Source organism: Corapipo altera, unplaced genomic scaffold (genome assembly GCF_003945725.1).
Source record: "Corapipo altera isolate COAL_440 unplaced genomic scaffold, ASM394572v1 2b, whole genome shotgun sequence".
Lineage (NCBI taxonomy): Eukaryota > Metazoa > Chordata > Aves > Passeriformes > Pipridae > Corapipo > Corapipo altera.
Genome location: NW_020884874.1, coordinates 33032609 through 33176787, shown reverse-complemented (window position 1 = coordinate 33176787; position 144179 = coordinate 33032609). Strand labels below are relative to the sequence as shown.

The 144179-nt window shown below is 39.8% G+C and overlaps 1 long non-coding RNA gene across 1 annotated transcript; it reads left to right on the top strand.

Annotated features, from left to right (window-relative positions):
• The first annotated feature begins 72035 nt into the window (after positions 1 to 72035).
• On the top strand, positions 72036 to 115973 carry LOC113942968. Its single transcript, XR_003526133.1, has 3 exons — positions 72036 to 72128; positions 109865 to 109982; positions 115845 to 115973. It is a non-coding gene; the product is annotated as an uncharacterized LOC113942968 (long non-coding RNA).
• The last annotated feature ends 28206 nt before the right edge of the window (positions 115974 to 144179 follow it).

Genomic DNA, 144179 nt, shown 5'->3' with positions numbered 1-144179 from the left:
CTCAGTCTCATTCTGCCTTGCTGAGGCTCATTTTCTTCCTCCACTTAAAAAGAGAAACACTCTAAACTCACTGATTTTACCTAAGCAATGAGCGTGCTAATCAATTTAAGTGAGAGGGTCATTCTTTCCCACACTGACACATGCATATCATATAAAACAATAACATATGCCATAGCTTGTCAGAAAAGACACACTCTTGGAAGGTGGAACATGACAGCTCAAACAGCTTCTTTGGCTGTGAAAGTTGAATACAAGGTTTCTATTAACTATGGGATTGCTGTAGCCAGTAAGTGTTTATCTGTGACCATTGAATCATCCAGTTTTTTATACTACTCTTGAAAAATCAACAGAAAATATTTTGCCCAATTTCTAATTTTGTGCTCTTAAATGTGAAAAGAATCATGCAGGAGTTCTTTTGCTTTTTAGAAGTTCCTGGCTCTCTAATTCCTATTGATTTAGAAGACATTCAGGAATTAAGACTTTTTAATGTTCTCATAAATGCTTTTAGCATCTGCATAAATACATGTACATGTACCCTTTAAATATCACCCCAAAGTATTTGCTTGAAAATGAATTTTTGTGAGTGAAATGGAACTAAGATGTGAAGCAATAATGTTTTCTCTATGTTAGGTGTACATTAAAACAGAGATGTGAGGTTTAAAGAGACTCCAAATTCATATGGGCAAATTTTTCGGTATTGATCATAAATGTCAATATCTCTTGATGATGTGCCTCACTCCCACCTGTGCTCTGTTCTTGCCTTATGTGGATACATGATACAACAGAGAGAATAAATCCCAATCCTCCTTTCACATGGTCAGCATGAGATCAGCCCAATCTCCCCGTGGCTGTAGAAATAAGAATTAGAATGTCTCAGTCAAGCGGAGGAAAAAACTGTGAGGGGTGTCATGGTTTGAGAGCCCCAAAAATCCAATTCCCTAGTCCAAGCCCCCTCCTACATCTCAATCCAGTGTGAGATGGTTTTTCCAGACACTACACGAGACTCAAAATGGGGGAAAGGGAATATATATATTACAATGACTGTACGAATAAATACTACAATACATTATATACAACCTTAGCTATCTCTACCATGACATAAGTATTTACAATGGACCAAATCTCTTCTCCCCTCCAAACAAAAGTCCAGGAGGGAAGAAGGAAAAGATCCCTTTCCACTCTCAGAACAGCAGTCTCTCTAGGGCAGCAGCTTATCTTCTTCTCATGCAGGAGTTGTAGTTGGATCTCTGCCAGTACATATGAGGGGGTACCCAAGCCCGCTCGGCCACTTGTCTCCAAGTGAGGGTCTTCTTCCGTGGGCTACGTTCACCCGGACAAGGTCATCTCACGACGGTCATATCACAAAGCTCAGGGATCTTCATGACGGTCTGTATCTTCAGGGAATTCAAGTTCCCCTACAGAGCTTTGTGCTCTGTCTCAAGCGGGGTGGGGGGGGGGGGGGGGGGCAGGGTCCCCCCCCCCGCATTCTTCTCGGAGCTTTTTTCAGCTCCTCTCTGTAGTGCATACTGCATCTTAGGACTTCTATTCAGTAGGAGTCCATCCTTTCCACTTAGGAAAGGTCACAAAAGGAGTTTGGGGGTTTTTTGGTTTAGTTCTTACCCCCAAAACTCTGTCTGTAGAGCTAGTCTGCTCTGTCTGCTGCTGACTCTCTCGGCTCTCTTCAGACAACTCTGTGTCTTCTTTGGCTGCATGCTGTTGCTGCTTCTTCAGTTATCTCTTGGCTCTTAGCCACAATCTCTGGATGCTGCTGCTGCTCTGTCTCTGCTCACTCGCGGTGGAGAAAACTTCTTTAGCTTTCAGCCACAGGTACTTAGCCCAGCCTAATGCTGTTCCAAGTCCCTGCAGCAACCCCCCCAGCCGGGGCTGGGAGTCCAGAGCCCCCCAGGGGTTCCTGCTCTTTCTCCTCGTGGCTTTCACGACATGGCTGCTTCTTCTACAACAAAACTACAACTACCTTCTCTTCCGTTCTGCTTGTGATATGTTTATATTTTGCAGAAGCGCTTATTGGGTAAAACCTCAAAACTCCAAGGGTCACCACCCCCTGCGGTTTTACCATTTTATAACTGCAGGGAGAAAACTGTTTCCCCCCACCGCAGGGGTCACCCAGGTCCTTTCATTTCCAGCTACCGCTCAGTATATACCACCTCTGGATATGTTGCTGAATACATAGTCTTCAGGAAAATATTATTTTGCTTGTTATTTGTAATTTAACATACTGTGGTTATCTCTAGGGTAGTGCTAGACTCACCCGACTGATTATATGTTTAAAATAAAATTGCTTAATTTATTTTTCAAAGTGTTTCTACACTAAAATAAAAGCCTTACCCCGAATCATTCTCTGTAGAACAGAGAAAGCAATGTCCCACCATGAAATTCTCTAAGGCAGCTGATCTCTACAGGCTCAGCACAATTGCATCAGCTGGGCAACCAGCTCATACCCTGTGTTTCTACACTTGGAGCTTCTCTGTAGGTGGGCTCTGAGGAAGGCTTTCAGTTCTTCTTTAGCTTTAAATATCTTTAAATGTATCTAAAGCTGCTACATTGGAAAGGACCAACGTGTCCAGGACGCCATGAAACTTCTTCCTCCATTCACGTTTAGGTGGACAGCATGGTGGGGCTTGCTTTGTGGAACTTCTTTTGAGTGGATTCAGGTGTGTCTTGACACACAAATAGAGAGGAAAGTGGTGGAAAGAAGTGCCCTGGGCTTATGCTGACTTATGCTAATACCCTAAAATCTATTCTAAAGCTTCTGGAATATTCAAAGGGCATACTTCTATGGAACAATAGATCCTTGATTACTCCATGGGCTCATCTATATCCACTTGCACAATGAATACTAGAAAAATTAATGCAGTCAATATTAAAAGATAAACAGACAATTGTGTAACTCAGAAGTGAAAGAATACTTTTAGTAAATAGCAATGATAGGGTCATTAAACATATATTTGATCCCTGTTTATTCAAAACTCATTTTCTGAGCTGGCAAGAGCAACTATTGCCCAAGAAAGTATTTAAAACCTGTTTCTCAGACAGGATATTTATACTGAATTTGGTAATGTAAACACTGTTTACCCTTGCAAAATGTATCTATATCCTTCCTAACTATTTATAGGGAAAATTCACTGCCGGTTTAAGAGTCTAAAAACAAACATCTCCATTGCTTTTACTAGTGTCAAAAGCTGCCTTTCAACTTTTTGTGATGAGTAGTTTTCAGTGTTTTGCTGGACTGAACATCTCTAAAATTCGGATTAAATAATTTTCTAATTAAAATGTTTGAATTAGTGCAGAAAGCAGATGGGACAGTGCAGTTTATCTCAGCAGCAGTAGTCCAAACAGGAAGCCCTAGCAAAGACAAAGAGTATGTGTCACAGACAACCAACCTGCTGCTCCTGGGAGGATTTGTAACTTCACAAGCAGACAGACCAGCACTGAACTGATGCCAGAAAAAACAGTTCACTTTGGCTGGAAACCCATAAATATTTCAATTTTACAAAGATCACAATTTTTTTTTCAATTTTCCTTTGTAAAAACTGAAGGAAAATGTTTTGTTCTATTTGGCTTATCCTAAATCCCACGGATTGGAATTTTCAAAGAGCTATGATTTCCATTTCTGTGTCTTTGGAGTGGAAAGTCATGACAGAAAAAATTCCAGCCAGTCTACTTACAGGTTTTTATTTTTTTGTAAGTAATATGTTAAATAAATGTAATATGTCTTGTTAAAGAAGTCATCTATGATGGGAACAGTGGTAAATCATGCAGAAGCAGAAGGATGAAGGCTGCTCTTCCAAAATAAGATGGGAAAAGAGAGAAATGTCACCAGTTTATTCAGAAACAGACTTGTTAAAGAGTGAAGTTCAGCAAGGCCTTGTGACTTTCAGGGAAAAAAAAAGAAAAAAAATGTTGTAATCTGGAAGAAGTAGAGAAGTTCTGCCAGATGGCTTGAGTGGATTTTTGTTTTGCTCATAAAACAGTAACAGTAAGCAGAAATAGCAAAAGAACACTAGGGTCTCAGAAACTACATTTTTTTTTCCATATGCAAACATGAAAACCCTCCACTACTCTGGGTTCTGGTGGTTTCTAAAACATGAGGATGTACATCAGGAGCCGGAGGAAAAATTTCTTTATGAAGGAAGTTCTTAAGTGAAATCCCCAAGCCCTGAAGCATGCTTTCTGTAGGGATATGTATGAACCAATACTGAAAAATCCAGCTTTCAGAATACAAATTCCCAGGATTCCAAAGTAGCAGACAAGAGATTTTTCTAGGTTTGGACTGTGTTTGCTGGTTTGGAGTAAGCATAGTTGGCACCTGAGGCCTACAAAGCCAGAGAGGAGGGCTACTTAACAGAAATTTAGACATACTTTTCCTTGAAATGGATTATCAGCTTAAAGTGTTAGTGGAACTGAAAACTTCATCTTTGCTGCTTGATATTGATCTCTTTCACAAGGGTTTGTTAGAAACACTTCAAAGACTTTTGGAGTCATATACACACATATAATTTCTCTCCATAAATCATAGCCTGTTTGGTTTTGATGTAAATATTGAAAAGCTCAAGCACTACTGTTTTCCTTTTTGTTCTTGTTCTGGCAGTCCAAATCATTGTACAACACTGTATAGGACATATCTTAGAGGGGTAGAGGTGGGGTAATCTTTGTGCTTATACCCCCCTCCAAATACACATACACCAAATATTTATCATGTACCTGCATCTCAAACTAAAACTCAGCATTACTTTTGTTACAGTCAGTTAAGAAATCCATGTTAACAGGAAAGAACTGAGAGATGCAACTGCACAGGCAAACATGAACAGTCACTCTATAGAGGGAGAAACAATGCAGATGGAATATTTTTTCACACTTCATGTACTTAATGAATATGTTGGAATATCTAATGTCTGTGAGAGCTGGAAAGGGTCTTGTCTTTTGAAAAGCCAATCATAAAAAGCTGACAGTTTACTGAGTAGAAGAGAAAATGCTTGTTTGAGGAAGATGAACTTTGACAGTTTTATCAAATTTTTAATTTGTATTTTAAGGAGGTCTTAGTCTTTCTAATCTAAAGCTTAAAAAACCCTGTTCATATGGCTTACCATATCTAAGATAATGTATCTGAACTTGTCTAAAATTATTTGGATTGGAACTGAGATGAAAATTTCACAAGAATGTAATGGGAGATGTTTTCAGTAGCTCATTAGACTAGGAAAGTCTAAAGTCTAAAATTCTCTCCCTGTACTCGGCACTGCTTAGATCATACCTCTAGTACCGTGTCCAGTTCTGCGCCCCTCAATTTGGTAAGGACACTGAGGTGCTGGAGTGTATCCAGAGAAGGGCAACAAAGCTGGGGAAGGCTCTGGAGAACAAGTTCTATGAGGAATGACTGAGGGAGCTGGGGTTGTTTAGCCTGGAGAAGAGGAGGCTCAGGGGGTACCTTATCTCTCTCTGCAACTACCTGAAAGGAGGTTGTAGCCAGGTGAGGATTGGCCTCTTCTCCCAGGGAACTAGGGACAGGACGAGAAGACATATCTTAAGCTGCATCAGGGGAGGTTTAAGTTGGACATTAGGAAGAATTTCTTCACAGAAGATTAGACATTGGAATAAATTTCCCGGGGAGGTGGTGGAGTAACTCTGCCCAGAGGTGTTTAGGGAAAGATTGGACATGGCATGTAGTGCCATGGTCTAGTTGACATGGTAATTTTGGGTCATAGATTGCACTCGGTGATTTTAGAGGTTTTTTCCAACCTAATTGATTCTGTGATTCCTTGCCCATCTTGAAAATAATATAGAGAAAAACTTTCTTTTCTCTATGGCCTAGGAGAAATTGAGATCTTCAAGGACAGGAAAATTCAAAGAAAATACTTAAGAATCACAGACTTTATAAGATGTTTAACTAAAAATTAATTTCTATTTTATTGAAACTAATTGATTTTCCTATTGTTATTGATGTAGCGATATGATTCCAGAGCTCACCTGCCCTTCTGTCATTTACTTTATCTGTCCATCTGAGAGATAAGGGCTTCATTCTTAGTGGGCAAGTTGTTGTATAAAACCAAGATAAAACACATAGATTAAACATTTAGTGAGAGATTACAATACTATGATGAGTGTGTACTAATTTAGAATAAAAATTTCATCTCACTCTGGGATCTTCTGTTTCAGAAAGCAAAACTGCAAAGTACATAATTTGTGACATTTTGTGTTTTAGTGATATCTGTTGCAGTACATCAAAGCTAACCAAAAGTTGAGCAAAATGTAGACATTAGATTAGATTTGGCATTTCAAGGGCAGTGAACTTGGGCTCTTTGTACAGAATTGTTCAAAACTGGTAAGGCATTCCCACCAGATAAAAGAGGCTTTGAGCACTGCATTTCTGTAAGGACTGTATTTGCCTTAAAACGTACACAGAAATGGTAAAATCTAAGAGTTCAGACATGCCCATTAGAAATATTATTCTACATTTTGCTCTCCTACTTTCAGCAGGAATCTCCGCTAGGATGAAATGCTACTGAGTCTCTGGGATTGCTTTGTATTAGCACAGTGGTGGACTATACTACCATGATAAAAGATGAAAGTACCAGGCAAAACACATGGCACTTAATAGTTCAGTACTGATGTCATGACTGAAGTTATTTTAAAAGAGAAAATTAAAATATGATAAATAGTTCTATATTTGGGTTTTATAAGACTCCTTTTAAAAATCTAGATGCATCTTTAAGATGCAAAGCTTCGTACAGAGAAGCAGTTCACTCTTCAGTTACACAAGAAATATTAACAAGTTAACAAATTTTGAAGATTCTTGAAAATTTATTATTTTCACCATTTTACTATCTTCTAAGAGGTTAAAAAAGTCAGTCCCTAGGTCTTAAAACAAAGATTAGAAATTTTTTCCCAGTTTGATTTTCTCGTTACACCTACAGGCCATACTTTTGACGTGATTTCTGTGCCTTAAAACCATTTGCTATCAGCAACAGAATTTTATGAAAACTGTCTTCCTGTAATTTTCATGGTGAAGATCAAGGAGGTCACAAAGCAAATGAGTTGTGCAGGTCATGTCTCATCCTGACTGTTTCTGGTTACTAACTTTTTTTCACAGAAGATCAAGCTGTCAATCAAATTTGAAAGAATTTTCTGAAATTCTCAAAATTCATCAGCTTCCCAGAGCCTTCTGCTATTTAACAACCTCATTAATTGCATCAGAAGCACCAAAACGACCAGCCAGCCAACATGCAGTGGGATGAACAAGGTCAGAAGCTCAAGGCATCAGGAAAGTTAATACCAGTCAGTGCGTTCTGCTGTTCCACACCAAGTCAATGCTGCCTGTGGCCTTATTTGTTATCACTTACAAAAAATCCTAGCTCCATTGATTTTGGTAAGGTATTTAGATTCAATAGGGATCCTCATAAATCATGTCCAAATCTGCCTAATGTGAGTAATATGTGATTAAATCTGATAATTTAATCTTAATTGTGCAGATGAAAAAGATGGTATTAAGACAAGGCAGAGTTTCTCACAAGAAGTTATTAAGAAAATTAAGGATTAGAGAGTGAGAAACTGATTATAACTATTTAACATGGAGGCAGAAAATACATATCAAGAGTAAATGATTACTCTTTTAAAACTGTACAAGATCAGAAGAGTGATGTCTGATCTCTCTTAGGACTGGTCCCAGTTCCTGGGGTGCGCATCTGACATAGTACTCAAGAATTAGATCTTTTTCATCCACATTTTGTTATAAAGGTTTGATGCCTTAGTGTTCACTTGGTCAGACAGCTGGTCCAAGGTAAAAGGTAGTTTGTCTTTCTGTGCAAATGGCCCTAGGCCAGCAAAATAAATGAATTGGTGTGTAACAGCAAATGTGAAAACTTCAAATAAGGATCGTTTCCATGTCAGACAGCCAAGAACAAAACTCAGCGTCTTCTTGGATCTGTTGCAAAAAAAATAGTGTTTTACAAAATCTTGCTCAAAATATTGGGTATAATGCAGCTATCACACAGCTTGCTACTTTACTGACATCTGCCTTTCCAACAAAGGTGAACAAGTACTGAAAGGAAGATTATGCTTATGTTTAAACAAGTGATTACACTGAGTTTAAATACAAAATAATATCTCAGATGTCCTTCCTTTCCCTGTTTCCAATGCTGTGTTCAGACTAATTATTGTCTCATAACAGTCAGAAATCCTGCTATATTATGTAATGACACTTTATGTTGGTTTGTATCACAATCTTCAGGCTGCATTAAAGTAGCCTAATTGACATATTTTCTGTCATGTAGTAATACTTTGCAATGCTCATTTACACACAAACTTCCCACTACTGGGCAAGAACAAAAATTAAATCTTTGTACATTATGTAATTTTGTACTGGCAATCAGCAAAAGTAATTGCTAGATGTAAGATAAAACTGACTTTTTCTAAAGTGTTTCATCTTATGGTTTAGGTTTTTTTAATATAAAGGCTTCTACATGTGAAAATTTAAAGAACAGATAAATATCTAAAGACAAGTTTTCATTGGGAGGGTGGACATTACAGCAGTGGTAATCTATAGTTACTCAAATAACTTTAGTAGAATTACATTGCACCTCTTCTCTAAGGAGAAGAAGGTGGTCCTTGGTGTTCATGCAAAAAAATAAATAAACATTATTTGTAATACAAATAACACTGAAGATACAACACTAGTGAACATAAAGTGAACATGGTTGTTTCTAATGCATGGAAACGTAGAGGGTTTTGGGTTGTGTTTGATTTCTTTTCTGTGATATCATATGAAAAGGAGTCTGAAGAACAGAAGCACCACATGCATGGCCCCAAATCCTAACCTCTGGAGCACAAGTCCTATGAGGAGAGGCTGAGGGAGCTGGGGTTGTTCAGTCTGGAGAAGAGAAGGCTTAGAGGCGACCTCATCACTCTCTTCAACTACCCGAAGGGAGGTTATAGCCAGGTGGGGGTTGGTCTCTTCTCCCAGGCAACCAACAATAGGACAAGGGGACATGGGTTCAAGCTCTGCCAGGGGAGGTTTAGGTTAGATGTTAGGAAGAAATTCTTTACAGAGAGGGTTATCAGGCATTGGAACGGCCTACCCAGAGAGGTGGTGGATTCACCATCCCTGGAGGTTTTTAAAAAGAGATTGGACGTGGCCCTTAGTGCCATGATATAGTAATTGGAGTTGGATCAGGGGTTGGACTTGATGATCTTGGAGGTCTTTTCCAACCCAATCTATTCTATGATTCTATGATTCTATGATTCTCTTGCAAGAGGAGCTATTAAGTGTCATAAGTATTACAGGACTATAAACAGTATAAAAGATAAGAGCTTTGTGGAGGAGTGGAGTTAAAATAGTGGTTTCCACATCTTACTATCATGAAATTACTCTTTCAAGGGACAAAGATGACTAAACCTCTAGGACATTCTTTTCCTCTAGAAATCTTGTATATAACACATATGTGGGATAAGAAATCTTTTTAATTTGTTTCTGTAATCATAGTACACTTAAATATTAAATCTGTTGCCTCAGTATAGATTTCTCTTCTTTTTAATAGGTTCAACATTTGACCTCTTTGTACAAAGTTTCAAAAATGTACTATGCTGTCAGCTTTCAATAATGCTTTAATGTAAAAACAGAACTGTGGGTATGTACTGTTGTGTGATTTCAAAGGAAAAAAATCAGTGGAGGTCTTTTGAGAGTTTAAGTCTTTTTTGTCTTTTAGTGAAAACCTGTACATTGTTTTACCGCCGTAACTGACACCTTTATACATGATTCCATCTAAACTGGTGTTACATGTATCGTATTTGAAGTAGATCACAGGACTTTTGGTGCCAGAGACCTTGTCTTCTACTGTATTTCATAAAGCATCTTTTGCACTTACAGTATTCCCTAAATAATAAATAAAAAAGCTAGAAAGCTTTGCAAACCCTTCAAACAAACATAAGGCATAAGAGATTTCAGTGTTATGAATATGACAGGACCTCTTGCAGAGGCATGAGACTGCAATAAATTATTATTGTGAATTAATAGGGATTTTGTGTGTCAAAACAGGTCTTCAAAAAACATATAGACTACTTTGTGTCTGGCTGTCATTACTGCAGAAGCTGAACACTGCAATACTAATGAACTTACAAAAGCTGTGTTAAGCAAGGTAGCAGACAATGTCTATCTTTTGAATGAGCTGAAAGACAAAATAATGTTCTTGCTCTGGTTTTCAAGAGTTACTGAGTTCATAAAGATGCTGAGATGCTCATCTCCTGTTATCTTGGACTGGATTTTTGTGGGCTGTCCCAGGCTGTGCAGAGGGGCCATGGCAGGGTGGGGCCTGTTTAACTTGCCTTGAGCTCCATCTTAGCACCTTTCTTCCAAGGGAAGGAGGATGTTGTAGCTTACAGCAGGGAAGAAGAAGCAGCTATTCCTTAACTGTGAACAGCAAAACCTTGACACCTTGACTGAGATCAAGAATCTTGTACTCCATGTTACACAGCAAAACAGTGCCCACTTGGACTATAAGAACCTGGGTTAGCAAAGAGCAAAAAGTGGAAATAAAACCAGTGCCACAGGGAAGGGAAGCAACAGCCAAAGATCTCACAGCAAGTCGTTGATAGATATATATGCACATTTTACATTAACAAAAACCATTTTCCTGCTTTTCTGTACCTGTGAATAATTGACCAGCTGAATAAGAAGGTGTGTTTAAACAATTGTCAGCTTGCTCTGATCTTCAGCACACAACTGGTTCAGCGAAATCCAGCTGTGTGAACCAAATATCATATCCCACATTGCATAGATTTTCTGTATCAATAGTATATGATAGGCACTTGCCTGTTTTTCTCTTTAAATTAATAGAACAAGAGAAGGCAACTGTAGTAGCTGGTTATATAAGAACAATCGATACCCAAATCTGTTTTTGTTTTAATTTCTACTAGGAAGTAGACCAATACTGTATTTATTTTTAAGAAGTAAAAAAAGGAGGTATATTTTGAATTAACTAGCTCTGCCATAGAGAAATCATCACTACTTCTGCTTGCTTTGCTGGAGGGAAATAATATTAGAAGAGAGGCTGTTTTTTCCTTTCAAACAGATCTTATTCCCAGCCTGCATATGCCACTAGCCTAAAGATCTCCTGAGCCCTGGCAGGTGATCAACACAACAAGATTCACAACAGTAGAAGACTTGGAGTCAGCAGTATCCTTCGAAAAAAATGATGGGGAAAAGATGAAAGTTAACAGAAGTGATATGTGCAAAGAGATTTCCATGTGGTTCTACTTTCTTGCATCTACTGCCACTCTCCTGATGACAAAACTCACAAGTTATTAAAAATTTAATGTTATTCAGAACCATCTTTCCCCACACAATCCAAGCACTTTTCATTTCTCACATCTGTCCTCAGAAGCACTTTCATTCCTCACAAATAGTAGGAGAATAAAATATATCTACAATGTGTATTCTGTTTAATATATGGTGGCTGATCTTGTGTACATAAATGTCACAACAGATCAGTTGCTGAGTATTTTTTGTCTCTCTGAGGTACTTAGAGTTTTTTATTCAATTTACAAAAAAATGTATATACTGTGCGAACACAGAAGGTAAGGAATTCTACTATTTGAAAGGGAGAACGTGAATTTAGGATGTGAAAAACGTCCACAGACACACGCTGTGCCATCAGGACTACAGCAGCTGCAGCTGCTCTGCCACCCATTGCTTACTTCAGGGAAGAGGCTGGGAGCAGGGATGCTCATGTGGGTCTTTTGTGTCACACTTTACAGCTTAGCTGTGCCTTTGGGTGAGAAATACCTTACTGCGCAGGAGCCCTGAGGTCATGAATGACTTGATCTAGGTAAAAAGGAAAATGTTATCACTGTGCTCATCCAAGGTAAGCAGTACAGTTATAAAAGACAGAGGCAGAGGAGCTATGTGTCACTTGCCATCCCTGATATCCACCCAGAAGGATCTGTCCCTCAGTTCAACTAACCCACTGCAACTCTTCCTCCTGTACACCTCATTAGGAATCCTGGAGTTTTGTCCATTTAACACCTTGGATTGCATGCTGTGGAGGAAACCCCTTGGAGATGCTAGCTTATTCCATTTGAAGTCTCTTCAGGAGTTACACACAGATCTAATCTTCCTCTCTACAATTTCTCTCTTGGCTGAACTAAACATTATTTCATTTCCTGAGAGGTGCCGGTTCTCTAACTTAGACCAAGTGCCAGTACTTGCTCACTTAATTAACAGCTCTTTGCTTTGAAAAGATAAAGTCTCCCTTACACAAACACATACAGAGAGTTTTGTGAGACAGAGACCTGCTCAGTGGCCACTTAAGCTGATCTATATGAGGCTGTCATTGCTCTTTACACTTCCTGGCTGTGTGGTCCTGCTGACTTCCTTGTGAATGTGCAGTTGCTGTTCAGGGAATGGAGCAGCTTGAAAAATGATCTCGCCTCTATTTTTCAGGGCTGCTTTTGGCTGGGTTGGCCTCCTTGTGCTATTTCAGCAGAAAGGATAGCAGCATCCTGCAAAGTGGCAGAGGCAGGAGTGGGACTGTGACAGCTTCTCTGGCTGTGGAGTCGTTTGAATTGTTATTTTTCACTGGGATGTGTATTCTCCACTGGTTCTTAGATTTTAGGTCAGTGTGGACAGGAATAAATATTTTGCATATGACCTAAATGGATGCATATACACTATTATTAGCTCTTAACTTCTGACACATACAATGTAACCAGACTCTTTGGGGTGACAGTAGGATTGGCTTATTAACCCCCTCCCAATATTTTTCTCCATAGTTCTAACTGGGAGTTACAAAATTTGGAGTTGGTCCTTTTCTATGGCGCAGTAGGCAATAGGATTTCGGAGATGATTGTGACAGAGTCTCCATTATACTTGGTTAATCCAGTGCTTATTTGCAGTCTGTATCTAAGTGGGTTTTTTTCTGAGGAAAATATAATTTCTACAGACTGCAGAGAATAGAATCATGCTTCCAGATACTATATTTTTTCTATCAGGAAAATTAAAATTATATAGTTTTGTCATTTTGCATGATGAATTTAAAATACTTTAGTTTCTTGAACCAAACAAAAATATTTATTCAAGTTACAGAAGATTTTGCCAAACTCTTAAAATTGCAGTGTGGGTACTTTATCACTTATGCCTTCTCCCACAGTTGAGCTGTGCCATATGTTAACAGGACACATGATACAAAAATAAATGATGGACTGGTAAAGGAAGTTAATAATGGGAATAACTTACCCCAAGATAATCACAGGTAAGGAAACAATTGAAATTTAATACCAAAAAGATTTGAAAACAAATTTATCAGTTAGAGTCAACAAACCAGACTGCTTCTTCTCTCATGGTACCCAGTCTCTTCAAATCAGATGGGCTTCATCTATCTAGGAAGGGCAAAAGGACTCTAACCCATAAGTTGGCAGGACTGATCAGGAAGGCTTTAAACTAGGTTTGAAGGCGGAAGGGATTGAAACTGGGCTCTCCAGAGAGGAGCCTAAGGATGGAAAGCCCAATTGAAGAGTGAAATCAGCAGCCCAGCTGCAATGCATGTACACTAATGCACACAGCATGGGTAACAAACAAGAGGAGCTGGAAGCCATCGTGCAACAGGAAAGCTATGATGTAGTTGCCATCACAGAAATGTGGTGGTATGACTGGCATGACTGGAGTGCTGCCATGGGTGGCTACAAGCTCTTCAGAAGGGACAGCCAAGGTAGGAGAGATGGACGGGTGGCTCTATATGTTAGAGAGTCTCTAGATTCTGTGGAACTTGAAGTCAGTAACAATAAGGTTGAGTGCCTGTGGATCAAAATCAGGGGGAAGGCCAAGAAGGCTGATATCCTGGTGGGAGTCTGTTACAGACCACCCAACCAGGATGACGAGGGTGATAAATTATTCTACAAGCAGCTGGCAGATGTCTTAAAATCCCTAGCCCTTATTCTCATGGGTGACTTTAACCTGCCGGATGTCTCCTGGGAACTCCACACAGCAGAGAAGAGGCAGTCTAGGAGATTCCTAGAGTGTATAGAGGATAGTTTGCTCCAACTAGTAAATGAGCCTACCAGGGATGGGGGCCCACTAGACCTTCTGTTCTCAGAGAGGGGCTAGTGGGAGATGTGGTGGTCAGAGGCTGTCTGGGACACAGTGACCATGAAATAATAGATTTTTCAATACTCAGGGATGCAAGGAGGGCCATCAATAAAACCTCTATGCTGGACTTCCAGAGGGCAGATTTCGGTCTATTCAGGAGACTAGTTCAGAGTGTACCCTGGGAAATAACCCTTGAAAACAAAGGGGTCCAGGAGGGATGGACATGCTTCAAGAAGGAAGTCTTGAAAGCACAGGAGCAGGCTGTCACAGTGTGCTGAAAGACAAGCTGGTGGGGAAGACGACCAGTCTAGCTGAACAGGGAGATTTTGAAGGAAATTAAGGTAAAAAAAAGAGAGCCTACCAATTATAGAAAAATCAGGAAGAGTTTAGGAATAGAAAAGGGCCAACTCCAAATTTTGTAACTCCCAGTTAGAACTATGGAGAAAAATATTGGGAGGGGGTCAATAAGCCAATCCTACTGTCACCCCTAAGAGTCTGGTTACATTGTATGTGTCAGAAGTTAAGAGCTAATAATAAGCTATATGCATTTACTTCATTTAGCAGGTCCTATGCAAAATATTTAGGAATATAGTTAGATCATTTAGAAAGAAAATTAGAGAGACAAAGGCACAACCTGAACTTAATCTTGCCACCTCTGTGAAGGATAACAAAAAGTCCTTCTACAGATAGATCAATAGCAAAAGGAGGGGCAAGGAAAACGCCCATTCCATTTTGGACATGGGCGGGAATATAGTTATCAAAGATGAGGAAAAGGCTGAGGTATTTAACACCTTTTTTATCTCAGTTTTCAGCAGTAAGACAGGTTGTCCTGAAGACAACTGGCTTCTGGAGCTTGTAAAAAGAGATAAGAATCTGAATAGCCCCCCTGTAATCCAGAAGGAAACAGTTAGCGACCTACTGAGCCACTTGGATCCTCACAAGTCTATGGGACCAGATGGGATCCATCCAAGGGTGATGAGGGAGCTGGCAGAAGAGCTCACCAAGCGCTCTCCATCATCTATCATCAGCCCTGGCTCACTGGGGAGGTCCTAGATGATTGGAAGTTGGTGAATGTCATGCCCATCCACAAAAAGGGCTGGAAGAAGGACCTGGGAAACTACAGGCCTATCAGCCTGACCTCAGTGCCTGGCAAGGTTATGGAGCAGATCATCCTAAGTGCAATCACACAGCACCTACAGGATGGACAAGGGATCAGACCCAGTCAGCACGGGTTTAGGAAGGGCAGGTCCTGTCTGACCAACCTGATCTCCTTTTATGATCAGGTGACCTGCCTGATGGATGATGGGAAGGCTGTGGATGTGGATTATCTGAACTTCAGCAAAGCCTTTGACACTGTCTCCCACAGCACACTCTTGAAAAAGCTGGCAGCCCACAGCTTGGACAGGGGCACTCTGTGCTGGGTTAGGAACTGGCTGGAGAGCCGGGCCCAGAATGTGATGATGAATGGTGCTGCATCCAGTTGGCGGCCAGTCACTAGTGGTGTCCCCCAGGGATCAGTGCTGGGCCCAGTTCTGTTTAACATCTTTATTGATGATTTAGATGAGTGGATTGAGTCCACCATCAGCAAATTTGCAGATGACACTAAGTTGGGGGGGAGTGTTGATCAGCTGGAAGGCAGGAGGGGTCTGTGGAGGGACCTGGATGGGCTGGAGAGTTGGGCTGATTCCAACAGGATGAGGTTCAACAAGGCCAAGTGCCAGGTCCTGCACTTTGGTCACAACAACCCCCTGCAGCACTACAGGCTGGGGACAGAGTGGTTGGAGAGCAGCCAGGCAGAAAAGGACCCGGGAGTTTGGATTGACAGGAAGCTGAACATGAGCCAGCAGTGTGCCCAGGTGGCCAACAAGGCCAATGGCATCCTGGCCTGTATCAGGAACGATGTGGCCAACAGGTCCAGGGAAGTGATTCTTCCCCTGGACTCAGCACTGGTGAGGCCACACCTGGAGTACTGTGTCCAGTTCTGGGTCCCTCAGTTCAGGAAGGATATTGAGGTGCTGGAGCAGGTCCAAAGAAGAGCAACAAGTCTGGTGAAGGGAGTCAAGCACAAGTCCTATGAGGAGAGGCTGAGGGAGCTGGGGTTGTTTAGCCTGGAGAAGAGGAGGCTCAGGGGAGACCTCATCACTCTCTACAACTCCCCGAAAGGAGGTTGTAGCCAGGTGGGGGTTGGTCTCTTCTCCCAGGCAGCTATCAGTAAGACAAGAGGGCATGGTCTTAAGTCCTGTCAGGGGAGGTTTAGGTTAGATATTAGGAAGAAGTTCTTTACAGAGAGGGTAATCAGGCATTGGAATGGGCTGCCTAGAGAAGTGATAGATTCTCCATCCCTGGAGGTTTTTAAGATGAGATTGAATGTGTCGCTTAGTACCATGGTCTAGTAATCACGGCAGTAGTGGACCAAGGGTTGGACTTGATGACTGCAGATGTCCCTTCCAACCCAGCTGATTCTATGATTCTATGATTCTATACTGAGACAGATAGGTCATTGCAAAAGCCATCATTGTTTTTACTAGACCCACCTGAATAGCATTGTAAAGGACACTTGTGGCTGCCTTTTAATTTATGACTCGGACTGGGCTGTAAGTTTATATGGAAAAAAATGCCTCTTTCCTTAACTCTAAAAATTAAATATCACCAGCACAGATCTGCAGAGATCACGTGCTTATCCTTCCTTGAATTCAGATGTGAGAAGTGGAGCAGCCTCTTGTTTACTTGGCTTTGAAGTACAGTTGTGTATGGCCTAGAGGGCAAGATTATTTAAATGTTAATAATTTTTCCTGAAAATTTGAACAGCTAATATCCAGGATGTAATTTCCTCTTTTCTGCTTCAGTGAATTGCATCTGAGTCCTTTTTTGAGACGAACTGACTCCTACAAAGTAGGAGATGTGCTTCTACCTAGAACAGGAATGGATGTAACGGAGGGGGAGTGTAAGTCCGGATTGGGTACAGAAGGCTGTGATGGAAAAGGCATGACTGATACTCTGATTTTGCTTCAGTGATTTTCCTCAGTGGTTGATGAATGACCCTCCTGATCATTCACTCGGAGCAAATACTGGCGTACTTTGATATTGTGTTCTTTTCCCCAAAATTAAGTCATTCCTTTCAATCTCTTCTGTTCTGGAAAAGCCAAAATGCAAGTCTCATTCCAAGGCTGGCTAGCTACAGATAAAAAGAATGCCCATGGAACAGTAGCAGATAGGAGTTTGTTCTGCAGCTCCTGAGTGCAATGACACTGAGGTCTCTCTTGATCCCTGTGTGTCCCCTGTTTCAGGCAGAGAAGTAAAAGGTTCCCCATAACAAAGTTCTCATATCTCCAGGCCCAACGTTCCCTGCAGATACCAACACTGATAGGAAAAGGCAGGGCAAATGGGCAGGCACAACGTGACTCTGTGCCTATGGCACATCTACCTTCTTCATTTGACATGGCCTCCACTCCATGCACAGCAGATCTGTAGTAATTGCCTTGCCACTGGGTTTTATTTTGACTCTTTGGAGTATAATGAACTTACCCCTTTTATGTATCGCGTTTGCAGATACGTATTGCATTTGCAGTTATGTCTTCTGTATAAACAATGCCTGCCTTATAAAGTGTTTTCATGGTGCCACTTAGCACCCTGAGGAAGGAAGCTGAAATCTGAACAGGACATTCATCCCATACAACTCTCAGCAAGACTGTGATAGCAAGTGTGAATTTCTATTAACCCTATTATTGTTATTAGATGGGTTTATAGGAGGTTACAGTCTTCAGAGCTGTCACTTCAGTCCTTAACTGACAATACTTTGGCTGTCTTTCACTTCACAAGAACAGGAAGAAAGAGGAGAAGGGATGCTGAAGAGATTATCTCACAGAGGTGACCAGGGGACAGCTGAGGTGAAAGAGATTTTTCTTTCACGCAGTACAGTGCGGGTTACTATCATTTGCTCCTGTAAAATGCCTCTATTCTGCGAATGTATGCCAAGAAAATTGAATGATGGGCAGAAAAATTCAGTGGCCCAAGTGAAGTTGGCAGCTTTCCATATGATATTGTATTTGTAAGCATCCATAGTGATGAAAGAAATGTGAACAATATTGATGGATGTTATGCTAATGCTACAAAGAGCTCTAGGTAAATAAAGAATTACATACATGTAAACGATCTTAAAGCTGGTTTAAAATTAGCTAGAAGCCTACAGCTGAGTGATATCATGTTGGATTGGTGCCATTCCTGAGAGATGCTTACCCACTAACTTCCAGTCTGGACAATTTCCCCAACCTAGTAAAAGGGTCCTTTGTGCTTTGAAATTACCACATGGATAGATTATCACAACAAGTGATTTTCTCTTCATTTGTGATATATTCTACCATAGAAAAACAATTAAGCTGTATTTCTAATAAAAAGCAGGAGTTGAATGCTGTGGATGGGTTTCTATTAGCAATTTTAATCATCATTTAAACCAGAGAACAGAAAACTTAGTTTTAAATAATCAATTTTAATCTAGGTTTGCATTTTTACTTATTAGTCGCTTTCCTAAAGGAATATTGAACCCTTCTGATTAGTAACCATGGGAGAGTGTTGATTTTCACCTAAATACAACTTGTATGTTGAATAAAGTATTTATTTTTGTGAGGTGAATATATTACATGCATTTAGTCAGTGTATAGCCTGATATACCTTTAATCAGATTATGATTAGAAAGTAATTTTAAAAAATGGTGAAAAATACATTTACTATTTACCCTCTTATGATTATGCTCTTATCTGTATTTCTTGTCAAGATACAATTGGATTGAATTTGCAAATCAATTAAAAGTACAAACCTAACATTATAAAGTTGTTTGTTTTAGTTAAAATAAACAACCTTAAATAGCTAGTTACTTAGGGAAAACATTCATTTATTGAAATGAGTTTTAAAACTAATTGATTCATTAAACAAAGGAAGTATTGTCTGTGGTTAACATATTGTACTAATAGTTTCTGATCATCATGTCTGTCATGATTTTAGAACTACCGGATCTCATTCTGTTACACCTCATTTATATTTATGGATTGGAAGAGGGATAATAAGCTATCTAGGTTTTCAGCAGCCCAAATTTTCTCAGCAATGAATAAATTAGTCACTGAATTTAAGTTACTAAACAAATAGAAATGCAGAAAATATTATCCCTGCAGTTACAGAAGAGTCTATAGCTTTTTAACTCATTCAGAACATTTGCAGATTCAGATCTAGGACTCTACAACTCCTGAATTACCTGGTTCAGGGATTTGCTTTCTTCAGTTCACATGTACTACAGTGATATTAATATTTATTAAATATAAATAGTTTCAAAAGTATAATAAATGCAGCTATGGATGAGAGTTGCTAGTATTCAGGTTTTAATTTTATATATGTTTGCTAATAAATATATATGGAATTTAAATTAGGAATCTGATTTGAACATAGGCTTCTACTCTGGAATTCTCTTTCCATAGTTATGCAAAAGGACAGAAAAAGTTACCCACCAACCAGTAGATGTTGATACAGGATAATACAAGGAACAAAATCCATCTTGTATCTAGGCTGAAGCTGGACTAGGAGACCAATCTTAGTGAAATAACATTAATAATCAACTCACACTTCTAAGATATGAGAGAATTGCCACTGGACTAATACAGAAAAAATATTATTAAATGATGCTAAATCCACTTGAGAGAGTGTCAGTATGGCATGGAGGTGCAGAACTAACTGCTGATTCATCCTGACAGTCAGGTCAGGCAGGCCGACTCATTAACTCAGAAGTATATAACCCTGAGATTTTCTTTGAGGCAAGAGAAAAAGAAGAAGGGACAGCAGAGGTCCTACTGGCAGAAGCAATAAGAACAGTCAGTTCAGGAGGAATCAAGGACTAAAGCTTATGTTTATGAATACATTTCTGCCTGCAGCCTTTTCCTGTACTGAAAATAGGAAGAAAGTCAACATCTGAACTCTGTGGGAGGACAGGTATGTAGATGGGTCCAAGAGGTGATCATGGCTGGAGAGCTCATCTGCCCCGGGGCTCAAGAGCACTTTGCTCCACAACAGCTTGGCATTTCTGCTGTCCTCTGCTGCTGCTGGCAATCTGTGTTGAGGCTCAAGCCTGCTTGTGAATCCTCCAAAAGTACAGGAGAGCTGAGGGCTGCACATTCGCAGTCCACTAGGAATGTAACCAGCGACATTGTCTTCCTATGGTTGAGTCTTAATTGCCCATGGCAAAGCATTGCTTCATGGGTTACAGTCACTAATGCTGATGACTGTCCCCATAGCTTTTGCTGGCTCTGTTTTGGCTCTTCTAGAGATGGTAGTTTTAATGCATGTCAAATATATGTGTGAAATGGCAACAAAATCAGGGTGTTCTTTTTATCTCTCTCCCCCAAAAATGGCCATATGGTTTGCTTAATCAAGTAATTAGTAAGTTTTGAGAAAAAGTCCTGAAAAACAGTACACAGCAGTTCCATTTTGAACCAGACACATTTGTCTCCAAAACCAGCACTGTCTTTTCCAATAGATTGTTCCATAGTGTTGTGATTTAAATTCACTTGGCAATTAAGCCCCACACAGCTGCTTGCTCACTTACCCCTGGCAGGATGGGGAGACCATATGAAGAGTAAAAGTAAGAAAACTTATGGGTCGAGATAAAGAGAGTTCAATACGTAAAGCAAAAGTCAGACATGCCAGCAAAGCAGATCAAGGAATTCATTCATTGCTTCCCAAGGCAGGCAGATGTTCAACCATCACCATGAAAGCAAGGAGTATTACTTGGGAATACAAATGCCGTCATTCCAAATGTCCACTCGTCCTCCTTCTACCTCCAGATTTATGTGCTGAGCATGATGTCGTACGGTATGGAATATCCCTTGGATCAGTTGTGGTCAGATGACTCAGCTGTGTACCCTCCAAACTCCTTGTACATCCCCAACCCACTCAGTGGTGGAGTGGGGTGAGAAGCAGAAAAGGCCTTGACTCTGTGTAAGCCCTGCTCAGTAATAACAGAAATATCCTTGTGTTACCAGCACATTTCCAACACAAATCCCAAACACAGTTCCATACCTGCTACTGTGAAGAAAAGCACATCTACCTCAGCCCAAACCAGTACACAATCAGATAAGGAGCAGCTACACATGAGGGCCTCTCCTTCAGGCTGGGAAAGCATGTCTGAAGAACAAAGGTATTTGGTACAGAGTCTGTGGTGTTTTCTCTATATTACTTCTGCAAGTAGCCCATTCTTCGGAGGAATTTCTAATTCTTTGTTGCTTCCTGGAAACAAAAATGGGATAGAATATATTTTGAGGTGTGTGTTGAAAGGCAAGCGCATTTCAGACCACAGAAGGGCTGTTCCCTACTGTAGACCTGTGTTCACATCTCTACAGGTAGCACAAGAATAATATGAGATTACTATCTTGTGTCCAGACATCATCTCTGAGCTCAATCTTATGGCTTTGGAACTGCATGGGAGGATTAACAAAGGCCGAGGTATTGAGGGACTGCACCTGATGTACTGCAAAGGCAATTACTTGTAGTACTTCCTCATGATAGTGATCCCACAAGATGCTGAAGAGTCCACAAAAGCAACAGGAAGCCTGATTTCCAAGGAAGAGAATTTTCCTTTTGATTCACTGGATCACAAAAATCTCATAACCACTCAGTGTACCAAGGTATTGCAGTGTTAGAGTGCTGAGGCGCAGGTGTAAGAGTTGAATTGTAAAACCATTCTGGCATGTTATTCAATAAGTGATCTGAGGTAAAAAAACAAGAAAAAGAAAAAAAAAAGAGGAAAAAAAAAACCCACGAAAAAAAGCAAGACTAAAAAACAACCAAACCACAAGACAACTTAGGGGACTGGGCTGGAAGAAGGAGATCGGCCCTTCATGTAAGTCTAGTCCAACCAAACTTAAGCTTATCTTCTTGTAATGACTGATAGTTTACTGAGACTAGCTGAATTCATCTAGGGAACACACAAGCTAGTACACTTTTCTAGGCAAGACCTGTGTTTTTATGTGGTTTAAAAAAGCAACATGATTTTTATTCAAGTTGACACACAACTGCATATTCCATATCGTATTATTTATTCTATTTTGCACAGAAAATTATTGTTTTGCAATTCTGAAATGCCTGTTAAATTATGAAGATAATTTTGTTAAATTTCTGTGTCTTTTTCATTTTTTTTAAGCCAGAGAATTATTTTTAGGTATTTTTCTTCCTTTTCATCACTTGTTGATGTTAATGTGCTACAAAAGTCACATTCAGTCTAACCCAGAGACCATTCATTACACATTCATGAAGTAACATAGATGTATAAGAGCAAATGATGATTTATGACAAAATAATAAAATAAGAGAGTTTTTGGCATAGACCCCTTATAATGAAGACTAGTATTACAAAATATTCTCAAATGCAGTCATGCATATTCTGCTTTATATTAAATATTTGTGTCTCAGAGGGCTGGAAAGAACTCAGTAGACCTTTTCAACAGGACATTGAATAAATAAATAAATCAAATATACGTACCAAATCACAGAGGAATAAATGATACTGAATATACCATTCCCTGTGTGGATAGAAAATCAAATGAGAAGTTTTACAGGGGCAGAGCCTACTCAGGATGAGGTTGTTGGACCTTTCATGACTGAAAGGAATAATTTGTGTGTTGACACTGCCAAAACTCTAGGCAAAATCTAGGGTAAAGTAGTAAAATAAGATAATGATAGCGAAAAGAAAATGTGAAAGTTGGGATAAATTTGAAAAGGTGCTGTGCCCTCATGCCCATCTCTTGGGATAACAACTGGTCTCCACAGCAGTTCTTCTGATACCTGTGTTGGCAAAGTCCCTCCTTTTCTCACCTACATATGCTGCAAATAGAAGTGGAGAAAGGAGGTCATCAGTTGGCTTCTGGCACCATTTCCCTGCATGATGTCTTTTGTCTTGTGGGAGTTGTGCTGGCATAGCAGAACTCCTGGGGAACACAACTGGTTCTACATCCCTCCCTGGAAGCAAATCTTTGTTGGCCTAGGATATTTTTGTCATTCCAGCAGGCTGGACCAAAATAAGACATTCATCCCACATGCCTTGCTCAAGCTTGAAAGCAGCTGGTGTCCTAAAATATAAACCATTGTTATTCCCATCAACTCTCTTTCAAGAAAATGGACTGCTATTCCTGAATTAGGACCAGCATCAAAAGCTCTAGTGATTTACAGTTCTGTCAGGTCTTTCATCCAGAAGTACTGTTCATAGACTGCTGCATTAGCTGATTTATCTTTTTCAGGCCAAACACTGGATTTTTAGAGCATGGTTTTTATTGACTATCAGGTGGATTTTGGCCAGTATTAACACTGTGAGTGGGGTCTTTCGCTGCCCATTCAGAGCACTACAGAAAAATGCAACCAAGTAACATAACTGATAGATCATTTGCCCACAGCTTACACACAGCTCTAGCTGCATTACAGTATGTCAACCTCTTAAGGCCAACAACGTCCATTGTTTCTGCCAAGGGGAAACCCATGCAGGATATATGTGAAACGGCAAAGTGAGTATGCATAGGGATTATAAACCTAACTGCACCGAACTGAACCAAACTGAGACGCCAGGGTTATCTCTGTCTTCTTTTGGACAGTACCACGTTCTCAGATTTAGGAATGGCTTGCAGTAGACCAGGGCTCCCATAAACTGTGAAATCAGGAGAATGAATGAATGAATGAAATTACTGTCGAATTCATGCAGGGAATGGAGAATCAGCTTTGAAGTATTTTATAGCTGACCTCAAAAAACCGTGTGCAGGGAATTAATTGTGTTGGGATGGAGTGAGACCAGGCTTGAAAGCTAGGAACAATTGAAGCTGAGATTCTAGGAAAGCAGTGCTCTGCTGCTGGTTATCACCCATGCTGGCTTTCCAACACTCATCAGAGGAAAGGAAAATGCCTTCTTTAATGTGACTTTAGGTCTTCAATTGTATGAGGGGATAGCATTGTCTGGGATCCTCAGTAAAAGAGAAACATAAAGCTTCTGGAGGGGTCCAGAAGAGAGATACAAAGTTGATCGAGGGACCGGAGCATCTCTTTTATGAGTAAAGGCTGAAGAAACTGAGCCTGTTCAGCCTTGAGAAGAGACGACTAAGAGGGGACCTCATTGATGTCTATAAATATCTGAAGGGGGAGTGCCAAGAAGATGGAAGCAGGCTTTCCTGGTGGAGCCAACCGTTAGGACAAAAGGCAATGAAGATAAACTGGTGCACAGGAAGTTCTACCTGAACATAAGGAAGAACTTCTTTACCGTATGGGTGACTGAGCACAGGAACAGGTTGCCCAGAGAGGTTGTGGGGTCTCCCTCACTGGAGATATTCAAGAACTGTCTGGATGAAATTCTGTGCATGGTGCTCTAGGATAACCCTGTTTGAGCAGGGAGGTTGGGCCACTGTGGTCCCTTCTAACCTGACCCATTCTGTGATTCTGTGATTGCTAAAGAGGCACACATCTTTCTGTTAAGAAAATTAGAAGCTAAAGGGGATGTTTATTCTTTCTGTGTAATATTCCCCAAAGGCACTGTTGTAAAAATAGTAGGAAAAGTTCAAATCTTCATATTCACCAAGTGCTTTCTTACACTCAGATTTTTCTTCCTCAGGTGTATAGTAGATAGAAAGGTTATAGTGATCTCCAACACAGTGCTCAGATGCAAAATATCAGTGATGCCAATCACGATAATGGTTGGGGCAAATAGACAAGTTAGATCAACATCTACTTGGTCTGCATCGTGAGACACAAAGAGTAAATCAGCACAGGTAAGTTGTGCAGACACAGGCTTTAAACAGTGAAAATGCCACGGTCATCCTTTTTCCTGTTAAGATTTGACATGTTATGTGATTCTTAATGTCCACTAAATCCCATGTTCCCATCTGTCATGACAGGTTGTCCTCTGCAGAGAGCAGTGCTGCCTACCACAGCTTTGGAAAGAGTCAGGCTAACAGAAAACTAAAGGCTTATCACTCTGCAAAGGAGATGGACGCTATCCAAGAAACCAGATTATGTAAAGGGCATTTTTTACAGGCATCTTTGCTGTTATCACTAATATCACTGGACTGGACTGACAACAGCTCAAGGCAAATGTAGATGGAAGACAAACAATATGTCTGCCACAAGCACATTAGTTAATAAAGCTTTTGTTACACTTTGATTCATTGTCTAGTTGGGAATCAAGACTAGTTATTAAACATTTCAGAGAGAGAAAGGATTGCTATGACAACAAAGTATGAATAATTCATATGAAGGGGAGAGGGGACATGCAGTAATAGAACAATTGCTAAAATTCTTCTTAAAGGATTTGTGTGCATCAAAAAGCAACAATAAAAAAGAAGAGTTTCAATCTATTCTATCTCACTAACTGCAGCTTAAAAAACATCTGTCATCTTTGGTATCTTGCACAATACAAGTCAGAGTACAAAATTTGCAGCTTCTTACTTCTTATAAATAGAGAGCAAGAGAACAGAAACCAATCAGGAAACCTCTCATTGAAGTTTTAGGTGTCTGCACTTTGCTAAAATTTTGGATTTTGTTTCTATCGTAATTGTTGAGGTATGGAAGTCAGTGATATGACCCAAAATACAGTAAAATACTAAAAAGCAAAGTTCTTTAGATTAAGTTCTATTTCTATGGGAATTTTCTGGTCCCTTCCAGAAGAATGTAAAGGAATTGGGGAAAAAGTAATTTTAGTGCAAGAATGAAAGTGGTCTCATAATCTCCATTGCTTTATTTTATGTATCATTCTAATCTCTTACCAAGAAGGCTTTTGCCTTGTATTTTGTTCGATTAACACACAATATGTGTATGTTTAGTAAAGCATGGCAATTCTTGTTAAAAATATTTATTTTTTAAAAAACTGGTTCATTTTTTCTTTTCAAATAAAGATATCAGTCCATAAAGTAATTAAATACTGACTCCCTAAAAAGCTACCCTAGATTAATCTACAAAAGCAAACAGTGTAGGCAGCCAGCAATAAAAGTGTTTCTGGCCTGCTTTTCTCACACCATGACTGGTCATGATGCCTGTTCAGGCTTTGGTCTCTCTTCCGGTACCATGGAGAAGTGTGTAGCCTGTTTTTATCATGTACTCACACACAAGGCAACCTGGATCAGATCAAGACAGAGAAAAATCTATTCTGACTTAAAGAAAGGGAAGGTCATTTGCTGTTTTAAAGGTAGTAGTGTGTGAAAGGGATGGACAAAGAAAGAAAAAAAGAAAAATTAAAAAAAAAACCCTAGGATTTTTTTCTTAGTCAGTAAAAAAAAAAAAATTACGCAGTTCTGAAATTTGAAACTATAAACCTTGTTCATATCTCTGATTAAATAAATTATTAAACACATTAAAATAGAACATTATAGATTAGAGACTTTAAAATTGCATTTGCATAACTTAAAGTGAATTTGAATTATAATACAAATGTGTTATTAGTTTAATAAAGTTTGATATCTGGTACTGTTTTGACAAAATTAATTTAGGTGGCTTTTCTCCTGCAGTATAAAAACCAGTTACTGTGGCGGCATTGTTGTGGTTTTATACTCAATAAAAATGTTCTTAGGATTTTTAGCATGTGAAACAAGGACACACTGCTAGCAGCTAAACTGATGGGAAAGAAGGTCATAACTCATTTAGCCACTAAATCATACGGTATCTAAAATAGATCTACACACTGTGCCTGAAAAATCAACTTTGTAGAAAGTGTTAAAGCTCATATTCATGATTCCTGATAGATCACTGTTTTGTTTTGGTTTTTGTTTTTTTATTCAGTGTGAACTTTCATAGAACCTAAAGAAACTCTCAAATTCAAAATACTAATCTTTAAAAGTCAGGTGGGGACTTACTGCAGCAGTGAATTCCAGAAGTTATACTTTGCCTACCTCTATGTGACTTTTTATGTGCTTTGTATTTAAATTTTCCCTTCAGTCTTTTTCCCCTTGTATTTTGAAACAAGTTTAGAAAAACTCTTTCTCCTTTAACTTTCCCACATATTAATTGCGTCTTTTCTTCCCTTTGCCTTCTTCCTTGCACAACAGCTTTCATATGTACTCTAATGATGAATTAAGCAGATGAAGCAAGATTTCACAGAAAAAAACAAGAGAAGAACAGGTATTGGGCCTTCTAAATTTGCAAGTCAAAGCTGGCTGGGATCAGGAGTCAGTGGATGTCTGCTGTTTGCCCACAGCTGCAGGCACAGCAGGGATGTGAAGTAATCACAATATGATGAGGAAGCATAATAGGGTTACCTGGCCAGAGAATTTACCTCCAAGTGGCTGTGGAGTTCATGAGACTTTGTGTGCGATATGGGAGACTCAGGACTCATTCACATAACAAGATCAGTGTCTAAGATGCAATTTCTTCACTCTTTTGTGTGGATTTAGGAAAAAGGTAATATGTTATTAGAGAAAGTATTTTTGCAGCAACTGATGCCAGACAGAAGACCCATCTGTGCACAAACTGAGTCACTGCATGGTTCAGTCCACCAGGATGGAGTTGTAAATTACAATTAGATCATCCACGTGCTTCAACAGCTGAACTTGTCCAGGTAGATTGTACAGGTAGATTTTACAGGTACTAGCAGAAATGTGAAGTGGTGTCTCCTCTTTTCATCTGTGTGCTTCAATGAGGGATGTGCTTCCTGGCCCAGACACGATCACCTTCCAGAATACAGTATTTCTGAATCTCCAAAATACAAGTTATCTCTATGGTTACCTCTGTAAAGACACATCTGTAATTCCTAGTTTCTACTGGGAACAGAAATGCAAGTGTTAAAATATCAAGGAGAAAGTTCACTCTAGGGCTGTTTCTAAGCTTCAGGAAGGTGTAAAACTCACTGATTTCTTTAAGCTATGAAAGAAAATAACTTATTTTTATATTGACCAAAAGAAGGAAATGTGAAATTGTACAAGCCACGATAACCTAATGATATTTCCAGTTCAGTCTTACCATCAAAACATTTAAATTGTTCAGGACAGTACTTGAACTTCATCTGTAAATATCCAGCTAATGTCAGACTGGGTTTATTCACTTTTTTCTCTGGAAGTGCTGTTGATCTGCATGATTGTTATGTTTTATGGGAAGAAATCAGAAAAAAAATTATCAGTTCCCATTTTACTGTGTTAACTCTAAATTATATCAGTCAACATTGCCATTAATGCCATGTAATATTGTAGAAGCCTTTAAAAAGGCCCTCTGAAACTTGTGTTCTGAGTAGCACAATAATGAAAGAAGTATCTTTTTTTGTATATACCCTTAAATACAGAGGCATCTTCTGTTTGTTGTGAAGTAGCTGCTATTGTTTTTATTGTAAATAACGTGGCAGTTGCTCAGAACATATTTTTCAGTTCACTTTGTTTCTCTCTGTTATTGGAAAGTTTGGCAAAGTGCGTCAAAAACAGATATCCAAAATTAGGCTTAAGTTTGCATAGATCTGAACATCCAGCATCTTCTGTTAATGCCATTTACAGAAAGAGTACTCATCACCTAATTCATCACTTAATAATTTAGGTCCATTTTACATAGGAAAGCAGGTCTACACATGTATTTGTTTGTTTGTTTTATCTTTCCTCTTGTGTTGGCATTTCAAGCAACTGCAGAGCTAAGGTCTCTGAGTGAGAGAACGGATAGGAGCAACTCAGGGCAAACCCATAGTAATTGTTAGTAAGTTTGTCTGACATAAATTATGGGAGAAAAGCAAGGTGTTTTTTGAAATCATGCACTGACCAGAAAGGACCAGGAACAATCAAACTTCCCAAGCATTGATTAGTGACTGCTCAGTGAAAGTTTGAATCAGTTTTTCTGTGAATATTTGTTTACATTTGAGTATGAATTCAGATTTAATGGTTTTGTTTGCAAGCCATTTGCACCTGCCTTTCAAAATTGTTTGAGTGTTTGAGGTCTTCTATTACTGTGTAAAGAAAACAACAGCCTGAAATGCACAAACATTTACCAAGAGAATACTTCAGGTAGTGTAAAATGTCTCATTTAGATTTTGTGCTGGGATGAAGAATTACGCAAATCATCCAGAAACAAAGAGGTTGAGTTATGTAACAAAGCATCAGAGCATGAACTGTGAATGGGGAGTCAGTGGAACAAACACTTTGCAAATGATCTGTAGACCTGGAACAAATTCACCATTTATATGGCATTCCCATATAAACTCTATTAAACCTGCAATTTTTACAGTCTGTATGAGGACAGTTTCCCAGAGAAAAGAATGTATGTTCATGCTTGGAAATTCTTCTGGTGCTTTATCTATTTATTTGCTCATGTTTACAAACATGCAGGGTGACATCCTGCTGAAGCTTCCAACTGAAACAGGTTGCCCAGAGCAGTTGTCTCCATCAGATATTCAATACCTGACTGGACATGGTCCTGGGCAACCTGCTCTGACGAACCTGCTTTGAGCAGGAATGCCTGACTAGACAACCTTCAACATGATCACATGAGAACATCTGTTCTTTAATTCCTCTATTTATTTCTATGCTCAAGTTCTTCCTGTCCAAAATGCTTTGCTGATGAAGATCTGTGCATCTCAAATCAAATCTAGGGGAGCCATTGCACTTTTACATCAGAGAATTGTTGGCATAAATGGAAACCACTGTAGAGAGTAGTCCAGCACTGCCCATGATTTTGGATAGTCCCATCTGTGAGCCTAGCACGTTATGTGCTGCCTTTCTGAACTGATGGGTCTTTACTCTCACAATGCAGAGGTGCAACACTAGTGACCCAGCATGGATGGTAATGATGGACCACCACTAGTTTTGTATCTCACAGTCTCCTGTTCCTGTCCTCTTGGAAGAGGTATAGCATAATCTCTTTAGCAGAAATCCAAGTAGTGCCCAAATGAAACTGAATTCTCCCTATGGCACACAGACACTTGAAACTCACTTTCTTCAGGAAATGCACACCAACCTGAAGTTTTTAGTATATTTTTACAGGCACAATGCAAGTTCTAGATATTTGAATTGTTGTTTTTCCAGAAATTTTCTAAATCATTTTGCCATTTACCCACTTAGGAAAAAAAAATAAAACCAAAACAACTATAACCAGAAAAGGGAAATCAGACTAGATGGTGGATTAGTCTTTTTTAAAAAACGTATTCATCATGGCCACTCCATACAATTACTTAGATTAGAAAAGACCTTTAAGATCAAGTTCATTTTTAAGTTCCATTGCCATGTCATGCTTAACAAAGCATACCACACATTAATAATGGAATACAGAAGAGCTACTTAAGTTAGTTAATCCTTAAAAAAAAATAAAAAAATATTTAAAGTGGAGAAAGAAAAAGAATTAGCTTTTTAATATTCTGCTTGCATTATGGTATGTGCATCTATCAACAGATGAGAGAGGCAACTTAAATCTCAGCAAGTAGAAGCAAAGACATAGATGTCCTACTGTGGTTTTAATTCAGTGTATAAATATCTAGGAGGGGAAAAAAAGAGTACTCTAGAGGTAATTTAGAGTTTTTGGTAATGTATTCAATGGTAAGCATTGTAGGAAATTATTAGAAGGCACACCAATGAAAAGTCAATAGGGAGAAGCAAAATTACTTTGCCATACCAAACCATGGTAGCTGAGATCATGGTCTTGTTGCTGTTCAGGATCTGTTTTCAAAGACAAGGTTGTTATGACTGGAATTCTAGACATGATTAGATGCTGTGCCATGTCACACTTTAATCAGAGAATCATAGAATAGTTTGTATTGAAAGGGATCTAAAAGATCATCTAGTTCAGACACCCCTGTCATGGGCAGGGATACCTTCCACTAGACCAGGTTGCACAAAGCCCTATCCAACCTGGCCTTGAAATCTACTGATTTATACAAGTCTGAGAAAGGACTTGATGAACTGAGAATGTAGGAGAAGAAGAATGTAAACAGTGATCTAAATAGTTATGTGAGTTACTGATGACCTCTTCCTTCCTGACCAGAAGATTTTTGGCTTCATTTCTTATGCTGACTCAGATTCAGTGTCAGGTAGTAGTAACAAAAAGCACAGGGAATGAGTAGTGCTCTGCTAGACGTTGCATCTCCTCAATATGTGGTTTAATTGACTACATTTCTAAGTGCCTTTTGTATGTAACTCAATGGATGTTAAAAACCCTTTGAAAAGAAGAATATTGGGAAAGTATCGTTATGGCAAATACTGCTTTTAATAAAAACTCTTGATTCAGGGTCCAGGGATCTCAGGCAGCCATTGCTACCAGACAGCATCTGGAGACTGAATTTCTCACTCATCTGCTGCCATGGATTCTGGGTCATCACCATTCAACTTCTTGTCACAAGTAGGAAATGTGGTCTGAAACTAAAGCCTAGTTTTCTCTCCCAATGTATCATGAGATTTGCAGGGTGAAAAAATAATAAAATTTAGCTCTCTCCCCAATGTAGACAGGTTGGCGGAAATTCAAGATAATTAATGTAGTCAGGCTATGCTGAGATTCCTCTTTATCTCCCCAGACCAGTTAGGACATGTATTTCAGAAAGGTCTTTAGACACAAAAGAAACTTGTAAGGCGAGAACTAAAAGTTCTCAATCTCAAATGGGGTTTAATGACTTGGACATTTTCATGATAACAACTATGAGCACTCTATAAGGGGAACACATTCATGTAGTTATTTAAAGGATTGCTTCCTTCTACCATTTGTTTTAATTGCAACCTACAAAATCACAAACAATTTTGGACATATTAATGGACAGCTATCTGAGCAAGCAGCTTAGAAAATGAGATTATCTTTGTAAAAGCCAGTAACCAAGAAAATAAACAATAAAGAGTTGAGAGTTTGTTGTCTTGTTTTGTTTTCTTTTTAACTTTGAAGGATATGAAAATCTTTTAATATGGTTAAAGGGAGTGCCTACACTAGAGAAGGAAAAAAATCAAGTGCCAAGAACCTGTTATGTTTCAATGGAATGGACTGAAGAGAGCCACATGATGAAAAATTATATGACTGGCTCTTTCAGAATAGTTTCCCATTTCTAAAACAGGAAATTATGTGAAGATTAATGGTACCTTCCAAGACAATCTTTTAGAAAGTACACAGCAAGTCATCAGAGATGAGAGCTATTCTTAGCTTGCAGATTGGGTATATGTGATTGTGGAGCAGTGTACGAAGACCTCCTTCCAGTTCCTAGTGGTGCACAGGCATATTGTGGCAGTTTAGAGATATCCATAGAGAGATATGTATCTGAGTGAGTACAGAAACCAAACTACCCTGACACAGCCCCAGTCTGCAGTACTGTTACCTATTTTAAGGACCTATCCAGCCTCTTTGGGAGACTAAAGGAGAGAGTAGTTTCATGGTTCTAAGTGAAATGCCAGCAAAACTTTGTACCATCTGCTAAGGCTTGTCTGTGGTTTTTGCATTTAAAGAGTTGCTAATATAATTTCGAACTCCTGAAATGGAATGATCGAAGGTCAAAATAGTCTTCTTATTGTATATAGCCATATATAATTCTATCCAATTTGTTTGGTATGTGCATATATGGTTGTGGTCATTTAGAATTCTTCATCTCGGCATCCTTGCCCATACAGTGATGATAGAAATAACAATTCCCTACACTATACACAGAAGGCTGTTGCAGTCAGTAACTAAATGCTACTTTTTAAAATGGTAGCTATAGTATGGTGCGTGTGCATGTGTGTGTTCACATGAACTCATAGGAATGTTCATGTGCTTTGCCTGTAAGAATCTAACAGGAAAGAACAGATGCAAGAGGACCCTGCTTCTGCTTAAAGTTCTAACTCTGATGAACTGTGTTATAGTACACAAATCGCCCCTCTGAGAGAAGAGGGAAATTAGGAAAACCGCCAACAGAAATTTTTGAAAGTTTCCAAGTATGTATCAGACTTTTACTGGCTGAGAGTGTCATTTGCTTGCTGTCTGCAAAAGAAGATTCACAGCACACATCCAGCAATTATGGAGTATATTCCCAGCTACCAATTGCAGTTATAATATTAGAAACAATTTTTGCATGGCTGTAGGGAGAGAACACCTTGCAATTCAAAATGCATAATTTGTTTAGAGACAGCCATGGGTGAAAGGAGCCTTAAGTTAAAGCTAGGTAACTTGAGAGGTTTCTAGCGGGTTATGGCAGTGAAAATGCAATGAATGACAAATGCTCAGGGCTAGTCACTGGGAGAAATCTCCAGTGAGTTCATTCAAGAATCTACTTAAAAATTTATGGCACAATTAGAAAATATATATGTATATCTCTACAACAGCACAAAACCCCAGCCCTCAAAATAGCTCTGGGAAGGTACAGAATTTGAGAAGGATGTAAAGAATCTTTGAACAAAGAGTTTGTTGTGGAACATCTGTGCTATACTTTTTTGAGTGACTTTTTAGGAGACTGATTGGAAAAAGGCAGTTTGAAATAAATGAGGAATATTTGTTCAGGAGAAATGAAGAGAGGAAAAGCAAATGCTGATGGATTTTTCCCTGCTAAGGGGAAGTTTTCAAGGTGACATTGGAAATGATAAAGGACTTAGTTAAAGCTGAAAAAGATAAACAATATACACCAATGAGGAGTCCAAAACATGATGGGGTTTTTTCTATAATGGCCTCTGACTGGATTTTGTGTTATTTGGTCTTCAGCTAGGGAAACACAGGGTGGTTTGACAGCAGGAGTGCCTGTCTGTAATTAATTTCTAGGTTTAAAGATGCAAGCTACCCAGAAAAACCTTTGCTGTTTTTAATGAAAGTAGTGGTAGCTTGGAACATAGATGAAGGAAGAAAGGGTTTTATTTATTTATTTAAATGATGGCTTTGGATAGAAAAATTAAACACAGTAGGTAGAAAGATCCTACACAGATGTGAATTGATCTGTGTGTGAATTGATCTGTGCTGACCGAGAAATGGGCAAACTGGCTGGATTAAATAGAAAAACGTACCTTTCCATGATGTTCATGGGAAAACCTAAAAGTTATTTTATTTGAACCTGAAATATTTTTTCACTTTGGCACAATTTTGTACTTTTGTCTTTCAGATAGATCAAAGCTTTCAGTACTGAATATATGGACTTATTGTTACTGTGTAATTTTCTTGAAGCAGTTTTTGGACAGAACTAGGAAGAAGGACAATCTGTTAACTTTTTCATTGGGAAACTGCTTTTGCAGAGGTTTAGAAGAAACCTTTACTTTTAAAACCTGGAAAAGAATGCATAGGATTTGTGTGACTTGCCCAAAGTACAGCAAATTATGAGTATAAAATCCATTTTCCCAAACATCCAGTTTAAAACACCCAACTCTGACACAGACCTAGCCTTGCAGTAAGGAAGTGATGCTAAAGTGGTGAGGCATTTACCTCTGTATTGGCTTAAGGAAGGCTGGAAAAAATGTGGAGCAGGCATGAGGAACAAATTGTGAGTGTGAATGCTCTTGGCATGTTTATACTGCAGATTAAGGTATGTTCGTGGTCTTTAACAGCACCCTGTTAAGGAAACTTCCCTACCTGACCATTCAGGAGGCCCTTAGGCAGTCACACTCCCACCACCAGTGACTTTAACTACTGGGACCAAAGCCCCTTCTCAGCAGGTGGCTCCAGCAAGAATATGGGTGCTCTGCATGATTCCCTACACACCCTACTCTCACACAGTCAGACCAGGTTTCCTTACTGGTTCGACCCCAGGTTTCCTATAACAGAATCTCAGACCTCCAGTTCTTTTCAGTAAATTTATTGTGATGCAGCAACAGAATAACAGCTCAATCTGGTGCCTCTGGTAAGGGATCCCCAAAAAAAGACTACCTGGTCTTTTATATCCTCAGTTAAAGTGCATGATAGTCTGGGATCTTCCAGCTGATCCCTCTTCTTCTGCTGTGTCTCTGTGTGTCCAGTCACCCGACTGTGAAACAGGTCCCTGTGCCCTTTGTTGTGCAAATGGTCAGAGACAGTTCATGACCTCTTGCCTCAAGCTTCTATCACCCAGAGTTCAGTCTGTATCTGACACTGCAGCTGCACATCCAGCTACCAGCACTAAATGTGTTCCTCAACAGAACAGTAGTAAGGACAAAGGGCTTGGTCATTACTCTGGCTGTTGTCTAAATCCTTGTGGGAAGAGAGTTGTTGCTTACATGCTGGTAGTATGTGACACGTATGACACCCATTCTTGACGACAGCTATGCTCAGGTATCCTCAACACATGCTATAGTTCTCCTTAAAGATACTTTCCAGATGTGCCCATAGGCTCAGTGGAGAGTACAATGATTGTGCTAGTACTAACAAGTATTTTGACCCAAGAGGAGTAGATTCAGAAAGATGAATGATTGGTGCTGTGACCTCTGCACAACTAACATTTTCAGAGGTGTGGCAATGACAGAGGATCATTTTGTGGTAGCTCCAGTCTGGTCCCATGAATTGAATGCTGATCAGCAGATAGAGCACATACGTTGAGTTCTTAGGAAACGTCTGTTGATTTAGTTTCCTCTGCAGGGGATTCAGAGCCAGGACAGCTCTGTAATATGAAGTAAAACATACTAAGTGGGGGTGGTCTGGAATTTCACTTCAAAAGTGCATTTTGCTCCATACTAAAATAATAGTGTAGACACACGAGAAGTCACTCAGGACTTCTGATACATCTTTAGAGTGTGCACTCTCTGAGTCCTTTTTCTTAGACTCTGAGAGTCATTATTCAGGATTTTCTATATTTTATACTCTCTCTGTATTTTATACAGTGAGAAACAATTTGTTCATAAAGACTGTTCATATTCTCTGAGAATAGGATCCTCAGTGCTGGTGAGGCTAGACCTAGAGTACTGTGTCCTCTTTTTGGCCCCTGACTACACAAATGACATTTTGCTGCTAGAGCATTTCCAGAGAAGAGAAACAAAGGTACTAGGGTTCAGTGTGGAGAAAAGAAGGGTAGGGGATACCTTATTGCCCTCTACAACCACCTGAAAGGAGGTTGTGGCAAGGTGGAGGTCCACCTTTTCTCCCAGGCAACTAGCAAGGGGAAATGGCATCAAATTGAGTCACAGAAGGTTCAGTTTGGATATTAGGAAAATTTTCTTCACTGAAAGGGTGGCTAGTCATTGGAACAGGTTACCCAGGGACATGGTGGAGTCACCATCCCTGGAAGTGTTCAAAAAATGAGTGGATGAGGCACTTTGCAATATGGTTTAGTAGACATGGTGGTATTAGGTCAAAGATTAGACTTGATGAATTTGCAGGTCTTTTTCAAGCTTAATCATTCTATGATTCTATATATTCCTGGGATAATTAACAGGGAATTCTGCCTAGTGCTGTGGAGCATGAGGTCATCATTCAGCCTGATTTGGGTGTCCTGGGATGTAAGAGAGGAAAGATCCACATGTATGATATTCACATGTATCTGATACCTTGGAGTAAGACTAGACTTAAACCTGTACCTCTCCTGTTTTAAGTAAATAATTCAGTAGGGATTATAACTACAAAGTACAGTATGGGACAGAGCTTTATGATGGAAATTAGCTGCTTTACAGGGTTCTGCCCACTCTAATGATAACCAGTAAAACACAATAACTGAATAGATTATCTGGAAAGTAGATACAGCTAGGTTTTAGACTGGTTTTCTTTTGTGCTATTGAAATTTTCAGGTTTCCAGAGAGCATTTGTCATGTCAGGCATTGCAAGAGTGTATCGAGGATGGAGGACTGCTAATTACATTGAGATGTAATCTGAGAAGTAGCTAAACAGACTTTGACTTAATAGTGCAGTAGTAGTACTTGCTATTCCAGGCAGAAAAGTTGAATAGAGCAGAATGGTACTTTGGATTAGAAACTGCCATCCTTAAACTGAACAGCATAGGAAAACGGAATCAAAATCTCACCTCTTTTTATTATGTTTGTACATGTTATTTTGCACCATAAAATGTGGATGTTTCCTGGGTTTATGGAGATTTGGACCCAAGAGACTAGCCTAGAAGAAACTCCTGGGTTTTAGCTCTGCTGGGGAATAATCCCCTAAGAATTTGTGTTCCATGCCTGCTTCCTAAGACTTCACAGAACATTCTGAGTTGGAAGGGACCCAACTAGAATCATTGACTCAAATTCTTGAGAAAGTGGTCTGTATGGGGACAGAACCAGTGACCTTGACACTATTACCACCATTCTCTAACCAACTGAGCTAATCTCAGAGTCATGATTTTCTGGCCATGGGTACTGGTAGAGCTCCTTTTCAACCCAAAATATTCAAAATTCAAGATTTTTGTAATTGTATATTTGTAGCTAAATAAACTTTGTTGTTCAGATTTTCTCTCTGCAAAACACTTGGAAATGTATGCCCTTTGCTTCAGATTTTTTCCCATGGGAAATTTGAAAATTTCCCATGCATAGATCAGGTCGTCAAGATCCCATATCTCTTCTTCATTTTGAAGACAGTCACCATCCTTGGCTGCTGTCCTGGGTTACGCAAAACTCTGGTATCTACCCTTTCTCTTCCCCAAATATGCCTACTAATCTGGACTGTGAGGAGGGACTTAAGATAAGGGTGGTACTCTATTATCTTAAAAGAAGAATATATCCACAAGTGTGAAAACACTGAAATGCTGATGACTCAGACAATCCAGGTGTTGAGGGCACACACATCTGCCACCTCAAGCTACCAGCTGAGTGTTGTTTCTTTGTCCTTACACAAATGACTCATCTGTGATAACTCCCTTTGGGGAGGCATCAGGACAATTCACACACATGGCCTGAAGATATTTATCTCTGCTGATGGCCATAATGGATCCACCTATGCTGACATAACAGGCAGCCATAACATATTAGAAGATGTCTAAGACTTGTGATCCAGTATTAATCATCCAATGAAGAACTCCCTGCCCCAGGGGAGGTATCAGAGCTGTTCCCACCCACACTGAGTCCAATAAAAGACCGCACTAAAAATTCAGTAGGCAGGTCCAGGTCTCCTTCTCTCACTCCACTAGACTTCTACCACCCGGGGCTTCTGCCACGACCTCAGAGAATCGGGATTACAACCACCATCAGAGTTGCAGTGACTAGGTCTCACTGCTGAATCTGGTAGGTGTCTTGTGGATCCTTCCAGTCACCTCTGGGTCTGCAGCCCTGCTCCAACTGCCTGTGCCGGCACAGCAACCTCACTCCAGCACTGACCCTTCAAACCATTCCTGCCAGGTTTTAATGGATTGGGGGAGGTTGGCTGCCATCTTGTTTTGGTCCAATGATTGGAAGCTTGGGAATTTTCTCCTCGCTGGTTAGCTTAACCCAGTTTTATCAGTATTGTTTAGCATTCTTCTTGGTAAAGAGTTATTTTTTTTCACTTACATCCAGGCATATTTGGTCTCTCTCTCTGTATTGGAGAGAATCAGGGGCATTGAATAGAAGGAAGGATACTTCTGTCCAAGGTCCTTACCCCTCCAAATTTTCTCAAATTGAGACAGCTATCAATCTTTTGAGGTGACTAATAAAGCAAAATATCTCATCTGTGTCCAATCTTTGTTTTTCTCATATCAACTCAACACTAATAATTGATAATTTTCCACAGTTTTCTGAAATATTTTACTGTATAAAAAGTACACAGCTTCTGTACAATCCCACTGGATATGATCACAGTGAACCCTCCCTTCATCTCTTTACTCCTTACTGCAGATTCTGTGGAGTCAGATGAACCCCTTTATGGTTGATTGCAGGGATTCCCCATTTTTTTTTAATGATGTCTCATTATCAGTTTTGCTCAATTTATGAATAAAGGCATTATTTTTCTGAATAGGAATTCTGCCTGGGCCCTGCAAGTCAAGCTGTGTTGCCTTCTGCTTCTTGCATTATCACTACCAATAAAGAATCTGCAGCTGGGGATTCAGCTGATAACTTTGTCAATGATGCATGGAGCACGCTATACTCCAGTTTTTCTTCCACAGCTGCAGTAAAGCTACGGTATGAACTAAAGCAGGAGTTCTTGGGAGTTTTTGTTTGTTTTTTGTTTGGTTGTGGTTTTTTTGTTTGGTTTGGTTTTTGGTTTGGGTTTCTTTTTGTCACTGAAACAAGCAGGTGGGATAGGTGGCTACACAGAAACCAAAATATTGAAACTGTTTAAAGGTTGAGTTTGATTTCTAAATGTTCACCACTTCATCTTTACCATTCTTTTGCTCTACATATCAAGTGCCCTAAAAGGCATCTCCTGCAACAACTTTTCCCTCTATTCCATCTTTTTCCCACTTTGTAGTTGCAGTGAACACAATTTTTGCCTTCTGCACCCTGTGGCCAGCAGTAATAGGGCAGTGATTGTCCCTCTCTACTTGGCACCGGTGAGGCTGCACCTTGAGTGCTGTGTCCAGTTCTGGGCCCCTCACCACAACAAGGACATTGAGGTGTTGGAGCGTGTTCAGAGAAGCGCACTGTTGGAGGGTCGAGAGCATAACTTTTACATGGAGCAGCTGAGGGAGCTGGGATTATTTAGCCTTAGAGAGAAAGAGACTTATCGCTCTCTACAACTACCTGAAAGAAGGTTATAGCCACATAGGAACTGGTCCCTCCTCACAAGTACCAAGTGGCAGGATGAGAGGAAAATGCCTCAAGTTGCACCAGGAGAGGTTTAGATTGGACATTAGAAACAACTTCTTCACCAAAAGGGTGAAGCCTCATTGCAAGAGGCTGAAGTGGGGGAAGTGGTCAAGTCACCATTCCTGAAGGTATTTAAAAGATGTATAGATGTGGTACTTAGGGACATGGTTTAGTGGTGGACCTGTAAGTATTGAATCTATGGTTGGACTTGATGATCTTAGAGGTCTCTCCCAACCTAAACAATGCTGTGATTCTATGATTTTCATTCCTCTATCTGCACACCAATTTCTGCTCCTCTCTCAAGTTTTCCAGAACTTCAGCAAAGATGCCTTTTTTCAGGCTGAAAATACAAACATTTCTACCGGTCCTTGATGCTTTGTTTTGAGATAGATTTTCCTTTATCAAAGGCAAAAAAACCTGTGAGATATTATCCAACTGCTAAATTTCTTATTTAAATTTGATGATTATTTTTTTCCTTGGTAAACTAGAAAATGAACTCCTTTTATGGAAAAAGGTCAAAACCTTAGCTGCCAGAAATGATCAATTATGCAGTTGCTGTGATAAGGACCATCTTGAGAAACAGTGCTAAATATCTAGGAGACGCAGAAGTTCATATGAATTGACATAAGATTTCTTAGGGTTTTGCTTCTAAATTGTGACTCAGAGACTGGGAAGATACCTAATGATTACTCTCAGCTCTCATCTTAATAAAAAATCATACATCACAAAAAAAAAAAACCCTAAACTAACAAACCCTGCACCACAGTCAGTAGCAATTGCCCCAGAAAGAGATGGTATATAGAAGAAGAAGAAGAAAAAGAATAACTTGGAAAATAAGTGACCTTTTTTGTTAGGGTCAGAAGTGAAGGGGGTTTTTTGGTCAGCCAGTTTGGAAGAATTTGGCTTATCCTGGAATTCAGATCTTATGATGCATGTAATTTTTGTAAAACAAGAAATTAAGAAAAAAATATTCAGAAACAGGAATTGTTACGGAGGGAGCATCTAGAATTTCTGTGCATTGGAATACACAGAGGAAGGTAGTCCTAACCCTGGGGGAAACTTGCCTCTCTGATTGCACTTTGTGCTTTAGAAATTCAAAAAGACTTTTTAGTTCACCACTCAGCAGTGAGGGCACAACATGGAGGCAGCATCACCCCAGTACCGTGGATTCTGTACCTTTTGGTAAGGAGCATGCCAGCATAAAGAGTGGCTCTTTTCTAACCTGGCCTTATCCAAAGCAACAGGTTATTCACTTGAGATTTCCCAGAGAAATCATCTCTATTCTACCATTTCTTTCCACCTTTGAAGGGTTCTCCCACTTTTCTTTTCTTTATAGAGCTTCAGATCTTTAACTCTACATACCCACAGAAAATCAAACCTACTACTCTCTGTTCGTTTTTGAACTTAAAACTCTCTGATGAAAATCTACTGAGAAGTTACTTGGCTTTTCTTGGTTTCATAGAGCCACTTGGAGGGTGTGTGCTCTGAGAGCTGTACACCTCCAGGGTCATTCACTGATAGGATGTCATGCAGAGGAAGAAAAGGGGAGACAGCTTTGATCACTGGCATCACACAAATTCAAAGGAAAAAGTAGGAAATAAAGAAATATGTGAGATAAATTGAGAAATGGCAAAGGCTAATAAAAAGAGAGTACTGAGTGAGGTTCTGTTCCCATTGTCAGAGGGGTGGATATGGGCTCTTCTGGAAGTACAGTGTGGGAGCAAACACTGGAGTGACATGGAAATGGCAAATGTGCCTTATCTCTGGCTACCTTCAAGTGAAAGAGCCATCTCCATGCTGGAGCTTTGCAGAAAAAGTATACATATGATGTTAATGTGCAAAAAGATAGGTGAGATGATCCCTTTCCTTTAGCCACAGAATATTCTAGGAGGATTAGGAAAAGTTGACTTCCACTGGGATCGTAGGACAGAAAGAAAAATCACCATGTTTATTTTCTGGGCACTCCCTCCAAGGCTTTGCTGGTGACAGACCCAGCAAAAGCATCCATCTCCGCTCTGTGCTCAGTAAGCAGAAAATGAAACAGAAGAGTCAGTGTGACAGTGAGTGATTTCAAGCCACTTGTAAAGGCATGCAATCAACCCGAGGCCATCAGCTCAGGAGCCCTCACAACAACAGGGTAGTTTAAAAAAAACAAACAAACAAAACCATAGCCACCAGAATCCGAAGGGATCTTGAACAAAACAACAAACACAAAGTCTTCTAAAACTTGTTCTGCTCATCAAGACACGAAATTTCCCCGAGTCACTTCTTCAGGATTTGATGTTACTATGGATATTCTTGCCTGTCCTCACCTTTCTTCAGCCCACCTCAGCTCAAGAAATTCCTTCCAAAACAAACTGCAACAGCAGATGATACTTGTTGCTCTTCTCTTTTTGACTTGGGACATCTGGATGAGCTGCATAGCTCTTTTCACAGTGTCTTGGCTCCCTCAAACCATTTGTTTAAGACTGGACACAGAAGACTGGTTTGTATGTAAATCCTGGGATTGATGTAATTTTTACTATTCACTAATAAACTCTTACCTCATTGCTCTATGAAACTTATGTATAAATATACATTTTTTCCAGAGAAGTCTACTCAAAGCTGCACTACAGTGGCTCACAACATTTCAGTATCATGTGCTGGATTCTGCACCTGGAATGAGGTAACCCTGGTTGTACAGACTGGGGAATGAGATGCTGGAAAACAGTGTTGCAGAAAATGACCTGGGGGTCCTGGTTGATGACAAGTTAAATACGAGTCAGTCCCAGTGCCCTGGCAGCTGGGAGGGCCAACTGTGTCCTGGGGGGCATCAGGCAAAGCATTGACAGCCAGTCGAGGGAGGGGATTGTCTTGCTCTGCTCTGCACTGCTGTAGCCTCGCTTTGAATATTATGTGCAGTGTTGGATGCCACAATACAAGAAAGCTATTAGAGAGCATCTAAAGAAGGGCAAAGAAGATGTTGAAGGACCTTGAGGGGAAGCCATGTTAGGAGCAACTGAGGTCACTTGGTCAGTTCAACCTGGAGAAGAGGAGAGTGAGGGGAGAACTCATCCCAGTCTTCAACTTCCTTGTGAGGGGAAGAGGAGGGACAGGCACTAATCTCATCTCTGGAGTGACCAGTGACAGGACCCAAGGGAATGACCTGAATTTGTGCCAGGAGAGGTTCAGGTTGGATACTGGAAAGAAGTTCTTCACCCAGAGTATGGTTGGGCACTGGAACAGTCTCCTCAGGGAAGTTCAAGAAGCATTTGGATGATACTCTTGGGCACATGGTGTGACTCTTGGGAATGGTCCTGTGCAGGGCCAGGAGTTGCACTTGATGATCCTTGTGGGTCCCTTCCAACTCAGCATATTCTGCGATTCTGTGATTCTTTTCAACCTTTGAACACACACTGAAAAACACTGATTCAGCAAAACAGAACATTTTTCAGTGGCATCCTGGATGCTTAGATAAAGATACAGACTCACTCTAACATTACTAGGACTTCACTGGTTAGGTTCTGAAATATAAGAAACTGGCATTAAAATACTAAACCAAAAGACACATTTCTACCTGCATCTTTCTAACACCAGCTACTGTATTAATCCAACACACTGTAGTCAGTCTTTCTCTTAATCTTTTCTGGAGTTTGCACTAGACACAGCCAGGTGATTCAGCTTCTTACCTGTATTGTTGGAGATCAAAGACCAAATCCAATGCTGTGTGATTTTGTGTCTGGGCCAAGAAGTAGTTAATTTTTTTTATATGAAATGGAAAATCTGTAATGGGAGGCATTAAGTATTTGAATCCACAGTGTAGGAGTCAGAGCCAACATGCAAAAGACAGGTTCAGAAAGCTGCTCTGAGCAGTCCAGCTAGAGACTTCAAGTTGGTTGTTGTGTATTGCGATGCAGGTTGTAAACACTGGCTGGTGGGATTTCTCCTCTCTTTGTTTTATTGGGTAAAGACCAAGTTCAAATGACAAAATCTTAGCCTGTTTTACAAAAGGAGATTCTTGTTTTCCAACCTGCTTTCATTTTCAGCTTTTCTTTGAACATGTGTGTTAGGATATGGTTTCTGTTGCAGCAGTGATCAATAGCATGTGATACCTTTGAAGTGGGAGATTCAATGGATTCTGCAGTAAATCAGAGAAAACAGCATTATACAAGCCATTGCTTCCTCATTGAACTCACATACTATTTGGCCTTTCCAAGCAGTGGCTAGATGTGTCTATCACAAACTAGTAAGTTAGCAAGTAAATTGAATAAGAAGAAAATGGCTTAATTGCAGTTTCAAAGCCAGTGCATTCTGAAGGTTTCCTCTCTCACCCCCCTCAGAAAAGTGTTGAAAGGGAACCAAGAATGCAATTTTCACCTTTGGTAGCACAATCTTTCTATTATGCAGACAAGGCCTTTCTACAAATCTTATTTTAAGGTGTGAATATGTACTGAGGAAAGAATTGTTCTTTCCTGCATCCTTTCTTCATGAAACAATGTTAATACACTCTTTTTAACATTCTGATCTTCTGAAGGACCCAGACTCATGGCCAAGATACTGAAAAGTGGTCTCGACCAAGAAATTTTACTGGACTTCCCTTCACAAACAAAGGTACAAAGAAAGAAAGCAAAGCTGAGCGATGGTAGTAACTGAGTGCAACCTTTTCGAAGAAACTTAAGCTCAGTCAAACAGTGATCCTTTTAGTAAGTCTCTCGGGGTGAGTTCTTCCCTTATAAACTTAGTAAAGTTGTCTGTCCCATACAAGTAAATTATCTCAGCTCCCTCGGTGACCAGTAGAGAGAGCCAAGCACATTTAGAAATCAATCAACCCTTCCTCCCTGGCACAAATTTCTAAAGTAGATGAAGTGGTTTTTTCTACTTTGTTGCATCTTTATCCCCATTGACAGTAGGGGCAATATAGAAGGAGCACTAGGCAGGGCAGGATATTAGGCAACTGTATCAGAAAATAGTGGAGAATCCTCCATTAACAGGTAGACTTTATTGTGTTTTATTCAGAAATGGAGGGGTTTTGTTTGTTGATCTCAAGTCTCTCCTGTCAAAGTTTCAAACAACTGTTTCTAACAAGGCAGGGGTTTTTTTTACTTTTGTTCTGTGCATTTTGGATTTTGTTTTTCTCAGATCTTTGGGGTTTTTTTGTTTATGCTTTTTGGTTGGTTTTTTTTTTTTTTTGAAATACAGAAATGTTCTAGGAAATTAAGATTTTGAAAGAAATTAACCTTTGAAAGAGTTAAGTTAAGCAGGTGGGGAATATAATCAGAAAAAAAACAGGCCTTGTATGATATACAGTGTTCATGTAAAGACTTCTGTAGTACAAAAGGTAAACACTGTATGTTTCTGCCTCAATTTGCTGACAATTCCATATAAGTTTGTGCCTGTGTCTGTGTGTGTGTGTGTGTAGAGATACACAGGTTGCAGAAAGGTTTAGACTGGATTGTGGAATAGTAATTTACTTGAAATAAAGTTTCCTTATACTATTTCATTATGCTCTAATATAGAATAGACTTGCAGGGTGATTGATGACTGTAGCATCCTCTCAGATCATGCAGAAGGTGTTCTGTGCTCTGCAGAGTTGTGGGGTCTTGTGTAAGCTTGCTTCAAAATTTCTCCATCTTTCAGGGAGTTCATATGTTAGTGAGCTCTGAAGATGACAGCTCAAATATATTTAATATATATAAGTTTTGTTTGAAGAAGGCTTCTCCATTAAGTTACTAATAAGGCTGCGATTTCTAGTATGACTAGTGACCAAACCCCAAACAACTGGCATTGCAACCAGTATCTTAATACTTACCTTCCTAAACACACTAGAAATGTATCTGCTTTGTAATGAGTTTGAGTAATAATGACTATGAGAACATAGTTTGGTTTTTTGGTTGTTCATTTGTTCTCATTGCTATTACATTACACCAATTTAGTCTTTTATATATCTTAACCCAGTGGTCAAATTTTCAGCTCGAAGCTACTGAGTGTAGCTCCCTAAACAACAGTGTGGTGTTATTCTACAGTAAGGAGGACCTTACCTGCTATGAGAATGTAAGGACAGGATCTCAGAGTATTCAGTAACACTTAGCAACATACCATAACAGCATATAAGCTAAGTGAAGAAAGCAGAATGTCAAATCAAAACATAGGGGAGAAATTAACTTTGTGGAATATTTACCTAAATTGCGATTTGGGACAGGCCCACAGCAGTAATATAGCATTTACCATGTAGCTGTTTTGCCTTGGTATGATCATTAAAAAATTATTAAGTGACCAATAGTTCCTTGTGTAAGTAAAGATGACAGGTGTAATTTTCAGTTTTTAATTTCAAGTATTAATATATATTAAATCAGCATCTGTGCACTATCTGTTCCTTTCAGCACAGCTCCAATTTCAAGTTCCAAGTATAAAAGAATGCCATATAATATAATTGTGGTCATTTTATTTTCTTCAATAAAAGCAATCATTGCCTGTAGCTGGTTCCAGAGTGTTGTAATGAACTTGAAACTGTTACCAAATGCCTGTTAAAAGGCATCTGAAACCTGGCTTTGGAGAGTTTTTGAATCGGCATTATACTTAGCTTTAAGATGGAAAAGGACAGACTGTTCAGAACACCTAGCAGTCACTGAAGTAAAATGAAAGGTGTTGTTTTGCAAAAAAATCTCAGGTGAGTGCAAAACAAAAAATAACCTAATTCTTTTGTCTTAGTCAATTAAAAGTTAGTGTGTGCCTTAAGATCTTGATCCTTATCGTACTGAAATTAATGGTAAAACTTTCACTGACTTCAATAGCAACAGCAAAATCCAAGATGACATGGCCCTCTAGAATGACCTAGAATGATGCCTTCAAATTTTTTAAGATTATTTTTAATGACAAGAATAATACTTTGAGCAAATAACTGGTAATCAGGAGCCCTGTATCCTGTTCCTGGAACAGAAAAGCACATGCTTAAGGTTAAGGACGTCTAATTGTTTTCCTGAATATAGCTGCTTTCTGGAATTAAAATTTACATTCTGAGCACTGTTCTCTGTGCCTTTGGCTTTAATCAGTTGGGGCATTTTCTTGCTAAGTGACAGACATTCTTGCCACTGGTGTCAGAGTAATGTCATCCGGGCAACTCCTTGCAGGTCCAGGACCTTGGTGAATATCTTCATCTTTAAAACAGGTTACTTCATGCAGATACTGTGAAGTTAAATAATTTTATTTTTTCTGGTGTGTTGGGGATAAAGTGATATGTAAATGCAAGGTTTTGCTGTGATATTGACATATCATTTCAGATGTGAAAGTCATCTGACTTGCTAAGACTCCATTTCTTCGGTCTAGATGTTGTTATTAACTTTCAAATGATCTTTTTTGTCAAGAGCCGGGCAATTCCTATGTAAATCCTAGCTCCCTTCCTTTTCAAGGTGGAGGATGGGAGAATATTTCAGTGTAATTTTTTATCAGCAGCAATCTCTCAGAGTGTTTAACAGTCTCTGTCTAAAGCTGAGGAGCAGTGATATAAGGAAGGGATGATGATTAATAGAGAAATATTTATGCACCTTAAGGTAAGACGAAAAGCTGGACTAATTAGTACAGATCTAGAATTTGCTAAAGTGATGTTGCCTTGTTCACATTGCTTTTGCATCCTTGGCATCTGAAACCTGATTTCAGTCAATTGTTTTCTTCCAAAGAGTTGGAAGTTCCTGCTTTAAAGAAGTACATTGATTCTAGTCTCTTAACGGCACAAGCTACAAGCCTCATCAAAAGAGCAAAAGTCTTGGCTTTTAGCATCTTCAATCTGATATTAGCCCTTTTAGAAGTTTGTTGTTGTACCGCATTTGAGGGTGTTCTGAGCTCTTCCCTCTTTTCTCTTTAGCTTGGTTCCCTGCACAAGGAACTGGACTATGTTTAACATACTCTGTCCTTTCCTTCCACCCAAATGCAGAGCTCTGTCTGTATGTCTGCTCCTTTGTCCATCCTGTTTCTCTTGCGGTCCTCAAACAAGGACCAAGGGAGAGCCTTGGATCATGGTTGTACTAACTTCCCACCACAATGCCCAGGGAGTTTTCACTGGCAGTGATGCTGACCAAAACACATTGTAATAATGATGTAGACATCCAAGTCATACAGGCAAGTTACAGAACAGGTCTACATTTGGAGCCTGAGGTTGCTAACTTGCTAGTCTTCCACCCTCAGTGATGCTCACTTATCACTCCAAGGGTTTTAAACTGAGCAAAATGGTTTGAAAAAATTGGCCACAAATTATAAAAATTGGGTATAGAATGTGGAATGGTGCCTTAGTTTTAGCTTCAGCAGTGGGTTTGGAGGGTAGCCACAGTTCTGGAAAGGCCCTGATGTGGAAGGCAAGCAGATTCAGATCTGGGTCTAAATTCCAGGGCCTGCATCCATTGAGACATGGCATGTGCTTGACGGAGCACTGAAACAGGAACTGAAAAAGTTAATAAAGTCTCTTTGTTTTTTTCTGGTATTATATCCACATTTAATTTCTTTTCACTGTTTGCATGTACAACACATTTGAAAGTCTGGCATTTTGCGGTAATATAATGAGAGTGGCAATTAGAGCAAACTGAAAGAATCCAAGCCAAAGTCAATAGTTACCTTTTTTTTAGTCTTGTAAGCAGAACCTTGTCAAGCTCAACAGAAAAATTTTCTTCATAATAATTTATTACAACAGTTATGAAAACAAGATATCTCAGAAAATTAAACCTGCATCTTGCTTTCCAAAACTGATTTAGCAGGTTGAGAGAGATTAAACCAAAAGGGATTCAATATTTAAGCTTTCCCTACAAAAAAAAACCAACTCCACAAACAAAAACACTAGATCAGACAACTGTAAAATTGTTCTCTATTCACAGAAGAAAAATTGCCTTACTGGGATTCATGCAATCCTCTGTGGTTCTTCTAGGAGAAGCTGGGCCTTGGGCAGTAACAGCTGTGCTGCTTGGGTACCCAAATCGACAAGGTGCTGGGATACAGTAAGCTGCGGACAACAGGAGAGGGGCTATTATACCCGACAAAGTTTAAAAGATGGGGAATTTCACAAGATATTTAAGCATCTTGCAAAACACTAACGTCTAACAAGTAAGCTTATGGCCCAAATGCTGCACTTCAGCAAACATTAATATGGGCTGCCGTTAGCCAGGGGAAATACTTTGTGAGGCTCATTAGTTTAATTGGTCCCTGTCATCTAGTTAAAAAGGAGGAAAGAAAAAGTGTTCCTGACAAAGGCAGAGGCTCTGTGCAAGTGGTGTTTTGCTGCTATAGCTCTACTGTGTGCTGGCTGGCTAGCATGCCCTCACATGGGGTGCATGCATCCATCACAGCCTCATCTTCCAATGGCACAGGGCAGCAGCGGGCAGCAATTCCCTGGCATAATTATGTGCCTAAAACACTACCATTGTAATCAGCTAGGATGTCAGCCACCATGGCACAGGTTTGGAGTTCCACTTGCCTGAATGTTATGGACCTTTTCACTGTGGGTAGCCATGGGTGGTTCTCCTCCTTCAGTACTTCTGAGTGTGAGGGGCTCACAAAGCTACTCATTTCTAAAATCACACAGAAGTGGAAGTCCAGATCCAGCAGTGACTGTTGTTGGAGACTAGTTGCACCAGCGCCTTGGGTAAGCTAGGGTAAGCCATGGACCTCTACTTTCTTATCTGTGGTATGGAGCTAATATTTGCTCAGGAAAAAGCCTGTTTTGATGCAGATGTGTACATCAGGAGATCATTCCAGGGAGAAAAGGCACTGCATTCAAGTGATTACAGCTATTGATTACAGTGGTGACAAAGGTACCAACCCGGGCTTATCACAATGCTGACCTGTTCTGGTCTAGGCTGTTCCGTGCTGAACCCAGCTAACAAATTCAATTATACCGCTAAGATACATGCAAATCTATTCCTACAGGTGTCTTTGTTTCTTGTTTGCAGCCTTAGCTGCTGTGTGGTTGTACCGAAATTCTCTTCTGTTGCAGAACCCAAGTTAAATCTACTAAGGCAAAGTGTGTATTGCGGTTTTAGATTGTTTAAAACCTGTGGCAAAATTAACAGTATTGTTTTGGTTAATTGTCTTCATCCAAGAAACATTGGCAACTCCCCTGGGTCACTACAGCAGTTGCTTTTATGCTGTAAAATGCTTACTTCCCTAGAGTGAAAATGTGAAGGCTCTCATGCGACTGCACAGTTCCACACTGATAAAGGCTACCTGTGCATTTATTTTTTTAAGCTAGTAAGCAACAGTCACATTCACTGGAATAGTCTCAGAGACTTATTTCTATATTTTTTTCTTTCCATTGTTTTTTTATTTGATGTTACAGGACTGATAACAACATTTTGTTCTTTGTGAATCTTGCCCTCTTTGTGCTGGTTAGCCTCTGCTTTTTCACAGAGGAAGTCAGCCATGATAAGTCTTTCCTTTTGATTCTTGCAGGTTGTAAGGTCAGTTCTGGTGGGTATGATTTGCTAATGAATTCATACTCCATTTCTCAGCTGACTGGTTCTGCAGGTAGGCCTGGACAAATACACTGACATTTGAATTTAAGGTGACATTGAGACGTAGATAAAAATATTTGAGAATAGATTTAGAAACCTGTACAGCACAAAAAAATTAGAGTAGAATAAATAAAAACACTTTGATAACAAGAACAATTATATGTGTATATATATATGTATCTCCTTGTTAGAGATTACAAATATTATATAATTACATATATGTCAGCATCAGTCTGAGGGATTCCTCTGTGTTCTAAAGAAATGGGGAAAGTGAAAGACAAGGAAAGGAAGGGAAAGGGTGTCATGTAGAAAGCAGCATTTCCAGTCCACTCATTCCTAATGACATAGGAGGAGAGAGAGAGAGACTCACAGGGCCGCTATTTCGTGTCATTTCCCAGGCGCACACAGAGGGTGGAACAGAGCATGGGTAGAACTGAGTACATCACTCCCCCTCAAAGCACCAGTCATCCATACTGGGTCATCTAAGCCAGAGGAAGTCTAGTCTGGAATAATTTTCCTACTCTTGAGATAAGGAGAGACCAGAATTTGAATCCTAGGTTTTGTTTGATCTTTCAGCACTACAACTATGCCTGAAACTGAGAAGGGTTTCTAAAGGCAGGATTGCTCTGTGCCTAGACTGGTTTTTACATTTTTTGACTCAGCATCAGGAAATTTTAATTTGGTTCAGAGAAGGTCAGTCCAACAGATGAGACAAGGGTAGAGGCTAAAGCACTGCAAGGGACTTCCATGTTGGCTGAATTTTCCAGTTTTGTCTTATACTTCCTGTGTGACTGTACTCAAGTTATTTCATCTGTCCATGTTTTGATTCACTCTGCTATGAAATACAATGTGCAACACCACTTCATTTTTACTGTCATTTACTTGTAAACAACTCAGGGGAAAAAAAAAGCTGTCTCATTATTTCCTTTGACAATGGGTTCTCCATCCTTAAAGATGACTTTTGGTCTTCCACAGTTTTAATCAGAAATGATTAATGAACTAGTGGCTTTTCACAAGACAACAGTATTGTGTGATCCTTGATATGTAAAGGTCTCTTGGAAGGAAAATAGGGATATCTGAGGGGGGAAACTCCAAACTTCCCCTCAGCTTCCTCAGTGGTTCTGACCAACAGAGATTTTCATATTTAATCTAACACACACCAGGAGTGTTCGACTACCCCAAAGTGCAATGGTGAGAAGGCAGCGTCTCACGGATGGAACTGGGAAATTGGTTTTGACTCACTCCTTGACCAGAGGACATTCAAAACTACATTCACCATCTCCAAGGAAGGTGTTCTAAATACCGTGTGAGAGTGAGAGGTGCTTTCTGCCTGACATGTTGAACTTATTTTACTGCAGAAGGGAGAAATTCAGAAAATGTACTGGGAGTGAAAGAGAGATGGAGAGAAAGGCATGGAAAAAGAGGATGTAATACTAGAGGTCGAAAAAGGGAGATAACAGCAAAAGAGGAGATCTTTCTATATATTATGTTAAATGCAAAGTGACTAATATATGCCACTGTCATCACCACCACTGTTACCTAATAATATTTTTCCTTTACCAGTCCTTTAAAGGAAACATAGAACCCTGAACAAATTCTGAGAAAACAAATTACTGGCTGTGCTTCAGGAACAGGCTCCAAACAGCATGTCCATCTTTGCTACTGGTGAATAGTACCACACCAAGAGAAGATCCCATATTTTTAGTCTGTTTCTAGTTTCTAGTCCCCCTTACAGAGTCCAGACAGGTTGTGAGAATCTGGCACTTAAAATGTAATTATTGTTGTGCCTGATTTCTAGCCACCAAGGTCTATTACAGGTTCCTAATCCTTACTATGGGATTAAATCGTAATCCCTTTACCCTGGGATTAAAGGTGTCTGAGTTTTCTGAAAAATTTCTGATATAAAACTACCTTGGTTTTGTGCAGAACATACCACAGGTATAGTTATTTAACAAAAACACCCAGCCAAAATGAATTTCTTGGAACGACTGGTAATTCAATTTCTTTACAATAATCTGCATGTAAATAGGCATGCAAAATCTTAATTTCAGTTTTTCTAAAATCACAGTGTTCAGTATAGATACATTAAGGAATTTCAGCGGAGCATGAGAGAAGCTCCAGGTATGTGAAGTCCTTTGGAGTACCACATTTGTACTATCACTCAGGAACTAATTCCATTTTTTATGATCTTACCAAGATGTTCAAACTATGTTAATTATGTCAAATGCTTTGATTGGTATTTGAACTGATTTCTCTCCCTGTCAAAATGGTTGCCACTTTAACTGTCCAAGTGTAAAAAACACAGTTGCAGAAGGGTTTGTGTGTGATAATGAGACACAGTAATCTTACCTGCTCATTCAATGTAGATTCAGATTTGTGTGTCTGAGATTAGTATAATGATGTACTCTTTGTTGAATTATGCAAGAGTAAGTACTGCATTAAAAAAAAAATGCAGGGTGATTAGTGTTAAAACTGCTTTTCATTTAATGGGTAATATCTTGAGGAGAGGAGTCTTAGGTTCAAATTAGGGATAATTGCTATTAAATGAATATAATTTAGAAAGCAAAGCCTTTTACAAATGATGGTCAGCTAATGAGTAATGCAACACATATAGCAGAGGGACTGTTGACTGTAAAGCAATTAATTTGATGTTTCAGTGTCATTTATCTCTGTTTCCACACAGAAAAGTGAACACAGAAGTCCGATGACACCCAATCTCAGGAAATAAGAAGGTACAGGGATTTTTTCATGATAATACCATGCTCTGACTGGCTTCTTGAGGCAGCCTTTACTCAGAAGGTGAAGTTTTCATTCCTGCTGGCACTTAACCACAGTACTATATCTCTTCTAAACAGTTTTCAAACAAGCTTGTTACCAAAATTAAAAGGTACCTTTAAGTATAGAAATTATGTATGCATCAATGTATTTGTTTAGTGTGGCAAGGTTTTGGTAGCAGCAGGGGTTACAGGCATGACTTCTGAAGAAGTTGCTTGAAGGTTCCCCTGTGTTTTACAGAACCAATGCCAGACAGCTCCAAGACACTCCAAGACTCGGCACTGGCCAAGGCCGAGGCCATCAGTGATGGTGGTAGTGCCTAACTGATGATGTACTTAAGAAGGGGGTAAAAAACCCTGCAAAACCCTGCAAAACAGCAACTGCAGCCAGAGAAAGGAGGAGTAAGAGTATGTGAGAACCAACTGTGCATACACCAAGGTCAATGTCGAAGGGGGAGGAGGTGCTCCAGGTGCTGGAGCAGAAATTCTCCTGCAGCCCATGGTGCAGACCATGGTGAGGCAGCTGTGCCACTGCAGCCCATGGAGGTCCACAGGGGAGCAGAGATCCACCTGCAGCCCTTGAAGGACTCCACACTAGAGCAGGTGGATGTCCAAAGGAGGCTGTGATGCTATGGGAAGCCCACGCTGGAACAGGCTACTGGCAGGACCTGTGGATATATGGAGAGAGAGAGAAGCCCATGCTGGAGCAGGTTTGCTGGCAGGTCTTGCAACCCCACAGGGGACCCATGCTGAAGTAGACTATTCCTGAAGGACTGCACCCATAGAAGGGACCCATGCTGGAGCAGATCATGAAGAACTGCAGCCCATGAGAAGGACTCACATTGGAGAAGTTTGTGGAAGACTCTCTCCCGTGGGAGGGACCCCATACTGGAGCAGAGCAAGAGTGTAAGAAATCTGAGGAGAAAGGAGTGTCAGAGACAACATGGGATGAACTGACTACAGCCCCCATTCCCTAATCAGGAACAAAGTTAAGCCTGGGAAAACGGGAGGGGTTTGTGGAAGGTGTTTCAAGATTCGGTTTCATTTCTCCTTATCTTACTCTAATTTGATTAGTAATAAATCAAATTAGTTTTTTTCCCAAGTCAAGTCTGTTTTGCCCGTGACAGTAACTGGTGAGTGACCTCTCTCTGTCTTTTTCTTGACTCTCAGACCTTTTGGTATATTCTCTCTCCTCTTGTCTAGCTGAGATGCAAAGTGATAGAGTAGTTTTGGTGGGCACCTGACATCCCAGTAGGGTAAACCTGCCACAACCAATTACTCTATTTAACCAGTGCTGTTTAAAAACAACCTGATTGAAGGTCTATTAAGGTTAAAACTAGTTTTATTCTTTTTATATCAGATAATTTTTTTGTCAGACTCATTCACTGATCCATGTCTTCATGTGACAGGATAAGCACTAGTGTCAACACAATGGAAAGGCTAGAAAGGAGCAACCAAGGGAAGGGACAGTGGCACTCCTTTTCTGTGGTGTTGTCATCCTTGTATTTGCCCTCCTTGTCTGCATTCAAAAGCACAAGCTGAAGTGCTCTTGCCCAGCCTAGCCCATGGCTTGATGACAAGAAGGGTATTCTTTCTTATCCCAGACATGTCAGATCTCTATTAGAACAAAAGGTTGAATCTGGGCTTCCTGAGCACACTGGACTCAAGAGCAAGGGAGTATTAAGCAAAACTGCAGAGAGTATGCAATGACACAGACCTGCTCAATGTCTAGCTACATCTTTCTTTACAGGCAATGTTATATGCTATCAATAGCAGTTGGTTGGGATAAATACTTGAAATAGCCACTAAATAGAAGGCTGGCAGCAGTCAGTGGGCTTTGTTAAAAAATAATGTCTCTCTGCATTGTAAGGGGGGGTGGGTCACTTGATAAAGTTTTGGATTTAAGAAAAATCACAGGAAAAAAGTGAGATAAAATTATAGAGCCATAAAAATAGATGCCTAATCACTCATTTCTCTGTACCAACTCTCCTGCAAAGAATCCATAGTCAAGAAGAACTGGACTGTCTCTGTAAAGCAGGTAGTTATCAAACGCTCTCCCACAGCAGACCCTCTTTGCAACTCGGCAAAGTATCAACAGAGAGGAAACAAAATAACCCATCAAAAATCAGCTGTTTTTCTGCCCCTTTCTCTCTTCCATTGTGCTGTCACTTAGGACATTTTAAAGACTGATGAACCATATTTCTGGGAAAGGTGGAAAAGTGCAACATTGGCAAGCCAGACAAGTGTACGGTTCTGTTTTTCATCAAGAGCAGCAACATAATGACATCTATTGAAAACATCCAGCGACATATGGTTCATCCGTAAATTGAATGTTCTTTCATTTGACATGTAGTAACCAGGAAATAACATACATTGCAGAGCCAAAAAACATTTATTTTTTTTAGCACAAAGTCTCTCAAAGATATCTTGACTGATCTCAGTCAGGATCCAGGATCCCAGGAGGTCATTTACAGTTCTTTGATAAGGAAAAAGTAAGTTGTCTTTGAAGAGTTTACAGCATCGCCCAAACAAATGCTGAGAAGTCTGAGGCTGAGAAGTTTTTGGTTGTCTATTTTTCTGGGGTTTCTGTTTGATTTCCTGTAAGTATAATTAAGAAGCTTTTGTTTGACAATTATTTTATCAAGAATCATGATTTTAAAGAATAGTGCCATTTACTGTTATATGAGTCAAACATTGTATTATTGAATTTTTTTTTAAGAAGTGTTTTATGATGGGAGCCAGTGTTAATTAACATTCAACAAACCCAACTATCAGAAACATTATCCCTGAGCTGAAATACAGATGATCTTCTGTAATACATGTGTAAACTTGTATTAGTGTCAGTTCCATATAAACAGTAAAGCTAGACAAGAAATAACAGCAAAGATAAATTAATTAATGTTGATGATCTGCTCCAGTGTTACAGTAAAAGGAAAAGCCTTTCTTTGTACATAGCCAGAAAGTTCTGCCTTGGGCTGCACGTTCAGTTTGAAATGATGGGTTAAGAATAATTTACTATCTATACAAGAGTATATAGCTTGTTTGGGCAAGCTCTGCAGTGGGGCACACTTGAGAACAGGGCTGCAGGAGAGTACCAGAAGATACAGCTGCTCCTGCTCAGTAAACCCAGGTGCAAGGTCCCTGTGATGTCTCAGACTGGAAGGAGGTCCTCGAATTTGGCAGCCCAGGGTGGGGGATTGGCGCCAGAGCTAGGAGGCATGAGCTCTATTACCCCCCACAAAAAATTAGCTTTTCTCAATTCAACTTAGTGCATACCAGCTTCTTCATTAACAAACAGATAAAATGATGGGGAAAAAGTCAGAGGAAAACCTACCTGAAATTGAAAGTGGTTTGTCTTGTTTTTTTTTTTTAACTGGAGACCTGTTGGAATCCAGAGATGACACTAAACTTCCTTTTAGAAGAGATAATTGAAAAGAAAAAGACAATCAAGGGATGAACAAATGAAGCCTTTTCTTAATGCTGTATGAATAAAAAATGTTATTAATAAGCTCTTTCATTTCTGGCTTCCACTCTGCAGTCACACATTTTGAATGTATAACTGCGCAGATGAAAATTTTTACCTCTTAAATCCTTCACTGCAGTACAGATGTTTTTGAAAAAAGCAAAAGGAAGGACAGAAGACATGGACACAGAGTGACAGTGGGGATATAGATTAAATCAAAACCTCTTTAATAATGACTCTTTTGTTTCTTAATTTCAGTATTTATATTGCATAACCTTTTGCAATCGGACATGTCTATCTCGTATTGGCTTTTTTAGCCACCAGTGTACTTGTAACAAACGTGGGTAGAGCCCTCCCCAAATCTTTGTTCACGAAGCCTAGCCATGATGATGATGATTGCATAACCAATTCTTTACTAAGATAACTGGTCTCATTTTGCTGCTTGTTTTTTTCTGTATTTCAAACTGAAGAAAAACCTGGACTCTCTACAGGCCTGAAAAATGAAAGCATCCACTTGGAAACTTTCTGAGAGCCTGCAGAAAGGGAAATAATAACATCTAGTGCTGTGTGCAGGCATGTGGGCTCTTTCAGCACTCATAGAACATCTGCAGGATACAACCAGGATACCAGTCTCTTTTGGGGAAACACTAGTCTCGCAGAGGTATTCCATCAGTGCTTATTATTCTGTCTCTTTGTTGATGGAGAGATATTCAACAAAAGATAAATGTTCACCTGCAAGCAGCTATCTACAGAGGAAGGACATGATATGAGAAACTTTGAATATCCATCAGTGCATAGAAAGCCAAATGGTTCAGCTGTGGTGCTGCAGTCAGTAGGATATTGGAAACTAGAGCACCCATTGCCAGTTAGCTTTGAGATCCCCCAGTGAGACCCATGGTGTGATAACCAGGGACAGGACAACCCAATAAGCAAGAAAGGAGCAGACATTCTAGAAGGAGACATGAAAGCAGAGACCCAATGTTGCATACGCAGTTTATCTGTGATAGCAAAAGAAGTACACATAGAATCATCGTAGAATCATCTATTGGCCTGCATTGGAAAGGACATTAAAGATCATCTGGTTCTAAGCCCCCTACTGTGGACAGGGACAACTTTCACCAGACTCATGCTGCCCAGAGCCACTTCCAACCTGGCCTTAAACACTTCCAGGGAAGGCGTATCCACGACTTCTCTGAGCAACTTGTTCCACGGCCTCACCACCCTCCCAGTAAAGAATTTCTTCCTAACACCTAATCTAAACCTACTCCCTGTTTGAAGCTCTTCCTCTTTGTCCTGTCACTACATGCTCTTGTAAATAGTCTGTCTCCATCACATGACTATACATTTATGGGTAATTAAAAGGAAAATCTAAATTGCATATTTAACTATGATGAATATAATACGAAGCTAAGAAAGCTAATGAACAAACAAGGAAAGAAACAGAGGCAGTGAGAGTAGCATCCATGTGTTTCTGATTCACATCCAGCTGCTAAAACCTGAAAAAGTTAGAAACAGCATCAGACTAGTAAATAAGGATGGGAAGTGAGGAAAAGATAATTCAATGTTTAATGCCAAATGCAGTCTCACCGTACAGAACTTTCTCTTTTTACATTCCTGTGGGAAAACATTATTTTCATATATTAATTTTTGGGTTTATATTTAAGGTTGAATTTTTGCAAGATTATGTCTTCAAAGACATGCTGCCAGTATATTCATTTTGGAGAAGATAGGAAGCATTGTGGGGAGGTAAACATTGGTTTCTGTAGTAGTCTTTCGAAGAAATATTGAACTAAACTGATTTTGTCCCTCTGGTACCTTCGGAGTGGTTAAAAGGAGGTATTTGAGTGTGCATGGCATTGACTGATGCTGGAATTAAGACACGTTTAAGAGGGTTTCCTCAGACCCTTGACAGTCACAGTAAAGAAAAGCAAGTTCTACAAATCCAATTGGCTATACTCTACAGCAAGTTTATCCCCATTGTTAATTGTATTAACCTACAGAAGGATTCAAGGATTAATTAGAGATAAAGACCAGGAGATGAACCGAAGATTCTCAGGGGATACACTTTTATGTATTATCCTTGAACTGTATAATTATTTGAATCCTTACTATTTTAGAACAGTGTGCTCACCTGAATGTAACCCTAATTGCCTCTTTTATTCTTAGCTTCGTATTTTTGTATAGATTGCTAATCATATCTCAAACCAGAACCACCTACCAAAGACCTGCAGAAACAAAAGTGGAAGAATTCTTAGTGTCCTAATTTGAGAGGCATAGAACAATATTATTAAGATCAAACTGCCTCATGCCTGAAATAAAGAATAAAACACTCTTCTTTGACTAAAGTCAGATAGGATTCTTCTCCTCTGCTTGTACTCAGACTTTCCCTTAGGTTAAGCTTTAGTCAAAAGAGAAGTGATACCTGATTAAAAGGTGGGATAAATGAACTCAAGTGCTTTCTGAAGGCAAAAGCAGACCTCAGAGCTCTCAATTTGATGAGGAACTGTAATACCGTACAGTGTTGGTCTTGTCATCAGCACTGACCTACCCTAGTCCAGAGCACCACCTGGAACCTGTGAAAGACTACAGTATACACCAGCTGCATATAACTGGGAAGGTACCAGGTATTGACTGGCTGTGGAAAGATCCACTTTTCATCCCTGTCACTTCCTGTGAGCTTCCAAAAGCTTTCGTCCCAGTCTGCGGCTGCCTTTTTGTGCCACTGTATCTCTGTGTAGCATTCTTAGAAACTGATCATGCTCACTTTTAAAAAAAACTTGTTAAACATAAAAGTAAAAATCTCTGAAATACATATTGATAAGGTAAAAAAAAAAAAGAGAAAGCAAAAAGTACCTTGCAGGCAGTGAGGCAATGTTAAAAAGGCAGTAGAATAAACCTTTAGATCTGTTTCTTTCATCCAAACTCCAATTGAAATGACTGAGAAACCTTGCTCATTCATGTCAATGCAAATATGTGACTGTTGTGTTTGAATATCAAGCAGCTGATATTCTTTTTTTTTTATGCCGACAAGAATCTGATGTATTTTACTACTTCTGAGAAGTGCTATTGATACTATACAGCTACACAACAACAGGAAAATTGGATTTTTATATATATCGGGAACTAAACCAAGTATATTCCTGCGTCCTCCCTGTATTGAAACCTAAATATGCATTGGGAATTCTGTATATTTGGGGCCCTGATCCAACACTCACTCAGTGTCAATATTGTGGTTGACTACAGAGGACACCCTTACAACCAAGCAGAGATGAATCTTGATGTTCTCAGCTGTTGAACAGATCTGAACATTGGACCAGCTTGCAATGCTTTCAGAATTGTTGCTTTTCCAGCAGTAACTGTGACCCTGCCCATTGCTTGATACGTAAAGCATTTGTCATACAGTCTGGGCTGAAAGAAATCAGAGTAAAAATCTTTCATCTGCAGCTTCCAGCAAAAGGGAGGTGACCACATAACTTCTCTCTTGATGGTGGGGTGAACACAGCCTGTACTGTTTATAGGTGGTAACTGATAAAAGATCTCTGGTGGGGCTCCTTACCTGAGGTAAGGATTTTACTGTAATGCCAGGTGAACAAACATTATTAGAGGGATGGGTATGAATTTTCTAGTGCTTGAAGTTGTCTTAGAAAAATGTATTAAAACAAAATGCTTGGAGAAGGAGGAAGGAAGGGAGAGTATTTCAGCCCAGTCTTTTAGAGGGACTGAATAAATCCCCTCCCTTCCCAAGCACTGTCAGTGATCCATGGCTCTTTTGGACCATTGGCTTTGGTTGTTTGGAAAACACTGGGTCTCAATAAGACCATGTGCTAGTCAGGTGGCTATATAGAAAATCAGCTGACAAAAGGCACGACCCACAATTTTTACTGAATTGATATAGCCAGGTACCATTTTTGAACTTTTTTTTTCCTACTTTGTCTCTTCGAATTTGTAGAATGATTTGAGGGCAGATGAAGTGCCACAGTGCACATGACTGAAATGTCTGAAAACTTAATAAACATAGTAATTACACAGTAGAAATGAGATCTTGTCTCAGTGAAAATCTGGCTGAAATCTTGGGCCCTATGGAGTATGAGTCCAAACATGTAGTCAGTGGAAAAGACATTAGTCACAAAGCGGCATCTGCTGAAAGAGTTAATCAAGTTCCTAGCTTCAAAGAACACAATATACCTTAAAATACCCTTCTCGGGGCCTCTCAGGCATGCTGTAAATGAATATATGATTTTCTCCCAGCTACCTGGGTAAATCTGCATAGCTCAATTAACCTCAGTTGATTTATGCCAGTTACACCAACAGAGGATCTGGACAGAACTTAATAGCATCTGTACATCTAATAGTCCAGTATAGTGTATGAAAATTGGGCATTATTCTGCATCAGCCACCCCTTTGCAGCTAGGATGAGTAGCAGAAGGATTTGTAATTTATTAAATGAATTCCTTTTCTACAGAGTTGAATCTACACTGCCTCCCATGAGTTCCTACACTGGCAGACCATGTGTTTCTTCTGCATACCATATATTTTTCTGTGAAAAATATTAGGATAACCAATCAGTGTAATTTTCTTGATATCTGGTTAAAGACACATCATCTAATAATTTTATTCTTATCAATCCAAATTTACACCCTGCTAGAAATTGATCACCTTACTTTTTTCTTTCTAGGTTCTTAAATTATTTTAATTTTTGTCTGTTGGACAAATTTAAATCCTAGGAATTAATTTAAAAATAAATGAGCCTGGATATTAGTTGCAGTTCTTTTTTTAAACCAGACTGTGTGTTATAAATCTTGGCTTTTTTAGTATTCCTCTTTCATTTCATTATTCATATAGGGCAATATTTAGGCCACTGAGTTGAAGTAAATCCTGAACTGTGATTATCTTCTCATTGAAATGCTCTCTATTGTGCGTATTTGTTTGATGTGTTTTTCTTGTACATTGTATTTCTGATGGCTTTGGGGTAAAATAATCATTATATGTCACCCATACTATCTCTTTTAATCTCCAGAAGATTAAGCATGTTTATTTAAAAACCCCTTTGATTGTGTCTTCACTAACTCAGCTATTTTATAAAATTAGAAATAATGAATCAGGGAGATGCAATTTTGATAATGCCATTTACACAACTCCTATGAGGCTAGCTAGCAAAATAACTGGGTAAGTAAGTATCTGACATACATACAGTGAGAATGGGAAAAATATTGTAATTTCATGTAGGTTATGAGGAGCTGGAAAAATACAGTCAGCAAAAGCAGTTCAGTTAATGAATCACATTCTTCAGGGACTGCTGGACTCAAGAGATAGGTCATGGAATCAGGAGTTGTTCCTTTAATCTCTATATCACTGGTTCAAATTTGATCTCTGGTCACTGGTTCAAATCCAATACGGATAGACAGTAATTAAAAGTCACTGCTATTTGAGGGCTCTGTGATGATCCATTTGAAATGAAGCTGGTGAACAGATAGATGCCGCAAAACAAACCACCTCAAAACCTAGAATATCTGGAAAAATCATGTTATTCATAGCTAGTAGAGTGCTGAGAAAAACTTTGTAGACTTACTGGAGCTGAGTGTAGGCTGCTTATAGTTGCTGTCAGGCAACTGGTACATGTCCATCACATCTGAGTTTGTGAAAGAGGGATCTGCATAGATGGTCACTTGTGGCACAACCTGAATCATGCTACTGGGATGTCCACACTACTCAATTACTCAAAAGAGCTGCAATTACAGCTCTTGCCTAGTGCTCACTTGGGTCTAGGTGTGCCCCTGGAACATCACTTCTCCTCACTCATCTTGAGGAGGTTGGTAAAATCCTGGGCTCTAGGAGCTCTCTAATGCCCAACCATGCTCCACAAGCTGGTAAAGACAGGCCATGCTTTTCTCTGCAGGATTCCTGAATGTCAGGTAATCACTCTGTGGTGTGAGGGTTAATGTTGCCCATCACCAGTCTGGAGTTCCAGACTACCAGAGGAAACTGGGAGTTCCCAGTGCTGTGCCCCTGTGGTTTGTAGTGTTTAAGTTATCCAGAAGAAGGGGTGCAGAGGAGGCCATATGAATGAAAAGACACATGCCAGTCAGCACTTTAGCAGGCTACCAGAAGATATGGTCTAGAAATAAAATGTGTAAGGCTGAAATGTACTCAGATTATACAGATGAACTGCTTATACCTGGCACTCAGGATTTATATTTTTTTTTCCCCTATCAGTGCAAAATCAGACGGAGAGACTCTTGAATGCCAACCTTGGGGTCACACTGTCTGCTTTCTCAAAAACCATTTCTTGACAGGAGCCATGCTAGTTGGCACAGGACAATGTCTTCTGATAATTATACCTTTGTTTTCTCAAACTTTGTACAGTTTTAGTCTGTAAATCCAAATTCTCTGGAATTTGTATAAGACTGTGGAAGGAGCCTTTGTTTTTGTGAAGGATAGGATTCTGTAGCAACCAAATCAAAGTCTGAAGAGATGAATCTATTTCAACCATCTGAAACTGCAATTTGGCATATAGTGAGAACAGCTGAGACAGTGCAGGAAATTTCACGCAAATCTCATACCTCTTAAAGCAATTCCATTTGCACTCTGCATTTTGTTGTTTTCTAGAAAATAAACTCACCAAGCTACTCAGATGAGCTGTTCTCAGAAAACTGGGGTTATTTTTAAGATGACAGATATACCCTAAGGGGAAGTAAAAAAGGAAGAAAAAATGGCACTCAGAAGAACAGAAAAACAGGAATTAGGTATACCATGATTTAAATACACATGTCTTTGCCTTGGTCCAATTGTGAATAAGCTATCCCTATAGCAGGGAAAGAAAACCTGGCTCATATTCAGACATGTGAAAACACAAAATTTCCAATAAGCAAGACATATCTTGCTGGGCTCTGGGAATTCTTTCCACAAATGACCTGTGTAATTAAAATCTGCATTGCCTTCTTGGCCAAAGAGAATTTCATGGAAAAACAGCTGCTAGCATCCATTAACTGCATTTAAATGTAGTTTATAGGGAAACACTCAGGTGCCTTTTGGGCACTGAGAAGTAAGATATAAATACACGTTAGCCATTATCAACATGCATACTTGTAGCAAACTGCTTTCAGGGATTGAAAGCTGGAGTCACATATTTCAAGTGTCACTGATAACCATATGTGTTAAAGAGCAGCCTATCACAGGAAATGTACTGTAGGGGATGTTTCTGCATTTGAATGTGAAATGAGGCCTTCATTTAATGACCAAATTCTTGGACCTTTCAATTTTGTTGCTTGAAACATCAAAACACAGAGATTATCAATTACTTTCACATCAAAGAATTCATATGAATGTTTTGGAAATAAAAGATTTTCATTTTATCTTTTTTCTGCTCTAAAAAGAGATTCCCTGTGAGTTAAATCTTACTTTTTACTAAATCTTCTTTCACAAAGCATTCCTTGCTTTAGAAAAGTTATCAAGAATCAGTAACAGACCTTCATGAGTCTTTTCCCATTTGGAAATTTGTGCCTGGACTAAGTTTTGAAAAACAAGGTATAGAGAAAGAAAATTGGAAAAAAGGGTATATAATATGCCTTTCACTTTTATAATACATTTAGGGGTAGAAAGTAAAAAAGTATAATGAAAACAGGGAAAGCAGTTCTGTAAGTTGTAGATTTAGTGTGTTGGTTTTCCTATGGATTTGAATTTGTGGTTGTTTAGAGCTCTGATGGAAAATCCCTCAGTGCTGGAACATTTAAAAATGTCTCTTGCATGAACTCTTTGATGTGTAAATGGGTGAACTCACATTGCTGTCTCTTCTTCCCAGAGCCACTGACAGGGTCTCACTCTTTCTGCACAGCCTCTCAAAGTCTGTTCTGAAGATAGCCAAGAAATATGCAGAACCTCCATTATTTCTGAGGACTCTGTATCTTTGTCAAATTTGGCTGAACTCTGGTAAGAGATATTAATTCGAGGAAGGATGGTATAAACCTTGTGCTGTCCTATGCATCCAACACTCATGATTCTATAAATCATGAGTTTTCATGACTAAAAAATGATTTTTTGAAGTGATTTTTTTTTGTTTGAAATGGCACTCGGTGTTTCAATTTTGCTTCAGATTTGTGGTAAAATTGAACCAAAATATAGTGGAATACCATGCAATAGTAAGTTCTTTCCTTTTTTTTTTCTGATAGGAACATTTTCTTCTGTTGTAAAGCTCAGTCTGTTCTTCGAGAAACAGGGTCAAAGAAATGTTTTTCTCTCCTCTGAGCCCAAGGCAGACCTTTTGTTTGGCCTCACCTGACCTGACCTGACCTGGCACAGGCTAGTGAGGAGTCCCAGCTCAGAGGGCTTTTGTTGGCACCAATGAAAAGTTCCTTATGGCTTATGCTGCAGAGATCAGGATGGTTCTCAGACCTAGTCTGTGAATTCAGATGAGATTGAACTCTTTACTACCAGATGGCAAATAACATTGACTAAGATATACCAATTATCCTTTGCTTTTCCCTGTCACTGAGAAAAACTTTCATCATTAATTCAACCATACTTTGTAAACCATCTTTTCAGGAATGGCTTTCCTCTGTGGTGTAGACAAAACAAATATTCCCTGCACCTGCTTCTTTACAAGTACATGCTCTCCTTACTCCCTCCCAGTATCAAAAGTTACTCCAACAAGATTACAGAAAGTGATGGGTTTCACATGATAAACATTCAGTGAGAAAGCCAAAGCAAAGAGCAACTGGACTTACTGATGCTATCACCCCTTGTAAGTAGTAAATTGTTACAGATACAAGATGATAAGGAAGTGCACCTAAGACATAACAGGCAGTCAAGTTTAAAGGTTTTCTGTCTTGCCAAAGATCCAAGAAGACTGGGCATCTGCTTCAGTGTGTATAGCAAAGACCTTTTTATGGACACAGATGTCAAGCAGTGGATCTTTGATACTAGCTGGAGGCAATACATCTGTCTGCTGACTTTTGCTAATTTTCTCTTTCGGTCAAACTCAGAAGTAGAGCAGCCTGGCTTGCCTGAAAGACTTGGTAGAGAAGCTTTCCCTGCTGAGGTTCCTGCCAAGAATGGACAGGAGACCAACCCGCCCAGAGGGAGATTGCAAGTAGACTGGTGAGGAGAAGAGTGATGCCTCTGCCAAGTTGGCATGAGCTTCTGTGGAGAGGCTTTCTAAGGCAGCAGAGAGGGTGATGGTAGGCAGCCATGTGTTCTTTGCTTTGGTAGATGTGGCTTGTCCTCATTCCTGGCACTTCACTCTCCTCAGTTTGAAAAAGGCTGCTAATTTTTTTTCCCAATTACACCAATGAATAACATCATAAGTTAGGAAAGCAAATAAGCCAGTTTGGTCCTTCTCTATAATGCCTTTTCCCTCAATATCAAAGATGGGCAAAATCATCTAAATACAATGAGGATTTTATATCAATACATCTATATAGGTGTGGATAAATAAAGAAATGAATGTGTAGTACATGTACAGGAAAATCACTTCAGGGTAAGTCTCAGACCATCAGGTTTTGGCACATGAAAGGAACAAGAAGGTATTGCATGTGGGTCATAAAACACAAGCAACCCTCTTAGCACAAGCACTTCCTTGCAAAGAGGAGATCACTGTGGTGACCTCCCCTTGATATGGTCTCTTGGGCTGAAGGGTGGCACTGGCCTCCTGTACCCTATGAGTAAGAAGATCCCTTCCAACCCACTGAGATGGGCACATCTGTGCTTCTGCCTTCCCAGGTTTGGAAAGCAGGCCATGACATCCTGGATGGATAGTTGCATGCAAAGAGTTGCAGTCAACACCTCACTGTCCATGTGGAGACCAGTGACAAGTGGTGCCCCTCAGGGTTTAGTACTGGGACTAATAATCTTCAACGTCAATGTCAGTGACATGAACAGTGGGATTGAATGCACCCTCAGCAAGTTTGCTGACAACACCAAGCTGTGTGGTGCAGTCTACATGCTGGAGGGAAGGGATGTGATCCAGAGGACCTTGACATGCTTTGGAGGTGGGCTAAAGCAAACTTCATGAAGTTTAACAAAGAGAAGTGTAAGGTCCTATACCTGGGTCATGGCAATAACAGACACACCTACAGACTGGGGAAAGAAGTAATTGAGAGCATCCCTGCAGAGGAGGAATTGGAGATGATGTTTGATGAAAAATTCAACAAGAGCCAGCAGTGTGTGCTTGCAGCCCAGAAAGCCGAGTGAATCCTAGACTGCATCAAAAGGAGCATGGCCAGCATGTCAAAGGAGATGATTCTCCCTCTGCTCTTATGAGACCCCACCTGGAGTACTGCATACAGTTCTGGTGCCCCCAACAGAAAAAGGACATGAAGCAAGTCCAGAAGAGGGTAATGAAGTCGATAAGAGGACTGGAGCACCTTCCCTACAAAGACAGTCTGAGAAAGCCTATGGCAAGGAGGGTTGAGACTAGATGATCTTTAAGGCCCCTTCCAACCCCTTAAGGTTCTATGATTTCATGATCCAACACACCCAGAAACCAGACAAATCAAGCCTGAGGATAACATAGAAAACACAAAAGCTCCAGATCCACAAAGTGAGTAGCCTTTAATGCTCTGGGTATGTAAGGCTAACCTGTGATTTTTAATAAGACACTGAGTGATATTTGAAAAAACACAACATCCAAGGGTATTATGATATACCAAATAAATGCATCACAGTATTGCCTGTAGCTGTTGGTAGCAGTAGATGAATACCAACTCTCCATTAAAAATGTTGTTTCATATAAATCAGAGTGGTTTGCAATTCAATTTTTTACAGGGAAAATTCAAAATATAATGCTGGAGTATTTAATTTTGATGAGTTGTTTAAAATATTGTAAATGACTGCTATATATTATCCGTGTAAAATATCAGGTATATTAAAGATGCATTATTACAACATTGAATGTCATATTAAACAAAAACTAAATGATTCAGAGGAAAATATTTTAAAATGACCCTTTACTGAATTTTTTTTAAAGAATTGGCAATTGTAGAAAATGGTTATTTTAGGAATAGTTTTTATTCTAACTGGGAACTAGAATTATTGAAAAGCAGAATAGTCCACAAGAAAAATTTAAGTTCCCAACTGTCTCTTTCCACTGGTTTAAATTACTTATTTTGGACCCTGCTGAAACAATCCATGGCAAAGTCATTAGATAGATCTAGGAATTTGTGCAGGCTATAGAGTCAGTCACGGGTTGCTGGTTTAAATCTAGAGGGAACAAGGAATAGTTGATACATGACCTCAACTGTGCGGTATGAGTTTACCTCCCTGGGTGTAGGTGACAGTAACAGAAATAGCATTTATTAGTCCACTTCAGCATCTCATCCAAGGTCTGACATGGCAAAGTAGGGAAGCCTACTGTGCTGCAGGCTGAGCTGGGTTTGCTCCATGGATAAAAATTTAGCTTCCCTATTCCAGGTCCAATCCAGGTTTTATTAGCACTGTTGCTGTTACGCCAAAGGAAAAGCTAAGATAGCTGCTTAATAACTAGCAAGAATAACAAAAAAGCATCAGACTAGAAAATTGGTTAGAGATGGTACCCTGGGAAGACAGGGACAAAAGGCAGTGAGCTGTAGCCAGCATACAGTCCAAGGTAACAAGCAATCAGCGCTGGATTAGCAACCAAGGCAACTTTAATAATGTAACTACAGTGTTCACAATGATTTAACCACACTATCCAGAACACAAAGCTAATGGTGATACAGTGAATGAAGCCAGAAGAAGGTAGTATACAAAGAAAAAAATCTGTAAGTGCCGGCACACAAAAGAATCTCCATTGGAAAAGGCCAAAGTTTAAAATTTTTGTTCTGCTTGCTTGTTTCCCAAAGAACATAGAAGGCAAGCATTTAGGTTTTGGTAGTTGTCATTTGCTAGCCATGCAGGGAAGCTGGGCTTTTTCAGAAGTTCCTAGTGACAGGTGACTTACAGAGTGTGATAGACCAACTATTTTGCTGCCTTTGAAAACCAAACAACAAAGGGTTTTGCTATTTACAAGTCGGAAGTTAAGGAATGGATCTGAACTACAGAGTACCCTCTCAAAATACAAAAACCCCTCTCTGCACGCTCTGCCTGCAAAATCGGCCTTCATCTAAGTTAACATTATGTTATAACTCAACCTAATTCATGGAGGCTGCAAAAAGAAGTATAAAGTGAGAACATAGGAATGTTGTGGCTAAGAACAGGCTCTCAAAATTTATTTTATTACTTGCCTACACACCAAGTCGTACCACTCTACTGCTGTGATTAAAATGGTAGAACCTCTCTCTAAGGACTACACCCACTACTTTATCACTGAAGATGCTTGCCTGAATAAAATCCCTGATTGTCCTGTGTTGCATTCTCTCCCTCTGTGAAGTCAAATTCTTTTCTAGAAGTGACAATGTAAAATGGCTGCTGCTTTTACAACTGCTGTGCTTTGTGTACATATTCATAGGCAGAGCTTTTGCTGTAGTGACAAACAAATGGATTTTTACAATCCTATACTCACACTAGCATTGAGGAGTCCATAGAGTCAGGAAAAAATGAATAAAATTCAATTGTGCCTCACATGTCCTGACCAAACCACTACTGCAAAATCCAGTTGCAGCAACAAATTCTGTTAATTGCATTGTGCAAACTAGCTACAGAGCCTGACCTGAAGGAAAATTTAAACTCCCAAGGGAAACATATATTTGTAATACATACTATGGACTGCCCTCAAATTCAAGTCGCAGTGGCTCACCAAATCAATTCTGGCAGACTTTTGGAGCCCTGTGAATTCCTTCTGACCTGAAAACTATGCAGATCCTATGCTCACCAGCTGCTGGGGATATTTTGGTTAGCTCCCGGCTAGTTCTAAGTGGACACTACAGAAATGGTTTCTGCTCCCATTGACAGTATCTCTTTGAAAGAACTATATTTAAGAAGCCCAGTGATGGCGATGGAATTGTAATATTTAGGGTTTGTTCAGTTTATGTGCAAAACCTATGTTAAGCTGGATTTCCTTCTGTGGGAAGTATGTGAGAAAGGATCCAGAGAATCTGCATCCTAATTTTGTCCCTATATTTCTAAGTATCTTTCAACTGCTGTTGCTAAACCCATATGCTAAACCTGGTCATGCCAGGCAGAAGAGTAGCCCCCATTATCTTGGACCTTAAGCAAAAAAAAAGTTAGTCCTACAGAGGGGCCAAAAGCGAAGCTTTTGTCTTTGTTCCACAAAAACTGCAGTATGAACTGCACCACTCAACCCTTTGGCTGGAAGCTTCATTTACATAACAATGCAGTGCTGTCGTTAGTAATAGCACTTCAGGACATTTTTTCTGAGTTAACAAAAATATTAGGCGTGCTACTAATACCACCCATTTCACAGGTTAATATGATAAATGATTTTTTTGTACTGCTTCCCTTCTGCGTTACTTTTTTTTCTGTTACAGTTCCTATATAAGTGGAACCTCTAAGCATTTCCTGCCTTGTGCCCCTACCTTTGTGCAGGCAGTCTTTAGGTCAAGCCCAGCTTTAGAAAAAGCTGAAAAATCATATTCTCAGCAAGAATAAATGCCTGGCTGAGCCCAATAGTTCAAGGTATGAAATTTGCTCACTGAGCATGCAGAGAGCTTCGTGCAACACATATGCAAGGAGCATCCTTACCGGGCAGTATCTGTGCTCCCTTCCATGACCAGTAGGGTGGTCTAGACCCCCAGCAGACAGACAGGGGTTCCTCCCTCCCCCTCACTGCTCAGCCTCTATTACAGAGCTAAACTGTTGAAAAGTGAGTTTATTTGGGTTTCTTTAACTGAAAAGAAAAGATAGCTACAGAAAAAGTGGGTTTGATTGCTTTGTATCCTGTCTCCTTAAACTCCTATGTGCCTATACCATGTCTGCAGCAGCAATGCGCTAACAAACACTGCTTGGTCAGACTGTATTCCTCACGTCCTTTTCTTTGCTCTTTCCGTGGATGTGCTTAGGTGATTTTCCTGCCTATTCCTGTTTGTCACATCCACAACTTTCAGTACTTATCTTTGAGGAGAAGAAACTAGTCTTTGCTTGCTACTGAGAAAACCAGATACAAAGAGGTACCTTCTATATCTGTCTCTGAGGACCTCATGTTAGAGCCAGCAGAGGAACTGGGTCTAAATTGCCATAACCAAATACCTCGAGACATGAACTACATCCAGACTCAATAAGTATTGATAGGGAAAGACATGCAATAGAAGAAGTCACTGAGGAAAACTGAAGAGCTAATGTTGGCTGCTGACTAGAAAGCCCTAATCCCTTTGGATCAGGACACAGTCATGTGCTGAAAAGATCAGTCTTTAGTTTATGGAGATCCCTTGATTGTTTCAGACAAATTAAATTACTCAGAAAGACTTGTTACAGGTCATTTTTATTTTTGAAGATTATCTTCTGAAAGCAAGAGCCTTCTTTGCTGTCCTTTTGATACATTTGATTTTGTCATGCACATCATTTCCTGACTGATTTTTCTAGAGTAGTGTTGCTCTACAATATAAAACCTCCTCTGGATTTCAAACACAGTACAGCAAATCCACCTTGGGATGAATCTCCATGATAGAAGCAATGATGTGTTCAATGATTGTATTGAAATTAATTTAAAATATATTTATGATTTAGCAAGACTTTAATGAGCTTTGAAAAGTTTTCAAAACAATTTAGGATGCTTAGAAGAAACCTCCTATAAAAAGAAAATGTTACCTGTATAAAACACAACAGGATACCATGGATGGAAGAGCCATTCAGACCATTTACTGAGGTGGTCAAAGCGGATTTAAGACTCAACAGTGTGCTGAGTAAGTTAAACTGCCTATTAGCCAGTGCAAGCTGTACCAGAGGCTGTTTTCAGATATGTTTAATGGGCAGGAATCCAGCATTACTGTCATGTCTACTTCTATCCTTTGCCTGTCCCTGCAGTTTGTAGTGGTATTTTCATATTGTATAAAGCCTATTTATTAGTGAAACTACTTTCTCTGGCAATGTTGCAGCTTCAAGACTTAGGCAAGGTAAAAGAAGAAACATCACCACCACCCTCAAAAAAAAAAAAAAAGATAGTTTCCCCCCACATAAAGAAAAAGCAGTCTAGAAATTTAAAACATGTGTTTTAGAGGGGGTAATACTACAGGTCTCCTTTTATTTTTTTTCCCTTAGCTTCTAATTACTTTTCTCTTTACAGCTCCACATGACAAGATATCTCTCTTTCTAGCCCAGAGGGAATGACTGAAGCTCCTGTTTGACTATTCCACTGCTTTTCTGACAGCTGTACTGCTAACTTTGCCTTCTTTTTTTGTTGTCGTTCTTGTTTTTCCTTAGCTCTTGGGACTGGTTAATAGAAGATCTCTGCTGTGAAGCCTATCTATGACATCGCAGGACATTGTTTCTCTCTGGTAAATTTTGTTTGTAACAGGGGAGGATGAGTTGGTGCAGACAACAGCAAGCTGTGGATAGTAGTAACTCCATCAGCTGTGAGGGTCTTTATCAGAGGGCCTCATTCAGTGATAAGTACAAAAACAGGACATGAACCTGATCTCTGGAAAGGAATTAAAGACAACTTCTGAGCTTCTGACAGACCCCAGTGAAATCAGAGTGCCCAAGTGTCCCGTTATTGTCCTTTCCTGTTAGCTCATGAAGCATAATGGGACAGCACTCCTACTGAGAACCTCTAGGGGCTACTGCAGTTCAATAAATCATAATAAATAAAGTGCAAAACCACTTTTGAGTCTGAAATGGGCTATGTTAATCTCTAGTGTACTATCTTAGACTTCAGAGGAGTTACACGCAACGGAATTTTGCCCACTGAGCCTTTGCAGACTGCTCTCGCATTACCATGAAGGATGAAGGATAAAGGATGGCAGTGAGCACAGACTATTCTCTTAGGACACAGTGTTTTGTCTTGTTTTCCTGGGGGAGAAATTAGTCTTTCAGTACTCTTGTTTTGTTCCCTGCTTTCTGATAATATTATAAAAGTAGCATCTTCATCTCACGCTGTGTTCTGCACAGAACACACCAAATTTGTGTACATAACAGTTATTTTGCTCTTTGCTAATGCCTTCATGAAGATTACTTTTATTTGAGTTAATAAGAATCAATGCTTTACTAATTTGTTCTTTAAAGATACCATACACCCTTGATAATTCTCCCCCACCGCATGGGGTTCGGATCACTGTGAAGTGTTGCACGCATCATACAAGGCACAGCAAGAGAGCGTGCATGTGAGAGAAGGGGCAAGTTTGAGAACAGCCTATTTGAGAAACTCAGAATTTGGGAGGAAATCTCTACAGGATATCAAAGCAAATTTCACTCCAAGAAAGTTTCACTGTGTCAATAGATGTAGCACAAAGGCTGCCTGTTGTTTCACAAACAATGAATCTTCTCCAGCCTATAAATAATGTAAAGACAAATCTCAGGATTTTTAAAAAATTCTGCTAGCTTGAGGCTACCTACTCAGTATGCCTCCTTGTTTACAACTTCCACTACAAACATATATTGTGTTTGTTTTCAGACAAACATCAGCTTTCCCAACTCCTGCAATTAACCTCTAGTATACATTAGCAGCAGCCTTTTAAGCCACTTTTATATCCAGTGATGCTGGGCAGCATGGTGGAGGAGTGGTGGGCTCTTACACCACCAAGAAGTGAGCTCCTCAGTGGGAGGTGTGTGGTGCAGCCCCTTTGCCATACAGTGCTGATGAGTTACTGCAATCAGCTGCCAGCCCTTTGGCAAGTCTCTGCTCTTCAGGTAAACTCCCTTAAAGCCATTTATAAAGGTAAAATGAAACAATGCATTGAGTAAAGGTTTTACTACACCTTACACAGATCTTAAGTGGGGTCTACACAAAGGAACGGATTCGTAACATTCAATTTTTTGTTCAAAGGTAGCAGGTCATCCTTAGTGTAAGAGGGCCTAGACTCCCAACATCTCCACAAGTGCATGTGAATGCCCTTACTGCTCAAGCCCTCCCTGCATTTTGTTTGTCTCTCATATGCATCCTGTGCAGATGCAGTAAGCCCAGGGGAGAGACCTGGTGCTTAGTCTAGTCTGGCTTGCCAAGATTAAGATGCCTACCACAGCATGGAGTCATATGCTTGGACTCCGACAGGATGCAGAGGACACAGACCCCATGCCTGCCCCTTCCTAACCAGGAGGGCCTTGTAGGAAATACAGGTGCTTGTTCCTTTTGTTTGGTGTCTGATCCTGTCCCTAGGTGTAATCTATGACAAGTGTCTGTTCACATGGGTTTTAGAATCTCATTAGATTGTAGGTGCTTAGAAAGAGGTTTTTAGTGAAATCAGGAATATGGAGTCCTGGGCGTTTGCATAGCTTACAGAAAGGAAAACAAAAGTCCACACTGATGGAGTGTGGGCAAAAAGGGAGATTTGGATAGCGGCTCTGGAGTTAAGTATTTAAAATCCACTTTTTTTCAATTTCAACCACTTTCACTATTGGAATGATCCTAAAACAAATTGTTCAAAAAATGAAATTTGGGTCAAGGACAATTTAGTCTATGGCTCTGTCTACTACACTTTACATGAAATATTTATAATGATGAAAGGGACCTGAGTCTTGACTACTTCTAAATACCCTCAGAGTTTCCTCTTTGTTGTTAGCCCTTTGGTTTTCCTGGAGGCTATTTTCAAATGAACCAGAGATTTTTGAAACTAATGCAATTTATTTAAAAGCACATTATGGGGTTCAAGAAGGGACAAATAGTTTATTCTAATACAATGTAACAGAGCAAGACTATAATGAAGTATGGTCCACACCAGAGAGCTGGATTCAGCTGGGATCAGTTGAGGAACAACTGCAGGCCATAACCATCCATCAGATTTTCGATGCTGTATGGAAAAAGGCATCCACCCAGATCTTCCCAGTTCTCTGAATCTTGACCAACAGGTGTTCATCCACACCATGACAGCAACACAATAAACTGCTCAGCCAAATTCTGTGACTAGACACAGAGGGAAAATTCCCCTCTCCTCTGCTTCTGGCCAATTCACTCAGGACAGAAGTTTCTTGGACAAACTATGACTGACCCATTCCGGCAGTTATACCCATTGAGGAGCTTTCAGCCTGTCAGTTGCATAATCATGACGTATACTTACAAAATATAAGCAAGAAAAAACCTGAAGTTGCATGAATTTAAGAAAACAGCATAGGGGAGGGTAGGGTCACCAGGTCAGATGTTGTTGCTGTCAGTCCCCCAGAAGGTCAACTATTCTCAGGCTTTTGTTAGCTCTTAAAGGTATTCCAGGTGCACATCTAATCTCTAGGCCCTACATATCCAGATGAGGTATTACTTCCTTGCTGCCCAAGTCAGGTTTTGTGTTCTAAAAATGCTCTACAGAAATATCATTATAAATCCATAGCTGAAAGGGCCCATGCATCTTAAGTGCTCTTTCGTTTTCCACCTCTGAATATTCTGCCAGCGGAGATTTAGAACATTGGCTCTGTAAATGCTTTCATGTCAAGACTAAAGGCAACACTTGTATAATTCATTCTTTGACCCAACAGCAGCTTTATCTTAGGTTATCACTTGTTAAGCTCTCTAGAATGTTTTAAACATGAAGAGAGCTGCTGTGTATATATATCCAGTGTATTGTATTTTACTTGAACAAATTTGACAATAGCGTTTCATAAACATCAAAACCATTTCCTTTCTGTGCTGCAAATTATGCTTTAGATTCATTTTTCTAGACAGAAAAAAAAAAGAAAATTTATCTTCTATCCGATTTGTAATTCTTTACTGTAGGTCACAAGAGGTTGCAGATTTATATACACCTGCTTGTGTGTCTGTATTTTTATATATACTTGTGTGCATAAAGGAAAGTTCTGGTGTATGTATATAAATATACCTTTATGTATAGTTTGAGTGCATATGTATTTATAAGTATAAATATGCACACACATGAGGGCAACTGTAGCAATTATATACACTGCAGTGTAAATGGACAACTGGATATATACATCAAATGCACTGCAGCCTGATTAGAATAATAACTAAAGTTTGCTGTACATTAAAATAATGTACACTACTCTGTGTAAACCCATGGGTTCTGACAGCACAGGATTTACCCCTCAGTTTTCAAAAAGCTACAACTGTATTTAAAATCAGAATCTAACAGTGAACCCTCAGAACTGACATCAACAGAATCCTCTTTGATTTGCATCACATAATATGTTTCAGAAAGTCAGAAGTCTTGTAATATAGAGTAACAAGACTCTTGGTATCAGACTGTGTATCTACTTCCAACAATGGTGCTCTCTACACCATAAGACAGATAACTTTTCACCCAAACACCCCATTCTCAGACTGTAATCTGATTCCTCCCTCCCTTGAAGTTATGACAAGATCTGAGTACTTGCCATCCTCTTATTGCCTCTTTAAAAAAAAACAAAATAAACCCAACAACAACAACAACAACAACAAAAAAAAAAAAAAAAACCAAAAAAAACCCACAAAAGGTAAAAAAAAAATCAACAATTAGTTGGGAGCATAGAGTGGGCCACAAGCATCCAGCGATACATTCCCCAGTGCAGATAATTAAGGGACCAAGGAACGCAATGCAGACAGAGCAGCTGAGCCCTGTGCAGAGAAGTGGGTGCTAATTTAAATAGTTTAGTCTCAACATCCATCTCATCTTCTGGTTACCCACTGTGACATCTGCACAAAAATATTTAATAATCACGTAATATACTAGAATGAAACTGCAAAGCTCAGTGTCTGTGCAGGAAACAAACATACCACCTGCTCCTTGGTACTACCACCTACAAAAAGTACATGCTGCACTCCTTGGCATACTTATGACTTAAAAGCCAGAGATGGGGAAGCCCTCAGCTGACAATGGCTGCTGGTGGCTGTGCTGTGTCACAGAAGCTTAAGTAACTCCTGTAACCCAGTGGCGATCAGCTAGGGCATAGGCAGTGATGGTGGCAGACCTCTGTCAGATGCCTCAGCCCTGAGTAATTTCTCAAGAAGACATCAACGGGAGTAACATGAAGAAAATACCCTGAGTGGAAGGACAACTAAAGTTAAAGCTCCATCAGGAAAGAGATGCTTTAGAAATGTGGGCAACAGCTAGACAAGGTTTAAATGATCTAATTTGTAACTGCAAATGATAGTTGCCAGCAGCGAAGAGGATACTTAGAAGAGAGATTTCTTTCTGACACTGCTTGTTTTGAAGCACTTTATGGTTTTAATAATTTTCGGTTAATACAGGCAGCAAAACCTATTAAAATATAGTATAGAACTGCAGAAAAAATGTGCCATATGCAGAATTAACTGATTGTGGTTGGAGTACAGGATAAAAAGCAAGGTGAGAAGGAACAGAGTACTAAAGTGAGTTGGAACTAGCCCTGACTAATGCAACCAGCAGATGTTACCTACAGTGTTACTCAGCTCCACTAGTCACAGCTGTCAAAAATTAGATTCTAGTCTAATTTAATCCCTCATGCTTCTAAAGCTGGTGGGGCACCACCACAAAAGGTAGCTCCAGAGGTTAATGAATCCCAACTATTTGGAAGACAGCTTGAAACAGCAATATCTGTCCTCTCAAAGGAGCAAAACCAAATACCATGGATGATACCTTCTTACTTTTTCCTACTTTTAGCTTACTTTCCAGCTGCAGTTAATGTGAAATTAATCCCATTTATGACCCAGGTTGATGATCATAAGAAAAGAGTAGCACTCTAACACAATGGACATGCTGGACCAGCCAAAATCCTCTGTTTTTCATGTGTGGTTGGGGTAGAAAGAAAATAAATTTGTAAAATACTCCAACATCAGGCACTGTGGAAGGTGAAGACAATGGTAAGCATTTCTACTAAATCTCTGGTTCTGTGCCATAAAAGTTAAAAAAGTTTTAACTATTTAACCATAACCAAAATACCAAGCCCCTGACAAGTTGGACTGATGTCCCTGATGTACCAATCACCATAAAAACCTTCAATTGCTTTAATTTTAGTTTTATTTTGAGTTCAGAAGCGCTTCTATTTAAATTTGTTGCCATTACCCATAGAAAAGGAAAATCACAGCTCACACTGAACGACAAAAACCTGCACATATTTTTAGGAGTTATAAACAGTTAAAAAGCCCTGAGGCCAGCTGAGGCTAATGATTTTCTATTCAATACTTGGAATTTTCTTAAATAAATAGATAAATAAATAAATCAGCTGTCAATCCTGTGCTTATTGTTGCACTAATGTCAAAGCCATTAAAAAGATAAGTATGTAACGTAGTATGCTCCACTAGCACTGAGGCAATGACATCTTTTTAGAGTATGAGTAGAAGAAATTATTGCAGACATACATTTTGAATATCTATTTGAAGCTATCATGTTTCAGTGAATGAAATGTGTTTTATCCTTACTTAGTCTGCAATCAAGTCTAACTCTATGGCTTAGCAGGCTAATGTTCTCACCACTTTAGCTTTCTTTCTTGGCAGGGGATCAGCCTCTCTTTGTTGCTTACATTGAGTAGGCAAACTTGCAGATTTCAGTCCTGCTGGCATTTTTCTCTGAAATAATGAGTTATAGTGTACCTTTTGGCCTGACAAAGAAATTGTGAGTCTGGGAGCATTTCCCTCAGACAGTGTAGGACCTCAGAGAGGGGCTGATGGTGAAGAAAATTCATCATCGATGTCATTATAAACAATGCAGCTCCTTAGCAAAATGCTTGAAACACATGCAGAGAACTAAATTAGCCATGGTAAGAACAACAACAGAACCCGGTCTATAACCACTTAGGAAAAAGTACTCAGATGAAAACAATAGGACTAAATAACTTGAACTTGAATGGAGTTATCTGGGTTTTTTTGTTTCCTTGCAGGTCATGTAGGAAGGAGAAACAGTGCTACACCTTTGATGTAGTTTTAATAAATATTCAAAGTCCCTTCAATTACTGCCTGAGTAATTACTGTGGATGCAAACAAAATGGGGAACAACAGAATGACTTTCTGGGCTTCCTCAGGGGAATGGACTTTGGAAGTAGTAGCACTATATTGCATGTGAGGCAACTTCAAAAAGAGAGAGAAGGAGAAAGCTGCGAATAGTAGACATTGTAAGCCGCTCAAATACACTACATTGATAGCTGTGCATGTAGAAGAGTCTGCATTGGCACTACAGCCCTCAGACACTGGTTTGCCAATCACAGTTTTGGAAATGATACTTTCTTGCTCTTGGTACTCTGAAGGAAACCTGTACATTACCCTGCTACCTGCTTCAGTGAATCCTTTACAATAAAATAAACCTGGCCATGAGAATGTTTTCAAGCCAAAACACAAGTTAAGAGACTTGTGTTTGTAGTGAGAATTTAATTCCAGCCATCATTTTGAGCACATCTTATGTTTCAATCCACTGGTTGCCATGCTGTGACCAGCGTTTTTTAGACGCATACCATGATCCCTCCTGCGATCCCCCACGGTACTTCAACAACACTACTTCTCTCAAGAAAACAGGTAGGGCTTTGTGGTAGCTGTTTTTAAGCCATTGCAGTTAATGAAAATATTTTGGACTGTGTTGGTGAAAAACATTGGAGAGTTTGTATGCTGTCTTGAATAAAGCTGAGAGATATCACCAAGTCCATGGATTAGTCATATTGTTCTCTTATGTACTCTTTGTTCTGGAGAAGAGATACATCTTGTTGTCTCACTCCATCTCTCAAGTTACCAGCTGGACAACCTTGTAATCTCTACGATGACACAGCAGTAGGGTCCTACTCTCAGTTTTTTCCATTCATTAGGTCAGTGCTCCCATTGTAGTTATCACTTCACCTGACTCTGTGGTTGCAAGGATGGGGTATGTATCAGTGGACTCTAACCTGCAAATTTTCTGAGAATTGTATCATCACACAGTGTGTGGATCTGTCCTCTCAGTCTTAGAGAATCAAGTACCAATGACTCAACATCATGCAGATACACAGTCAACTCCTGTGTCGTTGCTGTCCTCCGGTAAATCTAAAGTGTGCTGGTCTTAGCAAAAGTAGATCTTTCCTAAAACTTAAAAATGTAGACAATGGTTTAAATACTTCATGCCTCAGTCAAGCTAGTTGAAAGATTGAGGAATACTGAGGATGAGGTGTAAACACTGAAAATCAGAACATGGGTGTGAAAGTCATCTTTCTGTGCTTCAGCTCCCTGTTCTGCATTTTATAATTTCTGTCAGCAGACAGTTGCTTTAGGGAGCCTGTATGGGAAATGCTGGGCTTCCTCTACTCCTGTTTCCATAGATAGGGTAGTCTCTGCTACTGACTCTTGATATTCACATTTTTGTTTTGGAGAATGCAACCCACATCATTCAAAGCTTGTGAGTGACAGGGAAATCTACACAGGAAACAGGATCCATCTGTTCTGCTATTTCTGGTTAAGAAAGACTCCCTTTCTGATTGTCATTCCAATGGTCCACAGCTTTCTTGGTTTATTAAGGGCTATATTTATTATCTCTTGCCTTCTTCTGTGACTCAGCAGCAAACAGGCTGAGATTTACAAACAAAAGTAAAATGACATCAGCAGTTGTCAAATAGAAAAAGACAAAGCTGACAAAGACATTTTGCTTTACTGCTTCTAAGCAGATATTGCAAGTAACAGAATGCACACACACACACAGAGGAATAATCAAAATGGAATTTTAAAACAGTTTCCAGCATCCACATCCTGAAGAAAGAAAAGTAACTACCTGCCTCAATAGCAACTTATATTTTAAGTTCAGCTGATCAAAAGTGAGCACAGCAGTAGCTGTGGTCAGCTGCAGCAGCTGAACCAGTGAACCCTTGCACTGGGACTGAGCCAACAAGTGTCAGCTGGGCATCAGCCTGATAAAAGACCTCAGTAGGACATGGGGATGGTGCATGCCCTTACAGCTATGCTAGGCACTTCTTTTCTGTTACAGGTAGTTTCTGCATGACCAGTACTGAGGTAAAAGTATTGGTTAAATGCAGGGTAGTCATGGATTTCTGACTGTGCTACTCTGTATATGGTCAGCTCCTATCAGTGATTTTTGAAACTAATGCAATTTATTTAAAAGCACATTTTGGGGTTCAAGAAGGGACAAATAGTTTATCCACACATGTTATCCACACACAAACTTTCCCACCAATGATAAGCTAGAGCAAAACCATATGCCAGGCTCTTCTGGAGCAGCAGTAGAAGCACCACTGAATGTCATGCCCTGGGAATCACTTGGCACAGTCAAAACAATCCAGTAAATTCCTTGGCAGCATCTGATAATTTTCTTTATCTTTCTCCAGTTTTCTATGTCACTCAGTGAATCAAGAGGCTAATTCATCTCATAGATCAGCTTTCTGCTATAATCAGGTACCTTGTTTGGCATTTCCTTATCTGATCAGCTCATCAATTATTTTTCCTTGTACAGAAGAATGAATAACTGAGGACTACTCAAGTGAGAATTGATTGGGGTTTGTTTCTCAAACAGAACCCAAATCAAATTTTTGATGATGTTACCAGTGGATGCTACCCAGCTTTAAAAGACAGGTGCTCACATATTTCTGTCCTTTCCTTCCCACCACAGCTCTAATCAGAAAGGAAAAAGGCCTGAAACATAGTCAAAAAGATTTTTTGCTATGGGCTTATATTTCTTCACCTCTGCCTCTCTTTCTGCCTCTCCTAGATTCCCTTGATCAAGAGTCTCTTGATCTTTTGGTTCTGAAAGTCGTCGCACCAACTTTCAAACATATCCAATCATTCATAACTTCTCCCTCTGAGAAAGATGTCAAACTTCTTTTGCATGTTTATTTCTGATCCTCTTTACAGACACACTTAAGAGCTTCCCTACATTAACATCCCTACTCTTCACCTTGCTTAGGATGATTCATTTTTCTTTTCAAAACTAAATGCCAATATTTTTTTGATCTCAGGAGTGAAACTGACCTTTTACCTCTGTTTTTTTTAATAGCTGTGGGGAAGCATTGTTAGTTTTGAAGCCTCCAGCTCATGGTATTTTCTGCTTGAACAGAAGTTTAAGCATAGCCAAAGCATGTATTTTTCACCTTAGATAATATGCCAGTTCTTTAAGACTGAGAGGCTCAACAGGTAAATGGCCAAGGATTTTACTGAAATCAACCATTTAAGTTAGACCAGCTGAGACTCTGGTTGGAGATATCAAAAGCAATGCTCTCTAGACAGTAAGTACAGTCAGCAATTGACTTTAAGTTACTTTTCTTGTCAGTAGGTACTTTTGCCTTGAGGATGTCAAAGCCTGTTTTTCTGAATCTTCTTTGTACTTTTTTGTGATGGTCTTTGTGTTATTTGGGTATAAATTCACCTTCACGTGACATATTCACTTCTCTTGTACCTTGACTTTTAGACTGGGTGCTGAGCTGATCTCTCTGTGAAAGCTGTCTGACACATCCTATGGCTGTCACTGAACAAGACTGAGTAGCCTCTTTTTCTGCACATTGGTTTTTCATACTTCAGTGACTGTCATGTTCATTTTTGGAGGGTCTTGTAGCTCCGCTTCATTTCCTACGCAAACCAACAGCTGCAATTGAGTAGGCTGAAAGCACTCATGTCCATTTTTCTTCCACACTGCCCTTTCTTCATACTTTTTTCCTCTCTATACCTTCAACAATGACTGAGTTAGGTGGTAGAAAATTTCAAGATCCAAAAAACCGCAAAGTGATGACTCCTTAACTTCGTTGCACCTTCCATAATGATCAGTATTCTTCTCTTGTGTGGGTGGGAAGGTATGCATCAGCACTGCTGTCTAGCCAGAATGTTGCTGGGAAATGAAGTTTGGTAGAGGGGCAAAGCCCACAACAAAGAATGGGAACGGGAGGGACTTTAAGTCTCTAGAATGTTGTGATGGCTCTCCAGAACTGAAGTATTTCATGCAGTTTCTTGGTTTGCTTGCTCGGGTTTTCAATGAAAAATTGAAGTGTTCTGCAGAAAGCAGAATGATTTCATGAATAATTCACTGCAACTGAAAGCTCGACTCTCTGTTGTAAAACAGTTTGATGTAAAACTTTTCAGTTGCTTTTAATTAGGATGAATGTAGAGCTCTCTGTGCTGTCCTGGGGCTCAAAAGGCAACACAGCTGTTGTCCTGCATCCTCAGTAGCAGTAAGTATTTGATCAACTTGTGTGCTTAAGATATAGGCTTGAGAGGAGGGAAACAAGGTGTAGAAGTCCCCTTGGATTCTCCTCAGAAATTACATGACTTGGCATTCTTTAGGCCAGGGGTAAGGCTTATTTTTTTCCTTGCTTGTTTTTTCATTGGATTTTTGCATTACACAAAACCTTTGTTCATTCATTTGTTTGAAAAATTTCATCCTTGTTTCCTATTGCACTGGGTATGTCGCCTGTTTGTTGCAACTGATATTTTTCACTGAGATGGATTAAAGTTTTCAAATACCTTTAAGCTGATGTGCTTCTAAATGAAATTCTGTAATTATTACTGAGGATATGTACCATAAGAAATAATTATCCCATTTTTGGTGTAAGAGAGTAAACTGAGGCTGCCAATTGCTGCATGGACAACCTCAGCAAAAAAGTCACCACAAGCCACCATAGCTGGTTTGGGAAGTTTTAACTGCACATACATTAGTTTCTCCCTCAGTAGAATATGTGCTTTTTAATCCTCAGGACTTCCAGAGTCAATGGGCACCTTATCCCCAACCATCCTCTCGTTTTTCTGCCCAACTGCTGGAATATGGGCAGCATTTGGTGGAGGTGGCACATAAACGCTGTGGCTGATTTCATCATTCTGTCAAAGAGAGGAAAATAATCAAAGAGCTGCAGCAAGAAAACAAATGGCCAAATAGCTGTTGAAGCAGGAAGTTCCAATTCACTGGAGCTCAGCTTATTACAGACCATATGCCTGAGTGGCTCCTCTCATAAAGTGCTGTACCCAGATATGGAAACAAGTGTGAAAGTACCTGTTGTTCATCAGGCCTGATTTACTATAATCATATGCAACCACTGGGAGACTGAAAATAAGAACCTGAAGAGGCTATGGGGCTAAGAGGAGAAAGAATCCTTGACAAAATATAACGTTAATATATATATTTCCCAAATATTCATGTAAAGATGTTAACAGGTAATAATAATATGCTTTCCAAGCTAACAGGAGATGCTCTTGTTTTAGTGCCTAGGCTATATTCATTAATGATGATCGATATATTAATATAAGTAGGGAAATAAACTGAAATGCTCTTCTACTTTATTTTTAAATATCATGGGTTTGAATTAATAGTTTCTCTTGACAGATATCATTAGCTCATGTTCTTTTAACTATGCCCAATGTTTGCAGGGCTTGCTGAGTAAATGAGGGACTGAGCACATGACTCAGCTCCTGAATGCCGGATGTGTTACAGAGACTGAATGACAGAACTGTCAGAATAAGGAGAACTGAAAGGGTGGAAGAAGTCGGGTTTTAACCCGGCATTTCAGCTATCTTTACTTGGCAGAGCTTGCTCCCAAGAGGGAAAGGCTAAAGGCTTAGGCCCCAGTCAACCATTTCATTTGGGTGTTAGGAAATCTTAATCATCTAGCAAAGGTAAGTGACCATCAGCAACAGAGTTTACTCTACAGCTGCTGTATTCCCCATTCTCTCTGCCGAGTGATCATTTTCTTATAGGTCTTAGTTGCTTAGTGACTTATTCTGGAAGACTTTTTCCTGCCAAAGTGCATTTGCTAACTTGGAAAAACTATTCTTATTCAAAACAATGAGACAATCACTTTTACTTATTCTGGAGGAGGTACTCCACTCTAACTTCGTATCATGTCCTTGATTCAAAAGGATTTCTCTAAAGAAGGTGATACTTCATCTCTCATCACCCTGTGTTTTTGTGGCCAGTTGCACAGCTCTGTCGCCTTTTTCTCCTCTAGACTGGGGTTGTGTAACCTGTCTACTAGCTCTTTGCACACATAATTCTCATTGCTGTCATAATTCACTACAGCTACATAAATCCACCCACATTTTGTAAAAAGGATGATGACAAGCTCTATTTCATTTCATTTCATTTCTACTCCCCCTCTATGTGAGAGACTCCTGTTCTACCTTTGAAACCTTTCACCTTTATTCTCTATTTTGGTGGCTTTTGCCTCCCCTTTTATATTGCCTACCTGAAGGCTTTTTTATGGCTTGCGTGTCTTGCTTAACTTTCCCAGCAGCACATCAAGTAAGGATGCCCTTCATAACTACAACGAGCTGTGCTGACAGCATTGGTCTGTCTCTGTTTTGGTTTGAAATGCTTTTACATGAAATGCTAGGAAGGTGTCTAGACATGGTGCAGAGTAGGCATCACATGCACACTGTTAGCAGACATTACTAATCCCTCAATGCCAGTTGCTGTCCTCATCTGTGTTAGTTCAGAGAAAAAAAGGCTATGTGACAACATTTTCACCTGCACAGGATGGTTTTAATAGCTTTTCTTCTTGTAATAAGCAGAACTACATATGGAAAGTTGGTTTCTTAGAAATTAAAAAAATTGTCTTACCAGTGATCATAAAATTTGCCATTCTTTTCTTCTGTGTCGCGTAAAAGTCCATTAATTATCTCACTGTCTCTCAACATGGCTCCAAAGAAGAAGGTGACCACCTTTTTCAATAAAATTGCAGATTTATAATTTTCCAGCTCAGTGAATTGTTAGTATTTAAATATATTGAAAGGCCAGTGTCAGACTGCCCTGCCTCCCTGTGCTGCTGCTGGAAGGGTGCCTGAGGAGAGAAAGAAAAGGAGTAGAGAAGAAAAAACAGGGCAGGCAGATGCGATGGTAGGAAAAGCCTGCAAAAACAGAAGGGGTTAGAGTGTTCTGTGGGGCCTAAGGCTCAGAGGTGGCCCTTGGTGTCTCCTCAACCCTCCTATTCTCCCAAGTGGGAGCAATGAACACCACTAGGTCACCAGACAGGGCAAGACTGGTTTCTCTAGAGAGGTACAGCCCATCACTTTGGCTGTTAGATGAGGCCCAAGCTGCCTTTTGCCTCTTTGCCCGCTGACTTTCCTAGGGAATATCAGGAGAATAGGACATGAACTCTGCACCATACCTCAAATCCAAGTATGCTTGACACAGCCATGCAAAGATGGGGATGATTCATACTTTCTGTCAGCTCTCCTTGGTTGAGAAGGGGAAAGATGAGTCCATGCAGGATATTCCCGCTGTTGTCTGCATTTGAAAGTTGGTTTTACCCATCTGCAGAACTGTACATTCTTCTCACAATGAGGAAGGCAGGAAGAAAAAAAGAATGTGAAGCAAGGTAAAGTGGTTGAAAAAAAGAAAATTAATGTTGATCTAAATGAAAAGTATCAGAAGATAGAAGGATGGGGGTAGCAACAAAGGTAGAGCTGGGGCTTACGTTTTTGTGCCTGCAGCTTGTGATCCTGACATACAGCTAAGAAACATCTCGTGGCTGCCTTAGGTGAGTAGGACAAACAGCCTTTCTTACAGACACAAAATAATAAAGTATCCAACTCCTCTCACTGCTCATAGTAACATGCATGCTCCTCAGGGTACCAGGGTACTGCTGGTTTGGACACTGCTGGTGGAGGGAGCAGCATGGCAATCTTCTACTAACAGCTCAACTGAGTCCCAGGAAACTGATTTAGAGATGAGAAAAGATTTTGGATATGTGGATCATCTGCTGACAACAGTGCCAGCTTCTGCCTTGTTTTAGATATGGATGGACCATACTAGGATTGTCTCTACTGCCCGATTGTGCTGTGAGGGGTGGCAGGGCTGTGCCCAGCACAACTCCCTGTCAAAAAGTCACTCTAACCATTTTGTTATAAGGGCTGCAGAGACAGCAGAGAATCCCAAAGACCTTTAAATATTGGATCCCTCATTTCCTTTGGCTCTCTGTTTTCAAAACTAAGGTGGTGTGATAACAGCCAGAAGGCTTTTAAGTTTCTCTTCCTTTGTAGGAAATTTTACTGGAAACTCACCCTGGCTTCCATTGCACACACTGAATTCTGCTGTGTGTGAGGCTTAAAGATGAGACATCCATTTTCCTGGGGTGAAGGCTTCCAAGAGCCTCTGAGGGAAGTCCTACTGCTGAAATAACATCCTATCCTTTCCCCTCTTCCCATTATGGTCCTTCTTTTTCCTAACACACCACTCTGCATACACAGAAGTCCATTCATTCCTGTACCCTGTGGTAATGGATGAAGATTGATTTTTGGCACTTGGGAGACCTGGATGCTAGTCTCCCTTGGGGTGTAAGCTTTCTATAAGAGGTTGGTGTGTAGGGTGGAAATGATGTCACCTTACCATAGGGTGACCTTAAGGTATATCTGAGGCTGTCACGTCTGTCCTCCCTCCAGAAGCTGGAAATGAAGACAAATTAATATGTCAAAAGCACAGTTAATCAGCCTTACTTTATTGCTCTCTTAGGATGAGATATCCCTCAGAGGCAACTGTTTCTTTCTGGCCATCTCAGAGTGGTCATGTTTGCAGCTATATTATGGATAGCTACCTTTAGCCAAATACATTGTACCTGCAGCCACACCTGTCTTTTAATTTACTCTTTATAATCTGAGGTGTCACAGTCATTATTCTTTTGCAGAGATGTTGCGAAACTTAAATCCAGTAATGCTTGTGTGGCATCTACATGTGGAGGCGAGAACAGCATGGGAATGCCTATCAAACCGTGAACATGACGAGCTGCTCTCCTGAAGGCTGTCAGGGAGGAGTTCCTCTGGCTATGGCACCTCTATTCAACACCATGTTCATGAGGAACCAAGGGAGTCACCTCCATGGCCTCATCTTCTTCCTGAATTGTTAGTAGCCTGTGTAGGTCATGAAGTAGAAGGTTTGTTGCAGGAAAGGCAATACTGAAACGTCAGCCTTTCTAGATGCTGAAGTTCCTCAAGAGAAGTCACAGCCGTACGTTGGCAGAAAGTAAAGATACTGTGAAATTGTTGTCAAGGGAGACAATGAAAGGCAACTTGATGTAAAATTTCTTTTTGTTTCCTTTTTATTGAAATTGCTTCACTTTGATTACATTTAGCTCTATCACACACACATCAAAAAAATGCCAAGATTCCAGTAAAACCATACGTATTTTCAGTTTGTGTTTTAAGAGAGGTTTTAATTCTACCAAAAAGCAATGTGTTTACTGAAACTATTTTTTAAAAAATATTTATTTTCCCAATACACAGAAGTTGCACTGAAATATTTTCTTCTTTCACATGACACATTAAGAAATTAGTTTTGCTACTTGCTTTAGCAGGATCAGGAGTTCATCTAAATTACTGTATGTCTGTTTAAATATTAAGTTTCACTCTAAAATCTTGTTCATGAAAGTAATTTTCTGGCCATATTTTTCATTATTAAGATTCTAGTCTTACTTTTCCTGATTTTTGGAATATTTAATCAGTCACATTTCCCTGTTCCCACATTCCTGGTCTAAATATGGCAATAAATAATAGTTTACAAGACACAAAAAATGTATCACAATAATTAAGGCAAGACTGAGGCTCTCCTGTTGTTTGCTTACATTGCTGTGGAAGAGTATGCACAGTTATTATGAAAACTCGCCTTCAGAAAAAGACAACTGTTTGAAACTTGCAGATAGAAAACAAATTTTTTTCTTCAATACATTCTAGTATCTTTGCCACAAACACTAATGAGTATGCTCTCCTGGATTGCTCATGTGGATTTGAAAGAATGCTTTCTCTCTCTTGTTCTCTCACAGGTGCGTGCACATACATGTGCACACACGTGCACACATGTACACATATTCACATGCACAGAAAGTGCAAGTGCACAGAAATTCCAACAGGCATTGTAGTATGTGTCAGGCTTCATAACTCAAAGTTAGTTTTTCTGTAAGGAGATTAGGACTTTGACTGACTTTCTATGGCATATAGAGAATGTGAAGTACAATAAACCATGCTAAAGACTAGAGACCAGGTGACAGTACATCAGCAGCTAATTGTACATCATACAGCTGCAAATGAAACACAGCAAGAGACCAAGAGACATGAACAAATTCTATTACACAGCACTATTGTGATGGTCTGAGAACAAAGACAGAAATTCAGACCAAAAAAAACAACCAACAAAGCAAACAAACAAAAAAATCAACCCAACACAAAAATTCCAAAACAACAAAACAAACAGCTGAAAGTGCTGTGGAGTTTTTAACAATTTTGTAGTTGAAAGGGTCTTTCTATAATTCTTTTCCATGACAGAGCTGTGTCTCACTCAGGTTGGACATAACAACTCCTGCCTGCTTTCACAACCAAGATGAGCAGCAGTGATGTTTACCTCCTGTAGGATTCTCCACTTCTTTTCATAACTACCGTGCATTGGAAGAGTGAGAGGTGAAAGGATCCTGAGTCTTGGAACTGGTGTAGAGCAGGGTACTGGGCACAAAGAGGCTCTTCATGCTTTATCTGTCCTCACAGCATTAAAACATCAGTTTTGTCATGTTTTGCTGTACATATGGGGTGTTCTTGTCAGGCAGCAGGAGAAGCAATGGAACTCGTGCCCTTTGGGCTACGCACATCCCAGTGCTCCAGGGCCGCTTTCGTCCTTCTTTCAAAGATGGCTGTGGCTGCCCTAAGAAACACTCTTCCCAATTTCCCACAATCTGCAGGAGCCAATTCTCAAAACTTTGGACATCTGAGCATCATTCAATTGTCCAAATGGGGTTCCATCTTGCTCAGTTAAAGTGGGTTACTTTTATTAAATTATGTGTAAGGTCCTGGTGTAATGTGATTTTTTTGTGGAGGTGAGATGTATGTGCCCTTAGGTAAAGGGAAGAATATCACTAGGCAGCAATGTCAGTACACAAAGTAATTAAAGTAAGACCAATTTCCTCACAAGTGCAGGCTACTCTGCTCTGTGCTTGCATAGCAGAGTGGGCCAAGTTTTCTCATGTGGGAGGACAGCAGAGAGGATCTTCAAAGGATTTTCAGATGAACCTTTGTGACTTCCTGGGGATGACTAATATTGAAGATGGATGGTTGTTAGAGAGAGATACAATTGTTTTTCCATTTTTTTTAAACATACAATTTACAATAGTGCTAGTTTTTAGGTTGTTGGCTGGTTTGGGTTTTTTTTCCCATTTTTGACAGAGGTTATTTGTTACAAACACGTCTATTAAGCCGTTTTCAGGCCCCAATCTCCTTTGCACATACAGCAAAACATTCTGAGTTTTCAAACAGGAAAAGTATTTAGCATCCTGAAAAGGTCTCTGTGTTACTTTGAGGAATTCATTCAGCTGTTGGCCTGAAGCCTTACTGAGATACGTGTACTGCTTCTGGTATATTGTATATTATAGTACCTTGTTCAGAAATACAAACACCTTATGGATAAAGAATATCAAAGGGATAAATAACCTTTCTGTTTGGAAGATTACTTTTCTATTGAAAATATTTTTGACCCCACTAGAAACAGAAAGGAGACTAATTGATAAAAACAACTCTAAAAAAAAAAATCAACATTTGCAGCATAAAACATAACCCATTTTTGTTTTGTCTTCTAAGCTGTTGACACACTGTGCAATCCTTTTCCACAATGCAACCTCGTGCAGTCTCAGACCACAGACTTTCCTGGTTCAGACTCTGCAACCAGACTTTGAACAAAAAGTATGCTTCCCTATGTGTGCTGTTTAGCTTCCATAGTGGCTGAGCACTCAGGTTCTCCACCAGGATGAAGTCGTGCTGGTTTTCTGCAAACACTGCTCCAAAGCCTACAGGTGGTTGCTTTTCTGGAGGGAGACTACCCATACAGTGAGATGTTATTTAAGGTGACTACGGATGGCAGAAGCAAATCCCAGTCAGTGAGCCATAACAATCCACAAGCTGATGTATCATTCTATACAGAGAAAAATGTGCTGGGAGTTCCTCAAAATGCTTTGGAGTAGTTGATACTACCTTGAAAATATGTTTAGGGTAACCAAGATTTGAATTTGCCTCCTATCTGGTGAGGAAGCAGCTGCTGGTTTCAGAGTCAGTGGATGGCAGTAAAGGGGTTCCCCCAGGAATAAAATTTATCACTCATTTGTACTTATCTAATAAATACAACATAATTATTATATATATAAATATATATTAAGTAACATAAAAAAGTAAATTACATCCTATGGATATAATTTTACAAGAATTCAGAGGACGTGAACAAAAAAATGTGAGTCTGGTTTCTTTGTTTCATTTTTTCACCAATACAAATGAAACGCTGTGCAAACAGCTCTCAGATGGCTACAAGTTAAATTTTGTGACTCTCTGGAGCAAGAATGCAATTTCATTGCAGTTGAATCTTGTGCAAACAGGGTGGCTGTGAAAATCTACAGTCATTGGTGTTAGTCATAGAAGTTATAACGTATTACTGGAAGACTGAACAGAGGCAGATTGCTGATGTCTTTCCTCTTCATATTTGTTGTAGTATCAGACAAGGTTTTATCGTTGTCACATAGGCATTTGCTAATAACAAGCAAAAGTCTCTGTGAGAGATTCAGGGTATAGGTAATTTGAATATCTCTTTTCAATTTTATTTTTGTTGGATCTCACAAAGTATAAGATATTTCCTTGTAATTGTTAACGCACATCCTTCTAGCATACCGATTATTATCTCTTCTCCATTTTACCACACTGAACTTTTTTTTTTTTTTTGTGCTACTTGGCAGAGTTTTATATTTCTATTCTTCCACCAGATAGATTATAGCTATGCTTGTATTTCTCTCTTTGTTTTTTTTTATGCTGCTGAGCAGAGCTGGGAATTTGGATGAATTCTTACTGCATTTTCAGGAAGAAGAGCTGACTGAGCCCAGCACAACTGGTCTGTAAAGCTTGAAAGGGCCTTTTCCACTGGGAAGGATGATACCTTTGGGGATGGTCCTGTGTAGGGCTATGGGTTGGACTTGATGATCCTTGTGGGTCCCTTCCAACTCGCCATGTTCTGTGATTTTATGATTCTGTGATTCTGTGATCACATGTTCATGCACTCCCACTCTCACAAAAAGGAAAACTGATCAAAATAGATCCTGATAATCTGTGTAGAAAGTTCAGATGTTTCATGCCCTGGACAAAGGCAGTGAGGTAGAGCTGTGCCAAGTCAAGAAACCTGAAGTTTTTTACAAGACGTCTTACCTTAACATACCAGCACTCCTGCTTCCATTTTGGCCTGGTAGATAACTGATGTAGGGGCTGGGAAAGTCATCTGACATCAGCATAACGAAAATGTTAAGCTCTCTCAGCTTCCAGCACATGATTTTTAAAACATTTTAATCCCCTCCCTTTCAAGTGTGGATTTACTGGGGAGGTCAAGGGGTCATTAAGACTTCCTCTGTTCCTCCATCATAAACACAGGCCAACTCATCAAGGATTGGTGTTGGATATTACGATTTCATTAACATTAATACCTGTGGTTTGTTTTTTTTTTTTTTCTTTCAGCCAAGTCTTCATGATCCTATTTCTTTATTGGTATTTGAAGTTTAGAAATGGTCTTTCATTTAAATATAATCAGTCCAAAGCACCAGTAAAAGACTTTACTCTTTCCAGCGCTTGTGAAGTTCTAGGGGGAAGAAAGGAGGCTTGGCCACCATTGTCTTGCTTCCTATTGCAAGGACCAGAGGCACAATGGAGCTGTTTCACCCTTCTACACCAATGGCTGTACGTCACTCTGTGGGCAGTAGAGAGGGGCAAGGTCATGATTAGGCAGTCTCTTCATGCAGATTGATGGAACAGATGAAACTAAAATGCGATAAGTGGCACTATATCAAATGCAGTAAAGCAAGGATAGTTCCTCTACCTGCTCTAGGGGCAGGTTGATGCTCTGACTGCATAGCCCTTTTTGAAAATCACTCGAGGATGCACAGTTTTATGCAGCCAAATACCCCTCTGAGTGTAAACAACATAATTTAGTTAGTATCATTTTACAGTTATGTATGCAAAAGCAGAAGGATATGACAGCACCAAGTGCACCAAGCTGAGTGGTATGATTGACACACCGGATGAATGAAATGCCATCCAGAGAAATCTGGACAGGCTAGAGAAGTGTGCCTATGGGAATATTATTAGTTTTAAAAAGACCAAGGGTAAGGTGCTGCACCTGGGTTGGGGCAACCTCAGGGATAAGTACAGGCTGGGGGATGAGCAGATCAAAAGCAGCCCTACCAAGAGGGACTTGGGGTGCCGGTGGATGAGAGGCCAACAATGTGTACTCAACAGCCCAGAAAGCCAAACATATCCTGGACTGCACCAAAAGCAGCATGGCCAGCAGTTCGATTCTGCCCCTCTGGTCTGCTCTGGGAATGCTGCATCCACTCTGGGGTCCCCAGCACAGGACGGACATTGACCTGCTGGAGTGAGTACAGAGAAGGGCCACCAAGTTGATTAGAGGGGTGGGGCACTTTTCCTATGAGGAAAAGGGAAGAGAATTGGGGTTGTTCAGCCTGGAGAAGATTTCAGAGTGACCTATTTGCAGCCTTCTAGTATCTGAAAAGAGTCTAAAAGACTGATGGAGGGGGACTTTTCACAAGGGCGTATAGTGACAGGACAAGGGGGAATGGCTTCAAATTGAAAGAGAGTAGGTTTAGATTAGATATTAGGGAGAAATTCTTTACTGTGATGATGGTGAGGCACTGGAACAGGCTGCTCAGAGAAGTTGTGGATGTTCCATTCCTGGAACTATTCAAGGTCAGGTTGGATGGAGCTCTGAGCAACCAACCTGGTCTAGTGAAAAATGTCCCTGCCTATGGCAGGGAGCTTGGAACTAGATGATCATTAAGGTTCCTTCTGACACAAACCATTCTGTGATTCTATGCTTCCAAGCTTCTGTGATTCTATGACATGCTTAGCAAGGGGCACAAAATAAGCTAGCAAGAAGTTTTCTGTGTGTCTGTCCTTTTCTGTTTTTTAAAGGTAAGCTTGTTTGCCTTCTAGGTGGAAGAAATGAGTTTCAGAGGCTATCTGCTCATATTGGATCTCTTGCTCTCTGGAAATAGAAAAAAACACCAAACACAAAACACAACCCAGGTACACAGAACAGATGAAGTCAAAAAGGAATTGACTCTGATTAAGTATTTTAATACAATAGAAACTGAAATGATGACCATATGATGTGTAGTGAATGAAGTGATATGGAAGGAAATGGCACATCACCACAACATTAATTACTTAATGACACAAAGCTGGTGATATAAAAAGTGCTGCAGGTAGTCAAAGCTGAGTATAGTCAGTCTGGTGTAGCGCTCTGAACTCCAAATATCTATTTGACATTCTACCTAATATTAGATTCTTTTTTTCTCTCCTTTCTTGAGACTATCTTGTTTCTTTTTCATTCTTATTTTTTGCTTCCTTCAGAGTGTCTTGTTTTTCCCCAGTTCAAACCTCCTGGGACAGACTAAGCTGCAAAAACCTCAATTTGCCGCTGTTTTGCCCCGTTTTACTTAGCTTCATAAAGTTACTTTAGAGACAGTCACTTTCTGGTGTGTAAGAACAAGATGTCATAAGGCACCTAGTAGAATAGTAAACCCAGGCTTTGATCAACTGCCAGAAATGGGGATGGGAAGAGGAAAAAAGGGTGAGAATTTTTAAAATATATATATACACATATATACAGGAGTAAACAGAAGTTAAAGATACCATAGCTCAAAGAAAATAGGTCAGACAAAACCTACTAGAGTCTTTCTCTAGAGGATATGAGTTCCTCCCCTCTGACTCAGCCACAGAAACTAGCTACCAGCCTTGTTATTGAACACATAGGCTAAAGCTTTCTATGTGATCATTATTTTCACCCAAAACTAGGGTTACCAAAAATTCTATGTAGCTGCAGGCCATTGCCATATGATCTCATTTTCACAGCTTTCTTAGTGAGAGCTTGGATCTTCTATTCCCCAAATGCCCAGCTTGGAGAAAAAGATGAGCACATCCCTGGCAATTTGCTGAGCTGTTCTGGCCACAATTTGCAGGAAGTTCATCACCTGCTGACATATACCTGTCATTCATCTCATACTGAAACCTCTCGACTGAAGTCATTTTTTCATGAAAAGGGGATTGGAGATAAGAACACACCTGCTTTTTGCCTTCTATTTTAAATGTGACCTCTTGTCTCCTGCTCGAGTTTATTTATATACACTGGCACATCAGAAAAGCGATTGGCTATGTTAAATACTGTGCTTTGAATTAGTGGTTTGTGTAGCATCCAAATAACCTGAATAAAGTACTTTACAAAAAGGCTGGAAATTGACATTACATCTATGTTGATGCGCATTTTGGTTGCCAAGAAAAGAGCAGTTTGGCTGAAGGATCCAACAAAATCTGCTTAGTGGGTCTTCCTTGGCGAGAACCCACAAAGCAGATTGCTTTCATACAGTACTCCCTTAATCACTGTAAAGAGGTTTCAGAGAGATTAATAATAACTAGTGCAGTTGTTACACCCACGCACAGTGACTCAGACACATGGCCCCGGGAGAGCCTTTACCTGTGTGGGCCTCACAGACACATGCCAATATTTAGTCCAATAAAGTTGTCTTTCTAGCAGCATGAATGATAATCTTGGAGGTAGATGATGACAGGACCTGTCAAACAAGCCCCTATGCTGAGACACGGCCCAATATATAACAGCATCTCACTAGAGCCACATTAAAGACTGCAGTGGAGTTGCTCATGCTCCCTCTCCTTCTCTCTCAAATATCAGCAACATTGATTAAAACAAAATAATACTTAGTCCCAGTGTCATGCTGTGTTGCACCAAGAGAGGACTCTAAAAGTAATGAGAACGCATTTGGTTTAAACTAATTTTTGGCCAGTCTTTCTGAGTGCAGGGCTGAGGCAGCTGGCTGTTAGTCAGATGCAAGGCAGGCAGGAAGTGATCAGACAGTGCTGTGGCAGTGGGGGCGGTGGAGGAGTTTTGAGCTGCTGCTGCTGCTGATGCTAAATGTGTGGATAGCCTTGGCGCTACTGACCCTGTGCTGGCCAGAGTAGATACCCATCCATGGTTTTGTCTCTTTTGGAGCTGTTATTTAGCTTAAATTTTGTGGGGTTTATGTTATCTTGTCCCCTATTTCTGACCTTAAATAGCAACAATTGTCATTTAATTAACCTCCCTGGGAAGGGGGAGTGCTCAGGAATACACTGGTAAAAGTGTTTAGTCAGATACAGATTAGTAGAATATAATAATTCAGTGGCTGCTACAGAGCAAGTTGCATCTAGCAGTCAGAGTTAACTAATTAGGGATTGCCTCTGGCTTGTAGCTCATTTGATGGCAAAGCTCCTATTGACTTCGGTGGTGCAATGGATTGTGGAAGCATTGGATTAGCATGCAAGGCAGAAGTGAGTCAACTGCAACATTATCTATGGAAATAAAGGCCTTCCAACAAGAGAACTAGAGCTAAATTGAGGATAATTAGGAACTATTTGAGCTCTTATTCCTACCTGCAATATGGCAGGAGGTCAGGCTCTGAACTAATTTTGTGGTCAGAAAGAAGTAAGGCAAGAAGCCACTTTCGAGAAGAAGAGAAAAGCTAGATTCTACCTGGCTTCCCTGATCTCCTCCTGTGACACAGTGAGCTACTTAGTAGATGAGGGAAAGACTTATGGCTGTTGTTTATCTGGACTTTAGAAAGCCATAGACACCATTTCCCACAGCTTTCTGCTGGAGAACCTGGCTGCTCATGGCTTAGATTGTGTACTCTTCTCTGGGTAAAAAGCTGTCTGGACAGCTGAGCCCAGAGAACAGTGGTGAATGGAGTTAAATCCAGATGGCATCCAGTCAGTGGTGGTGTTCCCAGTGCTCAGTACTGGTGCAAGTCCTGTTTAATATTTTTATCAATGACCTTGGTCTGTGGTTGGCTCAGCCACCTGTGAGAATCTATTCTTTTCCCACCAAGTTATGAGAAAACAAGCACTGATAAACTAGAACTTCGTCCTTGAAGGGAGCATTCTGTATAAACTATAATTAACTGGTACCTCACTATTGATTGATGACCCTCCAAGGGCATTTGAACTGGAAAGTAAAGAGGAGTAGGATGAAGTAAGCCCCCAGAGTCATTTAGGAAAGACCCCCTGAGGTGCAGTATGCAGGCACGGGGACATTCCAGAGTACCCATCCATGCGCAGAAGAGATGCCACTTGTATAATGAGGGAAGGGACTGAAGGCCTCTAGCTGGGCGGTGCTGACCACACCTGCCCAGGTAGACGTCACCAATTAATTGTATAAAAAGCAGAGCTCATGCTGGGAGTGAAATGCAAGCTTCACATCGAAGGAGAACATTGCGTTTTGCGGGGCCGCCCATTATCTTGTGAGCCTGCTGACTCCAAGAATGCAGGCTACCCTGCTATGGGTAGTTCTAAGCATTCTGGGGTCAGTAAGATAACTTCGTAAGTAACATCTGAGTGAGAGGGGGAATTGTACTGAGGGCTTGTTTTCCTCCTCTTTCCTCTCTCTCAGGTTCTTGTTTTTTTAGCCACCTCTTGGTAATAAATATTGGTTTTGTTGAGCTTTCAATCAAAGTCTCTTCCTGTACAGAAGGACCACAGAATTTACTTGTGTGGGGCAGTACAATGTTGGCTGGCTTACCCAAAGTTTTTTTTGTTTCTCTAACTCCTTCACCTTCAATCCAAATCAGACAGAAATTACAGCAGGAATATGGGTAGGGGCAAATTCACAACAAAGTGCGTAGTACTATGTGAAACTGAAAAAAAGGATTGATTTTCTTGTTTTAAGAGAGGAAGTCAAACAGGAACTTAACTTGAATAGTTGTTTGAAGTTTTTGTACTTTTTGTAACTTGCACAAAGACCTTCAATAGTCAGAAAAATTTTCAGACCAGAAATCACATCATTAAACTTGTGCCGTTCATACCAAAACTACATTAGTTCACTCCCACAATTTGTGCCATGAAATAGAATGCTTCTTCAAATTCACACTGTTCAATGCTGTCACTGTCTGCACCGTGCACAGCTAATCAGTTAATTTACAGAGTGGTTTGATGAAAGTAGTGTTTCAATAGCCAGTCTCCTAAATGGATGTATATAGCCTAAAATAAATTATCAACTCACATATTATATTAAATTCCAGGATATTTTCCAGAAAAGTAACATGCAATATATATGACAAAGTGTGTGGGTGTCTGCATTTATGAAATGTGGGTGTGGAAAGATACAGCTAATATTTTTTTCAAACCTCTATGTATTTATTGAAATTGGCAGCTTCAACTACTTAGGTGCAAGCTGCCTATGTTTTAAAATTCTGTTTCTTGTGTGTCTTGTTTGTTTTGCATATTCTATCAGAAGCTACATTGCAGAGGGTCCCAAAGAGCCTCTGTGTCACAAATGGTGTGATGTGCTACTATGTACAGAAGCCTCTCTTCGGTGATCAGCCTTAACCTGAAGTTTCTTTTTTCAGTTGTCAAGACTGTCCAACTTGACAAGACTTGTAAAATAAAAACTAGAAATAAGTGGCTTGGCCTATAGGCTTGTTTTAATACACTGGAAAGGAAGAACAAGTAAACCAGTAAAAAGGTTAGAAAGATGAAGAGAATGGGAGAAAGGGGGAAGAGACTACTGGGATCAACAGTTTGCTGAAGGAAGCATTGATGTTCTGAGATCAGCACTCAGTTACGAGAAAAGAGCTAATGATAGACCTAAACCAAAGTCACATAAGGTCAGAGAAAACCCACAGAGAGTGTGGGTTGTCCAGTGCACCATGTGGAATAGCTTTGATAAGGTGGTTTAATGGTAACACAAATATATAACAAGTTTAGCTTAGAAGTCACTGTTGAAAATTATGAAAAAGTAGTGTCACTAAAATGTAGATAGGAGGCTCATTTTTCTCTCTGCATTCATTTATACTATCTCTTTGTTTCAGTGAAAACCTCTTGGGTAAACACTAGGAAGAATAATTTTGAAATGCCTACCGTATTGGGACATGGATACTTCATAGATTTATAGTTACCAGTAGAATTGAATAACTAAATTTTAAGCAATAAAAATTTAAATAGTTTACTTGGACATGTAGGTAATTTCTTTCCTGTCTACAAATCTCCTTGAAGACTCCTACCTTATTCTTCATTTTTGCTTACTCTGAGGATAATTTCCAAAAACTGTGGGTTGTGAGCAGCTTTTTGTAGCTTTTTCTGTGCCTCTACTGAATAATTATGTCTCTGTGAAAGTGTTTGGTTCAAATTTCAGGGATTTCAAATCTGCTATCAGTAAATACTTAAAATATTGACTGCTTTGAAGCACATTCTTGCCAGGAAATATTTCTGCTAGAATACTTATAGGAAGCAAAAATAAAATGGACACTAAAACTGCCAGTAAAAAAACCCTGAAGAAATCTTTGCCAGTTCTTTTCCAAAAACTTCAGTAGTTCATTATCTTCTTGCACCAATTGGTGCAGAATTCCTATTCTAGTTGTTAATTTGAGGACATTAACCAAAGCCATGTTCTTTGCAAATCACTGTAGTGCTTAATTTCTCTTCTTGAAATTTATCTTTATGTGAAGGAAGGCACAGAGGGAAATTTCTACTTGATCTGCTCTCTGCCACACCTAACAGAGATTTGCAGACAATTTTAGTATCAAATCTTTCATGTGTTCCCCTGTCCTTTTCTCTCCACTAGAGGAGGGTGAAGCCCCCATATATGGCATTATCACTGGGGATGACCTTATAATGAATGCAATAATGTAAGTAAACTGGCATTTTCAACACCTGCTGTGCCAACTGAAAAACCTCCTCCCCTTGATGGCCTCTTGGTACTGCAGTTCCTCTACTCACCACAGGCATGGTGAGATGGGATAGCTACATGGCATATCTGGTTACCATTGACTGATAAGAGCCTCAGGACCCCTGTAACAATACAAACCTGTGAGTGGAACTGTTCCTGACTGTGTGAGGGGAACCTCCCACGAACATAGTGGGAATGAGAGGGGTAGTGTATCCACACTCTGACTGGCCTGCCTTTTCTGTAACCAAAAATAAATGTACATACATGTTCTGCTGTCACTTCCAGACTGCTTTTCTGTCTTTGAGAGTTTATGGTGTGTGTCCCTTTGTAGCAAATACTGTACTAGGAATTAATACTTAAGAGAGTCTACACAGTGTTGGAGGTCAGAGATACTCTTCTGTTTATCCCTGTGCAGTAAGGCAGGATTTAAATGGTCATTCTGAGAGTCTCACTTCCAGCCTCCCCTGACCCACCCTAGAGCTAGCTGCAACTAATTAAAAGAGAATAAATAAGTCAGTGCTGACCCTAGGGATAATACAGAGACAGGTCCTAATTTTCAGTTTTCAAACGTTGAACTCTGTTGAAATGGTAGCAGTGTTACAGCAACTAACAGTCCTATTAATTCTACTTTATACAGCCAGTATATAAAATCTGATGAATGAATGACCTTGACTGTACTTCCCCTCACTCCCTAGATATAATCCCATATACCCTAGTTGGGATAGGTGCCATTGACACCTCAAACAAATGCTGTTTGCCGCACCATAGTTTTCCGTAGCATAGTAGCACATCTGCTGCTCTTGTGTTCTCTTGACATGACCAGTCCTTCAATTTTCTGGAGGGAATCACCATACAGTCCTGCTAGTCCTTAATTATCAAATTTGCATGCATTCCTGAATCAGGAACTTGTACCAATGAAACTGTGAGGACAGCAACAAGTTTGGTCTGTGAGAAGTGTATCAGCATTTGTCATAGCAGCAAGCACTGTGGTTTAGCAATCAAGAGGCAAAGCACCAAACTGCTTGGTGATTCACATCAGCTAGCCTGGCAGAGTATATAACCCAGTAAACAAGACTGCCATACTGAGGGAGCACAGAACTAGTAAACTTGCCTTTAAAAATACCACAAGGTGTGAACTTCAGCCTTGTCAGTCTGTATGACTGTGCAATACTACAGTGAATAAATCATTATGTTAGAAATTAAATACAGCTCTCAGCTTGCCTAGGATGGTGCTAACCTGTGTCTAAAGTGCACCTGAGGGGACAGCAAGCCACAGGATGGTGAACTGAGCAATTTGTGACAACTTGTGCTGCTACCACACTCAGCCATCCTAAACAGGCCAACAATTCAGAGTATGTTCAAAGACAAGACTAAGACAGAAAAAGAAGTGCATCTTTCTCTTTGTTATGATTTCCCCCCTGACAGGTTCCTGGGAATATGACATACATCCTATAGAGCATAAAGTGCAGGGAAAATGGCACGGGCCACCCCATGTTCTTCAACATGTATTTACACACATTTGTTCATTTACCACTTGTGTACCTCTTCTGATCTAAGAGGCTTATCTCCTGGTTTCAGCTGTTTTGACTCAGTTACTTTTTATAACCTACACAGATTGCTTGTTTTAAGAAGAGGATGAGGCTATTTCTACACTGCGACTGCATTTGAGAAGTTACTTGCAGAAGAACAGAGACTTGAACTCACACACAGGTGAGCTGAGACCCCAGTGCATGTGAGGGCTTAACCTGGGCTTTTTAGTTGTAAAAGTCCAGAAGAAGGGAGAGAACTCTGAAATTCTTAGTTAGCTAAATAAACAAGCTACTCCTGTTAGCTACCTTCAAGCCTTCTTAAGGGGGCAAGAAAACTAGCAAAAGTGCTACATAAAAAGTAATTGGTTTTAACCCCCTGGAGATTAGCCAGTTGCCAAGCATCACTATGGTAAATCTTCTTTGTTATCTAAAGCACAGAACCTAAAGAGACTGACAAGCCCACTGAACTGCACAGGACCATGCTAAACTACATTGATCCAGATGGGCTGAGTCTACAAGTTCAGTCCACTGGGTACTACTCTCTCTGCTGCACAAAGTGCACTTTTTGTCCTCCTCTCCTTGATATTATAGTAAAAAGGGTCTTTTGTGTTGTGATTTTCAGGCAAAATTTCTATGTCAGTTCTGTAATGAGATACTAAAGCACCATAGCTGTCTGTAAAATTCAGCACATCTGCAGCTTCTGCATCTGTTTCTGGTCCATGTACTGCTTTTCAAAAAAAAACAAACAAACAAACAAAAAAACCCCCCCAAAAAACCAAAACCAAATCCAGCAGGATCAGAACATAATGAAACTCAAATCTTTTGTTTCTTGTGATATAATGATAATTTGCGTGTAAGTGTAATGTTGTCAACATATGATTTTAGCAATGTGTAAAGCACCTTAAGGAAATCAACTTCCTTCTACCTATAGAAACATGCATGTATTGAAATTTTGTTGCACTTTTTACGCATAAATCATAGTAAAATAAACTGATAAGGAACACATTTGTTAGCTACTTTTAGGCTTTTATTCTTTCCAGTCTAATAGTCTGCTAATGACTAACCAGTCTGATAACTTTTAGGGATAGAGTTTGCTATTTTGGGCTATTTCCCTAGATGAAAGTTATTTCTATAGCAGTTATTCTTAGAAGCATTTATGGAAGAAAGGGAGGGAGTGAAGCACCAGTAGAGAAGTGACTCACCACAGCACTACTAATTGTCAACCAAAAAAAAGTCTGCTTTGCAGATTAGAGAATCAGTTGTAGAAAAATAACCTCTGTGTATTTGAGAACCAAACACTACTCATGGTCTTTCAATATTAAAACTATGTGGGATGGATGCACAGCCGATAACCAGTAACAGACAGACATCTGAAACTACTCCTTTCTAGGTCTATATCTGTCCACATCATTTACCTCTCAACCCAATTTCCCATTGCTTTTGCCTCACTCTTTATCATCCCTGCAACATCTGCTTGCCTTTGATTTTTTTTCATCTTCTGTTGTTCCACAGTTTGAAATATGTTAAGTAAAAGGCAGCTAAAAGGTCTGGTAGCAGCCTGCAAAAATTTCGATTTCTAGGTCTCTGGCTAGGATCCAGACAGGTCAGTGGCAACTGAAAGTTGTTACCACTCCACGTCTGCTTGATGACCTCAGTGACATTAATTGCTGGACTGGCCAGAGCAGCAATCTTAGCAGAGAACCAGCCACTCTCTGTGCTGAAATCAGGCTGTCCTCTCCCCTGCAGAGTAAAGGCTGTGTCAGGGCTGTCACCAAGAGGCCACAGAAATAGACATCTTCATCTTCCTCATCCCTTTAAATATGTTAAAATTACTCATCATTCTTATTTTCTAGCCAATTTAAATGTAGCATGAGAACTAAGGCTGTGCAGAGCTAAGGCTGTGCTGTCATGTTTAAATACTCTGCAAGTGACTTAACAATAAGCACTTAGTTACTCTATGGGTAACTAAATAAACTAACTAAATAAGTATCGGTATAAAGCTCAGAGCTTATTGAGGTGATGTGTGTTTTCCTGCTCTCCAGGAAAGTGAAGAAAAAGTCTCCATGCCTCATGCTGCAGCCCAATCATAGCTTGCTTGCTTGCTTGCTTGTTTGCTTGCTTGCCTGCTTCCTTCCTTCCTTCTCCTCTCCCTTCTTCCCTCCATCCCTCTCTGGGGACTACTTATGAATATTTTTTTAGTGTAAAAGCAAACCTCTCACCCCCTCAGAGAACTTGTGGTAGCATTAGAAAATGAAATTTTCCATTTCGGAGAACAATACTGTCAGATTTCCATTAATATTTTACACTTCTCAGTGCTCATGACAAATCTTGCTATATTCTCTAGTTTGGAGGAGGACCATAGAAATCTCTAGCTTTTTTTTCCCCTCTCCCACAAAGAAAACCCAACTGTCAATATGAGACTTTGACCTTTTTTCCCTTCACTTTCTTGATATTAGAGGAGAACACAAAAATATGATCTCTGTAGGTAAAAACAATCAAAGGGAAAGAAAATTAAAAAATAAACCTTTATTTAAGGGGAAAAAAGGAACAAGCAATGGTTGAAACTTCATCAGGGATGTTTGGAGCCTGCCTCAATATTTTGCAATGCTTGGGAATGGCAATAAAACTTTATATCAGATTAACCAGGATTTAAAGGTCTTTCTATTTAAACACACAAATCACAATTAAGCTGAATTTTATTCCCAGCATAATGTCATCTAAGTCATCTTGGTTAAATCTTTCTGTCTTCGAATGTCAACTTTTTATAATAATTAAATTAATTTACTTACAGATAGTTTCTGTAAAGGACTGAGTCACAAACATTCAAACTCAGACATATAAATTTGAACTTCCAGTCCTGGAAAACTTTTCTCATTGGTTTCTAGCCTTAAAGAAGGGTGATGACATTTATCAGTTCATATCACTGAGGGAAACTGTTCCTGGCCTGGGTGTGGGAGCTGACGCAGTGGCTAGAGGCAAGAGACATCACAGTCCCTGCTCTGGGTGATGCTCTGATTGATATTCCAACAGCTTTGAGTCACAGAAACAGATTCAGGGTTCAGGCCCCATCTCATACACCTTGACAACAGGTCCAATGCGAGGAGGGTAAGACGATTTACAAAAGGAAGGAATATCTCATGCCAGCAATTAAAATCCAGGATAAATAATTTCCTGCAGACCTTCATCACACTGACAGGCCAAACTGAGCAGATCCATTCCTCTGCTATGATGGCTCTTCATTCACCAAGGTTCCTGCAGTAGAGGCACACTTTCAAACTGCAGGCATCTAATACAGGCACCCAGGTCCTTTGCATATTTCTTGGGGAACAATTCATAGTGCATAAATAAGGAACATCTGTCTTTCCCTTGAGTAAATGAAGCTCTATAGCACGAACACAGACATAGTGGGTCAGACTAAAGAGCCAGCTAAGCCACCACTCTGCCTTTGACGTAGGCAACAGCAGATGCCCAGGGAATAGCAGAAGAGCAGGACATTCATATCTAAATTTTCTTCCTCGGTTACTTTTTAACCCACAACCAGTAGTTATATATCACACACACTTCCTAATGTGTCCATGGTTTGTATGAATTTAGAGATGCCATTAATTTTCCTGTCTCTCTTTGAACCTAGATAAATATTCACTGTCAACAATATCTAAGGGCAGGATTTATAAAGTTTAACTATGTGACTACTATCATGAGAGATCGCTGTGAAACTGCAGGTGTATATGTATGAGCAAACTTGAGAGGCATGAGTAGACTTGGAAATCAGAGCACAGCAACCTTTTCCTACCTCTGAGATGCACTCACATCCTTTTGCTGCATGGGAGGCATGCTGAGAGCAATGTAAAACTTATCTGAAGTAAATGTGTTGAAAGTCCCAAGCTGATGAAGTATATAGGTCAGATGCCATATACAGTGCATGAAGTTTTTGGAGGATATTTCTTGTCATGTTTATCATCATTAGACAGAACTAATTGTCATAAATCAAGCCTAAGCAGAGTTGCATGGGGTCTAAGTGATGAAGAGATTGGGTTGGTGGTACTATTCAATCACGAACAACTTACTGGACAACTTGGTTGCTTTCCAAAGATTATATTTTTCTTCTCTCTTCAGAATTGTAAATACATATATGAAAATATTCTCAAATGTGGATATTAATAAGCTCAATTTGAGGTCACATCTGCCCCATGATCAATTTTTTTATCAATTGGTTGTATTGCACAACAAACCTTAACTCAGCTTGCCATGAAATGTCAGCAACAATTTCTGTTGGTTGCAGCACCTTATGCTGTGACTGGGGTCGTTGCAGTATGCATGGTTTCAACAGGAAGGGGACTCATTAGCTGCCGCAAAACCATAGAATCACAGAATTGTTTAAGCTGAGAAAGATCTTTAAGATCATTGAGTGCAAGGATTACACAGTCACTACTGAGTCTACCACTAAATCACTTTTCACAGATAATGTGAAGAATAGTGAGCTTGTGGAAAACATGATACCCAGTTACAGGCTACAGAAAAGCTTAAGTAACCCTTTGAACCTTTCAGGACACGTATTCACTGTAGTAACTCTAGTTTTAAAAAAGTGTCACTCATAATAATGTGTTTCTAGTTATACTTCTGTTAAAACATATTATCCAGTAATAGATTTCAGAGATCCTTAAGGCAGGACACACTGAAGCTACCAAAAAAATTTGCAGTTGGAAGAGGACTTCAGTGGGCTATGAAAAGGCATACAGTCCAGAAGAAACAGAATTTGGATTCATGAGAACATAACCCAAATGAGCTGTAGACTGGACTGTCTTGAGCCATGAGCAGGGTATGAAGCTGCTTAGAGTGGCAGACTGCTGGAACTTTGCCTATGCCAGTAAGTTTTGTCTCTGTCAAAGGCTCCTGTTGCAGAACTACTGATAGCCAGGTTGGTTTCCCATGCTGAGGAAGAGTTTGGACTATGGGCTATGACAATGGTACAGCAACTCTTGGCAGAGTCACTATGCCAAGCTACGGCATATTATGTCTCTAGCTCCCAGGTAATATAAAATGAGGCAGGCTCTTTCCCTGAGTCCTTACCCCTCTTCACAGAATCACAGACTTGTTGAGGTTGAAAAGCACCTGTGAAGGTCATCCAGTCCAACCTTTTTGCTCAAGCAAGGCCACCTAGAGCCAGTTAGTGAGGACTGTGTCCAGATAGCTTTTGAGTATCTCCATGGAGGGATACTCCACAACCTCCCTGGGCATCCTATTCCAGTGTTTGCAGAAAACAAAGTGTTTCCTGATGTTCAGACAGAGCCTCTTGTGTTTCAGTTTCTGCCCATTGCCGCTTCTCTTCCACACCAGAAATTGTCCAGGCCTGGTCTGGTCTCGGCCCTGCAATTGTGAAGTGCCTATTTCATGGCTATCTGTATGGACCTGAGCTGACTTGGTAGCCCATTTTCAGAAGCTAGCTCCAGCCTTTCAGTTTCTTCAGGACTGTGAACTTGAACTGCATAATAAAAATAAAAATTGAATACGGTGCATACAAATTCAGCTGACTGTGATCAGATCCAGACAAATATCACTGTCTTCTTTCTTCATCTAGCTAGGTTGTTTCTGACAAAACTCCTCCAGAATATAAAGGGCAAGTAAAAGCCATCTGACTAATATTCAGTCTACAAATTAAGTTGGTTTTATCCTATTTTTCAAGCCCTCATTTATATCTGATTAGCTAATGTCACCCAAGGGCCAGACCATTTGTTTAACACTAACTGCTTCCGAAACATTTCTGTTAGTATCATCTAAAAAAACTGATGCAGCTCTATAATGAAACAAAGGGTTATTATAATTCACAGAGCTGTGTAACAACATTTAATGTTAGGATTGATACTTGCTCTGTAGCTTATGGAAAAGAAAATTCTTTTTTTTTTTCCTACATCAACAGCTTAGGAAAAACTCAGTTCTGATAATGTTCAAATATGTAGAAATACAGATGGGATTTTCTTACCCTTGCCTTTACAAAATTCATTAAAAGATCAAAAAGATTTGTTTAGACTTGATCTTTGTCCCATAAATTCCAAGGATCCACAATAAGAAATAATTCACAGTAATTAACTCTGATTTTACAATACCAGTGTACATAATAATGCCAAAGTGTGATTTGCTCCTTAAATCTGTCTGTAGGAACTGCAACACCTTCCTCCAGATATTTAAGAATTAATTCAGAAAGTTATATGTTAAAAGCAGAAAAAGATCTGATACTTTTTTGTATCAGACTCACTGAACAGCAGGCCCAACACTCTTTTATTTTCCAACCTGCCCTTAGGTACTTTCAACTGATTTGCTTAAGACTTGAGGCAGAGTAAAACCCCATGTACCTAGACAGAATCCCAAGGAAGAGGCTACGTGGGTGCACTGCACCAGGACAAGGCCAACAATGATATCTTGGTTTGGTATCTTGGTCTTAAACCAACATCATCTCTGCCCCATCTCGGGTGCAAGGCTGCACCTTCTCTTTTCAGAGTACAGACCCATTTCTCCTTGCAGGTCTCTGTGGGGAGATTGAGTCAACATTCACAGTTGAGTTGCCTTCCCTGGCCTGTAATACCACCAGCTCAAAGAGTTCAAGTGGGTAGGGCACCTGGCCTATGGGGAAATAGCTTACCAGAAGAAGTATAAATTTGCAACAGTCCCATCCAATGAAGAAGCCAGCACTTGGCCCAATTGTATTTAAAAGTAACTTTTGGAGTTATTGACTTCCTGAGGAATAGGTCGGTATTTTCTGCCTATCAGTTTAGATAACAAGTTCAAACTCACCAATGCATTTTTTTCAGATACTATAGGAAAGTTTGATAGCATCTCAGCTAATTATTTGAGATATTAGAATAGCTGTAATGAAGGAAGGCATAATAACCTCAAAAATAATTGGATTTTGCAGCAGGCTGTGACAAGCTGTCCAACACATATTCATATGGTCCACTCTGCTTTTACAAGCTAAAACCACAGATTGCAATTTATTACTGCTTCTTGAGGTTGAAATTAGAGAACGTATTAATGTTGGAAGGAAAATATATTAGCAGAAACACTTGCTGGAGCTGAGAGATCTGCCTTTTGGCTGAGATCAATAACCTGAAAGCCTAAGGCTGATCTTTATCAGAATATGGAATGAATTCCTAGGAGAATGGATAATAAGTGCTGTCCAGAGATTTCATTCCCTTCCTACAACCATGTGAAAAATGTAGACACGGAGTCCCACAAAATTAGAGGCTTCATTTAGATGAAAACTTGAATTTGTTTTTATTTAACTAGCAATAAAAACTTCGGAGCACTAAAAGCTGAAAAATGCGGCTGCAGCTTTCAGCAGTAGGCATAATGCGACTTGTCCCCACTGAATGAGAGAGTTGTTGCAGGAACTTTGTTCCCTGAGGTGTTTGTACAGCATCTAACACAAATTCCACAGAGGGCAGTAGCTGGTTCTCTGGTGTGCCAGTTAAGTAACCACAATTCACAGTGATATTTGACACATTAAGACTCCATGACAACCAGCAAAGGTCATATGGCCACGCGGATTCTCCAGTTTGGAAACTAGTTCTGGGTGAGCAGGTATATATTTTGACTCCCTTGTAAAGGAGAGAGAATCAGTCACTACTTACTGGCTTTCTTGCTGGGAGATCCTAGAGGATGAACTCAAGGAATTGCTCCTCTTCCTTGGGGACTGTGTCCTGCCAAACTCAGAGCCATCACATCCTCATATGCCAAGGGAAGTGGATGTGTGTGACCTGTGACACCTCCAGAAGGCAACTTGTCTGTTAGGAAGTTCACACATATGTGCATTGTTAAGACTTGCCATGTATTCATTTGGATGCATCTGTAGGATCAGCAAAAGAAAACAGATCCAGACTGAGCAGTGTCTACATACATGTCTGAATAGAAGGACTTAGATAGGTTTTCTGATGCTGACCACACTACAGCCACAGCTTTCTGTCAGCTAGAAACTGTCTTTCATAATGTGCTCTGTATTACATATATGTGTACCTCACTCTGAAATGGCACGCAAGGAAGAGAAGGTGCACCTGAGGGATCTGCATTATTTATGACCTTTTTTAAAATTGAAGGGACTTGCTAGACATGCACATTCAGTAACAGACCATTGAAGCCAACAGTTTCTCCTTCAGTCATCTCCAAATGCTGGAGTCTGCATAACATTTCTGCTGTACAGACTTTACCATAGCTCCTAATAAATAGAACTACAGCAACTGTAAATGCATCGGGAAAATGGAGAGGCATTCTTGACATGATGAGAAAACCTTGCAGAGGGCGTTCAGATACCATACTCAATTTATTACCTATGACTTGTTTATGCTTTGTCATGTAATATATCCAAGGAGATCATGTTTTAGTAATTCAAATGAAATAAAGAATACATGTACAACCTGACTTACCCATGCTCTTAGAGCACTCAGTGAGTCAAAATTACCAAGTGACAAAATGAGCAATATAGGATGGCTGAGAGGAATAGGTAAGAGGTAACCTCCTCAGAGGAGCAAGCCACTCAGGATTCAAAGTGATATACAAGTGCTTGATACTGTTTGTACAGACTGTGAAGAAAGATGATGTGTAATTCACAGTGGGCCCATATGAATGAGGGGGGGAAAACAAACTGCACTGATTTAAGCATGTAGGCAGACCTGTTAGCTGAGCTTGCAGAGAGCAGCCCTGATGATCTTATTATAACCACAGAGAACAAGTCTTTTCTTTGTATACATAGTTAGCTACTGGCACACACATTCCCTCCATGATACCTTGACATAAAAGGGATCCTGAGGAAGAAGTTTTGTGAAAGGATGACAGATGACTACAGAGCTCATCTTGATCTGAATTGCTGAGTTCATGGTGACTTAAGGCTGACATCTAATGACTGGTCACATTAACGGAAGTGCCCTGAAAATATCTGTACAGCCTGTGCAAATGCAGTGCCCAGCACTGCTTCCTGCTGGCATGTCCCCAGTGAGCCACCACAGCCAAGACCCAGGAGCAAAACACACCTTCACAGTCCATAAATCGGGATCACTTCACACTGTCTGTCCTAGTCAGCATTGAGGCAGAGCAGACATTTCCTGTAATGTATTAGGGGTCAAAACCTTCAAGTTGAGAAGCTTTAGCAAGCATCTAATTTAATTAAAAGGATATATATATATATATATATATATATATACAGTGAAATAAAACAAAATGGTGAAGAAATTCTTTCCAAGCAGAAACCCAGGTCAAGATTTAGGACTCTGAGAGTAAAGAGATGATTTCAGCCCTCTCTCTTCAATCACATGGAATTACAGTTCAAAAAGTGAACTAAAAACAAACAAACAGAAAAAAAAAGCCAAAACGAGAGAGAGAGAAAAAGCACTTCTAAAAGTCAGTGTTTATCTGGAAACAAAACTATTGTTTCAATGAATAATTTATTTGCTTACCAACAGGTGGGCTGTGAGCTGACTGGTGCATAAGAGAGCTGAACCCCTATAAAGCCCTGCCAGTTGTGGATGCTCCCATCTTTTCAGGATTCAACCTAATTCTCTCATCATCTTGTATATCTAGGTACATGAGACTTTCTAGGTTTTTTTCATCATCTCAGTAACAGGTTGTAATGATTTATAAAAGAACAATATCACTGCCTAAAAAACAACTAGTGAGTTAAAGCCAGTGATCCACAGACAGTACCGGGTTGTGCTATTTCAGTATTATTTCACTGAAACATTGTCAGTGGAGCCCAGCAAATGCAAACCTTAACAAATATGACAAAAATAGAAAGAAATTTAGATCCTCCTGAAAACGACACAGCTACATGAGAAATTAATAAGTGCATTTGCTTGGAAGTGACTTTATTTTTATTTCAATACAAATAAAGGGGACACAGAAAATGCATTAGTAAGCTTCAAGTTGTATTTCTTTTATGTATAAGTGCTGGATTTTAGATCAAACATAATTGTTTCTGGTTTGTTTTTTTAAAAATACTTCAGTGCTTTTTAGTGGAAGTGAGCTAACACTGATATTTTCCATAGTAGAGATGACTAGCACTGCTAAGTGGATAACAAATGCTTTGCTCTGTATTAGAACCCTAAGTAGCAGCTAATTTACAGGCTTTCAGAAGTAGGGCAAAAAAAATAGAGCAAAGTTAATACTTTTTTTTTGCCACAGTGCAATTTTAATTTTTGTGCTCATCTGGGATTTTGCTCTGCTTTGAATCAGAGTTGTACAAATCAACATGAACTGTTTTATAACTTTTTAATTGTTCTGTCTTCCTATACACATGCATAACAGAGGAAAAGAAATGGAGTGATCAGTGGTTAATTACATTACAATTACTCTTACATGTTATATGATTTAATCTTTAACAATTACACTGATACTTATCAGGAAATTCATGTGCACTTACATAATAATTTTTCATGAAAAAAATTATTGTTAACTGGAATATATTCTGTAATTTTCTTATTCTAAGAATTACTTTAATTATTTCACATCATTTCTTCTTAAGCTTTTCAGTTTTGGGGAAATACAAATTTGCATCACTATTTAACTGGGACCATACAGTCTTACTTTAAACTTTAGTACACTACAAGGCAATCATTAAAATTTCGTAGAAAACGTAATTTCCTTTCATTAATATGAAGTAAACAATCGACAGGTACTGAAGACTATCTATATGAAAAGGTCTTGCTATCTTTAGGTCTGGGTTTGTAACAATATGAAAACAAATAATTCTTGGGACTGAAGGAAATAAATGCCTATTGATACGAGAAGGTATCAATGTCTATTGACGTTGATGTGTTAATAACTGATTGGTATAAACACCTTTAGATATATATCAAAATTGATAGGCCCCAATACCTATCTACATGAAAAGGGCTCACTATCTGCAGGTCTTGATTGCTATCAGTATCAAAAAGTTTCTTGACACCAAAGTGTTTGGATTCCTATTGAGATTGAAAGGTATTGATACCTATGAATATCAAAATGTCTTGTTATCTATAGATCTCAACGCTTACTCAGATAAAAACACTCTCTAGATCAGTAGAGGTAGACACCTACAGAACTCAAAAGACAACCATATCTATTAATTGACACTGATGTCCACCCGTAGGTGTTGAAACTGATGAATGACTAATGATACTGAAAGGTCTCCCCACCAGATGTTGGTATTAACAAAATCAAAATCAGCTTCTGGGCAACACCTATAGAAATTAATGTCTATTTATAGGCATATGAATTGATAGGCATTGATGCCCACAAATATTAAAAGGTCTCACTACTGGTATGTCATGGTGTCTAGCCATAACAAGAAATTTCTTGAGACTGATAGATGTAGATGTCTACTGAGAACAAAAGGTCTACCACTCGGTATTGATACTGATGCTTACAGATAGGTCTTGAAATTGATAGACATAGGTGCCCGAGAATATCAAAAGATCTCACTATCTATAGTTCTTGATGTCTACTGGTATGAAAATTGGTCTTTAGACCAATAGGGATAGTCATCTATTGAGATTAGAAGTTATCTGTGTTCTGTTCTGTATCTATCCATCAATAGCTGTAACTATCTGTGCCTAAAAAATAGGTGTTTGCATTCATAGGCATTGACACCTATGGATATCCAAGAGTCTTGCTGTTGATAGGTCTCAGTGTGTACCAATATAAAAATCAGTCTCAAGAGGTGATTGGAAACAGCCAACATGGCTTTACTAAGGGCAAATGATGCCCGACAAATTTTGATGACCTTCTATGATGGGGCTACAGCATTGGTGGATAGGGGCAGAGCAGCTGACATCATCTACCTGGACTTATGCAAAGAGTTTGACACTGTCCTGCATGACACCCTTGCCTCCAAATTGGAGAGACATGGATTTGATGGATGGACCTCTCAGTGGATAAAGAACTGCCTGGATGGATACACACAAAGAGTTGTGGTCAATGGCTCATTGTCCACGCGGATATCAGTGACCAGTGGTGTCCCTCAGAGGTCAGTACTGGGACTGATACTGTTCAACATCTTTGTTGGTGACATGGACAGTGGGATCAAGGGCACCCTCAGCAATTTCACTGACAACACCAAGCTATGTGGTGCAGTCGGCATGCTGGGACATCATTCCAAGGGACTTTGATGCACTTGAGAGGTGGGTTGATGGAAACCTCATTGAGTTCAACAAAGCGAAATGTGAGGTCCTGCACCTGGGTTGCAGCAAGCCCAGGCACACCTACAGGCTGGGCACAGAATTGACTGAGAGTAGCTCTGCAGAAAAGGAATTGGAGGTCATGGTTGATGAAAAACTCACCATGAACTGGCAGTGCGTGCTTGCAGCCCAGAAAGCCAATGGAATCCTGGGCTGCATCAAAAGGGGTGTGGCCAGCAGGTGGAGGAAAGTGATTCGCCCCCTCTAATCTGATCTTGTGAGACCCCACCTGGAGTACTGGGTACAGTTCTGGTGTCCCCAGCATAAAAAGGACATGGAACTGTTGGAACAAGTCTAGAGAAGGGCCACAAAATTGCTAAGAGGACCGGAGCACCCCCTTTACAAAGAAAAAGTTTGGGGCTGTTTGGCCTGGAGAAGAGAATGTTGCATAGATATCTCAAAGCAACCTTCCTGTATCTGAGAGGGGACTACAGGGAAACCAGAGAGTCAGGAACTGTAGTGATAGGACAAGGAGTAATGGGTACAAACTGAAAGAGAGGAAATTAAGGCTAGATATTAGGAAGAAATTCTTTACTTTTGAGGGTGGTGAGACACTGGAACAGGTTGCCCAGGGAGTTTATGGATACCTCAACCCTGGCAGAGTTCAAGGCCAAATTGGATAAGGCCTTGAGCAACCTGGTCTAGTGGAGGTGTCCAAGCCCATGACAGGAGGGGTTGGGACTAGATGACCTTTTAGATCCCTTCTAACCCTTAACATTCTATGATTCTATGACCTATGGGTATAGAAGCCTATCAAGTTTGAAAGGTATTGGTGCCTATCAAGTGGTAACAAAATTGTTCAGCATCAGTGTCTGTGAATTTCAGGTGTTAGTTCTCTATTGGTCTTGAATTCTACTGATATCAAAGGATTTCTTAAGGCCAATAGAATAGATGCTTCTCGAGACAGAAGGGCATCAAGTGCCTATCCGCAATAAAAGCAGATTCACCAAAATGTATGGGCTCTACTAAAATTAAATTCACTGTAAGTAAATGTGACTTGGTAACATCTTTTTTGAAATATCAGCTGATGATGATTTGAAGATGACTCAAAAGGGCAAATCTAGATTTATTGCATGTGTTTGTATAGTTCTTATAAGCAATATAGGCTTTGTGGTGGACCAAAGAGGTTTTTGATAACTGCCCTGAGAAGATTTGAATTTATACATACTGCAGTCAGATGTGAATTTATCTACTCCGCCTATTTGTTCTTATTTAGAAGTTTACATGTAATGGTGCATCTTCTTTCCTCTCTTAAGTCTCTCCTCTTTTAATATAAAACTGTTTCCCTTTGTCGTATCACTGTCTGCCCATCTAAAATATCAGTTTTCCTCTTTTTTATCAAGCCCCTTTAAGTACTAGAAGGCCGAAATGAGGGCTCCCTGGAGCCTTCTCTTCTCCAGGATGATGAGTTCTCTCAACCTGTCTTCATAGAGAAGGTGCTCCATCCCTCTGGTCATCTTTGTTGCCCTTCCCTGGACACACTCTAACAGATCCTCATTTTTCTTGTGCCAAGGACCCCAGAGCTGGACACAGTACTCCATGTGGGGTCTCCCAAGGGCAGAGTAGGAGAATTACCTCCCTTGACCTGCTGGTCACACCTCTTTTGATGCAGGCCAGGATGCAGTTGGCCATCTGGGCTGTTAGCATACACTGTTGACTCATGTCCAGCTTTTCATCCACCAGAACACCTAAGTACTTCTCTGCAGGACTGCTCTCAATGAGTTCTTCTCCCAGTCTGTAATTAAGCCTGGGGCTGCCCCAATCCAGGTGCAGCACCTTGCATTTGGAATTGTTGAACTTCATGAGGTTCTCACGGGCCCACTTCTCAGGTTTTGTGCTCTTATTCCAGACTTTGGGAGTTGCAAGGGAATAAGGAAAGGTAAACTGAATCTTTAAAATAAACACACATGGCTCTGCAATGAAAACATCAACCATAAGAACAAATTTTCAAAGGGAGTAGCAGACATATTTCTTTTTAAAGTTTCTATCATACATCATTTTCATGGGTCAATCAAGAAAAATGTGAACAAAGAAATCTCTTTCCCTCTTTGGAGTTGAAACAGTAAGAGACAGAAAATGAGAAAAGAAAGGATTAGAGGTTTCTTCAAAGTAAATGGTACCTGATAAGATTGAAAAATAAAGTCATGCAATATAATAAATTTTAAATAAATGTTCTCTTAAGAATGAACATAATATTCAAGAACCATATTTTCATTCTTCTCCACTACTAATGGCAACAAAAGGTTTGGAGGATAGACTGATGATTCAAGACAAAAAGTAATATAAAGCATAAAAGGTAAAGATATAAAATGTTCTTTTTATTTTTTTATATATGTCTGCTGTATGGAGTCAGCTTTTTCAGAAAGAAACTCACATAAATAACCCAGAAAACATTATTGCTGTTAAAGCAAGTTTTGTTCTAGTGTTTAAAAAAATTAGTGGAGAATTCCAATAAATCCTCTAAATAATGTCAGTTTTGTTTTACTGTTTCATCTTTTTTCCTAGCTAAAATTATTCATGGACAAATACTGGCTTTGCTAGTTTATTCTTTTTGTAAATCTTGAAAGAACATGCTTCAGCTGCCTGTAAACCCCTTCCTTTTGGTTAAAGATTGATAAATATATTTTCTAAACCACAGACAACTAAAAAAAAATTAAATCAGAGGATTAATGCCTTACTCTTGATCCACAACATACCCAAGGAAGAAAATTGCCTCAACTGAATGTCAATGACAAAACTCCATTAACCTCAACGGCCTCAGATTTCAGTCCTTGTTCCTTGCCTTTTTGCTGATATGAAAATTCAAATATCTCTATCTTCTGATACCAGGCCAAGCTCAGAAAATCTTGACTCTGTCAACATCAAATAAGAAATGGGAACAATCATTTTTGCTAACTAAGTAAGCATTTAGAAATGGAATCAATGTTTTCAGACATTTTTCATAGCACTTGCCTTTCATTCTTAGCTAAAAGCGGTTTTTTTCTTTCACTCTCAATATTTTTGTCTCCTGTGCACCAAGGCTGCAAATCCATACTGAGCCTTAGCTCTCAAGGTTATTTTCTTAGATCTGGTCAAGCTCAGCAGTGATTGAACACCATCACCATTTGACAGCTGCTTAGAGTCTGTGTGAAACACCGGACTGGTTCAGTACAGTCCTGGGTATATGCTGTCTACATTACAAAAAGTGTGACCAGAAATGACATTAAATAACAGCTCTGTGAGTTTCCAGGTGGCCAAGGATTGAGTAAACTGCAGATGACAGAATTACTCTGGCACCTCTGGAGCAGCCCCGTTGGCCAGAAATGTGGTCCATTGGTGAATCTGGTGTGAAAGAAACCTTGCAGCAAACTAACACAAATCGGTGAAGGAGATTATTGTCCAAAGATGCCAGCCCAGCACCTTACACCTCCACTAGAAATACAGCAAGTTGCACAAAAAGAAACAGAGGTAAATAATTTCTCCTTATTTTTCCAGCAGTTTGGCAAGGCATTATTTTTGTTTACAAGGTAGCCAGTGGGTGTGATCTCTGAACTCTCAACCCCGGGAGTAAACTAAGTGCAAAACTCATTTTAGAAAGTAGCATGTTAAACTAAGAAATTTGATTTTAAAATCTTTCTCCTGAGCTCTGGAACAGTTTTCCTGGGGCCAGCTCAGACTCAGTGTAATAGACGGCTGCACAGCTGCCTGGCAAAAAATTGCAAGCCCTCCCATTTTCATGTGGGCAAATCAGGAAAGGCACTGCAGACCGACCTGACAACACTTCTATAAATATGTAACTGACTTTTCTCAGTTTTCTTTGTTGTCTCAAACAACTGCTGAATGATTTTTCAAGTAAATTTCATGCTAATCTTCAGACAACGCATTCAGCTCATTTGACTATTTATTCATCCCTTTCTAACAGACGTGTCAGAGATGAACAACTCAATACAAACTGATGCCGAATTTTGCCCCAAAAGGCGCAGAGAAACTGCTCAGAGACAAAGTTTTAGTCTTTAAGCAGCAAGGTATTTATTCAAGGCAATGTTGGAGAGCAGCCAGCTTGCGCTGGACAAACTGCTCTGCCTTTTCAGTGAAAAGACAGGATTATATACAATTTCTACAAGTGATTACAATATTTCCACATGCATATTCATATAATTGCAACATCTAGTTATAATATTCATAATAGGCGGAGTCTGGGTGGAGTCTGGGGCGGAGTTGTCTTTTTGGGGTGATGTTTGGTGGTCGTTCCTGTTTCTTCAGCCTCACGAGGTCGCATTTTGCTCTTCTTCCTCGGCTGAACTTTTCAACTTTCTTGCTTTTTGCTGACTTTATGGTGAATTTTGCAAGACTTTTGGACTCCAGCCCCTATTTCGCCCCTTATCTTTATTTATGTAATCCTTAAGCTCTGGTTTTTATCTCTAGCTAAGCAGTACATGCTAGCTAAGCATTGCATTCTTCTGAGCAGGAGATTCCTCGGATCAGTATTCAGAGTTACCTCTTCAGGCCCTAGCTCCGTTTCGAAAAGCAAAACAAATACACAGAATAAAAGTCTGAAGGCAAGGAAAAATAAAAGAAGCAATTTATTGTCTTTCCTTGATACCACTGCAAATCCAGAGGAAAGTGGACAGTCCTATCTTCAGATGATCACTGAAAGAGGGATTCTCATGGCAGAGCGAGTTCTTAATTTCTGAAGTTTGCCATTCACCTGCCTGGGCACACCACTGAAGATATCACTACCTGTTAATTTCATCAGCATTCACTTCTGTGATTCATCTAAATTTCATAATGTAATAAACCCTCCCTACACAGATTAGCACTGCTAGATTAGAATGTTTTACATATACATTTGTTATTTTGGGGACAGAATTAGTATTTTCTAGTCAATGTAATTTACATGAATGCAAGATAACTTTCAGTGGGAAATGCTCACACTGAATGTATCTGAAGGTAATAAGAGCTATAAACTTTACTTATTTGTTATCTCCTGGAGATAGATTACACTTTCTATTAATAAGAATAATCCACAGTACTGGGATTGTGCTTCAAAATAGTACATTTGATAAATGTTATCCGAGTGGCAATTTTCTTTGTCACTGTAAGCAGGTAGTTCTGCACTGATGCCATACCACTTCAATCTATCAAATCTCTGCTCTGCATGCTTCATCCCTACATAGAGGTGACTGCTGGGTATCCTTCATTTACCAACTCCAAGGAACAGGAGGCCCTTGCTTAGCCTAAAAAAATCTGCTTCAGCTGGGATTAATGTTTGCCTTGCCCAGTGTACACAATGATCATCACAGCTTGCATCATGTTGTTTATATTATATTTTAAAAACAAAAAACCCACACAAACAAACAAACAAACCATCAAACCACAAAAAAAATATAACTCTGTACCAAACAAACAAGAAAACTTTTGTAAAAAGAAAAAGCCTGAATAAAACTCAGGACTCTTTTTCCTTCATGGAGTTTCTACCACTTCTTTCCTTCTGTCTGTGCTGTTCCTGAACTCCTCTACTGGTTGCCTGTTTGGATCTTCTCCCACACTTATCTTGGAGCTGCAACTGCTACCAGTTCTGTTACTGAGGAGGCCAATGTTTTCCAGTCTCTTGGATGCCATGCCTCCTCATCGTGACCTGAGGTCCTCTCTGCCATGCCAGGATATGAAGCGCCTCCTACATCTTATACTTAAACAGAATATTGTCAGCTCCATTGACTTACATCTTATCATAGTCATTTTGAACCAAAAGCCCCACTGGACACTCTTAAGACATGCAAATGGTTCTGTCAGTCCCATAGGGCTCAAGTATTACAGCCAGATAATCATCATGGGCAAGTCAGCGGGTGTTGGTCTGAATCCCAAGGGATCCCCACTGATGAGCAAGGATCAAAGGGAGCTCCCTGGGCCACCTGGGCAGAACCAGGACTCTCAGAGTTCCACTAAGTGACAATAAAGTGTTTCAATTGGGGACACAATTCCTGTGCAACTACAGCCATTGTCTTTTACCTCTGGCTGTGGAACATGGGACAGGGAGAGGAAGGGATCACACGCTACTTTTAAGAGGCCTGTAAAACCCAGTTAAGGAAGACTAAGCCCATAACTTACCTGTGGGAACTTCCTTAAAGTGCTCACAAACTTACAAAAGAACCAGTACTGCTGGATTGTCTCTCTCTGGGGTAAAAGTCCATCATTTTATTTATTTGTAATGGTCATTGTGTTACAATGGCTCTGTGAACAAAGGTAAAGGGGTCAAGGTGTACCTCTCCTGTGGGTGATGGCTCCTGTGATTAGAACCCCTGAGTATGTGGCTACTGTTCTTTTTGCTTTGAAGGCCTTGATGCTATTTTTTCTTCCTATCTTTTAGCTATTTTATTACTATCTTCCAAAGGAGGAAAAAACCACAAATTATCCAGGCACTTAGACATCTTTAGATGTTACAGTTCAATAGCAGTTTACTGCCATTTTGGTAAATTGTGCACAGCAGCAAGCCACAATTAAATGAAATCTTCATTCTTAATGTCTATATGTCTCTAAGATAAGAGTGCAGTTTTACTCTCCTTAGAATACTCTACATCTTTATTAAATGCACATGTCATTACAACATAAAATGACTGGCTCCTCAAGCAGCCTCTGAAAGATGGCTACATTTATTTTGCTCTCTACCTCAGATGACAACCAGAAATGCCTAGAGTAAGATTCTGTTCCTGGTAAATATTGGGCAAACTGTGAGCTTTCTCCCTTTACAGATCTATCCCATGAACTGGCACTTGGCTTGCAGACTGGGGATGGGGAGGGTGGGGAAGTAATAATGAATACACAAGCGAAAACAACCCAATCAATAAAACCTCACCGGTACTCTCCTCACTCCACTGCCTGAAAAATCCACTTGCTTCAAGCTGTGTCCATAAATGCAGTGAAATACTCCATGCTTAAGTGTCCAGCTTATTTCTAGTTCATCAGAGTCAGCAGCCATTTCACAGAGATAGAGACACTTGATGGGAAAGAGCTGATCCTCCATCTCATGGTAAAACGACCATTTTGATCATGTTGGAGAAGCTGGGAGAAAAGGCCATACAAGTGGTGCTTGTCAGTTTGCCAGCCCTGTCTTGTGTGAACAGGGAGCACTGTAGAAAAATCTACCCCAGCCTCTGTTCCCAGATTCTGTCTTTTGTGTGTGCCTGTCTGGGCAGTAGTTCAAGCATCAGCACATCCTGGCGGACCTCCAGCTGAAGCTGGATGCTCCACTTTCCTTCCTGCATCCGTCCGAGAGTCTGCCTTTAGCACTCAGGTGTGAAGAAGAGACAAGCTGAGTGCAGAGCAGCTGAATGCAAACCAGCAATGCCTTTTTACCATATGTATCCACCACTGGGGCATGCAGGGGAGGATACAATGAGAAGCATGGGCCTGAGATTTGCCTCTCCAATGCAATTCTTACTTCACAGCAGCTCAAGAGTTGTAACTTCTTTTCACTTGATGCTTTCCTGAAAGACTTCACGAGCTATTTGTGCCCAGGAAAGGGCAAAATGCAAATAGGCTCCATATGTATTTCCACCTTTTTTTGGGGGGGGAGTAATATTCCTATACTGCTTAAAAAAAAAACTAACCAAAAACCCTCCAACAAAACAAACAAAAAAGCGCATGCGCACACACACAAAATAAATCCAAGAAGAATTTCATTGGTTCCATAGGAAAATAACAGAGTAGATAGCCAGTCTTACCAGACCCTGAGTACTCTCTGCGAAATGCAGAGCACCACCAGCTGCAGAGGGCAGCCCCACAGTAAGAAGTGGTGACTGGTGTATTTAAGACCTCCAAAGGAAAAGTCCATCCTGAACAGGCAGCACTGTGGCAAGCTCGGTGCTTTGGAGGAGCTCAAGTGTTAGAGCTGAGCAAGACAACACACCACCAGTGTTTTAACACTGACAGTTTGGTATAATCTAATTAAAACTGTGATGAGCAACTGCTGGGCTGTGGGGTGTTTAGCAAAGTAAAGAGCTCCTCACAAAAAGGCGTAATTTTCACACAAACCAGAAAAATGAACGGTTGTCTTCCAGGCAGCTCTAGCTGACTATAGGGAACAACAAAGTGAGCAGCCTATTTATTATATTACATCTGACATTATGAGAGCCTGTGTAATGTAATTATCCATAAAAGTCCCAACAGTCTGCCAATTGTTCCTCACAGGTATACTTGTTTTTAAGACAGCTTTTCTAGACATCCATTACTTGCAGCTTCCTGGTTGCCTTTATCTGTTTTCTAAACATTATTTTGCCATGAATAACTGAATGAAAAAATTTTGAAACCACACATAATGTCTTAGTTTAAAAATGTATTTTTATAATTATTATGGGTTTTTTATTTAATTCTCTGTTTATGCATTTGATGTATACATAGTATATCATCCCCATCATTATGCTGGAATGAAAAAATTCATTTGTTGGCTGTGGGTCTTATTCTGGACCCAGGGAAACACTAGGTGCCTGGGCTTTATTCCACTGACCTCTGTAACTTTACTGACGAGTATAAGGAGCTGTGCTTTTGCAAGGAAAGAGGAATCTTGCCCCACAAGATTTGGCAATACACAGCTTTAGGTTTCAAACTCTCTGATTTATAGAACAGGATCATAGCTCTTAGAAAAGTAATTACAGCAACAGACTGGGACAGTAAAGACTCAAAATGGCCCCCATTTAAAGAGGCTTTGGATGGTGAGAATGTTTTGAAATTTATGAGTAACACATTGTTGGTCTATGCTATTTCAAACTGGCTTTTTGCTCCTTTTTATGAAATGCAGATTTTAATAAAGACCAGGAAAAGTAGAAATAAATAAGAAAGATCTTTAACAAAAAATACTGAATGGTGTATGCCCTCTCACCTGTATATATAACAAGTACATTGCTGTGGATTTCCTATGGAAACTATTTCTGAGGTGCTGGCAAATTTTCCATGTTTCCTTGAGTCTATTATTAATATCCAGCCATGGAAATATATCATAAACTCACTGAAGAAGGGACGGTTGACTGCTTTTGTGTACAGCTGGAATTATCCTCTAGGCTTTAGGATTTTAAAAGGTTGCCACAGTAATGAGGAAAAGGTCCTACATACACACATGCAGTGAAATTGGTTATGTACCTGATGAAGCACATTTGCTTGGTTTGGGTTTCTTCAGAAACATAAGGTATAACTAGACTATGGAATATTTAGTTGTTTGAATTATATTATATGCTATAACTTATAGTCTACCTACACCATAATGCTGATGGCAACTGAAATGAATTTCTACAGACTAATTTCCAGGATCTGCAGTCTTGATTCAGCTCTCCTGTTTGAGAAATTAATAGTGAAATGTTGGTTTGGAATTCCAACCTCTTTATGATTGACAGATGTCTTCCTTGAAATCATCATTCTGCCATGCTGCTTAAGCTCAGGTGACTTTATTCTGTGACAATTTACACTATCTGAAACCTGTCAGCCATGTTAATTGACCTGCACTGGACCATGGATTGGTCCTGTTGAAAGGAGGAAGGGTGCAGATGAGGGAGAGCTTTTGGGTTGCATTCATAAATAGTTTGAGATAAGACTTAGGACCTAAGTTGTGTGTGTCTCAGTGTAAATGTGAAATTCTTCAAACCTCAGCTCAGCTAACTATATGTGCTGTACAAGTTTCGAGCTGGCTTCCCGCCAAGTTCCCCGAAACTCAACAACAAGGACCCGCCTCCCAGAGAGGGAAAAGAGGGAAAAAAAACTAAGCAGCCAAAGCTATAGCAAATATATATATATATATATTTTACATATGAGACAGATACACAAAAGGAAAATACCACACACCTGGGGGGGGGGCAGGGGAAGGGGAAGGGAAAGGGAGAAAGACAAAAAGGGGCAAGGACCGAGCAAGTCAAACAGCCAGCCGAAGGCAAACTAGCAGAAATCTCACCACTTCCCTTCGAACAGGTAGAGTGACTTGATGCGGCCCAAGGCTCTCCTCTCACGCATGGCGGATAGCGGCAGTCACTGTAGGCCTCGGCTCCAGATAAGCTCGACCGAAACAGGGACCCACCGTTCTCGAACCTCGCCGGAGAGGAAGAGGGCGCGATCCCTCCCACTGACTTTATTTATACCTCCAGTTACGTAAAGGAATAGCATGGAATACTTCCGTGATCACTTTTCTAGTTCCTTCCTGGTTACAAGTTGGTCTCCAGGAAGGCCTAAGGTGAAACCACCACATGTGCTCTGAGAGGTTTCTCCAATCTTTACAACAAAGTCACTCTAGCCCCCAATATACAGTTATGAGCAAGTTTGCCTTTATTTTGACAGTTTGTGCAATTTCACATACAGGTAGGAGAGCGCTTCCCTCTATCAGTCCCGTCTGCATGGTCCAAAGTCAGGAAACACCCAAGAATGAAAGTACACCTGGTTCAGGATGTTTTGGTGGTCAGAGTACTTTTGTCAGGAGAAAGACACCACCATTACCTCCTCGATCTCATTTCTGACTTCTCTCAACAGTCCTACTTTTCCCTCAATATGCTGCCTCTTGTGGATCTAATTCTTGGACAAGAAAATCGTTATGTTTCATAAGAAACCTATATATTTAAATTGGAATTGTGAATCATTTGGGGCTACAAGAAACCTAAAGGTATTCCAAAATTTCATTATATTGCATCAGTAAAGATTCCATACTGTCAATGGTAAAAAATTCTTTCAGATTTTCCTCATTGGAAGTTCCAATCTCCTAATCGTAAAATCACAGAAGTTTGTGTTGAGTGGAAAAAAATTCTAAACAAGGGTGATTTTAACTAAGTATGTTTTCAAAAGTTATTATGAAAACATTTTAATTAATCTATTTTGAAAGATCAGTGTAAGCATGGAAAGTGGGGTATTCACACATAACATCAGGTCAGGTAACAATGAGCCTTAGACTCTCCCTTGTTTGCAGGTGCAACTTTCCCAGCTAGAGTTTTAGTGTCCCTCTAACACTCCTTACAACATTTTCCATCTAATCATAGAGACAAACTTGGTGACACAAGATCACAAGAAGAAAGGATTCACTTTCCAAGGGAAGACAGTAGCTCTGGAAAACGAATCAGGTTGTTTGCTTGGCAGCAGAATGGGAAGGAATCCCATGCAGCAGCATGAGAAAACACAAACCTAAACATATTTGATCTTGTGCCTCTGCAACTGGGTTATTGTGGCACTATGAGGTGATACAATCAAGAAAGTTATTCAGTTATTGATGAGCATCCTGGTTTAAAAAAAAAATGAAAATATTACCTTTGTCCTGCTAATGCTGATCCATCATTATTTGAACTCCAGTGAATCAACTGCTTCCCAAGTGCAACGTCATTAGGTGGCGAAGTCTCAAATCCGTTTGGATTTGATTGCGATCACCGGTACTTAAAGTGACCCTTATGAGACTCACTGGATATACATTATGTGCTTGTACTCATTCAGCTGCCCCACATCCTAAACTGGATGAACTTTCCAGAGGCATAAGCCTTGGAGCATACTGAGTTTAACAGGGAGCAATAGTCATAGAATGATAGAATCGTGCTGGTTGGAAGGAACCTTAAAGATCATCTAGTTCCAACTCCCTTGCCATGGGCAGGAACACTTCCACTACACCAGGTTTCTCAATGCCTCATCCAATCTGACCTAGTCAATCTCCTTTGAATTCACTCTTTGCTTTCCAATTATGTTTCTTCTTATTAAAGATATAGAGAGAGGATTCAAATGCTTTTTGCTGCACGTAGTTTCATGCCCTTGTAAACAACACCTGCTACCTGTGCTGTGCTTTCATGCTGTAGGAGGACATTGGATAAGATTACTTTCTCAAAACAGTATTGGCACCAGCAAAGCTCCCTTTTTGACTGAAAGAAAGCATACCAAAACAAAAAGATACGGAGAAGGGAAGTCTGCCAGCAGCAACTATGGGACCTAAAGCATACTATCTCATAACATATATGTTTCTCTTGGGCTGTTCTGCGCTAATCCTTACAAGTATTCTATAAATGAAATGATAACTAAACATAAGCAAATCTTAAGAATAGCTCAACTGTTTCAGAATTTCATTATATTTTTAATTAGATTTCAGTTTTATCCAAACTCCATGCCAAAAAGCAGCCAATACAAGGCTTCAGGCAGCCTTGAAGAACACTTAAAAACCGAAGATCATGAAGGATACAAGCCAAAAATTGATCTGAAAGGTAACATTTCATTCACCTCCTTTATCCCCAAGCATTTCAGAGGCTATTCTGCCTAGTGCATAGGAAACAATAAACTCACTTAAGAACAGGGCTTAACTCAGCTACTAGGCAACTGCCTTCCCCTAGCCAAATCACTCCATGGTTTTCCTGTCCCACTCTTTTCCAGCCTCAGCATTACAGGCTGACAACCTTCTGGGACTGGAACTGCCTATTTTCATGTACCTACTCTCTGCCCGTAGGTTCATTCCTAATTGTGTCTCAACCCTTATTTCCTTTAAGACTTCTTGTTTTCTGATGGCAATGGAAGAGACGAGCCAATTTAAGACCAGAGGAAACATGAGATCAAAGAGGCAACCAGCAGAAGCTAACACCATGTGGTGGTTTGAGACCCCCAAAAATCCAATTTCCGAGTCCAAGTCCCCCTCCCACAACTCACCCCAGTGTGAGAGAGGTTTTCCAGACACAACACAAGATTCAATATGGGGGGAAGGGAATTATATTATAATTATTACACAAATAAATATTATAGTACATTATATACGCAATTCTAACTAACTCTCCTATGGTAAAGCAGTATTTACATTGGATCAAATCTCTTTTCCCTCCAATAAAAGTCCAGAAGGGAAAAAGGAAAGATCCTTTCCACGTTTAGGGCAGCAGAATCTCTCTTCTTCAATGCAGCAGTCGTAGCTGGAGTTGTAGCTGGATCTCTTTCCACACACACACAAGGGGGTCTCCTCTCACCCCTCTCGGCCCTTCGACTCCAAGCAAAGGTCTCGCCCGTGGACTGCCAGCAAGGACAAAACTCACTTCACCACGGGGATATCACAAAGTGCAGGGGCATCCTCGTGAAAGTCCCTTCCTCAGGGGATTTAAGCTACCCCTCAGTTAGAACGTTTAGGGCAGCTTTCAGTTCAGTCTTTGCCCTATGCATCCTATCAGAGCTCCTTTGCTCTGTCTCAAAACTGCCAGTGTGGCAGCAGCAGCAGGGGCAAGGCCACTTCCCCCTATTCCATCCGGCTGTCCCGGTCCAATTTCCAGGATGTCTCTGAGCTCTTAGTTCCTCTTGCTCTGCTGCATGCTGCATTTTAGGACTTCCATCAAGTAGGAGTCCACCCCCTCCTCCCAGGAGGGGTCTCAAAGGGATTTTAGGGAGATTTGACTCAGTCTTACCCCAAAATTGTCTTTGTTGAGCTTAGTCCTCTCTCTCTCTCTCTGTTGGATAGCTTTGTGTTTCTCAGTTTAGCTGCATGCTGTCTTTGCTGCTCATTTCTTATCTTCTTGGCTTTCTGCCAGAGTTCTCCGTTTACTGCTGTCTCTGCCACCGCTCCTGCTGCCCACTCACAGTGGAGAAAGACTCCCTCAGCCCTTTAGCCACACAACTTGGTCCAGTTTAACACTGTTTCTGAGTTTCTGCAGCCCCCAGCCAGGGGCTGGGGGGGGCTAGGCCCCCAGTGGGGCCCCTGACCCCTCTCTCTCTCCTCGTGGTCTAAAACATGGCTACTACTACTCCAACTATATCATCATCCTTCTTTTCCGATCTGGTGTGATATGTTTAAATTTTGCAGGGGCACTGATGGGGTCAACATCAAGTGACACCATCCCCTTGGGTGTTACTAGTTTTTTAACTCCAGGGGAAAAAGCACTTTTTTCCCCACCACACACCATAAAGCCATAAACATACAGGAAATAATTTTTTCAAGCTTTTTGTAATTTGTTATGTAAAAAACAAGACCATAGGGAACAGGATTTCCAGGAGGAGACAGGAAAATAGGAGCAACCATTCTAGGAGACACACTGGTGATGATCAGCAGCTCAGGGTTGCTAATCTGATAGATGACAGAGAGAAAGAAATTAGCAGGTAGGAAGAAATCTATTTGCAGATAATCCAGCTAGTTTGGGAAATTATGAATCTGAATTCTTTTAAAGATCAACTCTTTTGAGCAACCCATATGTTTTATTTCCCAAGGCTTTCTATTTTCGGAGTCTGCCAGGGGATGCCTCTTTGTTCACTTGACTTGTGTTCTGAGAAATTCCCCATATTAAAAGTCTCCAAAGTTTAAAATTAACCCCAAGAGATCTCACACACTTGAAGATGGATGAAGCTGAAAAAAGAGGCATAGCCACAGAGAGAAAAATATTTCACTAAAGACTGTTAACAGGGGAGTATGCTGTCACTGTGAATATCTGCCTGTATAACAGCAATGTTCAGCAAGGGATCCATATCTGCTGTCCCTTAGGCTTCGCAGGTAAACTGTCTGAAAAGCCAACTGGGAGGAGCAACTCTGTCTTCTCCTGCCAAGACCAGGAGATGCTTTTTTAATATCTAGTATTCTTCCTGGAATATTTATGAGAAGTTTGGAAAGATTGATTTGGCCACTGAGGATAGATATGTGAGCATCTGCTGTAATGGCAGTAAAAAGAATTAGACTCATCAGGAATAGTAATTCATAATGATAGTGGCAGTGTTTGCTCTTTGAATATAAAGAATCTACTAGGCCCTTCCATCTCAGAATAACTAACATTTCTACATGCAAGAAAAGCCTTCCTTTCCACAGCAAGAGCTGCCATCAGGAAAGGGCCCAAATGTGTGTGCTCCTGTGAGTGGATGATCATTAACCAATACATCTCCTTTGCTTATCACCTTTGCTGAACAAAAGAGCATGCCATCATGTTTGCAAAGATACACGAACAACTGTTACTCTCTGAAACAGCATAGATGAAGAAACCTGACACACAGGTCTGGCAAAAGTCAATACCATTTGCTGCAGTACTGACCCTAATTGGACTTTGGGTTCCCAAGGAAAGAGGAGAGATGTCTTCTCTTCTCTGCCTGGGACCAAAGGAAAGGAAGCCTGAACTTGGTTTATTTTTATGTATCCCATAAGGCAAAAGTAGATGCTGTTCAAAATACTGTCCTTCTGTTCTTCTTGAAGGATGTCCAGAAAGCCAACCTAACATCCTAAGCAAGGATGACTCACATTCATGAAGCAATCACTCAGTGAATCCTTGCCCGCTCCACCTCTGCCTCTCAGATGAACCAGCAGTACATGTATTTTTTTAATGAGGATTCTCCATGCTTTCTGTTAACAGACCTTTACATTTTTCAGGAATAAGGGAAGTCCTAAGGAAAGGTAGAATAGAACTTATAGAAATAAATCCAACATTGTATTCTTAAAATTAGAACTTAAACTGATATTCAAAGTGCTGAACCAGAGATCTAATTCTCCATAAAATTACTGACGAGCTTGAATAAAACTGTGGAAAAGATTTCCTTTTTAACTGCAGTGAAACTTGCCATAAATGGGTGCAATGCTGTACATTAGGTCCCTGGAGGTAGTTAGTTGAGCCCTCCCTCCTCTTTTAGTCTGCGTATTCTCTGGGTAAGCCCACGTGATGCAGCTGAAAGAACAGCTCCTGGAGTACCATCCTGCTCTAAAAATGAATCTCTACATGGTCATGCACACTGACACAGCCAGAGCATCATGCTTGTGACAAGTGTTGTATACAGGGTGTTTAGAATATGGCTGCAAAAGATTAGCAGCAAGCAGGTGTTTGCTTAAAATGAGATAGACATGGGAAGCAAATAAAAATTAAAGAGTCTTCAAAGACCATTGAAAAATCTCCTTATTCTAAGGAAACTCTGCCCACATTAGCAGTTTAAAAAAAAACACCGATGCTTATTTTGGTCAACACAACCTTCTTCTGTTGTGTAGTAGTTTCCTTCTCAAATAGTTAGGTGCTGCCTGCAGAGCATAGTCCTACTCACTGAGAGCAAAGCTGACAAAATCTGCATCTCAGCTTGGCACGTTCAGCATATCACGGAGTTTATACTGTATATTTAGTGAGTCAAGCATCCATGCTGCCAAGCTTCCGTGTGTAAATGCAGGCATACCCACACTGGCACAGTGTAGCAGAAGAGGTTCCCAGACTTATTTATTGGAAAAACATGTTTATTAAACAACTATGCTTCAAAACACAATTGCTTTTTTCTTTTCTCTCCTTTTTCCCCATGGCCTCCTAGGATTTCTCTGGCACCGAAAATTCCCCTGCAATTACAGCCCACAACTGAAACTCAGCCTGAAGTTCACATATAACCTTCACACACCTATGGAGCAATCACTCAGAATTTCAGGGGTTTAAGGAATTTCAAAAATTGACTTCAAAGAACTAAATTTTATAGAAGTATTTCTTGTTCACCACCTGACACATAGGGACTGTACTTTCTATTTTAATGCTCATAAAACATGTACGAGGGCTGAAGCATCTTTGACACATAAATCTCAGGTTCTGAAAGTTCATTCCTGTTCTGCTGCCTCTTACAGTTATTTCAGGCAATGTGCCACTCCCAGCGTTTCTGGAAATGTAATGGCACACTTCCCCCAAAATATAGGGGCACAATAAGAGACTGCATGTACAGCTGGTTTATATTCAGTATAAGCTAAATTGTCACAGGCACTGAAAAGGGTGTGCTCACAGTGTGATCATGTGCCCCGTCCGCAGACAATGAAATAGGCAGTCTGGTCCCCTCTGCTCCCAAACAAGAAATGGCTAAGGGCAGTTGCTGAAGCCCCTCACCACTCCTCTTCTGAGAGACCAGGCTGAACATCTGCCAAACCACAATGTTTCTGTGTTCGTAGTAAGCTACATGAAAATGCATATGAAAATTCCTTCCCTCTTCTACTGCCATATACAAGATGTTGTTTAACATAAAACAGTGAAGAAATATGAATCTGGCCTTTTATTTATTGACAGTTTCAGAGCATGAGCTCTGGTACCAATCCCTGTTGCAACTCCATTGACTCCTCCAGAGGTTATGCTGTGCCACTGAGAGTTGAAATAAGGCAAGATATGCAGTAGTATTTCTTTTCAGACCATAAAATCAGTCTGAAAGGTTTTGTTTCCCGTCTTCATTTTATCCAAGATCTATCAAGAATATTGAGTTCTATCTTTATTTTTACTGAAGGATTGCTGAATTGGAAAAAACACTTTCTTTAATTACAGGGATAAGGGGGCTTAATCTCTAATAGATAGATAGTATTTCCCAGTTAGTTTGCACATAATCTAGTTTAGTGGGCGCTAACCAAAGAAAACTCAGGATGTTTAGGATGTTTCAAAAAAACCCCCCCTACATTCACATTTGCTTAAATTTAGTCTTCATGATATGTTTTATTCCAGTGCTTGTTCCATAGTCAGCACTGCCATATCGAGCTCCTTCCAGAAGTGTATTTAACAACACAATTACCATTTCCACGTGCTGTTTGGGCTTTTACCTTATTTGGGACAGGTGTATGTGGGAGAATGTCTTATTTTCTCCTTTATTTGTTTTAAAAATATATCTCTGTCTGAGAGACAGGCAGATAAAAGAGGACCATTTTGCACTAGGTAAATGTGTGCAGACTCAGACATGGTGGAGTAAATGAGTAAATAAGAATGGATTGTCTGCTGGATGCTTCTTATTCCTTGAACTTCTTCTTCCAAACCAGTATGAGTTGACAAAGATGTGTTACACTCTATAAATCAAACTCAGAGATAATCCAACCACAATAGCTATGATGGCATTGCTATGGATGATGTTTTATGGCCCTTTGCAGCATGGAGTAAGAAGTAACTCAGAAATACTTCTCCAAACACATTTGACAGGAGTTATATATTAAGGATATATATTTCCTGGTCAGGAAGAGCTTTGTGACCCCCCAAGTTATACAGGTTGAGTTTCAATTTGGTAAAACAACACAGTTTTTATAATGGTTGCCTGTCTCATGATTACCATGTGAACTATTTCCTTGCAGAAGCAGACAGTCGAATAGTAAATGAAAAACGTAATGCAACTCCACTGACGATCATGCTGAATCTGAATTAGGTGTCATGGTATGTGTCTACTGACATCTACATCAGAGTGGTAATGGGGAGGGGAGGAAAGGATGTCTCTGGTTTGGACTCCCAAGGCTAAATGCAATACAAATATACCCTGAAGTCAACAGACCTTCATGTGTTATGCATCTGTGCTGAATTTGCTTCCCAATATCCTGTTTCCTAGATTTGATATGGGTAAGTGGTGGAAGAGAACTCTCTGGAAGCAGCATGTTCTCACCTTGAGAGGAATGCCCTTATGTCACTCAGACATGAACTGTCTGGCTGACTAATAAGCAGTGTTGTTGGGCTCAGGAGAGAGTTTGGATTTGCTTCTCTTGCCTGCAGAATGGGACTTTACTAGGGTAGGGATGTTAAACTGGGACTGTCAGAGATGTTTAGAGCAGGTGGTGAAAGTAAACAGAAGAAGTGGGAAGGGAACAAAAGAGGATACTGTGTTCCCTGAGGTGGCAACCTGTTGCTCATGGTGAGCTTGTCTGGCATGGCAGTGTGGATGCCAATGCCTGGAGCTGCAGAGAGGTCCTCTGTCTTCTTGGCCCTCATGGCCTGCTAGGCTTACCAATGTGATGTGACCTCTCCAGATCCTTCAAAAGACCCCATGACTCCTGGCAGAGAACCTGGTACAAAGTCTTGTTCTCTGAAAAGACTTCTTTCTTTCCCTGGATAAGGAAAATCCTTCTGCTCCTAAAGGAGACAAAAGCCCATTCAGTTCAGAGCTGGGGCTGTTTGCATGGCTTCCAGCAAGCACACTGTACTTCAGTACTGCTGATAAAAATATTAAATGGGAGCACATTGGTTTTAGAGGGCAAATGGATATTTCACCTAAATGCTACTTACATGTGAGTGTCAATCAAGAAAGACGTTCTAAACAAATTCTAACACAATATCATTTTTTCCTTCCTTTCCCCAGCCCACCATTTATATATACGAAGGGCATGAAAGACAGTGCTGTCATTTGGTTTATATCATCACCTGCTTTTATCGCTGACTGTCCACTTGCTTTAACTTTACATATAATCAGTGTTTGGGACACATTAAGTTACAGATTTTTAAGACAAAACTGGGAGTTTTCTGACTTTACTTGACTCAAGGATAGTGAGAATCCAAAGTAATACGTCCACCTCAGTGGGAGATCTTAAAGAGTGATAACATGGATAGTTCTGCAGCAGGATCCATCCCTGCTTTTCCTATAGAGAAATAGGAAGCAAGTGAGGCAGCTCTGGGGCTGTGGGGGAAGCCTAGCAGTCCTCCCCATTCTACAATGTCATATGACGATGGGACTGACACTCATTCTTTGGAAAATCTCAGGTGTGACAAAAGCTGAGGAGAGGGGACTAAAAGACCTCTAGGATAAAACCTAAGAGGTCCTTGTAAGTAAAATGTACAACTGGGATTTTTGGAGTATGTGTTAACAATAGCAGGTTAAGAAAAAAATGCCCCAGTTTAAATTTGTTTTTACTGAGGCTACTTGAAGCCTGCAGGTAAAGATGAAGAATCCTGTGAACTGAGCCCAGTGGGACCACTCTAGAAAGCGTCTGTGAAACCAACACAGGATTTCACAAGGCTATACTTGAAAACTCTGCTTCCACAAAGTCTTCACTCAGTATTTACAAGGGTATTTCTAGCAAACTGCCTGCAGACCTCAGTGTATGACAAACGCTACAAAATAAGAAAAATTAATTTCTTGGCTCCTTCTCAGGATGCTGTAAAGGTATTTGAAAAAATTTAATAGTCATATTAACTTGATATGCTTCAGAACATTAACTTAGAAAACTTCTTTATCAAACAGATTCACAATATTTATAATAACCCTTATGCTATGCTTCTTCTTGCCACCCATGTGAAGGAGATGCCATACAATGTTGTCTGATATTATTTGCTTAGCTGTAGAAATTTTGGTATGGAATTGTGTAGAAAATGAGAAGAATCAGATGTGTGCTGCTGATATATTTTCTCTTCTCACAGTTTCAAGTGGTTACAGCTCCTGTGTTGCACTCCAAAAGTAACTTCATTACAGTAGGTGAATGCTTTCCTGTGTATTAGGATATGTTTGTAAAATATTCCTTGGAATTAAAGAAACTGGATGGATTTCTAATTGAACATTTAGTATAGCTGTCTGGCACATTGGTGACAGCTTCATTTAATGTATACAATTTAATTGGGTAAACCATTTGCCAAACCACAACTGGCAGCAGCAAGCACCAGGTTCTGCATCTAGATGACCACTTTTAACATCATATTGAGACACCCTCCAAAACCAGACAGAAAACAAATCAAACTGCCAGAATAGTTAGTAAGCAATATATTCCCTGCTCACAAGCAGTGAATCAAACAGGCTTATTCAAACAGTACATTATTTGGGAAAGAAAAAAAAGAAAGAGAAACAAAACAGCATAGGGAAACAATCTATGATAGGTCCCTTTGCTCTCTGCTCAGCTCCCCTCTAATCAAAGTAGATGAAAAATAATTCGGATTGTCCTTCATTTGGCATGTTGTTGCTTATTGCATTTCCACAACCAGACCCGTCACTTACTGACCTGCAGATATACCAAATCGTCCAAATGTAGACCTTTTCAGAAAAATCCCAACTGGCTGTGGAGGGGCCAACTCCTCTCCTGATAGTCTGATCTGCTATGGTTTCCATTTCTCACTGGGAATACAAAAAACCAGACAGCTCATGAACACCTCCCTTAAAGAAAGTAACTTCCTTAAAAGTAGGGTCCTCCCATGCTTCCCAAGTTTCTTTGGCCCAGTTCTTTCTTCTGCAGCATTAGATCCAGGCATCTGGTCACGCTCCATAATACTTCACTGGTTTCAATGAAAATGTCATAAGAAATGTCTTAGAGCTGAGGGTTAACAGTATCTCTCAAAAATTTACTAAACCATGTAGAAACAGGACCCAAAACTTGCTCTAATCTTCAGAAGTTGTCACAGCTCTCTGGAAACCTTTGGTTTTAGTGCACTTAGTAAGTTCTGAGTTTTCTCATGCTCCAGCTGGCAATGTTCATTGCTGAGAGAACAATCTTGCTGTTACACACGGGATTTTGAGAATCACAATCCTCTCTTAATCCTATTCATTGATACCAGTCCACACATTGATATTTGTTGCAGAATACAATCTTTTGATTAGTATTATACTGATTAGTATTAAATTTGTGGGTTTCTTTAGAGGTAAAAACAGGGCAGAAATGTTAATCTGATTGGCTAACTAAACAGTAATGTTAAATATGCAATCTTAAAATCTCCTTCATGAGATATGTTGACTCCTCATATTCTTTCATATTTTTTCAGAAATTATTTTTCTACAGAAATGTGGCTAGGCTGAAAAACCTGGATATACAGCTTGGCCACATATTGTCTCAACACAAAACCAGTAATAAAATATGTAGTGAAGACTGAAATGGTTGATATATAGCATGCAGAGATGAAAACCACATCCTGCTGAAAACAAAGTCAACTTTATCATTTATTTCATTTTAGGTGGGAAGTCAGTCAAGGTATGTATATGTCTCAGGCCTTGCTCACAGGAATATGTCTTTACGTGTGCACTGCCTCCATCCTACACCTATTTATGTTTCTTATTATGGTTTTCTCACCACCAAAATCCAACATTTTGGATTATGTGAGAGATCTGAGAGTCCATCAGTTCCAAAAAACAAGCTCCAGGTCAAGGACAGTATGATGACTGCTAGAGCTGTACTGCCAAAAGTCACTATTTCCAGCAGAAAACTTTAGTACCTCCATGTAATTGGAAGTCAGGTCCCCAATAGGCTCATTATAGCTTTATTAAAGAGGAATATGACTACACTTATAACAGCAGCTCATCTGATTCATGAGTAGAGTCTCAGCTTACAAGATTGGAAAAGTGGGAGTGGAAGGAAGAGAAGCATTTTCCAGTGCTCCCTTAAGAAAGCTGAGAAAAAATTAATTTTAAATGGACCATGGATGCTAATGTGTGATGCGGACTGCGGATGAGAGTTTCAGAACTTATAACAACCTTTGTTTAGCACCCACACCAGTGGTAGGTTTCAAGGTCCATTCTTTTGGACTGTAATTCAAACTAGGATGAAAACCTTTTTTCATCTCAAAACTGGAGACATGCCATATCTTTTGAGTTCCTCATACCAACAACTGAGCTACAATTGAAATGAACAAGATGAGACTTGAAATGGGAACAAACTCCTTCCCAAAGAGGTCAGCTATGGCAGTAATGGTTCTGGGGCAGGCAGAGCTGATACTTGGGTGTCCTTCCTGATACTTTGGTGTACTTTCCCTATGAATGGGCACTTTCAAATAAAACTCCTTTCCTTGAGAAATTCCCAGACCTCTCTACTTAGACATGTAGATGCCAAACACAACAGGAGGTACTAAGTCATTTAAGATGCGCTGCCTTCAAAAGTTTTCATGGTGCCTATGTGGGATGGAGCTGTTAGGAAAAGATTTTGTCTGGGAAGGAAATTAATACCACACAAAACAAGAATAAAGGATTCTGTTCTCAAAATGCTATTTTTCTCCTTAAACCAGAAGAAAGCTCACTCAAAGAACAAGGCTTTAGACTTTTTAGAATTTATTAGGTGTAAGGAAATAATCTTGGCAAAACTTGCTTTTCTGTGTCAATAGCTTGAGCAAGGGCAGATTCAGACAAATGTAGCAGGAAGTACTGAAGGAACAAGAAAGATTTAAGAACAGTGAGATGCTGCTGTCTTCTAATGCTGAGCTAATTCAATGGCCCATCAAACATCCTGGCACAAACATACAGCTCTCTGCCACATAATCCGGACAGCATACTGAAGCAAAACAAAATATTTCAATTAATGTACCACTAATGGTAACAAGATCTTGACTTGTCTAGATTTACCCTTTAGCAAATTATAGGCATAAATAAATAATGACTGACATTCATAGTCTTAATAAAACTACTTATGTTCTGTATGGGGAGATGAGATCTTTCACAGTATTTTCCTCCTCCACCTTTATCAATTCACTAGCTCCATCATGTTTTCTCCATGACCCTCGAATGCTCTATGTTGTTTTGATGCTGGTGTAGATAATGAATCACATCCAAAAACACCTTTGGCACCCCAGCTTAGTTCTTACCTTTTCAGGGCTGTTTTCAGATATCGTAGCCCTGTCCCACAGATGGTATGTCCCAGCCTTGCTCAATCTTTAGTCCTCTTTGGGCTACCCATGGACTAGGCATAGGTTCTGGTAGTAGGGACAATTCTTTCATCAGTCAAAATTTCCATTGAGGTTCCCCAGATATACATCTTTCTTCCCCATGTAAGGCTTGTGGCTGACCCAGTCTTTTCAAGGGACTGAGATGTGTTTCAGAGTGCTGTGCGCTTCAGTGCACCCTCTATGCTTCAGAATGTATTCAAAATGCCAACATCAGCATCATGCACAACCAATTACTCCCTATAGAGTTAGCCTATTTTATCCATCAGACAAAGAGATATAACTGTCATCTGCCAAAGACATGTCTCACAAGGTATAATCCTAAACTTAAAGCACTCCAATGAGATCTGTGTAAGCAAAATTTGTTGATGCTCTTTAGTTATGTCCAAAGCTAGATATATAGGTGACCTGGCCTATTATTTCTCTTCCACTCTCCAGGGAACTAATCGTGCTTATCTTGATAAAGGCAACATTGAACCTTACTTGGACAGGGAGCCAGCACAATAGCAATGTCACTGTCAGCCATGTGATTTTTCAGACTCTCACATTTTCTATGTTCTTCCTTTTTTAAGGAAAAAATGACCTTGCATCCAATTTCCTTGTCTTCATTAAAGTAGGCTCAAAATCACATTTCTCTCTTGGCTATTCAGAGAAAACTCTTTTAAAATCGCAAACTAAAGCGGTGCATATATGGTCTTCACATTTAGGTGTTTTCCCATCTGGGATTCAAATGCTTCTGACACTTCAAGGTCTCAACAAGATCATATGAAATATTGCCTTTCTCAAAACCAAGAAAAGAAGTTCCAAATATACAGGGTCATCCAGTGAAAACATTTCTTCTGCACTTTGCCCCAGGACTAATAGTTTAAGTCTAATATGCAAGCAACAGCTTCAGAGTGCTACAAGCACATCCCATGCCCATTAGCAGCATTTTCAGGGGAGAACATCACGGGTCTCTCAACTCCTTAGGCAACTACTAAAAGACACTTGTCCCAGGGAGGAGGATCTCTCTCGTGCTCTCTCCTCTGATGGGTTCTTGTCACAGGTGAAACTTAACAAAACCTGCGACCTGTCTTTATATTTCTGTGACCAGCTTCCTTCTAGTAATTTACTCTCAGTTCCTCACAGGGCAGTCAGAATATCGAGTGGGCAATCAACAACCTTCTGCCTGCACCCCCAGCCCCAGTGTATTTCAGTGTCTAACAGTATAGGAGAATATAACTAATAACACTCACAATCCAGAAAAACAGAGGGAGATAGAAAACATACTGAATTGCTGTGGAATAATGCACTTACCCATGGAGGAAATGAGCCATAAGGGGTATGGTTAAAGCCTGGGGTTCTGTACAATTATGTGTTACTTCATTTTAATTTAATTGACTCCTTCCTTTAAAATATTATTTTCAATTTTTGGTCTTCAGAAAAAATTATTAAAATAGGCTACTTTTCGCCTTTGTCAATAGACTATACACACATTCAAATGTTCCATCATTCTCTAAACCTTAATTTCTGAAGCAGTCATAACTCCTGAGCCTGCATGGGGGAAAATGTGCTTGAAATCAGAGTTTTAAAGAGTGAATAGATTCTCTCACATGGATTCAAAATCAGGACTGTAGGGGTTTTTGTGGTTGTCTTTTTCTTGTCCTTACACTTGCTTCCATTTGACCCTTAGTGTAAGAGCATGTAGTCTTCAAAATTGTTTTATTGCTGAATTTTGATGTGACAGATCACCCTCCAACTCAGATTTGGGGGTCCTCCAAATTCTTCAAACAATTCCCACTTGGCAGATAGTAGAGGCCCCAATATCTGGATACAGTAGTCCTGTACAGTGGGTTTTCTGCTGAAAAGTGCATCTTCCTAAGTACTTTCCAAGCAATCCATCACAGGGACTCAGGTTTGATAATCACTTCCCATTGCAGGGAGGAGACAAGGACTTATCTGGCTACTGGGCCATTGCTGATGGACTGATTTGTGCAGAGGCTGCCCTACAGCTGAGCATGGCTCTAACAGTCTTGTGAGCTGTTAGAGCCTGTCCTTTTCTCCTACCTGCTCCCCTCATTTGACACCCCAGTTTCAAACCTTCTTGACCTTACTCAGTGATGCCTCTGCCAGCTCTGTCTGGTAGCTCCTTACACTTTGTGAACACCACTCTATATGTTTGCTCTTCAGGAGGTCACCAGGAACTGTCCACTGCAAGGTCTCCTCAGAGCTTCTGCCTCCTGCTCAAGCTTTACTGCTTGGTCCTTCCCATCCTTTAGGTAACTCCTCAGAACTCCCAAAGGTACATCACCCATGTTGCCTGTGTGAGATTTATAGTGTTATCCCAACAGAATGTTATTCAACAATAAGAATTTACTATTTATTTACTGTCATTGTCAGATGGTTCACAAAAAAAAAAGATTATTTAGGGATAGGATTCCCAAAAGCACAAATTATTGCTATTTTTTAGATCCTGTTTAAAATTAATCCTGAGTCTCAGAGGTAGAGAATTCATTACGGATAGATGAGAAATTATATTTGAAATGTCATCAGTCATGTAAAAAAAAAAGGTTTTGCTACATTTGAAAGAACAAATGTAAGTTATCATTGTCTTTTTTAATCTTTATGAGAGGAATTTTGAAATTAGTTTTGTGATTTCATCAGCCATTTTGTGTTTTATTTTCCTTTCTGAGATTATTTGGATACAGTCATTTCTTTGGGTGGTTATTTTTAGTATTTTTAAATATGCAATTTTTAAAGGCTCCATAAGAATATAACTGTTAAGACAGTACTTCTGCAGGAATGATTAAGCATAATCATGCAACTGTAATCATGCATTGCAAAGAAAAGTAGAATAAAGAATTAATGCAGTTGCAGTTGTGATTGCTATGTAATTTTCCTTTTCATACTACTATTGAATTTTATGTACAAAAGAAAAACTCATTTGTAAAGATTGAGAGAAAGCCTTAATTCAAATTTCCTTTAGATGCAGGCTCTGTTTATTTTTTGAAACTGCATTACATATTTTAACTAGTATGTTATTAAACATGATTTCTTCCCAGAAGGTAACTTCTACTATAATCAGATAATACATTTTTAATGGCAACTCTCCTATTTAATTTATTATATACATTTATGTATATGTATATCATATCAAATAAGTAACAGCCTGGTAGAAAAAAAAGTGAGGGTGATATTTTCTATATTAAATTAAAAGTTTACAGGAGGGTATTTTCACACACAGCTGTCTTGTCTGTATAAGGACCTAGAAACCGGATATTGTCACAGGAAATTGCTTAAGAAATAAGAATAACAATTGTCCTCTTCCTCATCAGTTCCTCCAACACGCATCAAGTCTGCTGGTTCTAACTGGAAGAGCTTTATTGAAACCAATGGAATTGCACCAGTGTGCTTTGGCAGGGAACCTTGCTCTCAAAGTTTCTTTCTCTGGAAGACTCTTGGAACCAGATGTAACAGAGATATGATGTTTCCAGAAAAGGTGAAGTGTCTTATTAACATCACTCAGAATAAAGTCTAGCAGAAATTACTAGAAGTTTTACCTGAAAAACGGTCAAGGAATTAGATGCTGTATCTGCAAGGGTAAAATTATATGGTATGTACTAAATCAATATGTTGCTAATAAAGTATTATTATCAAGTTCTCTGCAAGCTCTCTGTAGGAGAAGTATACTTTTCATTCCGTAGCCCAAGGAGCATCATTGCCCCAGAGACAGCAGGAAATGTAGGTGACTGCACAGTAGCTACGAGTCTGCAGCGTGCAGAGTCCCACCAGCTGCAATGGTGTGACTATGGCTGATCTTGGAGCAACACCTGAATGCTGAGCACCCAAGGACTCATGCTGTGCTCTTCCTTGCAAACTGCCACACAATGGCTATGGCTCCTTGCGGCCTCTTGCTTTCACTCTTGGATGCTGTATCTCATAAAAAAACACTTCTGTGTTTTCCAAGAGTGTTCATATAGACTTTTTGGAGAAAATTTGCTAGTGCAGTGGGTAACCACTGTGGCAGATATCATCAACTGGGTGAATTCAGCTGAGACATTAGAGATTAAAAGAACCATGGAAATAAGCCTGCCCTATCTGATGCAGTGTTAATCTTTCAGGGTTGCAGAGAAGCCTATGAATGGATTTGTTGCTCTCCACTGCTTTTACTGTCCCTTAGGTAAGTAAGAGAAGATGGCAGTCTCCAAGACAGTCATCTTGGCAGCTATGATGAGAATGTAACACACACACCTCCAGTGTCAGTTCAAATGCTTTTTGGCTGGTGGAGATCTCAGCATAAAATTTTTGTAGTAGGTGTTTCCATGTATGTACACACACACTTGTGCATATAATACAGTGGAAGTTTAAGGGAATACTATCATAGAAAACAAGAACAATTTAAGGTGTTCAGTACTTAGATTATATTAGAAGTTACAAATACTCAATTGTTATACATTGAAAAACCAAAAAAATTAGTTCAAAAAGAATGTTACAACTTTTTCTACCAAAAGTATGGACAAACACATGACAACTGTAATGGGTTTTAGCATTTTAAACAAATGTCTATGGAAATTTCTTACAGTATGCAATAATCACAGTTAATAACTTGTTATGCTGCTACTACACAGCACTGATAGGGCAAAATAGTAAAACAAGATTTTAGAGAATTTTATAAAGTACTTGGCAGACATAGGCTCATTATTCCAAAGATAGAAATCATTTCTGCATCCACCAAAGAGTTTCCCCTTTCTGTGAAGTATTAAAAGCTTCCAGAGTCCCTGAAAAAGTTAGCACAAACTAGAGCTGTCATGCCAAATTTTGCACTGTGCTTGTTATCACCTTTTTGGTTGGTTTTTGTGTACAAAAATAAAATAATTTGTTTTTTTAAAAAAATTATGCATGTAAATCTTGACATTAACAGCCAGCAAGGACCCTAAACCTGTTTATGGCCTAATTCTAGGTCTTACAAATGCAAGTGATGTTGATACTGCAATTCTACCTGATTCATATACCTACAGATAAACCATTTGCCAACCATTCAAGGGGAATTGGTGAGTTCATCAACGACCCAAACCTTTACTAAAGACAACTCACCAGTTTGTGGGCAAACCCATTGTAAAGTCACACCATACTGTGAGTGTGGCAGACTTTGAGTTTGAGAGGGGGTTTACAGAGCCCTCTGCAGTGCATCAGAATATCTAAAACCTCAAGCAGAAGAGACATCTTTGTATTTTTGCTTCCTTCTCAACCTTGCTGTGAGACAAGAAGGACAATAACTGGGAAGCAGGTTCACTGATGCCAGAAGTTCGTTATATCTACAAATATTAGTGAAGGCTGACACTAAAGGGGACTTTTTAATTTAATGTTCCAGACTACAAATTGAATTCTCAAACTTGAGAATTGCCAACCTGACTAGAAGCTTGACAATTCTTAATAGCCAGATTACAAATTAATATTTTTTATCTAGTTGAGTGCATAGCATTTTGATAAATTGTCCATTCGCCTGTCTGTTTTATCCAGCTACGCTCTGTTTCCCTTCTAAATCTACAGTAACTCTGTCCATAAGATGACGAATGGAAAAAGCTACTTAAAAATCCCAGAAACGTCCATGCATTTCACATATTCTATTATAATAAGTATTGCTAAGCCACTGAATAAAAATAACATTGTATGTATAAATAGTTTTCTCATTCTTTATTTTTGTGGTTTTTTCTTTGCTCCTTTTTCTTATGTCATTGCAGATTTGTAATTTTTGTATATAGTTCAATACCTTTAACTTACATGTCTCTTTCACTCTCATTCCTTGGCTCTTTGGGGTATTTTAGTCCATCTCAGCTGTCCTAGAACACCGCCCTTACTCTGCCATCAATAACATGAACAAAGGAGGTTTGCAATTGCACACACAATAGTTTTTCCCAAATAAACTTCTGTCTTCTGGTCAAAAGGTCCGGAATTGTTAGTAGTTTCAGGTTAGAAAGGCATGATGCTTTCCTTTTTTTTTTTTCCTGCAGTTAATATCATCTCAAATTCAGTCTACTATAAGGCTCAGGTTCTTTTCTGTGCAATGACTGCAGGGAAATTAATTTCCTACTTTATATTAGTGTGGTTCATCATTTCTGTACAGCAGTTTAAATGTAGCACTCCACACTTTCACTGAATTAATTGATTTTTTTTTTCTTCCTCTGACCATTTCTTCAATTTGTCATGATAATCTTGAGCTTTCATCCTGTACTCCAATGTTTTGCAGCCTCTCCCAAGCTTGTATCACCTCCATGTTTATTAAATTCAATCCATTCTATTATCCATCTCATTAATGAGATTACTGAATAGGAAGAACCTTGGTGGCCCCAGCATAGGGAGCTTTGGTTCAAATTGACAGTGAGCCTTTAATAATTACTTCCTTTCAGTAATTACTTCCTTCCTTACATTACCATCTTTGTGAAAGATGAGGTGCCTTGTGCAACATGGAGCCTGAAGAAACATCTGCTCTCCATGAGCTGCAGAGCTTTCTATCTTCCAGGGCTGGGAAGTTGTATACTGTATAATAGGCAGTTTATTTTGTGTTAGCAATTTAATGCACCTGACCTTCTACTAAAGCCAGCTTTGTCTGGGAAGATGTACAGACTTGGCTAACCATGAGTATGTGCATATGTGCTTCCTAGTACAGAACTTCCACCTGTCAGACCCAAGTGCACATGTATTGTCTGAAGTCAACAAACATGGCAGGTGCTAAGTAGCACTGGCTTTGCATTTAAGCTAATAGGTTTGAGGGAGATTTTTTCTCTTCCTGATGTGCTGCTTTACAGTGTTTCTCAAGCACAGCTCACAATGGAATAGGACAGCAGTCACAAGTGGGATGACTCATGAGCTATTTTCATCTGACTTATATTGCTCCACTCATAATGTTTTCCATCTGTATTTAGAAGTCTTTTTCAGAGAAAATGAAGTCTTCTGGTGTGAATCCAGTGCTGCCATCCTCAGCTGGTAGCATATCTTCCTGACCTTCTCTGACCTTCTCTTTTCCTCAGTTTTCCTCCTGTGAATATGAAATTGTGAAACATTCTTCAATCATTTGTAGATACAAGTGATTCCCATTAATTCCCATTTGTATTTTTTATGGTGATTTTTGTCCCTAACCTCCTGGAGAAGAAATCTCTTTCTTTCATACCACTACAGCATCTAATCACTGAGTGAGATCACCGAGTACCTATGTGTGACATTGGAGTCAACTTATTTCATAACAACTTTCCAATCCTCTGACACATTTTCCTTGCCTTTCATCTACTTAGCAGCAATGGAAAATAACTTAGCAAGTGCAAGACAATGGGTAGTCCCTCCCTTTTTGGGGAGGTTGAGTCTGACAACTTGGTGGAAGAATTCAGCTGCAGCAACTGTGCCAGAGGCAATAGAGAGTTTTTATTCCTCACCTCCTAAACATTTCTGAAATGACATACTGTGTAGATGTGTGTCCATGAAGGTCTCCACAAACCTGCCCAAGTCAAACATTTATCTCCATTAAGTCATGTGTGAAGATAAGGGCATTCCTGTAGTCAACAAGACGGCACATTGTATTTTAAAATGAAGGATTCACAGGGGTGGCAGCTCATTTGCATGCAAGCAATGTGAATCTAGCAGAGGAGGTGTTGTAAATCACCGAAGAGCTACTTGACAGTGCCACTCTGTGAGTCTGGTTCAGAATTATTAATTAGAGCAGGCTGAGGGTGGTTTGTTTGCATATCAGTTGAGCTCAGCCATGTTGGAATCCCTGTAAATAATAAAGCTGGTTGATTAGGCCTAGTCATTAATTAAGTGTCTTCACTGTGAATAAACAGTAAAATCTTTCAGTTTGCTGGAGACCCCTATGACACTGTGATAAATATGCAGTCGCAAGAGCTTCTATAACACAGTTTGACATCTTCATCTATTAAATTGCAGCTTTCTCCACAGTGACAATGGGTTCAAATCCCACAGTGGGTGATACATCTGCCTAATTTTGTTTGTTAAAACACATTACTTTGGAGGTTTTAGATAAGCAGGCTTGAGAACCTGCTATGATAAAAAAAAGGGGAAAAGACTTGTTAATGTTGTGAACTGCAGAGTTCAGTCACCTGTATGGGTCGCTTTTGATTGGCATAACAATGCAGGAGATTATATAAAATCTAGTTTTATTGTTACAGGGATGTAAAAGTCATCTATTATTTGTTTGACTAAAATGATATATATTTAAAGCTTAATTAATTCACCTCAAATGTTGGTACTTGAATATTGTTTCTCGTTTCAGTGTCCACTGCCTCTCAGTGTGGAGTAAGACCAAAGCTAAGAGACCATTTTTAAAAATTATACTCTTTTAAATTAAA